At 38.1% G+C, this 144179-nt stretch overlaps 4 protein-coding genes across 4 annotated transcripts in view; 3 read left to right on the top strand and 1 right to left on the bottom strand.

The window, feature by feature from the left end:
• Nucleotides 1-9875: 9875 nt before the first annotated feature.
• Nucleotides 9876-94018, top strand: gabbr1b (gamma-aminobutyric acid (GABA) B receptor, 1b). The gene is given in 24 exon segments (XM_046844068.1): nt 9876-9961; nt 13761-13825; nt 13909-14047; nt 18648-18832; nt 18953-18970; nt 40579-40739; nt 53373-53507; nt 57880-58050; nt 59369-59470; nt 60345-60410; nt 60498-60689; nt 63185-63430; nt 64492-64555; nt 69282-69359; nt 75174-75324; nt 78681-78813; nt 78954-79070; nt 82103-82210; nt 82430-82523; nt 83440-83567; nt 89827-89955; nt 90098-90241; nt 91663-91717; nt 91720-94018. Coding segments are annotated over 21 exon segments (2697 nt in total). The 5' UTR covers nt 9876-9961; nt 13761-13825; nt 13909-14047; nt 18648-18654; the 3' UTR covers nt 91947-94018.
• A 2869-nt stretch (nt 94019-96887) lies between these two features.
• On the bottom strand, nt 96888-98667 carry tnfa (tumor necrosis factor a (TNF superfamily, member 2)). The gene is made up of 4 exons (XM_046844119.1): nt 98334-98667; nt 98206-98233; nt 98042-98101; nt 96888-97425 (listed from the first exon to the last, which is right to left on the bottom strand). The coding sequence occupies exons 1-4, from the start codon at nt 98490-98492 to the stop codon at nt 96983-96985; spliced, it is 690 nt and encodes a 229-aa protein (XP_046700075.1). The 5' UTR covers nt 98493-98667; the 3' UTR covers nt 96888-96982.
• A 15992-nt stretch (nt 98668-114659) lies between these two features.
• sacm1la (SAC1 like phosphatidylinositide phosphatase a) lies at nt 114660-137330 on the top strand. Its single transcript, XM_046844235.1, has 20 exons — nt 114660-114734; nt 116643-116740; nt 120268-120342; nt 122210-122337; nt 123509-123658; nt 127667-127726; nt 128516-128549; nt 129422-129523; nt 129617-129702; nt 130788-130874; nt 132025-132093; nt 132222-132301; nt 132402-132500; nt 132598-132736; nt 133262-133331; nt 133535-133607; nt 134366-134459; nt 134547-134639; nt 134760-134817; nt 134947-137330. The coding sequence occupies exons 1-20, from the start codon at nt 114706-114708 to the stop codon at nt 135081-135083; spliced, it is 1761 nt and encodes a 586-aa protein (XP_046700191.1). The 5' UTR covers nt 114660-114705; the 3' UTR covers nt 135084-137330.
• Nucleotides 137331-140743: 3413 nt separating this feature from the next.
• Nucleotides 140744-144179, top strand: part of LOC124382122 (zinc finger and BTB domain-containing protein 12-like) — a 4927-nt gene continuing 1491 nt past the window's right edge. The window contains exons 1-5 of the mRNA XM_046844244.1: nt 140744-141010; nt 142062-142271; nt 142850-143041; nt 143132-143326; nt 143441-144179. The exon at nt 143441-144179 is cut by the window's right edge and continues 1491 nt beyond it. Coding sequence (XP_046700200.1) covers nt 142068-142271; nt 142850-143041; nt 143132-143326; nt 143441-144179 — 1330 coding nt within the window. The 5' untranslated portion in view covers nt 140744-141010; nt 142062-142067. The remainder of the gene's footprint in view (nt 141011-142061; nt 142272-142849; nt 143042-143131; nt 143327-143440) is intronic.

The raw sequence follows: 144179 nt of genomic DNA on the forward strand, positions 1-144179 counted from the left end.
TAGAATAGAGCACTGGGGGGATGAGAGCGGACACTAACTTTTCGTCCTGCAAAATGTGGACGTATTGATTAATGTGAGTCAGCGATTATGTCTTCGCCTCTAGTGTTTGTACAGGTGTGCATGCGTTTCCTGCGTGTTGGCTTTTAATGAATTACCGGCATTTATTTGTATTATTTAACACCCTGTCTATGTGTATTTGTGTGTGAAGACCACGAGGGGAGTAAAGGAGCATAAGAAGGTGAGGGCTGTAGACGTGAGTGAGATGTCTCTCTCTTCTCTCTCTCTCGCACCCTGATTACTGGCTGCTTGACGTGAAAAAAAGGCTTATTGGATTCATGTTTCACTGCCTTGCGCTACATTTCTTGACGTCTGGTCACGTACCGAACTGGTCCGCTGCCTCCAAACCCAGACATCTCTTGCGATTTTGAAGGCATTAGAATTGGCGCATCTGAGTTCCGCTTTGATTCTGCAGACTTAGTAGCATTAACGGAGGAGAAAAGCGGCAGATGATGTGTGTGTGTGTGTGTGTGTGTGTATGGGGTGGGTGTGTGATGTGATGTAATGCGGCCTGCTTAATGATTTACCTTTCTGGCTTTTTGATGCCTGTGTACGTGGAACAGATCACAGAAGGATATGTGTCCTTGGTTAAGAAATACTGTCTTTCTACCACACACACACACACACACACACACAAGTTTTAGTGCTTGTCCTCATGAATCCAAGATTTACATCAACCAGTCTGCTATGTTTTCGATCTGTCTTCCTTATCAGGATGCGCACAAGCCAGTCAAAGTCAAGAGAGCATGGATGATCACTTAGTATGCTTTAAGCATGAAATGGAAGAGAGAAAGAGAGAGAAAGCGGGCGGTTGGGGGGAGCAGGGACACGTGTGAAACACATCTGTCTGGTGAAAATGGCAGCACTCCTGTCAGTGTGTGCTGTTGGGTCGTGACCCCGCCTTCTTCTCGCACATCTTTCTTTGTGGGTTGACCTCGTGGGAGAACAATGAGCGTTGTGATGGACTGATGCTGAGAGGGTGAGGCCAGTTAGATAGACAGAGGAAGAGAAGGGAAGGAGGGTTAGATGAATGGTTGCCTGGCAACAGAATGAGGCAGTCAAAGAGAGCTTTTGGTGTGCCTTCTGTTAAATGTCCTGAGCAGGACTGTCACATGTCAAAGGAAGGGATTATGGGATAGCTGCCGCATGTTTTTTTTTTTTTTTTCTGGTTAAAGAATTTGCAAGAATGGGCTAAGAGCTTGGTGTGAGAAATCGAGGCATGCTCTGGATGAGCACTTTGGATTTGGAGCGACACTTTCATTGTTCTAAAAATACAAAAGAATGTGTGGAGTTAAGTAAGGGAAGAGGAGGATGAGAGCGAGGAGATGCAGTGAGAGTAACATCGAGTTTCAGTGAATGAGAGCAAGAGAGAGATAGAGATAGATAGATAGATAGATAGATAGATAGAGAGAGAGAGAGAGAGAGAAAGAGAGAGAGAGAGAGAAGTGTTACACCTCAGGTGCAGGACTTGCGCAAATTTTCATGCTTCCATGCCCACATTAGCGTCTGTGGATTTGTGTGGGTTTGTGTTGATGAGCCATGCTAATCCTGTAGAGAACCACAGCAACCCCACCAACACACTCACATCTATCTATCTATCTATCTATCTATCTATCTATCTATCTATCTATCTATCTATCTATCTATCTATCTATCTATCTATCCATCCATCCATCCATCCATCCATCCATCCATCCATCCATCCATCCATCCATCCATCCGTTTATTCATCCACTGTTTATTCATCCACTGTCTGTCATTTATTTTGTCATTCATTCACTGACATATCAATCGATTCAACTTTTATTCTCTATTTCTTGTATTTTCTTTCTCTACACCACCCATACATATATATCCACACATTTTTCCCCCAATAATTCAGGCCATCTATCTGTATTTTTACAATGTAATGGGACAACCATCTACTCAGCCATCCACTGTCTACTCTCCTTCATTCATCAATCTAAATCCCCAACATTACCCAATTATACATTATCCACCATCTACCTAACCATCCAGCGTCTACTATTTACACAAGCATCCAAAATCTAACCATCAAGTCTCTTTTACAACATCTGCTAACCTACCATCCACCTAATAATCAACAACCTACCATTCTTATAACCATCTAATGTGTACCATCCATCTAACCATCCAACATCCACCATGCACCTAACCAGCCAATAACTCTTATCAGCTTAATCATCCTCACCATCCACCTAATCACCCAACATCTACCATCTACCCACCCATCCAACATCTACAATTTATCTAACCATTCGACATCTACCATACACCTAACCATCCATCTGCTATCTCCCTACCCCTCCAACATCTACCATTTACCTAAATATCCAACATCTACTATCAATTCACTGCCACTTATTCCTGTATCAATACTTATTCAGCATTCCATATCTCACCACCATCAATCAGATTTCCATGTACTGAACCATCTTCCATCTTTCTGTCAATCCATTCACAATTCACCTTCTATTCACTTAACCAGGGACCATTTACCAATCCTACATCCTACATTCCAACCATTAATCCATTCCTCTATACATTAATCAACATATTATTTCTCTCTCTTTCTCTCTTTATACTCAGTTTTCTAAAACATCTGGCAAAATACAAGAAAATTCATCCATCCGTCCATCCTTCATTTAATCCTTTCATTCATACACAGACCCAGAAGCAGGCGGAAACAGTAGAGCAGCAACTCTCCACCATGGTGGAATTGTTTCGATAATCTGTCCTCACTCAGGCCCTGCTTTTGCCGTTAACGTTCTGCTTTCTGCTGTGAGCAGTCATTTTAAAGCAAGCAGCTTGAAAAAAAAAAAATGCCTGCTTCCATTGTGTTGCATGAAACACGTTACGGCACATGTATTCATTCGTGCCCCTCAGAGAGCGCTTCGACTCTGTGCACAAGCTGCAGAAATTGCTTTCTATTGTGAGCTGTGTGCCGAGTCTATCATGCCTGGAGTGGCACGCTCCCTCTCTCAACCTTCCCACCTGCATATCAGATTAGTGCAGGAATTGGGCAAGTCTATTGAATTTATTCACATTGCTCTGGGTAGAAGTTGAGTGTGTAATTCAAGTGTGTGTGTATGTGTGTATGTGCTTTGTAGGATGTACACACACCCTTCTCCATGACTGGGCGGCGCCGGTCGCGTCCTAGATTCCCACTCACGGTGCTGGCTCTGCTCTGGCGCTCAGGCCCTCATCAGGTTTAAGTGTCTCGCTGCCGCCGCGTCTTCTCACACTTGCCCGGTTTCGATCGTCCCTCGTCGTAGCACACGCAGTTTAATCAAAAAAGATACACACGAGATGAGAAAACAATGGTCTGTGGAAATCATTCATCTCGACCACTGAGTCTCTCTGACTGCGAACTGCGTGTGCTGAAACACCTCTGAGTCACAGCACAGCTGGGTGGAGATGGAATATGGATGAGCGGGTGTCACCGAGCTGGGTTTCAAACGAGGGAAGACGGCTATTGGAGGATGACTCATTCAGACGCGAGCGAGAACGCCGACGAGGAGCTGGAAACGGGACGGGAGAATTTGGGAAGATCAAAGCGGGTGTATTCCAGTGTCTTTTTTTTTCTTTTCTCGCATTTCTCTCATCTAGCCTGCTCGCTTCGTCTCTTCTAGGTTGGTGTTATTTTAGAAATTACATTGCTCTGTCGTCTTTCTCACTTTTTTTTTCTCTACCTATCTCTCCTGTCTCACTCTTTTACAGGTCAATCTTTGAGATATATATTTATATATATATAATTTTTGGGAAATATTGGAAGGAATCTCCATACGCTGTTATAGAAGTGATTACCCACGTGATTACACCTACACTTGCATCGCAGTTCCCAAGGCTTTACTCCATGTTACAAAGTTCTAAAACTAGAGACTTTTCCAAAATGTAAAAAGAAAAGCTTCAACATACCAATAAATACACTACACATATTATAAGTGCTTTGATAGAAACGTTTTACAAGCGTCCTTGGTGTTCATAAAATTTCAATGAGTGAAAACCCTTTTCCCCCCAACATACGCCCCTGCTACATTTATGCACTTATCCCATCGTTTAACTACTGCCTGGAAAGATTTGCCATAGAAAGATTTGTCAGAACTCCTGAAGGACAACCTGCTGAAATATTGCCCTCCGATTATCCAGTATCGGCCATTCCACATGCTGAATGTTCACAGGAATGACTGCTTTGGGCTGGGGGCCACCTTATCACTGACGGACATATGGCCATCTTTGAACAGTTTACACCATTCAGATGTCTTACTGCGGCTAAGCGTCTCATCACCGTACTGTCTTCTTTAGATTTCAGTGGGTCTGCCATCTTGATTATGATCTCAGTCTCTGGACTGGCCCACAACATGTGCGCCACCTATCAATAATAGCACACTAGCCACTTACTACTGGTTGTAGTACCGCCATGCTAGCTTCCATTTTTCTACCTGTAAAAAGTCCTGGTTTGATTTGTATTTAACACTAAATGTTTTCGAAAAATGTTCCAGTACATTTTAATCATATATAAAGTATAAATTAGGGCTTAAACAATTTCTCAAGTAGTTAGAATAAAAATAATCATCTGCTTAGTTTAGTCCATTAAACTTCACACAGAGAATTGTGTTTCCCCACGGATCATTATTACTGACGCACCACCCGCTTAACTTTTTTTGACAATTTCTGATCTGGCAGCATCACCCCCTCTGTAGTGCAAGCTTTACACATTAAAAATGAAATGAGCTTCAATCAGTAGAATCGTGTGGTATCAAACTGAGCCTCTGATTCCTGGAGATAAATTAGAACACTCAGCTCTGGAGGAGACGGAACCAGACACATGGAGCAGATGAAGCCTCGTTCATACACCAAGAGCTTCAAACTTCAGACCCTCAACATGGTTACCGGCGAATGCACCATAAATGTTGGATTTTTACAAGAAATAAAGTCGCAACTGTGAGAAATAAACTGTTTTTTTTGCAGCGGAAAGTAAACGATAGAAAGTTTCCAAAGTTTGAGATCATTTCAAACTAAAACATAAAGTAAACATTGTGTGGTGTTTTTCCTTTTTTTAGAGTAATCTGAAATAATTTTTAATTTTATTTATGATTTTTTAAATGTATATATTTGTATTTGACTTTTGATGTAATATGGCAATTAATGCACTAAATGGGTTTTGTTTTCACAGATATTCTTGTATACAATTTCAGCAATAAATTGTTAATTTTACTAAAACTAAAATTACTTGTTCATTTTAAGAGACCTGTCTTATTTTATATTGCTTTTTGATAAACAAAAAGTACTTCTTATCCGACTACCGGAATCCGATCTGATTAATCGGTAGAATACTCGAATACTAAATTAATCCATAGCTACAGCCCTAGTAGAAATGCTTTTAAGAAATACATTAGCAAAGAATTGAACGTCGATGTTTCGCTTGAAGTGCGTTTTAAGCTCTTTTACAGTTCGTTGTGGATGTAAAGGGTGGTTGTTCTTCATAGTCCATACTTAAGCTCGAAATTTCAGCTTGCAGTATTTGCACACTGTTTAACTCAATTTGTTCTTCCAGCAGGTAAATGACTTTTTTTATCGTTATAATATTGTAATGCCAGCCAGCTTTTTCGTGTTAATATCTATTCCTCTTGTTATAGTATGGCAATGCTGGTCAAAGACTGTTATCTTGATCAATTTCAAGTCATTAAATGACACAGATGAGCATAAGAAAGGGTTTTTTGTGTTTTGTGTTTTGAGTCTCCATTTTTAAGATTCAAAGAAGTACCACAGGGCTCAATTTGAGGTTTTATGTCATTATTATAACATAATCATGCAATTCCTTTTTTTTTCTGTGTCTCCTCCATTAGAGTTAGAATAAGTATTACACTCATTAATACACTGACTGGAGCGCACAGTGATTGTGTTATTCTCTGGTTGAATGCTTTTAATGTTTAACCAATAAGTCGACAAATTAATTTTAATAAATGGACAGACTAAGTGGTCATCGTAGACCAAGGTCTTGTTTCATACAAAAAAATGGAGTATTATAGTCAGTTCTTGACTATTGAGACATCTTGATTTTAACACTTTTTGTATAACACTACGGTTATGTTCCTTAGTGATTGCTCAGCATTACCCTTATAGCAGTGTATCGTGAGATGTGATAGAACACAAGAGGGAGCAGAATAGCAGAGAGCTGACACTTGGGAAATTCCACGAAGTAATTTAAGGTAGGAACATCAAATATTGCAAGGGGAGAAGAACTACACAGTCAGTTTAAAAATAACAAACAGAGACAACAATGCACCAGAGAACACGAGGAAAAAATACTTGGGGGCTTGGCTTAAAAGAAAAATGGACACAGCATAAAGTAAAATGGATTTTATTTGCAATATGATTGAGAAACAGTTGCATGCCATATTATTTTTCTGGCTCCTTGTACAGTATTGCTCTGCATTGGGCATGTGGTATGTGGCATTATCTTATTTCGTATTGTGTACTTTAACACTGCTATTGTAACATTAATTTAATTCAAATCAAATCAAGTTTTATTTGTCACGTACACATTCAGAGTAAGACACAATGAAATGCTTATTCTGATTGTACAACATGTAAGTAGAAGGAGGGGTAGCTCAGTGTTTAAAGATTTTGGACTTCTGATCAGAAGGTCATGAGTTCAAAACCCACAACCACAAAGCTGCCACTTTTGGGCCCTTAAACAAGGCCCTTAACCCTCAACTGCTCAGATGTATGAATGAGATATTAGTGTTTTCATGCATGCGTAAAATAAATTGTATTTCCGGGACGGAGCGAGCAGCCATAGTGACACTGCGCTAACTCTAGTTTCTTTTTTATACCCTTTGGCATTGTTGTGTATGTTTTAAAGTTAAAAAATAATAATAATAATTACAAAATGCACACAAAATGTGAGGCGGAGACTAAAAAAACTTGGAGTTCGCCATATAGACATATATAGATATATGCAAGAGCATTGAAACATTTGGGATCAAAAGTGAAGGTCAGTCAGTCCAGAGTTTATCCCCAGCTACAGATTTCAACTCATCCAAGGGAATTATCAATCGTTCTCAAGCCAACATGGAGATGTCCCTCCAGTGGGTCCTGGTCCCAGACTTATTGCACTTCTGTCCAGTAATTCTGCTACAGCTCTACCAGGACACCCCATGGGACATTCTTGTAAAATGGCTGGACTACCTCAACTAGCTCCTCTCGGTTTGGGCACTACTCTAAGACTTGCCTTAATGTTGAGCTCCTAGTGAACTGTGAAAACAACAATGCAGAGGAACATTAGTTCAACTGCCCATATTAATGACCCTATTCGTTTGGTCACCTCCCACAGTTCACGACAATGGGTTAGAAGATGCACTATGGATTGCCTGGTGAACCGTAAAAACTGAGCTTCTGCTTCAATGGTGTTACTCCATGTTGTGAAATGTCCTGCCTCTGCATCTGTTATGAAGCTTATCTGAGCATGGCAAAGGCTCGATTCCACATCCATTTGCTTCTTGCTACTGCAGTCTACTCTGCTATTTTTGGCTACAGACTGAAAAAGAAGGGTTGAATCCCTCTGCACATTGCAGTCTGCAGTGACATAATGCCAGAGTTTCTTCTTGTTTTGCTAGGATGATGTGGCCAGGATGGGAAAAGACTTATAGATGTATTAAATGGTGCCCATGAGGCCTTCCAGAACCTGACCCTCACCCCAGACTATTTCCCTGTGACTTTGATGGCCTACAGAGGTATTTGGTCCAATTTTCTTCAGCTGCCTGAGCAAGTGTCCTTTTCTACTTTGTAGAGGCATCAATCCAAGTTGAAGTCTTTCTTTTCTTTTTACTGTCATGCACTTGTCTTACTACAGGGCAACTGCTAGTGCAGCAGTTGAGCCTGTGCTTAACATAGTTGGTATATTGGTTTCACAGTGGTGTGCATTTTACACCTAGACCTTCAGTAGTGTCTGACCTGAATCAATCCACCTCTTAATGCCATCATTATGATGCCATGATTATAAAAACCATCCAACAGAAACCATATAATAAAAACAATCAGAAACGCAGTACAACAGAGAGAGTGAGAATAAATGTTATTACTAAAGCAAGAAATGACACAATTGAACGAGTCTCCTTTCAATGCAGCCACAGCTGCACCTCCTACATACATCATCTCTAGCAGAAGCATCAATATTAACCTCAAAAACCTCATCGAATCCTTAAGTATTTCATGCATTCTTTCTGTGCATTACACTTCATTAAATATGAAGGCAAATTGTGTTTGTGTGCAAAGGGAAATAAAAGTATAAATATGTCATGAAGAAGCATTAGCAACTGTTTTGAACCTGTCTTGAAAATGTTTCTGTAAGTAGATTTGTGGCCAATTCAATTTCTTCTCCTCTGTCAGTCATGGAATGAAAAAAAAAAACAGCTATCAAATCCACTTGTGCAGTTTGCTGCAGATGTGGTTTGCAAGCTTTGACTAGTGCGCTCTCTGACCATCCATTTAAAGGACATGAAAATGCTGACGTTTTTTGGATGCCTGCTAGGTGGCCTCGGAGCCGTCAACTCGCAATCTGGTTAAAGCAACAGCTTCAAGCAACATGAATTGTAAGCTACAGGGCACCCATAGTGTTCATAGGAAAGGCTTAAGGCAGATAGATACCTTTGAAATCTGCTAAAATCTGATTGGATAGAAACTTCAATGTAAACAGACACTCGGGCATGCTGCACTATGAAATAAAGAAAATAGGCTTTCAGGAAAAATTGGATACACATTCATGAACAAATATATATCAAAACATGAGTCAGTGATTTTGATAGAGTTTAGGCCAGCAGAGAAGGTTTGTGGGTAACCTGACATGCTTTTATTGTCTCTAGCCATGGTGACTCTCTTTTCCCCATGACTCATTAAATCATACTTGATGCTTTCTTTAAGGTATGTCATCATTAAGACTTTTTGATTTTTGTGGTTGTCCCCTGCCAGCACCTGACATGTATTCTTACACAGGATGGGGATTGCATTTTTCAACCAGTCCTTATTCACTGGATTATCAAAAACTTCACAAAAACTAGAGGTTTAATAGTCATGAAAATGAGGAGCAGCTAAATGTAATGTTTACATATTTGGTAGTCAGTGTTATCCATATCCAGGGTATATTCTCATGTTAAGCCCGGTGTTTCTTGGATAGGCTCTCGATCCATAGAGACCCTGACCAGGATAAAGCTGCTAGCTGAAGAACAAATGAATGAAAAGGTTATCCAAAACAATAGCTTGCCCAAGAACCCCACAGGGCAGCTTCAATGCCAGGATTTAAACACTCAATTTTCCAATCAGTATCCTGAAGCCCAAACCATTATGCCGTCACTGCTCTCAGCAATCAATCTATCAATCAATCAACAGCTCAATTATCTTCTAAATGAGTAACAGAATGTTTCTCCCCTTTCTCTCATTTAATTATACATGGAGAGCTGGTTGTTAAATCATTTACATGTGTTCATTTGGCAGGCACCTTTATCCAAAGTGACTTACATTCCGAGCAGAGCGTTTGAAGGTTATGGACCGAGCAAGTTTGGAATTTAAACCTCGCGTGGCAAGACGTTTTCTTGTTGGGCACCTGATGATGCCATTCTCTGTCTTATTACTGAAGACTAAAACAGACTGACAGACTCAACTGATATTATCTGTCAGGTTTTAGGGCATTCACAGAGTAGTGCACTTTAATTACTGGATTTCAGACACGTCCAAAAGATAATCATCTTAATTCCCCCCCTCTGTCTCTCTCCCTTTTCTTTTTTGTCTTTGTCTGCAGGTGGAGGCATGAAGCTATTCTTTTTTTATGTGATTATATTCATGTTCAACTCCTTCACTGAGGCTGTACACAATACCTCAGCAGGTATGTAAGATATAACGAAATAACATGTAATTATGTTTCTTTGTGGAAGTGTGTGACATATATATATTCTCCAATATCTCCAATGTCACACATATATAAGCTATGTTCCCTGTTTTGTGCAAATCCCATCCGTTTTCTTTGTTTTCCCTGGATGTCTAAGCTCTCATTCACCAGTCGAATTAGTGTGTATCTGGAAATGAAATTTCGATCACGTCCTTTCAGGCGCGCCCTAATTGGCTGCTTCCTATCTCAAACACTGCAGGCCTGGCTGGGCTGTTTCGTCCATTTAGCCCAGCTAATGAATCACAATATCAACAGTATTAAGCTGCTGAAAGGCGTAATACACAAATACATTGACAAGCATGTAAATCATTTATTGCATAACATTTGAACGAAACGCCAAGGGGTACTATATTATGGTAATCTATCCAGGTTCTTGTCAGTGGTGATACACAGTGATTTGCTACAGTACTGATATTTTATAGCAATAACAGTAATATAAACATTATTCTTTAAATCCCCTTGAATTATATAAATGTACTTGATACTTAAGGTAATATAAAATGCTTAAAAAAGATTGAATTGCTTAAAATGCTTGCACACATAAGCACTTATACTTACAAACATGCGTGCACACCTCCACACACTTGCTGGCCTTTCCTGGCCAATGGTACTGGACTAGATGATTACTGTAATTAGTTGGTGACACAGAAGTGAGCGAGGCTGTAATAACAGACTAAAGCAGCTATTACTTGCTCACTCTTAGTGTGATGGAAGCCCTAGAGCCTCAGGGGAGCTGTGCCATTTACACAAGATTTGACGCCATGTATTGAAATGCATGGGAAAGAGCGTGGTATTTTGGTGGCCATACATACTCTGTTATTATGTACAGCTTTCTTATCCAGAATCAATTTTCTGATCCGATTTACTAATGTGGTTTCAGTGGTTTCCTACCCACATTCCACTGCAATGCTGGATGAAACATAGCCTTCTTATTCAATTACAGGAGAGCTATGGGCAGAGCAGTCTTTACTCACATGGTTTTATGGCTTTGGTCAAATCTGGTGACTCCACACACAGCTGTAGCTCTCGAACAGACTTGTGGAGAAAGTGCGCCACCTGCTGCTTAGTAGTAACTTGGGAGGACACCTTTTGCTGTAATTCTGTTCTAAGCATATCTGAATTCAGCAATAGTGAACACTGAATACCCTTATTCATTGGCTATAACTAGCTATGAGGAGTCATAGCTATCATTTTCTGGTGTGAGTAGGAAAAAAATACTGGTATTGTACAATTTCTATTGCTTTTTGGTATTGACAGACAAATTAAAGCTCAATCAAATGAAACCGAACAATGTACAAGGGTTTATAAATTGTGAAATATAAGCTATGACACATTTCTCTATTGTTGACCTTAATAACATTGTGATTCTCTTTACAATGCCATATAGAGGTGGCATGTGGTATTTTATTATATACATTCCCCAAATAAAAAAATATTATAAAACAGTATATATACACAGTATATACATTTCCTTTTTATATGTATGAAGATTGACTTTGACTAAAAAAAACAAATATATAAATGTACAAATGTTACACTTTATTTTCCTTGAAAAACCCTTTGCATGAATATCAGCTGTACACACTCTTAGCATCCGGAAAGTTCATTTCTCCAAATATTCAGCTCTGCCCTGCCTCGCCTTTCTGATTTCTTTTTGAGCTTGAGATTCCGATCATTCCTGAGCAGTTCAATAGGATTTAGGTGCGGTGACTTTGCAGGCCAGTTAAAGATAGATAACACTCCAGCTGCCTGTTTGCTCTCTATATAACGCTTACTGAGCTTTTACGTATGCTTTGGGTCAATGTCTTGTTGTATGGTGACGTTGGTTTCAACTAGCTGCAGTTGTGATAGAATCTAATGGAAGTGGAAGTATGAAACAGTAGCCATGTTGGTTCAATAATTATTTTACCATTTAACTTACAGGTATATCAAGAGAGTGCATGTTCTCCAAATATAGTGGAATCTGACATACAGTACACACATCCAAAAACTACTGTTATTACACAAGGTGTGATGGACAGTGTGATGAAAATGAATGCTGTTATATTACCTAGTTTTATATATATAAAATATAATAGCCATCAACAGTGAATAATGAACATTAAACACTGAATTTCTAGTTATTTAGGAGTTAAGGGGACATTTCTATTTAACAGATTTAACAGGTAACAGATATGATGCTGAAAATGTTTATACTGGCACTTGGCCAACCAAAAAGCAAGCTAATTTATACACAGCGGTGTAAACAATACAATCACTTCTCAAACACACACACACACACACACACACACACACACACACACACACACAAGCGTTAATGAGGGTTTGTGCTAATTAACAGTTATTTCAGAGCCGAATGCAGAATGGTTTTAATTAAGCCTATCATTTTCTGTTTAAATTATCCTCTTGGACATACACTATAAGACAAAAATATTGGGACACCTGGCTTTTTGTCATATGTGGTTCTTCCCAAACTGTTACCACAAATTTGGACATACACAACAGAATAAGTTGTCTCCTTTTTCCTTCATTTGGATTATGAGACCCAAACCTGTTCCAGTATAAGAATATTAAAAGCTAGCTTCATGAAGATATGGTCTAAACGGTTGGAGTTGAAGATCTTGAGTGGCCTGTGATAGAGGTTTGACCTCAAACCTACTGAATTCTTTCGTGATGAATTGGAATGCTGACTGCACCCCAGGCCTCCTCACACTACATCGTATCCCTTGTGGTTGAATGAGCACAAATCTCTGCAAGCATACAGTCTATATTTGCAAATCACAATGTTGACTTTCACTTTTATGCCAATGATACATTATTACGTATATTTATCGTTTATCTCAGCTTCAGGAATCCAACTATGCAAAAATGGAAAAGACTTTAAATCTAGTATCTGTAGAAATGTAGATTAAATTTTGGAAAACTGAAACTACTGGATGCTGTTTTCACTCTAGAGCTTGATATCTGGTATGTTATTCGTCATTCAATAATGAATCTGTGAATATGCGTATAATAAAAATGAATGTATATAATAAAATAACATGCTATCCCTGATTGATTAAGGCTTATGCATAGACAAATGCTAATCCTACATGATATTACATCATACAGACATATATTGAAGTATAGACCTATGGTAATCCTACATGATATTAGGACACATAGGTGCAAGTTATGCATATGTAATTAAACATATATACATATTCGAATCCTAATTTATATTTAGCAGACGCTCTTATCCCATGTACATAGCAATAAGACATAGACATAAGCTAATCTTATACGATAAGACATACACAGTAAATATATGCTAATCCTACAGTACATGATGAGAAGACAGAAAGACATATGCTAAGTGTACATGATAATATGACTTATAGATATGGTAACCCCACAACGTGCTACTGGCTCACTGCCATGTCATTTTTCTAACATCACCTTAAGCCCTGAGAACAATAGGAACATAAGCACAACCTTCAAATCATTGAAATGTAATGCGCTTGGAGATTTTGTGTTCTGAATGATCATATATTATATTATATTATATTATATTATATTATATTATATTATATTATAATCTTATTGTCCAATTTACTCTTACTAATGGAATGAACCAGCTGTAATAAAATACAACATTTAAATATAATAGAGTGACGATAATGACTGTCACAGGACCCATGATTACTAAAAGCTCTAATACATCATTACTACACAATCGCTTTATCTTTTTCCACAGGCTGTGTTATCATTCGTCCTCCCAGAGATGGGGGGATAAGATATAGAGGCCTGACCCAAGAACAGGTAACAGGTTCTTCACAAATGTTTGTGTCATTTCTTCAGGAGTGTGTTTTGATGTAGTGGATTATCACCGTGTTGTTTTTCAGATCCGGAGTGTACAGGTTTTACCAGTGGATTATGAAATTGAGTATATCTGCAGGGGAAACCGGGTCATCGTGGGGCCTAAGGTCAGGAAATGCCTTCCTGATGGCACCTGGACTGATCTCAGCCAGCGTAGCAAGTGCTGTAAGTGTAGTTTTGCATTTCTTTTTTCATTTTTTTCCCAATAATTATTTTTTATGGTGAATGATTCCTTTTAAGCCTTGAATAAAATGCACACAGAATCTTGAAATGTATCACATGATTTGAGTTCATCCATAAATATTAGAGTGCCAGCCATTTTTATTTATAGGATAACTAGAGAGCCAAGTGGCATGAGACATATACTTTCACCTACGCAGCTGTTAAAATTGAAGGCTTCCATTTGGTCATTCAAGCTAATGTTTTCATTTACATGCATGATCATTACTAAAGCGTGTGGTTTGCCAACAAAAATAGAGAGACCCATAATTAATTTAAAGATGTCAAGCTCGTAACCGTTCACCGCTCTGGGCTGGAATCTGTTTTGGGTGCTCTATCATGGCAACTCACCAACATTAGAAATACCACCGAGAGAAACTGAGGAGGAGGTAATTAGATGGTTAGCAAATTTTTCTGATACACAGAGCGAATCACTGTCATAATGTGAGCTTCTGTAATCCTGAGCCGGGTTACTGTGGAATTTTGCAGCTTCTACCCATTTCAATATGGCGATTTTGATGGTTTCTTTGGTTTGCTCCGACCTCTCAAAAACGTGCCAGTGGATTAGTGAATATAAATTGCCCCTAGCTGTTAGCTGCATCATCATCATCATCATCATCATCATGGCTTCGTTTTTTTCTTTTCCATTTTTAGCACTGTTTACAGAACACAGAAATGCAATTAAGTGGTTTGGCCCAAATTGTCTCTAGCTGTCAGGAGAGGTTGAAATTATTACATTTACAAATGATATTTACTTGTGTTATTGTAATTAAATATATATTTTTTTTTTTTACTTTTACTTTTTAAAACAGCTTTCGAAATCTGTAATTTTACTTTTACTTATGTTTTATTTGATGAATTGTACCTAACTATGTTTTAAATAATATCTATTAATGAGTATAATAATAATAATAATAATAATAATAATAATAATAATAATAATAATAATGCAGGGAGAAAAACATCACACCCACATTACAATAGATTTTGTTTATGTCATGGACTGTAGTGTTTTTAATTTTTAATTTGTATTTTTTTTTTAATTTATTTTTTATATTGGTAATGGTGTTCCTTCAAATAAAAACAACTAGTCTGAGATTTATATCTCCTTGCCCTTTTTGAACTACACTAGAATCCTCTTCTCCCCTCAATAAACTTTATTTTGAGTGAATTTTAAATGAGATGTTTTACTTTTACTTGAGTAGATCTTTAGACTGATACATTTACTTGCACTTAAGTAAAATTTCATTGAAGTAACAGTACTTTTACTTGAGTAGAATATTTTATTACTCGTTCCACCTCTGGCTGTCAGTTGCAATCTAAGCCATCGTCATCATCATTATTGTTTGGGTGATGAAAACCTCAACACCCCAAAAACAAGGATGATGATGATGAGCAATATTACAAGCTTCTTCTGTGTCCTCAATACACAACAGTTTTAGCCCACTCATGATTACCTTCCTGTTCTTCATCTCCATCTTCCCATTCTCCTCTTCTTCATAGCGGCAATCATTGCCACTGTCATCGCCATTGTTGTTGTCAGTGTCAACTTCATCATAGGCTTCATGACTGTCCACAGAACACTGGTTTGGTGACTCTTCCCCATCTATCAACTATCAATCAGTTTGGTTCACTAGTCTACACAGTCATGGGGAAGACAGCTGATCTGACAGTTGTCCAGAAGATAATCATTGCCACCCTTCACAAGGAGGGGAAACCACAAACATTCATTGCCAAAGAAGCTGCTGATTCACAGAGTGCTGCATCCAAGCATGTTAACAGAAAGCTGAGTGGAAGGAAAAAGTGTGGAAGAAAAAGATGCACAACCAACCGAGAGAACCGCAGCCTTGAGAGGCTCATCAAGCAAAATCGATTTAAGAATTTGGGTGAACTTTGGAAACAATGGACTGACGCTGGGGTCAAAGCATCAAGAGCCACCACACAGACGTGTCAGGGAATTTGGCTACATTTGTCGTATTCCTCTTGTTAAGCCACTCCTGAACCACGGACAACGTCAGAGGCATCTTACCTGGGTTAGATCACCTCAGCAGTGCCACACACTGATCACCTCCATGCCATTGCAGTAATTATAGCAAAAGGACCCCTACCAAGTATTGAGTACATAAACAGTAAATGAACATACTTTTCAGAAGGTCAAAAGTTTTTTTGTGTGGTCTTATGAAGTGGTCTAATTTGTTGGGCCTGAAATTGGTGGGTTTTTGATAAATGTGAGCCAAAATCATTACAATTAAAAGAACCAAAGACTTAAACTACTTCAGTCTGTGTGGAAAAAAAAATATTAAATGCGAGTTTCACTATTTGAGTTGAATAACTGAAATAAATGATCTTTCATGACATTCTAATTTATTGAGATGCTTCTGTATACTTACTTCTATGTACTATGTGTTTGTTGGATCTTGTTAAAATGAGCTCCATTCCTCTGGGAGGGCTTTACACTGGATTTCATGGTTGTGGTTTTATAAAGTTGTGCTTATTTAGCTACAGGAGCATTAGTGAGAGCAGGTAGTGAGGCTGAGTGAGAAGGCTTCAATTCCATTTCAATTTTTGTAGTCAGCATTCTACCTTTTTTTTTATTTTGGTCTTTGTGTTTCTTTGTTTCACCCACTAGATGTCGCCAGTGTGTCCCCCTGCCCTTCATTAACCACTCATTGTTTTCAGCTGACAGTAAATCTTCCTGTGCGTATATACACGTTCCTCTTGCAGTTGCCCTCTCTGCATGAGTTTTTTGCTTTGCTTTGCTTAAGAATTCTTTTTGCCTGGGTTCTCGAGTGTTTTTTGGTTTTCCCCTTTTTTTGCACTTTCTAATACATATGGAACTTATACACAAGCTTGGCGCTTGAGTTTGTCTACACGCTTGGGTTCACACAGTCAACTCCGGTTTAATCTCTGACCCTGACAGTTTTTCCATTCCAACCGTAGCATATCGTGGCTTCATGGAGCTTGAAGGATCATTGCCATGCTGGAACAAGTCTGAGCTTCTTGGTTCCACTAAATGGAAATTGCAACTTCACAGCATACAGAGGCATTCTAATAGTGATTGGTCGATTATGAACGATTCGTTCATTTTGAACGAGTCTTTAACATGACTCAGAAGAATGAGTCGTCTCTAAATGATTCATTCATTTTCTACTGGACACGCTTTAGCAAAGCATTGTAATATCTCTGTAGTTTATGTACAGGAAACATAATTGAGTAGTTCATCTCCTTTGGTCTAAATAATTGGTTCGTTTGTCATATAACTCCCAATCGTTGCTGCACAGTGCAATAGATCAGGCTTTTTGTTCCGAATCTTGATATTGTTACAGAACTAATGGGAGTCACGTGACAAAAGATCAAACAACATGGGACAGAAGATGAGCTGAGCTTCTCATTCTGTTTTTAGAATTTGTCGTAGCTGCATTGGTTATATTCATTATTGCAACTTTAGTTGTGTATGCAAGTTTGTGTATGTAAACGTGTTGGGGAATCGGCAGAATTACAATGAGTATTACCGTATTTTCCGGACTATAAGCCGCTACTTTTTTCCCACGTTTTGGCTTAAACAATGAAGCGGCTAATTTATGGATTTTTCCTGGGTTTTTCCCGGTTTCACAAACTTTAAGCCAAAAAACTGAGCCCCATAACATTAGACCAATGAAATTGCTGAACGGGTTCAGGTGAACCAATGAAATTCTTTATATTAAATCAGATGCACTTCCACTGATTCGGGCCGCACCACATCATAAATATGGATGATGTTCCTCTGACGTTTGACCTGCCGCTCACTCGGACTGTCTACAGGAAATGCGAATCATTCGTCACGCTGAAAACAACCGGGCATGAAAAAACACAGAGCTGCACGGCATCAGGAGAAAAGCTTCACCAATGGTGATTTTTAAACACACGACGATGCCAAAAGATAAACTCTCAAGAGAAATAGTTGTGAAAGGAAGGAGGAAGACAGTGAACAATGACTTTCTTGGTAGTCTGCTGTTTAGATACAAGCCGTGTAACAGACACTGTCTTTCATTAAAACCTGTGTAAAGTTCATTAGTTTCAGTGTAGGAAACAGCGGCTTATAGACAGGTGCGGCTTATTTCTGTTCAAAATAAAAATCTTTGTCAAATTCAGTGGGTGCGGATTATATATGGGTGCGCTTAATAGTCCGGAAATTACGGTACTGATTATTGAGCATATTGAGTCTGAGCTGCAAATCCAAAATGAGTTCAGGAGTCCAACACATTTTGAAATCAGTCGTTGTGAGATTGTACTGGAAAAAAGCGAATCGGTACTGATCGAAAATCAAGTTGCAATGATTGAAAATTCAGAAGGATGCAACGCAAATCCAGAATGAAACACAAAACTAAAAGTCTGAAATGCATATGCATCAGCAGTGTAGAAATGGTGGCTCGTAGGTCAGAGGTGGACTTGGATGTAAAGTCAAGACCACAGTATAGAGTTAAAAACACAGAGATACAAACACAAACCGGATTTCAAAGTGTATGTGTGTGTGTGTGTGTGTGTGTGTGTGTGTCTTTGCCTTTAGTGCTGCCATGTGCACAGGTGTGGACATCTCTGGAAAATGGTCGTGTAATAACGTCCCGCCCGGGCCGGCAGTAGAGGGAACTGTGCTGAGATACAGCTGCCTGAACGGCTTCATCCTCGAGGGCAGGAACATGACACAGTGCACCCACCAGGGCACCTGGGACTCGCCCAAACCCACCTGCCGCTGTGAGTTTCAGCCTTCGCATTCTGCGCGTGTGTGTGTGTGTGGGGGGGTTGTTTTAACTCTGGAATTGTTCTTCTTTTAGAAATATTAATGTATTGTTTCTTTTTCCCTCTTTAATATAGACAACAGACACTACACAGGTAAGAGCTCATGTTTTTGTTATTTACTCCGTCCTTTTTAACCTACAGCCACTGAGCATTGTGTTTACTATTACATTTATTACAATGATGCATTCGATTAGAGCAATTTGCAATGATGTCGAATTCGGTCCAGTTTTGAAAGCAGCAAACAGTGATACACACACACACTCGAGTAGGTGAACAGATACAAGTTCGAGGACAGACTGCTTTAACCATACACACACACACACACACACACACACACACACACACATACTTACAAAAGCGATTATACAGTTTCTCAAATGGAACATGAGTCATAATAAACCAAACAACTAATGAGACAGAATTCAAGTCACATCCATCTATAATATTATCAAGTATCAATATATGAAAACATGGTACTTTCATGAAATTGATATATGGTAGTTTAACAGTGGGAGACTGTGGTGTTTTAATAATTGCAGAGGAACCAGATCTTTCTACATTTCTACAACGGGACATTGTTTCAAATGTAGTGCTGCTTTCAAGCAGGTGCAGAGACATCCTAATAAATGTGCATACATTTTAAAGAGATGGTGCTGATACCCCTTTCGCCACAAGAGGGCACTGTTAAGTGTGTGGCATAAGGAACGTGGCGTTCGCTAGGGGGCAGTATTACTCCATCAAAATGCTGATATGCAAAGGAAATTCCTACTATAACAATAAATGGAGCTGACAGCAATACATAAAAACTGTGTATAATATAAATATTAACCATTTAAACAACAAATAGTTAGAAATAATAGCCATTCCATCTCGCTAAAATGATGAAATTAAATGTTTTCTCTCGCATCTTAGTAGATGCAAGGGGATTATTATTCTTCTGAAATAGTTGTAATAGTTCTGGCAGGTTTTAATTCAGCTCACTCTCTATATAGCCACCAAAAATAACCTGAGAGACTTTAAGGTGGGATAAATCTCTCAGCCACTGCTTTAATATATTTGGATTTTTCTCTGGGGCATTAAAAGAGCAAAATTGTTTTTTTTTATAAAAGTTGTATTCTATGCATTATATTTATGTAACTATATAAAATTATATTAATTTAAATAAAAAAATTTGCTTAAAAAGGTAATCTATATATAAATGCACATCAGGTTTTGTGTGTTGTGTTGTCATAAAAACCTCTTCCCTCAACCCAAACTTCACATCTCTTTGGATGCCTACTGTATATAAACACAGCAACAGCTATTCAAATATTAACAGAGAAACAGTGCAAAATCCCTGTAAATATGAACTCATGGTGAAGGAAAAACATTGCATATGAAGCGACCTATCGCATGTATCAGTAACGACTATTAGAGATTAGATCAATATAAAAGTCAAGCCAAATAATTTCGCTCAACTGTTAAATAAATGTCCTACTTCGGAAAAACTGATGTCCAGTTGTGTGATTATTAAAGTGTAAAGTGGTTTTGGAAAATGCCTGGTGTAGTGCCAGTGTTATGTCTCATGGTGGCAGTGTTGAGCTGGTAAACATCGAAACTTGGGAACTTTTACATGGGTGAATATACTGTCTGTTAAAGAGATACAATATTTTTTTAATACTCACTGTTTAGAAATATATTCATTTTTTGAGAAAAGTGTACCATGGGTTTATTCACACCAGAAGGAAATTCATGTATTACAGCAGCTTAGTATTATGAAATACATATAAACAGTATATCCAAAAGTATATAAGTAAAGCGCTGAGGTGAACTCAAGTGACAAAGCGAACAATATGACCAGAGAAAAAGCAGAATAGTGAACGACATCCATCCTTTTCAGCTCTGCACATCATTTACATGTTCATCAGCATGGACAGCATTTCTGATATTAAATATATGAGAAAAGTATTTCATATTCTAAATGAGACGTACATGACAAGTTAACATTTACAGTTCAGTCGTAACTCTGTCAATTGATCACCATCTGTCCAACAATTATCAGTGTTCAAATGATGTGTTGCTGCTGAACGTTCCATGAATTGTGGTATTTTGCAAAATAGGAAATTGAATTTTTTTTTGTGCTGTCATGAAAAAGCAGACCGGCAGACGCAGGTGCACATTTATAAAAAAATAAAAACCACTCAGGCGAACAGACAAAACGTGGAGGCTGTGGCTGTACTCAAAGCGAGAGACAGGCTAAGTGTCAGTTTATTTATTTACAGGTCTAAAGCCAGACAAAGCTAAAGGGATAATGACAAGTATGAAAGGGGGAAAAAGAGTCAAAACAAAAACCAAAAAAAAGGCAGTCAGATCGAGAACAAAAGGATTTTGTCACGCAGTCGATGCTGGAGTGAGATTTCACAAATGCAGGATATTTACAGGAGTGTGGGTGAGTGTGAACAGGAAAGTCCAATTGGTCCAATCTGGAAATGTGTGAATGTGGACATGCCTTCGCTGATGGATGATCATATGATTAAAAAAAAGTGCAGATCATGGGAAATTTAGTGATAAAGCCATGACACAGCCACCCTTTTATTCATTTCCCTTTCAAGGTGTCTACATGTACAATAAATTATAGACGCAAATAAACGTGCTTTAGGACAGGGCTCTTGTTTTACGGTGGTAAAAGAATAATTTACATGAGGCTTCCACAGTTCTTTCAAAGATTCTTGTGATCCTGATATACGGAGGTTGGAGAGATCTTATTTTTATTTATTTATTTATTTATTTTTGGGAAGTAGCTCAATGTTCTATTACTTTGGCTGTCCATGACAATATGCAATTCGTGCGTTTCTGCTTTTCTCAAAAAAGGTTACGCTGACCAAGCATTTAGCTACTATGTGTTGTAGCTCACTGGTCATTCAATTTATTTTTATATGTAAAGGGCTTTTAACAATGCACATTGTCTCAAAGCAGCTTTTCAGAGATAGAGGTCATGAAGTGCCTATAAGTTTGTGGTGAGGAAACAATCTCTGAGATGGCACGAGGAAGATACCTTGAGAGGAACCACACTCAAAAGAGAACCCGTAATCATCTGAGAGGCACTGAATATCCGTTCACTACAGTTACATCATTGATGAGGTGTACTGTTCGGTGATAGGTGCTTAAATACATCTACTGTACATTACAGCACTGTGAAATTAGTGTCTTCGTGTATCTCAGTGATTTCTAGGAAGCTCGAGTCAGAGCACAGGGTTCAGCCATGTTAAGGGCCTTGCTCAAGGGCCCAAGAGTGGCAGCTTGGCAATACCAGGGCTTGAACCCCCAACATTTTGATCAGTTACCCAGCATTTTAGCCACTGAGCTACCACCTCCCTACTGGTGATATTGATTACAGTTCAAATCCATCCTCACATTTCATGAGTTGCTCAGTAATTTAATGGATTTAATTTCATTCTTCTGTCATCTCATTTGCTTATGGTGCAGATGTTGGACCAGGATGTTGGACCAGGAAGTAGGGGACAACATTTTCCACTATAGCTCTGACGGCATTGCTGATGAATGCTAAGAAAATAAAAATACCAGTGACCAGTCCAAATGACTGTTGTTAACTATCCATAGCGATACAATTGATGTAATAAACGCCATCTTCTTCAAATACATAAAGGATGACATACTTTGATGAATATTCAGACAAAATTGCATTACACGTTTGTAAATTGATGGGATGAGAACTGATGGATCTGGATTGTGCTGTACCTTTCAGCAAATTGAATTAGAAAAAAGAAAAAAAAAGCTCAGAGGCAACAGTAGAGGTCGTTATTAAAAGGAAAATATCTCTGTATTACACTAGGAAGCAGCCTGATCTCAGGAACAGTGCTGCCGTGTATTTCACATATGGCAGCCGCTGATAACCAGCGGAATTAACACCAGTGCTGGAATGTGGATGCATCATGACCTTGACAGCACTGGTTTGTGCATCAGGCGAGTTGAATGAATTGCAGATGCCTGTATTCCACGCTATAGTGTGTGTGTGTGTGTGTGTGTGTGTGTGTGTGTGTGTGTGTGTGTGTGTTCATGTGTGCTGCACTGTGTGCTTCATTCACCCCCAACAGTGTTTTTCTGGGCTGATTAATGAGCATGTCAATGCCAGAGTGTGACTGTGACATTCACGCACACGTGCATGCTTATGAGGCCAGGAGACAGAGGATGTCAGAGGGGAGGGAGGAAGCCGAAGACAGGAGAAAAAGTAGATTAAGGGAACGGCTGACACAGAACAGATGAAGAATGGGGCTCTGGGTGAAGTGGATGAATGAGAAATGAAAAGACGATGGAAGAAATCAAAGTAAAGGCTGAAGAGACGAGGAAGGAAAAAAGTCTTCGGGATGCGAGGATTAAAAAAGAGAGTAGGGAGGGAGCGGGCGAGAGAGGGAGAAACGGGAAATAGAAAAGGAGAGGAGGTATAGAGAGATTTATGTCCTCTATCTGTTTAGTAAATGATGCATTCGGGGTGTTTTGACTTGCTGGAAATTGTTTCCCAGGTTCCTATTACATTCCCTCGACTCCCACCTGTGTCTCCGGAGCTTCCACTCTTAAACAGCAGCTCCTGTTTGCTCACATTGCTGCTTTGAGTTGCCTGCCATGCATCCAGGAACAACAATATATTTTATTTATGTAGGCCTGGCATTCAGAGTCAATCATTTATGTCCTAAAAAGTTTCATCAATATTTATGCAGGGGAACGTTGTGTGAATTCAGAGATGGGTTATACGGTCATGCTGGAGCTGATTTGCTGTATGTGCCACTGTGATCGTTAAAAAGGTTCCTGCATGTACTTCACGTCTCGCGCCATTTAGTAGAGGTGTCTGAGACAGTTTTTTTTAAAATAGTGTCTAGACCATCACCATTAAACACAAGCATTTTCCTTTAAGCTTAAATGAACTCAGGCATAAAAAATTCAGATTTTTCCCCCTTTTGCTGTCAGATGTAATACAAAAAATTTAAAATGTTAGGTAAAAAAACAGAATACTAAGAAGAATAAGAAGAATATATTTATAATTATTGCTGGGCCACGTGCAATAATTAATTATCCACACAACTACTGTAAATGTAGTGTCATGAAATGTAATGGTCGTAAAGCTGTAGCCTATATCATCACGCTTTCTAAAAACTTTCTTTCTGCTTCTCCATTAGGGGGCGCCACAGCAGATCATCCGCATGTTTGAACAGTTCATTTCTCCAAACGTTTACCTAAAAATGCCTCTTGCAAAACTTTCCAGAGATGTTCTTCACTAGTTGGAGATTTTCTTTCTGACCTTGTGATCCAGTTCATCCCAGAGCAGTTCAATAGGTGGCGGCGACTGGGCAGGTCATTTCATGATAGATAACACTGCAGCTGACCATTCGCTCTCTAAATAACTACCTCAGAGATGTATGCTTTGGGTCATTGTCTTGTTTTGGGTATTGCGTGGTGATAAAGTATGGAATGGTAGCCATGTTGTTCTGTTTTCCTTTCACTGTTGAACCTCCATTTCATCCCCATTTATATTACAATTTAGCATGTTCTCCAAATATAAACAGAAGTGTAATGTGACGATAGCTACTGTTGTATGACCTAGTTATGAATGTAAACACAAGGAACATGCATGTGTCTCTCAAAAATGATAGGACCATGTGTTTCCTAACTTTGGACAAGCACAGTTTATATTATAGATTTTTTACATTGTCTTCAAATTCGATGTATTTCATTAGTTTGTTTAGAGCACAAAATGTACAACATTCGTCATTACAAACTGCTAAACAACGGTGTTGGACTCAATAATGCTCCATGTCTATTAGATAAGAAATATGAGTATGAGTCTAAGGTCAGAATCGCACTTCACTGAGATTATTTGATGCAATATTTTTTTTAATAACCCACAGATGCTCAAACCTCTTGTGCTATTCCAGTGTTAGGAACCTTTCCCTCTAACCCTGACTAACATTAACCATTAAGCATAAATTTTTTTTTTTTTAGAAGGGATTTTTGGTTTTTGTTTTCTACAAACACTAGCGTCCTGGTGCGGCGGCTCCCTACTGAGTTGCACAAGCAGTTCTTCTTAGAAACGTAAATGTCATCATTTCATCCCCAATGCTTTGATGCTAAACATGGCCTCCCCAATAGGTCAACAGATAAACCCAGCAGGAAGCCAAAGCCCTGTGCGGCACAATTTCCTGTTTGGAGACTCCACAATAGAGAAAATATATATTTTTTCCCAAACAAAGCCTTCACCTCAGAAACATTTTTCGCTTATAAATATTACAAAATGAAAAAGGACAATACCCTGCCTGTGAAACAGTGGTTGTTCTATCTTCTACTTAGTCGCTTTAGTGCCCAAATGTAGAATTGTCTGATATATTGATTTTATTTTCTTTTCAGATTAATAACAAGACTGAGTGTAATTAAATTCCTGTTCTTTGTATAGATTTTTTTGGGGGGAAACAGCTGAGAATAGTTGTTCGGTTATGTTGGCTCTTGGGAATGAACATGGGAGCTGGTGATATTGGCTTTATTTCAACAGAGAGCTGAGATTGGTTTGCACCCAACAGGCAGCAGGCAGCATTAGAGGATTTTAATTAACAAAAGACAAATCATGAGCTCTTTCTCTCCTTCTTCTCTTCCTTCCTTACCCTTTCTCACTTCTCTACCTCCTGCTGAGGGAATCTCAACATGAGCAAGGCCATTAAGTGGGAGCAGTTTTGCAGATGTGGTTGTGCATCATGCCAGCACAAATCAATGTGGGTTTTATGTTTTGCATGAAAAAACTTTAATTATATTCTCTATATATTATTTTTTCTCTATTGTGTGATCAAAGGCATTTATTTGACATTCTGACCACCCAAATCCACAATATCAAAGAGCATCTCAGAGTCTAACCTTAATTTCAGCAGGACAATAAATGAAGGTGTATTTGTTAACAGATGGAGAGAGAGATGGGACGAGAGGGTGGACACACATGTCCACTGAACCCTGGTTATTTTCTGAGATGCGTCTTGATATGAGGGTCATTAAATTATTCAGCCTTGCAGTCCTTAATCTCTCCATCCATCCATTCATACGCTAGAGTTATTCTTTCAGCAAAGGGTTCGAAGTACTGCTATTACAAAGAACAGAACGCCATTTGGTTGCACTCCACATTCTTTCAGTTCCTCTTTCGGTCTCTTGGCGATTTTCTAATTTCTTATATTACTTCTGCTGGATGCCACGGTTACGTGGAATTGCCACATCTATCACCACTGCTATTTTGTGCTGCTTGTCTATTATTAATATGGTGTGGTACAGTAGGTTTGCTATTACTTGCTTATTTATCTGCAGTGGTAAAAGTGTTATTACCATTTTAGGGATGACTTTTCGTAATGAGTTAAGTAGTATATTACAGTTTAATAATACTTTTCTTCTACTACTATCTAGCACTCCTGCTATTTATACTTCAGTGTATTTCAATCTGTATTTCAATCTGTAGTTTCACTAAAGAGTGTTGCTATAAACCAGGGGTGTCAAACTCAATCATATAAGATGCGTAAAGCTCCTTTGAGACAATGTCCATTGTGAAAAAACACTATAGAAATAAACGTGAAAAATAAACTTTTTATAAATTCAAGCCAAAATCTAAAACATGGTCCAAGTTGCGGGCCAAATTGTTTTTTAAGATTTAACATTTTTGGCTGTAGCTTTAGTAAACATTTCCTGGCGCAATTGCAGTCTGCCTTTTAATTCTTGGACAATTTAAGTTTGTCTTGAAGGGTGTATTAAACATACTTAGATCCATAAATGGTGTCAAAATGTAGACGTATATTGTACATCGTCATCAGCCAACACTGCCTCATAACACACAATACACACCGAATTTGTCACCTCGAAGCGCATCAACTTTTCTCTTTTTCTTTAATATCTTTTGTACTGTGTTCTGAAAAGAAAAATTGATTGTCATTGAACCACATTCATTTAAGTATGTGTAAAATTTGACATGACATTTTTTTTCCTGTCAAATCATATAGATTTTAGCCCAAGACACGAAGAGCACACCTTTTTTTTGCTGTATGAGGTTCCTCTCTGCATTGTTTATATCCTGCTGCTATGTGTTAGATGGTCCCAAGGGCTTATCTGCTGTAATACACCACCACTGTGATTGATCTGGTGCTGAGTGCTTGTTCTTGGGCTGCCATGATTAGTGCCTCGGTATGGTTCTTCACTTATAGGTAGGATATTCCGATATCTGTTACAGTCAGTGGACTGGATTTTGTACATGTAAGAGGTTCTGCAGTTGAATCTTGCATGTACTTGTAATACTATCTCGTGTCTTTGCACCACAGAGGTTACAATGTTCATATTATGACATATTTATAGTGCCAAAACCTCAATATTGCTGTTCTTCCGGTTTCGGCCACATGGTTGGCATGTTACTAGAGGATCCTCAGGCATTTAATTTCCTCTAGACCACTGTTCCTTTTTTTATTTGTGGCAAATAGTAAACCACGGCCTCAGTGTTTGGCACTGGCATATATATTAATAGGAATGGCTCTGAAATTGTTTTGTACTGCTACAATATAGTAGGGAAGATTTTCTCAAAAGGGCACAGGTCTGCTGATGCCCTGAAAGATGCATTTAACTTAACCATAGGGACCTGTTAAATATCTCCTTATTAGTTCTTTCATAGTCTCAGCTGTATGTATTTTTATTGTATTGTGTCAAGTATTTTATGCAGCTCAGCTTTCACACTGGTACTTTTTATCCTTTTCACGTTTAACATATTCCCTGCTCTGGGCAAATAGTCGCTGCAGGAGTGGATAAATCGTTAACCCTGATGCCCAAGACAAGTTTTTTGTTTTTATATCTGAAAATAAACTCTTTCTATTTAAAAACAATTTTAAAATAATCTTGCGCTTATTTCACTTTAGTCTGTGGTAATGGTGTAACGATACCCGAAATTCACGGTCTATTTTTAAGTAGTTTTTTGACATAAACTGAGTTGATTAAGTAAAGAGTCTTGTGACAAAAATGATAATAGGAACATATTGGTGATTTTCTGTCTATTAAATTTATATATATATACATTTAGAAAGAAGAAATTAAGAAAATCATGGTCCCCCTGCTGATACTTTACAGACCAAACTTTGGGATCCACTGATCTACTTAGATATTAAGCAAAAATAACCAAATTAGCAACAATATTATTTAATAACAATTCATTAATTAGTAGTAATTTGAATATTTCTAAATATTTAAATACAATGTTTAAATATTTAAATATAAAGCACCACTTCTCAAAGACATTCCTCTTCTTTCCTGTACAGCACTGTACAATACACATCTTCTTCCAAGGCAGTACCATGTATAGCTTTTTAATTGGACCTTTAAAACCAAAGTAAAAGTTAAGATTTTGATGTATTATGATGTGATACAGTGTTGAGCAGATAGTTTGATTCCCTTCTTTATTTTCCCTGACAGGCTGAGAGCCCTCGCCACCTACACCGTCCTTAAAATAAAAAGGAGCCGTGCATGCGGTGTTACATTTCAACGCTGTTTAGAAATCAGTGCACCTCAAACAGGGAGACCCTGACATCTTAAAAGACACTAGAAACGCTGAATTGAGAAATAAAATGAAGGAAAAATAATCTACACAGATTTATGCTAGGAGATATAGAAAGCTAGTCAGCTCACATGAGCAGTTTCTGCCATGTGTACTCCTGCGTCAACCATTAGAATAAATCTTCATTATCATTATGGTCGTTGAGGTGATCAGGGGTATCATCATGACCAAGTTCATTCGTCATTCATGTTATTGCTTTTCTGTTTGTTTTTATCATCATGACTCCTTTGAGGGCGCTGAGGTTAATGAACAGTACACACATATATATATATATATATATATATATATATATATATATATATATATATATATATACACACACCTGCATATTTCTCCCCACTGACCACAAGAATCTTTATGAGCTTCAGTTTTATTTAGATTTTTTTGTTTTGTTTTGTTTTTTTTTACACAGAAAGGAAGTCATTTAAACATATTGGTTGTTTAAATGTAGTTTACACCAACAGTCATTCTAAATTTTATACAGTTCATGTGGTTAAGACTAAATCTTTTGTTATATATTTTGTTTATTATATAAGTCTAAATACTCTATTCTGATTGGCTGTAAGTTTTGGTCAGTTTAAACACCATACTTCAGTTTAATAAGGCACTGCTGTCTTCTATCCAACTGTAATCATATCATATCGAGTTACAGCTGCATAACGAGCGAGAAGGGTCTTGTGAGTATTTCCTAATTTCATTGTTAAGATAAAAGGATTATTTTTTTGTGTGTTAAATGATAACTGGTGAATATTGTGGTTTTTTATTAAACGGGCAAAAGCAGATGACGTTGTCGAATTGGAGAGAAATGTTAAAAATGGAAACGAACCGAAAAATGGCAGAATAAACCAACACCAACAGCTTTATTATTAATATACTGCAGATGTCTCTCAGATGCATGCAATTCACACACCCAGAATATCTTCTCTCTCTCCTACTGTGCAATAACTATAAAACAACTAGCAAAAAATACAAAAAAATTCTGCCTTACAAATATTAATGACTTTTAAATCAGCAGTGCTGGTAGTTGGCCATGGTACAAGTGAGACTATCCACAGCTAGGTGTGTGTTACACCATTTGTAACAGTTATTTGCCTCCACGGCCTGCATTAAAATTGTAGAACCTACACCTACTGTACAATAGCATGTTCAATAACACTCTGTCTAACTGAAACAGGACATGACTGTATAGATGACTTTCTGTGGCTGCTTGGGGAAAATAATCCACTAACACCAAGCTGGTTTCCTCCTGATATTTCCTCTGATAAGATCAAAGAAAAGAAACTGGCCAACTCGAGTCTCTGACTTTTTATATATATATATATATATATATATATATATATATATATATATATATATATATATATATATATATATATATATAGGAAGCACTGGTATCTGCTGTTATAGTCCAGAAGGGGCCCAAAATGCTGAGATCACATTAAAAATGTTGCTAATTTTTTATTGGAGATGAACAAAAAGAAAATCTGAACAAATGAAAAGAAAACAGGGAAATTCTTCACTTTTTAAGACGTCTCATTATTTTATTTAAAACAGATTTGCGATAATGAATATTGTTGCTGTTTTCTACAAAAGGTCATCATTTTATCCTTTCTGCTGAGCAATGGATCTGATCTTAATTAGATTTTCCAGTTTTAAATCAAACTTTTTGGCGGTGTTAGCTTGATTGCACGCTTTCATTCAAGCTAAAAAATGATAATTGCTTAAACCAAACACTAAGTAACTGAAATTCATGTCAATATTTGTAAAATTCTACTTTTTAGTCGTTGATAATGTATTTCAGTATAAATCGCAATTTTCTGCCACATTATGTAAAACAAGCTGCTAGCTCAATGAATCTTCATATTGAAGGCTAGCTATCTAGATCTATAAATAAGCAAAAATGCTAATGCAGACATTCAGTCTTTTAAAATATACAAAAATATTGCTCACCTCCTCAATACTTTTTGCACACTTCTAACTGTAAAATAAATCCCATTCAGTCCAAATCCAACATTGATAACCTATTCGAAAAAAATATCTAATCTGGAGAGCTTTCTAATCTTGAGTTTTCTAAAGAGTTATCAAAAAATAAATACATTCAATTATATTATCATTTAATCAATAAAATATTTTATTATTGATGCTTGATTCTGAAACGCTTTGGAACTGCTCCAACTCAAATAACAAGTAAACAAGTTTAGCGCTTCAGTTATGAATACATAGACTTTATTTGGCTTTTTACATTTTTGTCCTCATTACCAGAACATAATATTAAAAAAAGACATGACTGCATGTTTATTAAAAGTGCCATAATGGGGCCGGTGGCTGAATCATGTTTTACCTGGTAAGCCAGCTTGTCCCTTCAAGGTCATCAAATACTCTCAGGTTTTTTTTTTTGCACCCAAGTCCGTCTCAAGCTGATGATTTTGACGGCTGCGGTGGAGCGAGAGAGGCATGGCCAATGGCCTATCAGTTGTGAGCTGCAGTTTCCCCTGTCATTAGAGCTGTGATTTATCGGCGTGTCCTGCTGACCCTTTCTGCCTCCATCGGCTTGTCAGCTCGGCCCAGGTTAAGTGGTTTCACGGTGGTGGTGGTGGATATATAGAGAGAATTTAGAGCGAGATATAGTGGTGGAGATATGAAGAGAAATGAGAGAGATATGGTGATGGAGATATGAAGAGAAATGAGAGAGATATGGTGTTGGAGATATAAAGAGAAATGATTCACACAGCATCTCAATTCTCAGCCCAGTCCCATTCCTCAATTTTTCCCTCAAGTCATTATGCAGAGTTGATGGCTGTTTGACTAGAGCCCTTTATGGCTCTTACTATATATATAATTTTGAATGCATTTCTTACATTCTGCAGCCTCTGCAGCTCCATCTCAAAGAGAATGCTGATTCGTGCGAACTCGATTTGTTACGTTGTTTATCAACGTCTCCCTTCTGTTCTCTACTGTACTCCTCCTCTTCTCTGACCTGGAAATACCATCGCATCAGACCTAGAAATTCCCTCGTCTCTTATTCATTGAAACAAATTCTGGGGAAGAAGAAAAAAAATCAAGAGCGCTCTCGGAGCATGAAATAAGCGCTCACGTGACAACACAATCATAAGAGATGCGCCATAAACATGAGGGATGTAGGGACCAGAAATAGCAGAGAGTGTTTGGCAGAGTGAGCTTGCAGCCAGCCAGGCTGATTAGAGTGTGTTTTATGGATGGGCTGCGGATCACATTAACATTATTATATCCAACCATAGAGAGAGAGAGAGAGAGAGAGAGAGAGAGAGCTTGGGTCAGGAAGCTTTGGATGTAGAATAGACAGGAAACACAAGAAAGACAAGCAGGCAGGGTGTACAAGTTTTGTAAAAAAGAAAGGATTAGAAATATAGTAGGCAGGGAACAGTAAGAGTTGCCAGGTAACTTGTAGGATTTGGAAATGCCAAAAGAATGAGAGGGGACCGTCTCAGTTGGACAAATGTACAGGCCCATCCTGCTGTTTTTGGCCTTTCGTGGTATCTGCTAACAACATCCAATTTCTTTAAAGTAACTATTGTTGATTGTACGGTTGGGGAAACTGTTAGATGATTTATCTTCGTCTACGGTACATTCACGCTTTATTTGGTTTATAGATGCAGTACATAAAGATTTTTTAAAGTCAGGAACTGGTGGTGCTTTTTATCGTTTAACCTTTTTTTTATTATAATTTGTTTCTATCATGTTTTACAAAGCAGTATTATGGTCTTTATGGCCACCGATCAGGCATAACTTTATGACCTTCCTAATATTAAGTTGGTCCCCCTTTTGCTGCCAAAACATTTCTGACCTGTCAAGCATTAACAGCATTAACTTCTTCACCAATTTGAGCTACAGTTGCTTGTCTGTTGGATCGGACCACACGTTCCAGTCTTCGCTTCCCACGTGCATCAATAAGCCTCGGCCACCCATGACCCTGTCGCTGGTTCACCACTGTTCCCTTCTTGGAGCACTTTTAATAGATACTGACCACTGCAGACCAGGAACATCCCACAAGAGCTGCATTTTTGGAGATTCTCTGACCCAGTCGTCTAGACGTCACAATTTGGCCCTGGTCAAACTATTTTTTCTGCTTCTAACACGTCAACTTGGAGGACAAAATGTTTACTTGCTGCCTAATAAATCCCACTCACTAACAGGTGCTATGATGAACAGATAATCAGTGTTATTCACTTGACCTGTTATAATGTTATAATGTCATAGTGTTATGCCTAGTCGATGTATAACAGTAAGTGATGACGGTGTGATTAAACACCAGCACACTTAAAACAAGCAAAACATATATTGTTCCTAAGGGGTGATTTGTGAAGATTAATACATTTGTCAAAAGAACAAATAGCTTTTGAAAAGATTTGAAGTGATACTAAGTACAGAGGGTCATGAAGTGGACATAAGTGAATCCCATGCTACTTTTTAAAGATGTGGGCTCTGCCACCATTATTTTGTTTAATTAGAAAAGAACCTGAGCATCCATAAAGATAATGGCAGCGGATAAGGGAATAATTAGAAAATAAAAAAGATGGCTGTTACAAGGATGGCAGAAGAGGGTATATAAATCAACTGTTTTTTGTAATAACTTCCATGAAAATGCCTGGCTTTATTTCTGCTGAATAAAGTCTTCTTTAGTTTGTTTAGTTTGTCAAACCTTAGTTTGTTTTCTTTACTTGCATTTTAACATTATTAACGAATTTGTTACTATCGATAATAATTGGCAATGAAAAACTCAAGAAGTCTGTTCCTTTAATTCACATTCTTAAAACACAAAGCCAAGGCTAGCAAACTAGCTGGCTGCTAACTAGCTAGTTTGTTGGCTAGTTAGCAAAAAAAATTACAGGCTGGAAAACACAGATCAATTTATCAAACAGATTACAAAACATATGCAAAACATTTAATTATAAATTCACATTCTACACATTGCTTTCCATGTTGTCTTTCACCTGGCTAGTTACATAGTTAGCTAGCTAATGCTTAGTTTGAAAGACTATATACAGTGTTAATTAACTGTTAATTACCTAGTTGCTCTTTTTGCTGTGTTTGGATTCTGCAGTATGAGCACAGCTGGTAATAATAATTAGTAAGTGGAGAGTGAGTTTGCTTTTCATGAGCACAAAAAACACATTTATTTCATTATTATCACCATCTTTATATCTATCCAGCAAACACTCTGAGAAAACTATACAACAGAATTGGTTTACAACCTCAAGTAAATATGACCTGTAAATGTGCACCTTTATTGATGTAAAAACTAAATAACGTGGTCCTTAAGATTCATTTTTCAAATGTATTTTGCGTGTATGTTATGTAAAAGGAACAAAATATGGACTCTTAAGGTGCTATATTATAATTTCATAAAACTATTTGGAAGTCAGCTGGACAGTCACGTGGAGTTTTCTGAATTATTTGCTAGAACAATGCTGCTAAACTCGTTATTAAGAAGCAGATATGTTCTGTTTGTGAGGATGCTTTTCGGTTTTCGGTGTCCGCTCTAGAGGCATGATTGAGTGAAATGAATGAATAGACTGGACTGAGCGAGAGTTAATCAGCGGGGTGAGTCATCGCTCCAGAGCCAAGAGTTTTAACCATCACTGAGCTAGCAGAGGATTGAAATGAACAGACGCTCTAAGCAGCAGGTGTGTTATTAAGCAGCGCCTGGTCATATTTCACACTCCAATTCAGCAGAGGAGTGAGCGCGCTGGCTACCGATTTGCCACTCGACTGCTGATAGCTTCGGCGGTCTCCCTACAATCGTTTCATATTGAAACGACAAACCCGAGCATGCTTTCACACGAGGCGGAGTGAGCTTGCTCAGGCTCTGTGTGCTTTGCTTTTTTAGGTTCTCGCTCTGCCTTTCCATGCTGTTTGAGTGATATCTCTCTCTCTCTCTCTCTCTCTCTCTCTCTCTCTCTCTCTCTTTGCCCAGAGAATGCAATCTGTCAATTACCTATAGGGAGCTGGGGAAAACGGGCACTGATGCAATTTCAAATGCAGGAATTTAGCAACAAATAAAATTTGGTGTCAAGTGAAGCGAATCCGCCGTGAGAGCGCGCTCTCCGTGCCGTGCAAATAAAAGGATTACTATGGTGATGAGAGGAGAAGTGTGTGGTTCTCTGCAGAAATCTTCCCACAGCAGCATTGTGGAAGAGAAGTGGGTAGGAGGAAGGCATTGAATCAGACAACTGTGGGATTTGTATGCCGTCTTTTGTTTCTCCCACCTCAAACCAAACCACTGGGTGTGGCTCTTCGGTTTCGCTCGTTACTGAGGAAGCGGGGAAAAATGGCGGCCGATAACTTGTATGCCTTCATTCGTTTTTGAGGTGTACGCTGCTTCGGTGGACTCAGTGTGTTCATCTAGGGAACTCGACAGGTGATCGTGCTGCCCAGCTGTGACCTGGCAAACCGAGCAACAAATCGTGGCGCCCTGTTGGCGACCTGGCAACCTGGGCAACCAATCGCTGCGGCCTGCTGTGACCTGGCAACCAGCAGGTCCAATCGCTCCATCCTGCTGCCAGCCTGGCAACCCGTGTAACTTTTTCCGCTCGCACTGCCTTATGATCATTAGCCAGCAGCCAGCTGTCAGTTTGCTCATTTCCTGTTGCCTGTGGAGGGCAGGCGAACGTTCATTACTGTGGAAGAATTTAAATTTATCTGGCAGCTTTTTCACAACCAAAATGACATGTCTTAAATCTCTGACACCTGTGGCTGTCATAACGCCTGTGCTACTTCTATTTACGGGTTTTACAGGAAAAAAAAAACTTTATAAATGCTTGAACTGGTTTAATGAACGTCATATGACACAAGTTATATCATTATGGGAGATCACATGCACATAATAGAGCCGGTTTATGCTGTTTAACGTGGGATTTGGGATTCATCCTGGCCGTAATCGTGTTTTTCTTTTTGACCTTCCACACAACAACCTTCAACTTCTTTATTGGTGTGAAATTGTAATAGAGATGCACATAAAGGGTTTTTGTGTTGTAGAAAAATACAGCCTTGTCTCTCTCGGGAAGATGACAACAAGAGCACAGTGCAATGCTGTAATTAAAGACTTCATATTCTTTCGAGCTTATCACCCTTGCCAAGCTGGAATGCCTGGTAATGTCTCATTGTGGTGCAAAGTGGCAGTATTATCTATGAATCAAGTGGGAATAAACAACCAAACCATTGATTTGAGAGTGTTTCAGATTTATTCCTGTGTATTCCCTGCAATCATAATGCTTTTGTTTGGGCTGGAAGCTTCAAGACTGAGTGTTCTCGTAGTCTTTAGTGGATCTTGTCTATGATTCTCACTTTGCAAAGTTTGAAACCAAATTGCATTATAATGTTAATATAAACTAGATTCTGAAGTCTAATCGCATGCATTAAGCATATTAAAATGATCTTCAGGCTCTGCTAATACGAGACCATTTTCATTACTCCAGCGCTTGTATAGTTTTGATATTTTAGTGGTGTCTCGAGGCATCGTTTTTTTTCTTCTATGTGCACGTGGTACAAAGTCCCTGACCTACTCCTCTTCCTCTTCCTCTTCCTCCTCCTCCTCTTTTTCCTACCGCCTCCCAGAGCGCCATATGACAGCTGCTGGATTTCTCTCAAGTGGAAAGACTTTCACTTCAATATTTCTCCTGCTGCCATCAACCTTGACATTCCTTTCAAAAAAACGTACATGGAAAGCCATACCGGATTTGACAGCATTTATTCGAGCATGGCACATTTCAAGTGCTTTAGAGAAAAAATAAGTTTTGAAGAGTTAAATTGATTAGTTTGAATCATTGGAGCCGGTGTATGAAAATAAATGACATCATACATGTAGACGTTCCAGGCAGTAAAATGGTTTATTGTTACAATATAGAGTTACTTTAAAACCGCTATAAGAAATGGCCCATTTTTCTTAATCGGACTAATGCTGACTTGTCCAGATTTGAACTGAGTGCTGTCTGGCCTGGTAAAAAAACAAAAAAAAAGAAAACTGTACCTATTATAATTTCTTTTTCCTGTGTATTAGCAATATTATAATGTAGCCTGGAATGTAACTTCAAATTAAATTTGATTTAAAGAGATTTATGTAATGAAACCATAAAACACAATTAATCAGTAGTTTTAAACGAAGCAGATATTAAGTATGTATGGTTTAGAGACAGTGGCATTGAGTAAAAGACAGGAGGTGGAGGTGGAGCTGGAGGCAACAGAGCTGAAAATTGTTGGGAGTGATGATGATGGACAGGATTAGAAATGAGTTTATTAGAGGGACGGTGCATGTAGGACGTTTTGGAGACAAGGTAGAGGAGGTGAGATTGAGATGGTTTGGACATGTGCAGAGGAGGAACATGGGGTACATCAGTAGGAGAATGCTGAGGATGGAGCCACCAGAAGGAGGAAAAGAGGAAGACCAAGGAAGAGGTTTATGGATGTGGTGAGGGAAGACATGCAGGTAGTTGATGTGAAAGAGGCAGATGTAGAGGACAGGGGGGTATGGAGACGGATGATCCGCTGTGGCGACCCCTAATGGGACAAGCCGAAAGAAGAAGAAGATAATTATGAATTATGGATGATCACCAAGCAGACTTCCTGATTAAGGAGCTTGACAGAAAGACAGCACTAGGCGACGTCCTCTGGACTTTGCTCTGTACTTTCTATTCGCCATTGTCTACTTTTATAGCATTCACACCAACTGTTTTATTCAGGATACAGTGTGGTAGGGGGAGTCATGAATACTCTGAAAGCGCATGACTTCCGTGTGGAAATAAAAAACCTCTCTTATAGCTTTTAATAACACCCAGGAGAACTACGTGGTTAGTGCTTCATTTGCTGTAAAAGTGGATTTAGTGGACATAGGCTATGCTAATTCACCAGTAAGAGCACTAAAAAAAAAATAACAGTGTGCAGTTTGATTTAAAAATAAAAAAAATACAAAATATTGTGCACTTGAGAATAAAGCTATACTAAGCTCACAATATCAGTATGTGATGATCTTTGGCTGTTATATAAAATATAAGACATGTATTTACAGTGTGAAGCTAAACGACACACACAAAAATAAAAAATAAACCAAGGAACAGGTGAACATAGTAAGGAAAACAAAGCAATGACTAGACCTGAGGATTGGGACGTAAAACAATGTGTTGTTGTCAAGGAAACGATGAGGCAAAACAGGGAGGGCAAAATCATGCAAACAGGGAATACATTACATCTACAGTATACGAGTTACAGATGGTGTCCTAATTGTCTGTTCCATTATACGCGTTACGTCTTCCGTGACAGGCATAACATGTCTTAGAGGTGATGCTTATGTGGAGAGGCGAAGGTGGGAGAGAGGAAAACGATGCTGTAGATGGACTCCAGCGACTCCATTCCAGCAGAGCACTTTCCCTAAAGTGCTCGTCTCGTTTGATAAAATTACCCGACTGTTTAAGACGGAGTCCAGAATGGCTAATCAGCTTTGCACCAAGATGTCGGCAGAATTTATGGGACAAGGATCCAGTGAGTGCTCCCGAGTAATGTGTTGGCTCTCTGCCGTGTCTTGTTGTCTTGGATAAAGCACAATTAGCACGAGTTTGTGGTGTCCTTGATTTAGCTACACATTAGCGACGCATTATACTTCTAAGCCACCGCGTATAACGTGGCTTGAGCGTTGATCTCAGATGGGCGAAATATATAATTACAATTTCCAGTATGGAAAACTTCATGTAAATAAGAGAGCGTGTAATACCACATCTTGACATGACTGAGACACCACAGGAAGTGGTTAATCCTGTGGGTTTTTGATCGAAATGTCAGGGGGTCAAGCCCCAGTATCACCAATATATCTTGGGCCCTTAAGCAAGGCCCTTAACTCTTCAGGTTCCAGGGATGCTGTATTATGGCTGGCCCTGTGCTCTGACCACACACTGTGCTGTGATGTACATGTTCCCTCTTTTATATTTAGTTGTTTAAATAGCATTGTAATTTCTATGCATGGCCTTTCTAGCACATATATAATTACAGGTTTGTTTGATGGTCATGCGGTGCACACAACTGTCCAGACACGCTCCATCACAGTCATACTGCAAAACTGTCTAGACAGTAATGATATCATCAAGATTGCTGGACTTGTTGAAGGTTAAATGCTTTTCCAAGACACACACACACACACACACACACACACACACACACACACACACATATATATATATATATATATATATATATATATATATATATATATATATATATATATATATATATATATACACATACATAGAGAGAAATACAGAGAAGTTGAAGAGGATGAATGTATGAATGTAAAAAGACCCACAGGATTAGATAGAGCAGACTGATTGAACACACAAAGAGACAGAAAACAGTGTTTGAGAAAGCATAGGTGTCAGACAATCACTTTTTTTCCAGGCATCTTTTCACATTGAACGTGTACACGCCTTAGAGGGATTAGTGGGAGTATCTTCTCTGTATTGTGTACGTGCACAGTCCCGGGGGGATTAGTGAGCCCTGCGAGAGAGAAAGGAGAGTGCGGTGATGAAGACGTGGAGGATCGCGTGGTGGCGAGAATCCTTGTGGTGATAATGCAATTTGGCTTAGCTCTCGCTGCTGCTTAATGATCCTTGATAAATTAAATGCTTCCACACTGATTGGCAGATGGAGATGGATGAGAAGGTGTATGAGAGGGACAAAGTGATGAACTGTTTTTATATATATATATGTATATATACAGTGCTACAAATGGGCGGAGTGAGATTCTTTCACATCTGTTCGCTTTCATCATTAAATGTTTCGTCATTAACACTGACACGGGATAAAAGCACATAAGTAGCAGGTGCTGAAAGCATGAAAGCATGAAAGCATGTGCAGGTCCCTTTGGAGATGTGATGGAGAAATCCTGTGCATAGATGGCAGAGAATAGAGGGAGGAGGGAGATAAATGAGAGAGCCTGCGTTAAAGGGTTGCAAATTCAAAGTGGTTTGTGAAACAGAGAAGGAGCGAGCATGAGCCCTCCCCTTTATCTGCCTTGCAGCTCTCTCTCTCCCTCTTTCTCTCTCTCTCTCTCTCTCTCTCTCTCTCTCTCTCTCTCTCTCACTCTCTCTCCCTCCCCTCCCTCTTTCTCTCACTCTAAACCTGGCACATTCTGCTCCTCTCCCTCAGTCTCCCTGCTGCATCCCGAGCAAGCACGGCCCTTCGTGCAGCGTTTATGACGCCGTTTCTTTTGTTCTATCTCATCTACAGGGTTTCTGGACTAGCCAAATCACGGCCCGGCTCTCAAGTAGTTCCGTCGCTGTAACTTCGCCGTCGTAGTTTTGCGCAATGAGATGTCCTGAGGAGGGTTTAGCTTGAGTGGATGTTATTGCACTGCAGTGATTGTTAACAAAAATGTGACGTTTATTTGTTTTCGAAAATGAACAGAAGTGATGTTCTCAGGAACGCCGTGAGTATGCAGACGTGTGCGTCTTTTCTGTCAAAGTTAATGTAAAAGTGCTATATTAACAAACCAGGGATATATGTTCTTGGTTGTTGTCCTTCGAAATACAAACACACTTCTTGAATTTTTTCGAAACTTGCATGAACAAGCCGTAATGTGGGACGTACTTCAGTTGATGACCTGCGGCTGAAACCAAACAGCTCCGTTTAATTATCATCAACTTCTATTGACTGGCCAAATTCAATTAACTGACTTGCTGGCCTGTGCCCGTGTTAATTATTAGCCTTATTAGCCTCCTCATGACTGCTATTAAATCAGTTACAGCAATTGAATGGCGAAAGAATTCGGCTATATAGGTGATCTGGCTCTTGTGGATGAACATAGATGGTAAACTGTCCGAAACTCATGTGTAAAGTATTAAATTGTTGAAGGAATTGTCTGCAGTGTGACCTCCACTCCATCACTCCCTCCTTGGACTAACTTTTAACAAGCAGATTTAATTAGGCAAAAAAATATCACCCAGTAGTTCCTTCAATTCGGTTCACATTGAATCATGGCTGGCCAGCATCCTGTTGAGGTTTGGCGCTTTGGGACCTGTCTTAGATTCGCTCATCTCGCTCACTCTGCTCCTCTCATGGTCCTGCCCTGCTTTAGGAAAGAAGAAGCTCTACATCGGCGCCTTGTTCCCCATGAGCGGAGGATGGCCCGGGGGTCAAGCCTGCCTGCCTTCTGCTCAGATGGCGCTTGACTTGGTGAACAAGAGAACAGACATTCTGCCAGACTACGAGCTCGAAATGATCTACTACGATAGCCGGGTAAGTGATGATCTCTGTCTTTAAAGCACTGAAATCGCATTTTAAACAACTTATTATTTGTGCAGCTGTACAATAAATTGGCTGATATTTATGTTATTGAAACAGTCAAGTAAACATGTGCGTATTTAAAACTATTACTAACATATACTTTCACCTGTTTATTCACCGATATTTAACTGGACTTTATATCTGAAGGTCATGAGTTCAAATCTAAGCGCTACCCCAACCTGCCACTCCTGGGCCCCTGAGCAAGACCCCTTACCTGGTAGCTTCTCAGCTGTATAAATTAGATTAATGTATGTCACTCTGGCTAAGGGCATCTGCCAAATGCTGTAAATGTAAATGGTGATGCAATGCATTTACTTTTGTGTCTGTATGTACTTTTTGAAGATAAAGTCCATATTGTATTTTTGGTTATTTTATATAAAAGAATTTTATCACATAAACGATAGAAAGGAATCAAGTCAGTCAAAAGGTCTAGAGAGAAACGAATAAGAAACACGTGCTGTTTTGTTTTCAGTGTGGATAAGACACAGCTGCGAGGTGATGCATTTCGCACGGCACTGTGTAACCGTATACGTGGATGTTATTAAGTACGTATCCAGCGTAGGGTCGGAGTTGTTTGTGTCTCCTTTGAAGCACGCTTCGGTATACGACGAGGGCGTATTGCGTCAATTTGCAATTTGTCCAAGCAATTTGTCATTAGTTGTGATTAGTTCGGTAACAAACCGTCCCCATGTGATTGATACAGCTCGTTACGTGGCGTGTTGGGAACTCGTTGTGATTAAATAAGTAATGAGACTCGGTTCGTTATGCTTGTGAATGTAGTTCCCTGTAGATTTTGTGTACTTTATTGCAACACGGGACGATCGCTCTTATTCACACTGCTCCTCTCGCTCTCCTTCTCTCTCTCTTTCCCTCACGCCGTCGTTTCCCACCTGCTAACCTCCTCCCCCGCATCAGAGATGCCAACATACACACAGTGAGAGTTTCAGACTTGAAGACACACACACACACACGCACACACAAGCTGTAAACAGTTAACTTGCTGTGACTGGTTGGCTTTTCTAAGAGCTCCACTGTGATTGGCTGAAACGGCTCTGCATTGGAGCCCTACTTCAAAGGTACGAGGGAGGACGGGGATGCTGGGGGCTGGTGGTTGGCATGGCAACTGTTACCTAGGCGACTTCAGTTCAAACAAACACATAACTCCACAGATTCCCATCACAAAGAAAATAGAGCGAGAGAGAGAGAGATTGCGTCCTTTTACATTTACTTCAAAAAGGAGGACAGATGAGTCAATAGATGAAGCAAGCGGGTCAGAGTTATTGTGACAAAGCGCACAGCTGAGCTTGCATACGGAGAAGCATACAGACCAGATGAGACCCTAATGTAGTGCTAATGCTTATCTGCAGTCTGATAAAACACAGAAATAAATGGTGTGCCTTTCTTAATATAGTATGGGTATTTGTAGGTTATATATAAAAATAATTCTTTAAATATACCTGAGAATAAATGGTAACCAAATACTGTATATAATGCAGATCCTGATTTCTTTTTTTTTTTTACACATTTCCACATTCCTGACATTTGGAAAATGTATTTTAATGCACTCCGTCTATAATACGTTAGAATTCCTGCTTATACAGAGACTGTACGGTTGAACATACACTGACGCCACACCAAAAAGCAGGTAATAGTTTATATAATGCAGTTTATTGCAAGTAAGGATTCTCCAGTTTCAGTGTTTACTGAACTGAAGATATTTTCGCTTTGTAGTACTTTATATAGTACTTATACTATAAACATTTATAAAAGAGGCTAAATTGTTTAATGGAAGTCCCAGAACCATGTCAGTGTTTGCTTGGTAACCTATCAGGCACTTATGTAGGCTTGTGATTAGCTTTCAAACTTGTAACTTGTAACTTAGTCTGCTCACAATACAATTGTGATGTGGTTTATAATGTGGAAAAGAAATGTGTGTGATGAAATGCCATTATTTTCTATTTTTCTGATGTAAATCAGAGTTTTTATTACAGATCCAAATGTATGGTGTGTATAATCCTTACTGTGAAATGTAATCATGGCAGCTAGTGTAAATAATTTTCTGCTAGATCCGTATTTATGTTTTACAACTGTCATTATGGCTAAAAGGAAATAAGCAAAACTACTGATTAGTGCATTCAGAAAGAATTCAGACGCCATCATTTATTTCCCTCTTTTTTTAGGTTGCAGTCATATAGCAAATTGCCTTAATTAGTACTTTCAATACATCACATATAATGCATATTAAATAATATAATGCATATAATACATTATAATTACATACAATAACAATGCATGTGTATTCCAACCCTTTGATATGATGCTTGAAATTTAGCTCAGGTACATCAAATGTCACTGCAACATCTTTGAGATGTTTCTACATTTTGATAGACAATGCATATCAGAGCGAGAAAAAAAAACAATAAGGTCGAAGGAACCGCTTGCAGAAGCTCAAGTCAGGGTCGCGTGTCTGTCGCACAGATCTGGGGAATGTTAGAAAAGCATTTCTTCTGCCTTGAAGTTTCCCAAGAGCACAGTGACCTCTATAATTCTTACATAGAAGACGTTTGGAACAACCAGGACTCTTCCTTGAGCTGAGCAATTGGCAGAAAAGACGGCGGTAAGAGAAATTACAGAGAAATCAACACTCTGGTTGAGCTTTAGAGATTGGGTGTGGAGATGAAAGAATCTTGCAGAAGGTCAATCACTGCCGTGACACTCCACTGATCTGAGCTTTTTGGCAGAGTGACCAGACAGAAGCATCCTCTCAGTGCAAGAAAACTTGAAATTTCTTTGCAAAAATCCATGCAGGCATTTATTTGTTTTGCACTGAGGCTTTCATCTGATCACTAAACAAAATATATAAGAAGTGAATACTTTCCTAATGCACAAAAATATGCACAAAAGGGTTATTTACAGTATCATATACTTGTGTGTATATACTGTATATATTACTAATGCATATACTGAATAAATTATATATATTATACATGTTGTCTCTGCTGTTATAATAACATCCACTCTTCTGGGAAGAAGTTCCACTAGATATTTTAGTGTGCTTGTTGAGATTTGTGCCTATTTAGCCTCAAGGTAATAGTAAAGTCAGATACTTCTGTGGGGTGCAGTCAGCATTGCAATTCATCCCAAAGGTGTTCAATAGGGTTGAGGTCTGAGCTTCATAGCAGAGCACTCAAGAACTTACACTCTAAACACATGTAAATCATATGTTAATAGAGCTGGCTTTGTGCACAGGAGCAATTCATGCAGGTCTGGATCTCCTAAGTGAAAGGTAGTGTAATGCTTCCACATCCAAAGACATTCTATGCAATTATGTGCCTCCAATTTTGTGCTAACGGTCTGGGGAATAACAACATATGACTGGAAAAGTCGTAAATATATATTACATAGATTAGATATTCAGTACCGCGGACAGCAAGCAGCTTATTGGCAGATGATTTGAATAAGAAAGGCTTCACCAGAAGACACAAAGCAGCAAAAGTTTATTTGTCATTAAGGATTCAGCTCGAGTGTCACCTCTGATTGTGGCCTTTCTTTAAACAGGGTGTCAACATTTATTAACCTTGATTGGACTGCAATCTAATTTCCTCCGAGCCCAGCATTAGATCAGCAAGTCACTCAGGCTGCATATGCTGCCAGGCCATTAGTGGCCTTATTGCTTCTGTTTCCCTACTTGTTTTTCTTGCCAAAGAAAATAAAGCAGGGTGCACAAAAGCTCAGAAATGAGTACACACTAAATCCCTGACCTGGTCAATGACAGGTGATCAATTTTAGCAAAAATTATATTCTATTTATTAACTAGATGATATGAATCTGTTACTTATACAATGTGTATGTGGACAACAAATGTTTCGGTGATGCGAATTGCAAATTGCATCACATTGCATCATATTTAGTTTTTATCTAATGCCACTATTAGAATAACAATATACAAAAAAATTCATGTTGTCATGAATTTAGAGGCAAGTGGATATAAATGACAAGAATCTACAAGAGTCCGAATCATCAGGTAGAATTGTGGTCAAAACAGCCAGATGTCAAAAAGAGCAATGCAGAGATGGGAAAAAAAACAGGAAAAAAATCAGGAAATATGGCCCAGAATTGCAACAGAAATAGAAGGGGAAAAGTGCAATAAACAAAATAGAAAAGAGCTCGTTGGATAGAAACAGGTGAGTTCAGCCCAGTGGATGTGTAGTAAAATTTATACTGGATTGGGATCAGAACCTATTAGTTATGTCTCTCTTATTTCTCTATATGTAATTTGTATAGCGCTTTTAACAGTGGACATTGTCCCAAAGCAGCTTTACAGTAATAAATAGATTATGAATATTTATTTTTTGATTATTAATAAATCTGCATAAGTTTGTCCCTAATATGGAAAAACTCCCTGAGATGGCATAAGAAAGAAACCTTGAGAGAAACCAGATTTAAAAAGAAAGCCATTCTCATCTGATTGACTCTGAATGTCCTTTCATTAAAGTTCTATCATTGTTATTAACTGTTCACTGATGGGCACCTGATTGTTTATGGTATTTGAACCTTAAAACCTTTGGTAGCAGACTGTTTATATTAATTTCAGTCTATATCCATCCTCATAGTTTTAAGTTTAACCCTCCACAGTGAAACCCCTCATGTGGAATCATCCTCAGCGGCATAGAGTGGTCCATTTGAAGAGAACTCTAGACAAGATTACTTGATTACAATTGCATGACTGTAGCTGTAGAAGAGTCGGAACAGCGGGTCATTTTATCCAGCAGGAAGTTCCTTTAAAAAAATAAAGCAATTTAAGACAAAGCACACTGTTACTGTTTGAAGATCATTTGAACCGTAGTACCACGTTTATGAAAGAGTTGCTACAAAACGTTCCACAGACGCAACACTGTATTATTCATCGTACATTTTGCGGTTTAAGAGCCACTCTCCTTACTTACATGTGGTGCAATTTCAGGAAACATTATTTCCATTTTTACGACTAGCTCAGCTATTTATTAATATAAGTGTTACACAAACATCCTTTAAAAAGTTTCTTTGGTGGAGGAAGTAAGAAAGGAACAAGCGATGGTGAAAATGCTTCTGAAAAGAAAACGAGAGAAAAGAAAGCAGATTTTAACCCAAAACTTGATAACTTATATTTGAAATATGGTTTTATCTCATGGCAGGTCACATGCTCCAAACCCCATGTGTGTAATATTCAATTCAATTCAGTTGAAATTGATTCAATTCAATGCATTTCAATTTAGTTTCATTAGTAGAGAAATACAGTTCAATTCAGTTTTATTCCAGTAGTCTTTTTTTGTGTTTTATTACAGTAATTTTGAGAGAAGCGGGGAAATAAAAAAGGCTGGTTCAGGGGTTTATAGCTGTTCTAATGTACAGGAGAACGAAAACTAATTTGTATCGTGGCTGTTATACAACATAAAGCGTGATTCTAAACCTTAATTAAAACCCTCAGGTTGTTGGCCAGTTGCTGAGGACAGATGCAGATCGATGTGTGTTCAAAGCAGAAATATCACTCAGGCCCCTACATGGAATTACTCAATGGATTTTTCATTTGAACTTTTAAAACCCTGTGATTCTTTATCTAGTTCAGACTATTTTTACCTTCATATACAGAAATACTTAACTATATATAATGTAGTTGCCGAATCAATTATAATAATTGCTGTATTATTTATAAATGATACTTGTGTTGCAGTATATTACAATATATAACACATCAGGGTTAATGTAAGAGAAAAAGATCTGATAGGACTCTGTTATAGGAAAATAATCAATTTTGACGAATGACTGATTCCTTGAAGTTGATTACTTTTCTAGAACATCATGTTCCAAAGGGTTTATTTCCTCTTATACTACAGCAATTTACTTGCAATTACAATTTATTTAGCATTTGTTAAAGAATGGAAAAACATGACACATTGTTTATGTCGATTTAGAATTACTTATATATAATTGTTGCTGCATATGTTCTAGAGGCTATAAACATCATCATTTGTTCATCAACCTCTTGTTTCTCTTGAAATTCTTCGGATCCTTCTTCTGTGGAAGCAAATTTTTTTGCCATTTTGAGTTTAATTATATTATTGTTAGACTTATGGTAGATCAAGTGGACATTTGTCATACAAATCCTTTACAGAGTTACAGTGCCTGTCAGAAGTTAAAAAATTGGACAGTGAATGACTGGAAGAAAGTTTTGTGGACAGATGAGTCCAAATTGGACATTTGTGTCTTTAATAGAAGAACTTCTGTATAACATAGAACAGAAGTAAAGATGTTAGCATACTGCTTCTCCCCCACAGTCAAACATGGAGGTGGAAGCTTAATGGTTTGGGGTTGTTTTGGAGCAGGGAATATTGGAGGCATATTCTGGGTGACAGGAACCAACATGGCAACCATTTCATACTTCAGCAGCATGCAATTTCATCTGTACTGCAGTTAAATAAAACCATAGACTCAAACTTTACTATACAACAAGACAATGATTTACAGAACAGTCAGCTGGATTGTTATGTTATTGTTGACTGTGCATGGAATGACCTTCCCAGTCACTGCACCTACATCCTATTGAACTGCTCTGGGATGAACTGAATCACAAGCTCAGAAAGAAACTAGTGAAGAAGCTTTTTAGCTGAATGTTTGGAGAAACGAACAGTCCAGATGCCAAGAGTGTGTAAAGCTGTTCATGCTAAGGCGGATTATACCAATGAAAATAAAGGTGAACATCTGGTCATTTTGTGTATATTTTTGGTCAAAGTCTATTTTCAAACCGTTTAATGACCTAGATGGTTGCATATAAACAAAAAGAACATGCATGTGTCTCTCAAAAACCAAGCTTTTAGTAGGCTATAGTAGTTGTTAGTATAAAAAAGAAATAGATTCACATTAAACCTGTGATTTAAAGTCGAGTCAGAGTTGTAGTTACAGTATTAAAAAATATAAGAATTGAGAATTCGGCACAATTGCGACGGGCTACCAAAACGCATAATGCAACCTCTGGCAAAATCCTATTTCTGGATAAACCAGTAAGAATTAACACTTCTGAAAGTGTACAAATCTTAACAACCCCCGGCAGCAATGTTCCTAAATGCTGTACGCTCATTCCAGCTCATCACCCACTACCATGTCAGTGTCACATTCCCAATAATAACTAAAAAGTCATGGTCCTGAGGGGCTGAGCAGAGCGCTGCTAACAAATTGTGCATAGTAACAAATGAGCCATGGTCAATAATTACAGCGTGACCTATAATGTAGTTTTAGCTGATGTAATGGCGAGTGCAATAACCGTGGAATTTGAAATCAGTCACCGGATTTTCACCACAGATTCTCCCGGTCTGTTTAGTGTGTACGACCTTCTACAAGAAGAAGGGTACAAAAATTACAGGATAATGTGAAACAACCATATCTTTCCAACCAGCTGCTTTTTTCCAGACAGTTACCCTAATGAAACCGAGAGGAAGGTAGTTAAGCTTGTTTAGTTTGCTAATCATGGATAGTTGCTGCGCTATGGAAATCCCAAAGCGTATAAGAGTAGAGTAGAGTAGAGTGTACTTTATTAATCCCCAGAGTGAAATTCGATGTCACATCAGCCACAGCACGAGAGCAACTACGACTTAACAGTTCACAAGACTTACAATATACAGCAAATAAAATATACATAAAAACAGCTCTCCAGTATTTAGAGACTCTCTGTACAGATTAACTGTATGAAATATATCGAATGGTTCATTACTTATTTTCGTTATAAGAATCAGCAGTAAAAAATTTTTCTCTGGAGGTTTGTCATAACTGGTCCAATCTGATTTATGTAAAGCATACTAGTTCCAAGCCAGGAATGTACAGACACTCCAACAGTGGATCTATTACATACTGAACAAAGCTCTGTCACGGTTCAATTATTACATGTATATTGCATTTCCTAAGCTCTCATTGTATGTTTTCTTACATGGGCAGGTGGAGAGAATTAATGTAATTATTACCTGAGTATTTCGGCCATTTTATTAGCTTAAAAGATATCAATGTTTGACTCATTAATATAATTTCCTTACTAGATTGGTTTTCTAAGAATAACATTAGAGTCTTTTCATGTAAACTGAGTTGATAACGCAAATAGTCTTATGATAATATGACATTATAGCCATAATAAATCATAGTACTTTGGATACTTAAGTACATTTGATGGGAATTTATTTATGGATAAGTTATTATACGATATGAATCTATTACTGGAGTAGTATTTTACCGAGTGTAACTCTAATTTAATCAACTACATGATTTGTGTACTTTGTCCATCACAGTCTACTTTTCAGTTTGGATTAAACTGTACAGTCCATTTCCCAGGAGTTTTTTTAGGAACACCCATAACTTGTAACACTTGCATGATCTAACTAGAAAATAAAATAAAATAATAATAAAAAATAAAATAAAACAAGGCACTATTTATTTAGTCTTGACTCTGTGGCGATTGAAGCTTCAAATCCCTGTTCTGAGCTGACAGGAGTGGAACCCGGTGTAATCGTTTTGCTTTAGTAGCGTATCTGCTTTTCAGTTTGTCATGGTTGTAAAGAGTAGTTATTTAACATGATTTTTTAACTTGTCAACTATTTTGAAAAAAAGATTTGTCCAAAAAAAACAAGCACGGGTGTTGTAGCAAGTTCGTGTCTGGAGTTTCTTCCATCATTCATTTCTCTCAAAATGTTGAACTGAATGCTTGCTGTTGAACTGATGCTGACCTGTATTTTTGTGATAAGTAGACACCACCAAGCGGTGATTAAAACAAGTAAAAAAAAAAAAAAAAAACGTGCTTGACCAGTTAATTTTTCATCCGCTCATAAATAAAAAGGAACGATTGATTCCAAATGTAGTTGAGACGCAAAATGTAGTAAAAAGAACGATATTTGACTTCAAATGAAAATGTTGAAATGTAGTGAAATTAAAGTAAAAGTCTCCCCAAATGAAAATACATCAGTAAAGTAGATACGTGAAAAAGCTGCTTAAGTATAATAACAAATTACATTGACTTCATTACTGTCCACCACTGCAAGTCGACATACAGTTTTTTATATTCTGTCTTGTTTTTATCACTATATTCACTTAGTATCTGTTCTGTCACCTCAAAAAGACACCAAAACAAACATAAAATGCTAAAAATCTAAAATGTAGATCAAGTTTTTTAAAGGTTTTTTATTTTTATTTTAAGAGAACAGCAATCGACTCATTACTGTATTCTTAGCATCCACATCATGGTCATGTGACCAGCCAATGCTCTTAAAGTGCTTTTATAATAAAATACAACCCAGTCACTTTGTATTATAGATATAAGGTATGTATGCAGTAGTACGCATGGAATTTTTTTATGTGACACCAGACTTTGTACATCATAAACACACTCTCGTGTTACACTCTGTAATTTATATCAAGATCATTAATCCCATGCGAATCGATCATAAATACTACATACGCCCTTCGGCAACATTACATAACAGATGTGTGTCAAATCTTTTCCCAGCTGTATAGTACTTGTGTCTCTGTAATGCATGTGGCTCAGTTATTTGGAGCCAATCGATGAACAGTGACGTAAGTTTATATCTATTTTCTTAGACCTCAGATGTCTGAATGTATGAAAAGAAAGGAATAGGGAAGTGAAACAGTAGAGAGAGAGAGAGAGAGAGAGAGAGAGAGAGAGAGAGAGAGAGAGAGAGAGAGAACAGGCAGAGCTTTATGAGAGAGGGCATGATACTACTGCAATCTGCACTAGCACTACAAATACAAGTGCATGTATACGGTGCTGTGCATTAGTATTCACCCCCCTTAAGGTTTTCTTCATTTTATAGTAACTCAGGATGATCCTATCTACAATATATGGAAGTTTGTGGACTTCATATGTGGTTTTTGAACATCCCATTCCACATTTAGTCTCCATTTGCTGTTATAATAACCTCCAACCTTCTGGGAAGATGTTCCACTATATTTCAGAGTATGCTAGTGGAGATTTGTGCTCATTCAGCCACAAGAGTTTTAGGGGGTGCAGTCAACATTCTGATTCATCCCAAAGGTGTTCAGTAGTGTTGATGTCAGAGCTCTATAGCAGGCCACTCAAGATCTTCCACTCCAACCCATGTACAGCATATCTTCAGAGTTCACTTTGTACATAAATATGTGTGCCTCAAATTTTGTGGTTACAGTTTGGAGAGGAACCACATATGGCTTGAAAAGACAGGTGTCTATTTAATAGACAGGCTTTTGTCCATGTAATGCATATGTAATCAACACACACTCACACACACTCACTCACACTCACTCACTAATATTATATGCTATTTTACATATATTCATAATTAAGACTCATTCAGTTCATGAAAGTTGAATATAGATGCAGTGGACTGTATGAAATCGACATGAAAAGAAGGGAGAATGGAAATAAAAGAGTACATGTAGTCTGTAGGAAAGTCAAGGTGAAAGTAATCATGCCATAATCTTAAAAAACGTTTCTGAAAGCCGGGAAGGGTTTCATCAGGTAGCGAACGTCCTCAAGGCTGTAACACAAGTCTGGTCACATGACTGCTCCTGGCAGCCCACATGAATGTGTAATATCCTAATATTCAGTGTGGAATAATTCAGTGTCATTGAGCAATATGTGTTTGCTTCATTTATGTCTGCCTGGATATATATGAGTAATATACTGTCAATGTTCTTTTTATTATGAACACCTGTAAACCTGCTCAAAGCATTCAGTTTTAAAGATTGCACAATATATAAAATGGACAGTTTGTACAGACTTTTTCTTAGATTCGTGTTCTGTAATAAATTAAATCAGATACCTATTCTCTATCATATTCCTGTTCTGCATCAGATTTCATCAAATCCCTCTTTTCCATCAGATTCTTTTTATCAGTTTCTTTGGAGAAAAAAAAAAAAACGCTAATTTCCCATCAGTAACAAAACACAAAGTGTGATTTGAGTCGGATGTCTTTTTCCTCAAAGGATGAAAGCCTTTAATACTTTCCGACTTACACTAGTGAACAATTTGTGAGAGGAAATTGAAATTAGATGTGTAATTGGGTATGTCTACTTCCTTTCCTGACTGAGAATTGCCTGCGTATTCGGCGAACCTGTGGTGTAAATTGCGATGGAAAAAAAAAAAAAAACACAAAAAAAACATCCAGGGATGCTGGTCAGCTGTTTGTGTTGTTAAACAAAAAAAAGAACGTTTGCCTTGGTCATTATATTAACCAGGACATGTGGACAAATTGGCACGTCAGAAAAACGGTGACGGCTAATTTGCCCATTTCGCATTAATTGGTTGCGACGTCTCATAGCTTTTGTAAATCGTTCGAATTCCAACAAAGCGAAAGGGTTGCGCGTTAAAAGCAAGCTCTTTGTTGTGACTCGGACGATTTCCTGATTTATCTGTGCATTTAACTGAAATGAAAAGCATAAAGAGACAAAGAAAGAGAGAGAAAAAGAGAGAGAGAGACAGGGAAGAAGGACGGGGACCGTCAGATCAGACATTGTTAAGTACGGAGGAATCTGTTGCTGGAGGGCTTCGCTGATTCAATTTGCGTGATTGCTCCAATCAAACAAAATCAAGCTTCAAGCCTGCGTAATCAGGCTGCATTCATAGTTGGGGACTGTTTTTTTTTTTTATGTAGACGTGCGTGCTTTGTTACGTGTCATTAAAATGCAAGTCTTTGTCCCTGAAACTAAATGAGAAGGCACACCCTCTCCATCATGAGCACGGCTCAAGGCCAGCGAGCGCAGCTCCACACATCCGAACACAATGATCAATGCTAGTGTCAGGCCACAATTATCATTTGAATGAGATATCGATTTTTCCTCAACACCACCTTTAAGATGAATTGAACAATGCTTATTGTCAGACGCAGATCAGACTGTAGCGATAGCAGCCGTGTTGCTGTACAGCTCGATGGTTTCTTTCAATGCTAATTAAATGCAATACTGTGTGAAAGTCTTACACCACTATTAGATTTGTTGTTTCAGTAATGGTTTAATAACCATATATAATTATTACCTCAGTTTCTTTAGTAGAAATTTCACTTGGAAAATACAGGAACTTTGTATGGGGTATTGAAAAATCTGAATACCCCAAAAAAAACTGCTTCTATAGGCAAAAAGTGGCAAGGATTTTATGTGACCTTCCCTTAAACTTGAGTAGGAACCTGGTTCTCATTGAACCTGAATGGAATGGAGTTTTAAGTGCTGTAAAAAGGTCTATTACACCAGGTGTGCAAGACATGCTTGTAATATGTATGAGATGAATTCATCTATCTATCTATCTATCTATCTGTCTGTCTGTCTGTCTGTCTGTCTGTCTGTCTGTCTGTCTGTCTGTCTGTCTATCTATCTATCTATCTATCTATCTATCTATCTATCTATTAAATAAATCTTTTATATATTTATCTCGCAGCAAAGCACTTCACAGAATACGGCTGCATTGGCAGAGGGGGGATTTTTCATTTGTTTGCAGCGCACCACGCTACGAATCTAATAGACTCGGATATAAGACGTGAAATATGCACCAGCTACTCAAATATCTCGCTCTTCATCTTTCAGTGCGACCCTGGGGAAGCCACTAAACTGCTGTACGACTTGCTCTACACGGAGCCCATAAAAATCGTACTGATGCCCGGCTGTAGCTCAGTGTCCACGCTGGTGGCTGAGGCGGCTCGTATGTGGAACCTCATTGTGGTGAGTATCCCAGAGTCGATTTATTTCAAAAGCTCTGCATTGTGAGTGCAATTTCTACGTTTTTTGTAAAAATGTCTTGACATAAAAGTGTCTTGCAAATGAATACAAAAGTTTGAAATGGTCAGACATTTAGAGGAAGTGGGAAAGATTAGCAGGGAGGCTTGTGCCAGTAAAAGAATCATTATTTTGGGAAAAAAAATGCAGATTTGTTTGTATTTGTCTTTTATTACTTTGTTTTACATTTGTTAATCATGTACATAGCAGATATGAATAAATTAATGAAGCTTTAAATAAATAAAATAATAATACAAAGAATATAAAAGTAGTAGTAAAAGTAGAAAAAAATACTTGTCTAACAGGCAAAAAAACCCTACAATTTGAAAACAAAATTTTTGAAACATTTTCAGATTTAATTGTTTTTCAAACAATGAATAAAAAAAAACGCTATCAATTTAAATCAAATAAACAAAATTGCATGCATGTTTAGTTTGACACAAAATAACTAATTAAAGAAAGTGAGCGTGTACTCAGTGCTTGCCGAGGTGAACTGCTCATATTCTCACTTTACTGTATTAGGCTTGTGAATATATTTTTGTTTTCTATTGATCCAGCTATCTATCCATCTATCTAGCTAACTTGCTATCTAGCTCTATCTGTTCATATCTGTAATTATTTAAAAAGTGTTTTCTGTGTAAACCTGCTGTAAATGAGTTACACCATCATTGGGGGCAGTAGTATCTTTGCATGACTTCATGATGTGCTAGTCGGACTATGTTTTAGGCATCTGCGAAAAATGTTGATTAGATTTTGTTTTCAGCAATTAAGATGAGATAAAGATTGTTTGATGACAAGTTTGGCTGTAGCTGGCTATATTAAATAGAATATTGAGTTTACAAAAGTATTTGCCTTTAAATGTACTTAAGTATCCAAAGTACTATGATTTATTACAGCTGTAATGTTTCTATTATCATTTTTGTTACAAGAATCTTTTCTGAATCAACTCAGTTTATGTGAAAAGACTCTGATGTTACTCTCAGCACAACAATCTATTAATAGAATGATATTAATTATTCAAACACTGATTGATGTCTATTACAATTCTCATGAGATCAAAACCTTCCTTTTAACTACTTCAAAAGAATCGGACAAATAAGACCACGGGTGCCGTGACGAGTTCGAGTCTGGAATTTCTTCATCATTTATTCCTCTCTAAATGTTCTGCTTGCTGTTGAACTGATGCTGAACTCTGATTGGTGGATTGCTGTGTGTTTGACCAGATAACTTTTTATCCACTCATAAATAAAAAAGGATGTAAGATATTTAAATTTGAAATGTATTGATGTTGAAGTAAAAGTCTCCTCAATTAAAAATACTTTAGTAAAGTACAGATTCACAAAAAAGAGACTTACGTACAGTAACGAATTACATTTACATCCTTAATGTCCACAACTTTTTTTGTTGTTCCTTCCAAAAACCCTGATTAGTCAGGAGATCAAAAAAGTCACTTGATATCTTTCATGTGACACCATGAAATGTCATTAAAAAAACCCTGCTTTTTTTTCAAAATTTCCAATGTGACTAAAATCCACCTCATATCTGTCAGGGAGACACCAGTCACGCCTCCCACCAATGCTCACACTCTCACTCAGCCTCTTCCTCCTACAAATGACCTACACCTGTCCTCCTCCTACTAATCACCTTCACCTGACCCCTTATATATAAGGTCCCTATTCCCCTTCACTCAGGGTCCGATCTACCAGTTACGACCATGGATCCCCCAGACTTCCTACCGCTCTTGTTCCCTGTGCTTCCATGCTTCCATGCTCCTGGTTACACTATTAAGGAAGCTAAGTGTGCCAATTTGCTACAGTCTCTTCTCAAGCTCTCCTGTGTTTGTATGTTGAAGACAAATGAAGACGTTTTATTTTACTCCCAGTTTCTGACGCTTGGTTTATCCGTGACAGTATCGCTCTCTCCTATTTGGCACGATGTGCAGTTCTGTTTTTCTTGACAAACTAGAATTCTAGTTTAAAATGGCACAATTTAACCACTTTATAAACTAGTATGACGTCAAATCGACCCTTTTGCATGTGTGGGAGGCATCTGAGTGTGTCAGGCATCTGAGTGTGTTATCTCAGGTACTGTGTATGGTTAGCGCAATCCGATAGTCCCTCAGAGCATCGGAGTCCCCTTATCCTCTCTTCTTATCAGATAAGTGTAACGAATCCATGTGATGGATCAATCGAGTGGCCGTCTCACAGACAGATGCCATAATTCCTTTAGCATTCCAGGACTCCTTTACTGACCACATGAAATATACATTTGGTGGAATTCCACCAATTCAAAATAGTATCTGTGTCATTTCCTGTTATTTCAATTTTTTACTTGAAAATTGTAGAGCTGGTTCTTTCCATTTCATAACCACCCCTTAATTTTTAATGCTCAGCTCTATTTCTATATCTGACACCACCAGCATCACCACATTGACCCACATAACCCAATGCTGGCCTCAAAGCCGCCTGCTGTAATGTTCTGTTTACTGCTCCAAATGTTTTACGTTTAAAGTGGGCTCAGGCTTAAACCCTGCCACTATGTCCACAGAAAGACTGAAAAAGAAAAAAACCCACATCCCCTGAACAGAACATCCATCCAATCCATTTTTTCACCATGTCCTTATTATAATTAGCTCCACTCTTCTATTCTTTGCACTAGATTTTGGAATCATTCAGCCCCAAAAACTGATATTGGGTGAAAAGGTTCCAGTTTATTCCAAAGGTATTAAAGTTTGAGGAGGTCAGGACTCTAACCTCTTATTTCCAGTGAAAGGAAATTAATGTTGGTCTTCTGAGTTCAAATCCCACCACCACTAAGCTACTACTGCTGGGCCCTTGAGCAAGACCCTCAACTGTTTAATTGTATCAAGGTGTTAATTGTGTGGATACGTCCCTCTAGATAACGTCTTCTGCCAAATTTCGTCAATGTAAATCGCTATGCAACAGTATACAGAAACATTCTAACCAGTCGTGTGCATCCAAGTTTGAGAAGAGGTTGAAGAAGAACCACATACTGTATAGTTGTAAGGACCAGGTAGATACTAAAGACTGCCATATTTTATGAACACATTAATGAAGATCGGTTGGGTTTGTTTTGTGAGCTTCAACCCTGCATGAAAGTAAAACATTCTCATTTGTGCATCATTTTTTTTTTACACTTGAGTGTTTTTATGGATTCATATAAATATAACTTAATATAAAAGATGAGGTTTGAATGCTTCATATTTCCAAATAGTTCTTATGGTTCTTGATATATAAAATGGAATGTTCATATACTATATGGACAAACCTATTGTGACACCATATGTGGTTCTTCTCCAAACTGTTCCCACAAGGATGAAAGCACACCCAGTCGAAGAGCTTAAGTGATCTGCTATACAGCATTAAACCCTATTGAACACCTTTGAGATGAATTGGAACACTGACTGCACCCCAGGCCTCCTCACCTACATCAGTACCTGATTTTACTAACACCCTTGTGGCTGAGTGAGCACAAATCTTCACAAAATCGAACATCTTTTCAGAAGAGTGGCAGTTGTTATAAGAGCGAACAGGGACTAAATGTGGAATTAGCTGTTCAGAAAGCACAAATCTAGATATCTTCTTGTAAATCACATTGGTAAGTTGTAGCTCAGTAGACTTTTGATTAGAACGTTGTGAGCTTAAATCTAGCTATATGCAGGGCCCTTGAGCAAGGCCCTTAATCCTCACCAGGATGTGTAAATCCTCGCTCAGTGTGTAAACCATACTTCATGCATAAATCACTGTTCTATACTCTTTGAAGAAAGAAAAACTAATCACTAACAACAAACAGGTGAACCGAAACACCACTATTTTGCAAACCCGAGTCCACAAAAATTATGAAGGAATTCATCCATGTGATAGCGTTTGAGTGATCATCAGCCCCCCCCACCTCCACCCCAGCCACCCTGTGAAAGTGAGAAATTGTGCCTAAACATCGTGTTCAGTCTGAATATTTGTATTCCACCATATCTTCAGTAGTGTTTCCCACACTCACATCCATCCACCCTTCATCTTTCAATGAGAATTCTCTGAAATGCTAATAAGGTAGTGGCATTAGCAATATAAAAAAACCCTGAAAATAATAGGATGGGATCAAATGAGCTCACCGAGTCAAAGCCTAGAGCCTCGGCAGCCAGTTTTAATTAGAACGCTCTAATCCTACACTTCATTTCCTTCCTGTTTACACTTCTCCCATTCCTGTTCATTTCAGGTTTTTTACAGCGATCGTTAAAGCAGAGTTTCTTTGAAGGATCTAAATTTTCTTCTTCTCTTAATGTTTTTTTTTTATCTCGCAGCTCTCTTACGGCTCCAGCTCTCCGGCTCTGTCTAACCGTCAGCGCTTCCCTACGTTCTTCCGCACGCACCCGTCTGCCACGCTGCACAACCCCACCCGCGTGCAGCTGTTCCAGAAGTGGAAGTGGACCAAGATCGCCACCATCCAGCAGACCACCGAAGTCTTCACATCCGTGAGTCATGTGCATTTCTTCTTTTTTTTTTTTTACTACAAAGGCCTGTGTGTGAAGGGGCCATGCGATGGAAGTCAGAATGCACTAAAGTAAAAAATGTATGATTGCTGTCTGTCTAAACCAAAGAAATAAAAATGAACTATCTGCACCATACTGAATTGCAGAGCATCATAATTTTTCCACTGCATCGTAGTACATCAAATTCGAAGTCTCTGTCTATCTCTCCATCATTAACTTGTAATTTCTTTCCTCTGAATTCTCCTAATTTCTCCTGTCTTTTCTGTTTCTTTTTTTTTATTATTCTTTTTTTTTATTTTTCTCTTACTCTCTCTCTCTCTCTCTCTCTCTCTCTCTCTCGCTCCATCTTTCTACCTCTCCTCATTTTACCTGCCCTCGCCTACTCTTTTTTCCTCACTATGTCTTTTTTCCCTTTCCTTCCTTTTCTGTCTTCCTTCTTTCTGTGGCCGTATTGTTGGGTTTTTTTTGGTTTTTACATTGTCTTTTGACTCTTATTCTTTCTCTCCTGCTGCCATTGTTTAACCTTCATTTTAACCTGCCATTCTTCAACCATTTTCAACCTTTCTTTCTTTCTTTCTTTCTTTCTTTTTTCTTTCTTTCTTTCTTTCTTTCTTTCTTTATTTCTTTCTTTCTTTCTATCAAAACTTTCAACTTTTTCTCTCTCCATCTCACCATCATTATCTTGACCTGATCCAATCATTTCCAATCATTTCCTTGGTATTCTCTTCAATTTCACTGTATGTTCTATCTTTCTACCTCTTCTTATCTCTTGACCTTTCCTAATAATTTCTTATCATTTCCACTGCTATTCTTCTTTATCACTCCTTCTATCATTTGCCCTTATTATTATTATTTCTGTTTATTACCTACCACTAACTTACTCTGTTCTTCTCTATGTATTTTTTCCATTTCCTTCTATTTCTGTCTTACTTCTTTTTGTGGTTGTGTTTTTTTTTTACATTCATCTATCGACTGTCTCTCATTCTTTCTCTCCTGCTGTCAATCTTTCTGCCGTTCTTTATCCATCTTTATCATTTTTAATAATGTATTCTTAATTTTTCTTTACTCTCTCTCTCTCTCTCTCTCTCTCTCTCTCTCTCTTTTCTTCCCTCCCTCACTTCCTCCCACATTATCTTACCCTCCATCTACCTCCCTATATTTGGCCTTTTTTTTAATACTATATAATTGTTTTTATTTTTTAATGACACACACCTACGTTTTTCTCCCTCAATTTCTTACTCCTCCTTTCTCTCTCTCTCTCTCTCTCTCTCTCTCTCTCTCTCTCTCTCTCTCTCCCCAGACGTTGGATGATTTGGAGCAGAGAGTGAAGGAGGCTGGAATTGAGATCAGTGTGAGGCAGAGTTTCCTTACCGACCCTGCTGTGGCTGTCAAGAACCTTAAGGTGCCTTTACTTCTCCTAATGCTCCTCTGTTTCTCCTCCACACAACACCTACACACACACACACACACACACACACACACACACACACACACACACACACACAAAAGGTACACAACTGTACACAGTATCACTAGTAGCTGTATGTGCATTTCAACAGATTTATATTTTCGTATACATTTATCAGACACTTTTATCAAAAGTTGAAGATTAAAGGTCACTCCGAAGACATTTTGTATGATACAGTTTAATTGTATAAACATCTAATCTGAAGCACACACACACACACACACACACACACACACACACACAGCACACACTCTGATGTAGTAAAGTAGCACTACCTTGTCATGACCAAAGTAATCATCCATGTTCCTGGATAAATACCACAGGGTGCGTTCCGAAGTCTGTCGTTTTTATTTGGGAGAGAAAAACCGTATAAACTGTAGCGTGGGTCTGATCTTATTCTCCTCTCCAGGCTCTTCAGGGAGTCTCCTCTCTCATTCTCTCTTTCTTTGCTATGCCCACATGATGGCAGCTTATTTAGTTGACCCAGTTTTGGTACAGGAGATTAATTGGCTATCATTTGAGATACCATGGTAACCAGGAATATAGCACAAGTCTAAGAAGGGAAGTAAAGGAGCAACCCTCTCCCGAAGCTTCACCGAGCCGAGTGTTACTGCAGCGACACTCAGGCGCATGAAATTCATGAGTGGATTAGCATAAGGGTACTTTCAGAACATATTCGGATGCATTTCAACATCTCCGACATTGCTGTGCGTCTCGCCTTCTTTCTTTTTTTTCCTTTTTTTTTTTTTTTAAGTGTCACAGATAGCATTTTTTTTTGCCTGACTCCCTTTGATTTCTCCTCCCACAGCGGCAGGACGCTCGGATCATCGTGGGTCTGTTTTATGAAACGGAGGCCCGAAAAGTCTTCTGCGAGGTCGGTCTCTAGTGCTTTGTAGTCCAACATGATTAATGGTTTTTCAGCAAGAACTATTTCTTATAAAAGAAATACTCTCGGTTACAGGTCTATAAGGAGAAGCTGTACGGGAAAAAGTATGTGTGGTTCCTGATTGGCTGGTACGCCGACAACTGGTTCAAGATCAAAGACCCGTCAATAAACTGCACCGTGGAGCAGATGACAGAGGCGGTGGAGGGCCACGTTACCACCGAGATAGTCATGCTCAACCCTGAGACAGTTCGAGGAGCCTCCAATCTGGTGAGGGCTTTTGGTTTTTCCTTTTTTTAATCCTCTTTTCCTTTTTTTTTAGCTGCTCCCATTAGGGGTCGCCGCAGCGGATAATCCGTCTCCATACCCCCCTGTCCTTTACATCTGTCTCTTTCATACCAACTACCTGCATGTCTTCCCTCAACACATCCATAAACCTCCTCCTTGGCCTTCCTCTTTTCCTCCTTCCTGGCAGCTCCATCCTCAGTTCACTGAAGTGTTATGTACAGGAAACAGAATTGAGTATTTTATCTCTTAAATTTTCTAGTCCGGTTCATTCTTACTTCAACTACGTGACTCCCATATAGATATATAGTTATATACGCCAATCAGGCATAGCATTATGGCCACCTTTATAATATTGTGTTGGTCTAGCTACCAGCATTAGGCTGAAGACTAACATGCTTTCTCTGAGCAGTGGAAAAGGGGACGCTCAGTGGATGTGTTAGACTTATTATCAGAAGGTTCCTTGAGCAAGGACCTTAACCCTAAACAGCTCAGCTGTGTAACTGTAATAACGTTAAGTCGCTCTGGATAAGGGCGTCTGCAAAATATTATAAATGTAGTACACTGTAACACTATTAAAAGTGCTGCATGTACATTATAGTACATGAGGTGTTGGTGTTGAGTCTATAATGATCTCAAATGTTGAGATAATTTGAGTTGCCCAGGAGCCCCTTGTTCTTCTCCACCTCACTTGTATAAGACTGTAGAAAGGACATTACACATAATCACATACTCCGGTGCTCACGATATTTCTCACTCTGTGGTGTTTGTAATGTTTTAATGATTTGTAATCACACTCTTAGTATGACCCAAATGAGGATGATTTCCAGTTTTGAGGATGGTTCCTCTCAAAGTTTTTTCCTCCTACCTTCTAAGGGAGGTTTTTTCTTTTTTTGCTACATTCGCCCCAGACTTAAATTTTTGTCCTTACATTCTGTAAAGCTTCTTTAAGAAAAAAAGTCAATAGTGAAAAGAAAATAATAAACTATATAGAAATAAACTTGAATGAAATTGAATGTAATACATGAGCTCATTGACTTCAATGATATGCTTATGTCACTGTTATTACCAGGGGACAGAGGGTAAAGCCATAGCTTGACAGAGCATGGCAATTCACAAGAGTTTCTTTTTTCCTTTCATCCTGCTAAAACTTGCATTGTTTACTCTCTCGATCTATATTAAAGACAGTTCTTGCAACCTGAAATGTTTCACAGGGCTGTTTTGTGTACATGCGGTTTCCATAAACCTGTTTGTGCTTTCCTTCCACCTGTGGCTTTGAAAACCTTGATGTAGTTTCCACCTACCGTTTTTGTGCAAGATTTGATAACCTTAAAAAAAAAACCCCAGTCATACAGAAACCACCTAGACATTGCAAATCTTTTGAAGTATAAAAAAACTTGGCTGTTGCATAAAGAGAAGATGCGCTACAGGGGGGTAACGGAAACTTATTTTCAAATAAACACCATGCGCCTTCCAATCTGTCTCTGATCATGTGGGTTCGACTGCCGATCTTTTGGTGGCACGGTACTCTTCGGCATGGTCACGTGACTGTGATGGATAGAACACCCTCCGTGTTTTGCGCAAACATTTGAAAACACATCATCGTGTCACCTATCGGCTCACAGCCAGATCCTTAGCTGTGGAAGATGTGACGGCCGTCTCTGGAGTCCAGATTGCTGATGAGAAGACAGGTGTGAGTTGCGAGGTGGAATGCGCTCCCAGGGGGGAATGCCATTTGAAGCACATCCAGCTCTGATATCCCTTGCTGGGAGCTGTCATAACTACAGATGCCCCCGCTGTTTTCCCCCATCCTGTTCGGTCTGGGCTCATTTCCAGATGCCCGCACTTTACACCTGGTGCCAAAAGTAAGAAGGAAAAAAAAAAAACGTCATATTGGACTGGCATATTTGTGAAAAAAACGCATGCTTAATTTGCATCGTTCGGGGGTGATTTGCTCTCCCTCATTTCCTCCTGCTCTTTGATGCAGTGGATTTGAAAGGCAGGAAAAAGCTTTTTGACAGCCTTCAGGCTTCATGTGTGCATACGCATATACTGTACTTCCTGCCTGCATCTACCCCCTCCTCACACACACACACGCAATGACCAACACGAACACATAACCCAAAGCTATTTACGTACACCATGGCTTTTTGGTTAAATGGACCTGAGTAAAGCGTAAAAAATGGTGGTGTTATTACATTGGATAGGAGAGAGTAGGAGAAAAAAACATTTTTTTTTCTGTCTTTAAATTATTCTGAATTTCCCTGTTAAACAGTGTCACCACAGAAAGCTTTCATTTTTTTTTAGGGTATGTACACATACGAATAAAAAATCAAAAAACAATCTGCATAAAACAATTCCCCATGGCAAGACTGCACCTTATATTGACTTGTACTGTATAGTAATCTCTCTCTCTCTCTTGCCACCTGTGACATACAGGTTTTTATGTTGCTTCCCTTTTTTTATTGTTTGCTTTATAGACCTCACAGGAATTCCTGACCCAGCTGATGTCTAAGCTGGGAGGGAAGAACCCGGAGGAAACAGGAGGGTTCCAGGAAGCCCCACTCGCCTATGATGCAGTGTGGGCCCTCGCTTTGGCACTTAACAAGACTGTTGGGCCATTAAGGGCCAGAGGCCGCAGGCTGGAGGACTTTAACTACAATAACAAAGATATAACTGCTGAGATTTACCGCGCCCTCAACACCAGCTCGTTCGAGGGAGTCTCTGTGAGTAACAATAGATGTATGGATGGATGGATGGATGGATAGGTAAATAGATGTGTAGGTTTGTGGGCTTATGTATGAATGAAAGAATGGCTGGTAATGCTGTGTGTTTATAGATAATTGGATGGATAAGTGAACAAATGGAAATTTTGTGGGCTTATGGTTGAATAAATGAATGGATAAAGGGATGGATGAGTGGCTAGATGGGTGAATGGATGGATGGATGAGTGATTAGATAGATAGGTTTGTGGGCTTATGGATGAATGGATGCGTAAATAGTTGGCAATGGTGTGTGTTTATACTACATGAATGGGTGGATGAGTGAATAGATGGATAGGACTGGGGGCTTATGGTTGGATGGATGGATGATGGATTAATGGATGGATGATTGATTGGGTGGTAATAGTGTGTTTATAGATTAAGATTAGGTTTGTTGTTTTTGGATAAACGAATGAATGAGTGAATAGATGGATAGATTTGTAGATTTATGGATAGATGAATGGAAGGGTGATTAGATTGTTAGGTTTATGGGCTGATGGATAAACGTATGGATAGATTTTGGTTAATGGAGGAATTTATTATGCTGGTGTTTGGTTGGAAAGGAGAATAGGTTGATGGATGGATGGATGGATGGATGGATGGATGGATGGATGGTTAGTTGTACAGGTGGATGGTTGGATAAATGGTGGGCAGCATTGGGTTTGTACCATTTTGGATTGATGGATGACTGCTCGAATAGATAGACTGATGTGCGAATGGTAGACTGCGGGAATGATGGATAGTTGGGTTGGTAGATGAATAGATGGATAAGTGAGGGTATAAATAAATAGATATTTTGTTTAGGGAAAAGGCCAAATAGAAGTAGATTGCTTTTAATTAATTTCCTATCCCTTCCACAAAGTCACATTGCTTTGAGACAGTTGGAAGTGTGATTTGTGCATCATCGAGGTGAAAAGGTGTGTTAAAGACGTTCTAAAGAAAGATTTCGAGAGTTAAAAGCCTGAAGTAAGTGTATCTAAATTAAACAGCAGTGTGAAAATGATCTTCCCTCGCATCTCTTACAGGGCCACGTTGTGTTTGACGCACAGGGATCGAGAATGGCCTGGACACTGATCGAGCAACTGCAAGGTAACTGCATGGATTTAATACATTATGTGATTATGATCGTTCCCCAGAACGCTATGAATAATTACATCAGGACTTGTCAGGACTCCTTCTAGTGAGAACATGACTACAGACAGCACCGAACAGGAAAATCTTTCTGATTCGTGTCTGTTTGAAGTCTGAAATGATAGTGATTAATATGCAACATGCTGTGAATGGCCGCGGGTCGCCGCGTGGAGTCCTGCGTGTAGAAAGCAAACACTTACCCGTTCATTTAACCTGCTGCTACCCAACCGAGTGTGAGTGTGAAAAGGCTTTTAAGACAGACGTATGAGGGGACAGCAGTGATCATTACACTCCACTACTTCCAGACATGCAGATGATTTATGAGTTGGCCTTGCGGTTCCTCGTTTCAGGGAAGCACAGGTGGCAGGTGAAACACGCCCAAGTTTTTATCGCCCCGGTGATCTGGATGTACACGTATCCATTAAAAACTGAAACATGTATAGTTCTTGTTGTTTCTATAGTTACAGCTTGTGCACACTGACTTTCCCTTGCTGAAAAAAAAACAAACAATACAAACCTTCTTGTCACCTGTAAAGGTTTTAATGGGAATTGTATTAGTGTTAATGGAAACTGTAACTGCATGGTGTAACCCTGTGGATCTCTACTGACAATCTGTTGCCTTTTGTTGGTCTCATGTTCTGTTTGATATCGTTTATAGATTACATGTTGATATCTACAGGAAACCATTAGGATGCCATTAAAGCATACAGATTTAAATAAGTTTCTCTACTGGTTTCTTTGTGACCTGTGATGGACATTAACAAAGTAAATGCAATTCGTTACTGTACTTAAGTCGCTTTTTTGGGTATCTGTACTTCCTTTTCAGGAGACTTTTACTTCATTTCAAACTCAAATATTTTACTTTTTACTCCAATACATTTTGCGAAATCACTCGTTACTTTTTTTATGAGTGAATAAAAACATATCCGGTCAAACACGCAGCAATCCACCAATCAGTGTAGAGCTCACGCTGTTTTGAACCGGCGCTTGGTGTATCTACTGATCATCAACATACAGTTCAGCATCAGTTCAACAGCAAGGAGAACATTTCAAGAGGAATAAATGATGAAGAAACCCCAGACTCGAACTCAACACAGCACTCATTAATATCATTCTATTAATAGATCGGAGTCTTTTCATATAAACTGACTTGATTAAACAAGAGCCATGTGGCAAAAAATATTAATAGGAACATTATAAATCCTAGTGCTTTGGATACTTAATTTGAAGGCAAATACTTTTAAATTCAAGTGAAAGTTTAAAGGGAGCATTTTACTTTTACTGGAGTCATATTTTACTGGGCATCTCTACTTTATCACCCACTGACTTGGACTGGGTTTAATGGTCCACAGCTCATGGTTTGTAAAAGCATGTGTAGTTGCTTCTGAGGTGGATTCTATTGTAATTTTACAACAGGGATGTCAACTCAAGTTGTACTAAAAACGTTGACAAAAAAGGAAAAAACTGTGGGTTTTCTGCTCCAGGAGGTCTGGTCTGGCAGTAGCAAAAAATTATTTCATGAGAGAGACAAAAGGACTTCCTGTCAATCTGTATTATTTAAATGTATTTCTAATCATAGAAAATAAAATACATAAATTGCATTTGTGTCTTGGTTGTTCGTATAATAGCGTGAAATGAAATTCTGAAAAACATTCTGAAATTGTTGTTTTCAGAGCTATATTTATTCGAAAATGTCAGAATGATGTGATCGAGTGAAGGCTTTCTTCAGGCTAATAAATATCAGGTTGTTCATTTTATTTCTTTACTAAAATAGCTTATTGTTTAGAGCGAACCTTTCATGTTGATTTATATATATATATATATATATATATATATATATATATATATATATATATATATATATAGTTTTGTATTATTTTTTTGTTGTTTGGACGGTGTTTTTTCTAGGTTAGGTGATGGAATAGATGAAAAGGGCCGTGCTGTTTTCTGCTTCACTGTCTCAAGCAATGCCAAGTTCGTCGATATTCCAGTCTCTGCTACCACACGCTGATTGCATCCTCTTATCTCTGCTGGGGGTTTTGTCAGGCCAGAGCTATTTCCAGAGTCCGAACCATGTGATTGGCGGGCTTTTATTCTTCCGCTCGTGTCTTTGTGCCTGTGTCGTCACCCGTATCGCTTCGTCCAACTTTCTAGCCCTGTAGCTTAAAAAAACTTCAAGCCTGTGGTATTTTTTCATTCTCTTGTTCTGGATAGATTGAAAAGGTTGTAAAGGTTGTTGCTTTGGTGAGTGTGAGCTTCTATAAAGTGATAGTGTGTGAGGAGAAAGATATAAAGACGACACCAAGTCCACCAAGGCATCGAATGGCTGATTTGTGTTTATCACTGGTGAGCTGCAGTGCAAAGTGTACACTTTCACTCTTAACAAGGTGACAATGAAATGCTTAGAAGCCAAGCATAATGTGGATGTCAAATGAGGTCAAAAATGGATCTGATTGGTTGCAGGTAATTAATTAGGGGAGGCACATCATAACCCAATTTTTAATATTCAGTAAGATTAACAGACATGTTTTTATTTTCATTACTTGAACTAAGGGTGTGTCTTTGGATTGAACTAATCTTACTATTACTGTGGTTAAAAAGTATTTGATTCGTTTTCAAATAGAATTTTAATTAGAAATGGATGTCTTCTACAGATTGGATGTCTAGTACAAATGAATGGAAGAATTGGAACTGCTAGCTTTTAGTGTTAGCATCCAGCATGGTCAACCAAGACATGAAAACATGTTAATGCTAGCTTATCTCAGCCTGAGATGCTCTTTCAGAATTCTCCCCAAAATAGGCTCAAACTTTGCACATGCATTTTTTTGGTTCACTTTGTAATCCTATAAGTAATTAAATTCAGGATTTTCAACCCAGTGACAGGCAATACAGACGGACAAGTCATCAGTATGTGATGTCACTTCAACATGACGCTTCATCGAGCGAGTCAAGAGCGAGTCCTTTGACAAATTAGTTTTGCGATCGATTTCTCCTGTCCTCGTTTCCTTTCCTGTAATAATGAAACAAGGAAGCAGATTACAGACAGGAAATGAGGGACAGCAAATTAACGTTTAAGACGCACCCAGCAATGAAGAGCCAAGGAACTGTGGAAAAATTAATAAACGAGGTTTAGGATTAGAATAAATTACAGAAAAAGTAGAAATTATATTAGTCATGTAATTAATTATTGTATGCGAAATAGGAAGCCAAAAGGATCAAAACACAGGCAGGCATAGTGTGGAGGTCGAAGGAGGTCAGAAATGTTTCTTAGTTGTTGCAGTTGATTAATTAGCATAATTTTGATTTGTTGGCACTGGCATATAATAAACTGATGCATTATTGATATTCAGTAAGATTTACAGACATGGTTTTATTTTACTCACTTGAACTAAGGGTGTGTCTTTTGGGTTCAACTAATCTTACTGTTACTATGGTTACAAAGTATTTGATTCATCTTCGGTTTGTATCCTGATCAGGGTTAAGATGGATTCTAATCTTATTAACACTTGACACAAACACACACATACATGCAGTCATAGCTAGGGGCGTTTCTAGATAGTCAGTACATCTCCTAGGAGACATAGAGGAAAACCACACGTAAATTAATTTGAGCTCAGGATCAAACCTTGAGCTTTGAGGCATCAATGATGCCTCCTGCCCCATTATGCTGCCCGTGTGTATTAGGATAAATAACTAAATCTTTAAGGGGTTGATATGCATTTGTTTGTTTAAGCAATATGTGTTAAAAGGCGTGTCAAACAGAGCAAAATGTGGAGGTCGAAGAGGGTCAAAAGAAGGCTAGATATAACAGCTGAGTTGTTGCAATTTATTCTGGGGGTTTTAATGCATGGCTGTATTGCTTATTATTGTTCCCAGTGCACTGACAGATAAGTTCTAATTAAAGTGCAGCAAGGCAACAAAAGTTCAAGTTAACAGAACACCTCACTGTTCGAACGTCAAGTTTTGTGGAAATGAAGTAGAAGCCGGTGTTATACAGTGAACGCACACAGCAACAACAGTAGCTAATAATAACTCTTTCTCTCTCACTGTGTTCTCTCGTCTTCACTTTCTGCCCTTTTTTCTTCTCCTTCTTATTTCTTTACACAAAGATAGAAACATATATTCACACTCATACACACATGAATCTCCCAGGAGGTAGCTGAGGCTGAGTGCAGTAATTATGCTTAATGATTACCTGATAATTATAACGTTTCTCACTTAAGATAATTTCTTGTTGTGCATGTGGCTACAGACCCCTGGAGCCCTGTAATGACCCAAATGGCAATAAATGGCTTGCAAACTTGCAGAGAGAACATGTGTGTGTGTGTGTTGTGTAGTCACTTTTAGTTCGATTACATTAAATGAAGATAAATTTCTCCGCCAACCTGTTTTGGTATATCAGTGTTACCCAGCTCTGGTGTCCTCCCTCCATAAGAATTACGGGGAAAAAATACACGGGGAAGGGCACTGTGTGATAAGGAACTCTTTGTTGATAGATTCTGGTTTCAGGCTGCTGGCTGAAAGGAAGAAGCAACACATATTAAAAAAGCTGTCAAATTGTTCAGCTGTCTTATCACATCGATTTCAAAACGCTATAGAACGGGGCACCTGCCATGCTTCTGTCTCTTACTATACCTCTTCTGCCTCTCTCACACTATCTCACACTTCTGTCTGTCTCCTTTAGGGGGGAGCTATAAGAAGATCGGATATTATGACATGACCAAAGGCAATCTCTCCTGGTACGGGAATGACAAGTGGATAGGTGAGATGCACTTTTATTTAATGTATTGCATCATGGCAGCATTGAATTGTTAGAGCTGTGTGGCCAGGGAGGTGTTGATTAAATGATCTGCAGCTGTATAAATATATATATTGAGTTATTGTTATATTCAAAACTAAATATATTTATGGAAGGAGTCTCCAGTGTCAGTGTCTACAACATCGTTTTATTGCCATGTTCCAACAATAAAAAAAAATCTAAGATTACAAGAATGAAGTTGTAGCAGTACAAGAATAAAGTTTTGAGACAACATTTTAAGAGTTTTTCATATGAATCCATATAAAACGTCAGAGATGTCGAGCGTACCGGTGTTTTACTCCTTCAGGGTCGAGTTCTTTGATCATCATCCTCATAGTCTCTTGTTAAACAACATCTCCTCTCCGAATAGCACACAGATTTACCCATCGATTTGGAGTCGCCATTTCAGACAGCACAAAAGAGGCAGTTTTCTCAACGTCTGTCAGATTTTTTTTCCTTCTGAATAAACTGCGTTTTCTAAATAACCGCTGCAGTGTCCGTTTACTAATTATAACGCCGTGCTGATGCGCAAAAGGACTTTCTTTATTGCTATATCCTAACCTAAAGTAGGGTTTAGCCAAATCCTCCATATCCATTTTATGCAGAACAGCAAATGTTTTTTTTTTTTTTGCAATTTTGCAATTTTTTTCAAAATATTACGACTTAAAACTCATAATGCAACGACTTTATTCTCTAAATCTTTTTACTTTATTCTTATAATTTCGAACTTTATTCTCATAGTGCTATGACTTTATTCACATAAATTCTATCGTGAATTTATTCTCCTAATTTCGACTTTATTCTGAAAATATTTTGGCTTTATCCTCGTAATTTCGACATCATTCTCCAAATAATCCGACTTTATTCTTGTAATCGAGTTTCTGCCCCAGCAAAAATGTCTTCAGTGTTTTGTTTGCTTTATTTAAAAAAATAATGCTCCTTCCTAAATTAAATGTAGCTGTAAATGCATTAAAAAAAGTGTTTTTTTTATATGTTTTATCTTTTATATAAGAAATTGTTTTTTCCTTTTTTTATACATTAATCAATGTATATCATGTTGATATCATGTGTTTAATCTCTACTTATAGACTATGCTATATTTCTTTATCCTTGCCTAATATGCCTCTATCCTTCTATCTTTCATACTGTCTCTCTTTGTCATTCAAACACACACACACACACACACACACACACACACACATACACTGTTCCTTCGATGTTGCTCTCCTTTAATAGCTCCGTGCCACTTATGGTCACATTCATAACCGAACACACAAACACAGAGAAGAGCTCCGTGGCAAGCCAGGCTGGCTGGAGGCTCTTAATCAATCAGTCAAACTCTCTTTAGTATTCTCTTTGTGAAAACAACAAGATAGAGGGAAGGAGGAGAAGAAGAAAAAAGTAAAAGGGAAAAATGAAAAATGAATGACATTAAAAAAGTGCCACTAGGTAATTCCGAACATAAATTGAGCAAGCAGACTAATAAAAAAATCTGCCCCACATAGTATGAGTGATAGCTCCGTTCAGTTTTCTAATCAAATTTCATGACCGGCTCAAACTCCGTCTCAGGGAGGGTGTGTGGAGGAGATGCCTCACGACATCTTGAACAAAACAAATCAGAAAGAAAAGTGCAGACAGGCAGCCGGGAGGCGTCTCTCTTTGTCCTCCGCGGATATGAATAGTCCAATCGGGATGGGCGGTGCTGACTTGCATCCTATGGTACGCTCGGCGAAATCTTCTGTCAGAAGAACTCGAAAGCCGAATGCAGGGATATTAAATTGAGTTGCGTGTTTGGTGCCGTAAGCTTTAGGCTGGATTTGCTTGCGGGCCAGTGAATGTCGTCTCTTTATGTGCACGTGTGAATCGTGCGCACAAGGCCGGCGTATGCCTGCGAGGACGGCCTTATTAGCTTTTTCGGATGTCGAGAATCCATCAAGCTCCATGGCAACTGTAGCGAGCCTGTGTCGCTGCAAGCGCTAATTGCGATTTTCACAAAAAGCCCTTCCGCTGGGAATATGAGGAGGCTGCAAGTGTTTATTTAACTTGTGAGTGTGAACGTCGAGGTGACAGCAGGCTGATGTGGCAAAGCCTGTTACCTATAGATTCAGGGTGAGATTGTGTGTGTGTGGGTGTGCGTGAGGTGCAGTGGAACGTGTCTGGAAGACATTGGAGCGACAATGACCATTGACCTTCGTCGTATTTTGCTCCATATTGAGTAGAGCTTAAGTAGAATCTGGGGAGGAAAAACAGCGTGTCTGCATGCGACACACGCATCAAGGTTAACGCATGAGCTATGTGTGTGTGTATGTGTGTGTGTGTGTGTGTGTGTGTGTGTGTGTGTGTGTGTGTAGCCTAACCGCAGGGACACAAGCCATGCCATCTGGGAGCATGGACACGCACACACGCATGCCAACTGTCACACTGTAGAGGCGTGAGCACCCCGGGTCACCGCTGGGTTGTAAAACGGCCATGATGACCCTGTCACATTGTCACCATGGTGAACGTTGCCTAGCGCCAACCTGTTCACTGAAGCGAAGCAGCTAAAAATAAGCAAGAAGCGGTGACGTGGTTGAATAAAGCAGCCGCCAAGGAGACTGTGACTTTGCTCCAGGACCTTCCATGTTAAGCAATCCCCGCTTTCTATTTGGCATGTTCCCCTCTCTCTCTTTCTTTCTCTCTCTCTCTCTCTCTCTGTGTCTCCCAAACATAAAACATGCCCTCTCTCCTTCCCTGGTTGCCCATGACAACCACTGCATTGCTGCCGTCTTCTATCACCGTAGCAACCATAACCCGTAAAGAGGCTTGGTTGCCATAGTAGCGTATGGCCGTGATTTCACCATCAAGGTCAGGTAGGAGTACTAAGCAGTAAATGTGGACAGGTCACGAACAACACACACAAACGCACAGGATCGCGGTGCTCAGAGCACAAGTAGTTTTGTGTGAAGTCGGTTTGGAAGTCAGTAGTCTCTTCTGAAGTAAAATTCTGATCAGATAATCTGGAAAAAACACTACGCTGCCTTCAGAGGCACGTTGAGAGAGAGAGAGAGAGAGAGAGGAAGAGAGACTGTGGAGTCCTGTCTGTGAAACATTAGAGATTTCTGGTGCAAACAAAAAAAGGGAGAAAAACGTATGTGTCAAAAGGAGCGACCAGATCTATCTATCTATCTATCTATCTATCTATCTATCTATCTATCTATCTATCTATCTATCTATCTATCTATCTATCTATCCATTTATCTATCCATTTATCTATCCATCTATCTATCTATCTATCTATCTATCTATCTATCTATCTATCTATCTATCTATCCATCTATCTGTCTATCTGTCTAATCTAACCTTCAATACAGCTATGAAAACATTATTAAGAGTAAAGGATCACAGTGCAGATATTCTAAATTAAAAGCCTTAATAAAAACAGAGGACATCTGCCGTCCCTGACACATTTAACTCCTGTTGTAATGGGCACACCAAAATGTGGCATATCTTAAACAAGTGCCTGATCCATGCACTTCATCAGTGTATCAGGATAACTAGCTTCATAAAGGCTTTATTAACTCCCTTGTGTCTGAATCACCACAAATCCATTCTAACATCTTCTCAGAAGAGTGGAGGTTATTATAACAGTAAATTTGGACTAAATGTTGAATGGGATGTTCAAAAAGCAGATATGAATCTTATATTCATGTTTCTACACACGTTCCTCCATAAAGATATATAGATTTTCCTAGCGCTGTGATATTTCCAGAGAATGATGAGATTAAGAACGGTCTAAAAGTGTTCTCTGTAATGACTTTGAGAGTTTCCTTCATGTCATTTTCGCCTTGTCAGTCGCCGAGACCCGAGTGACGCTAAGAGACGCGCCATTAACGCGGCGTCCGTTCGCACCGTCTCGTCGTTGAAAATGAGAAGCCCTTCATACGGAGCTCGAACACAAAACTCAGTGATACAAGCATCCAATTTTCTCCTCTCCAATTTTCTCCCGAGGAGCACGGTGCCGAGGAACCCATCGATCGCTTGCCCCCTCGTGAAAGAGATTTTTGGAGAGTAAATCTCGGCGAGACGCGATTTCAATCCTACACAAGAAATGTAACTGATCTGAAACGGGAAAAAAAAAAAACAGGGCAGTAAAAATGATTAACAATGAAATAGAGCACGGTAAAATAAAATAAACCTCTACAGCAACTCGAAAGTGGTAACATCTCATTGTGAATCGTCACCATGACTGCATAGTTCCTCTTTTCTTTCTCATCACTGACACTTGAAGGCGAAGTCTATTTGCACTTCACACTCTCTCTTTCACCTGAATTACAGTTCAGTCGCCTGTCAGGCCTTGAAAAGTTGCATTCAACTGCTGTATTCAGTGCCACAAGGCTTCAGTGAGAAGGAAAGCTCTCGCCTTGGTCTGTTAACCCTCAGCACACGGCTTTAAGGCTCATGGACAGGGAAGGAACTCCGAGTTCAGGATCTGCTCTAACAATCCTACACCATAGAGAGAGAGAGAGAGAGAGAGAGAGACCAGTAAAGCTTTGGAGTGCTGCAGCAGCAGCGTTCTCCTCTCGGGAGAAAAAACGTCCCGCTGCGCTCAGCATGCAGTCCTGCACCCGAGGCCCACAGAGGAGGAACGAGGCAGTGATGATGTCAATGCACACAGATGAGGAAAGTGAGGAGATGAAACTCCACACTGAAAACATTCAACTGAATCTGAGGCACACAAACACAGCACCGTGATTACAGGAGAAAGAGGCTTTATACAACTGGGTCACTGTTAATCCCTCTCTCTCTCACTTTCTCTCTTTCTCTTTCTATCTCTCTCTCTTTCTGTCTCGCTCTTTCTCTCTCTTACTATGTTATTTGTCTCACTCTTATTCAGCTTCCAAGTCATTTGGTAGTTATATAGTAATGCAGGTTCTCTCCTTTCTTTTCTTTTCTTTTCTTTTCTTTTCTTCTCTTCTCTTCTCTTCTCAATTTTTCCTCTCCTTTTTCCCTCTATATATCTTTTTCTCTAATTTATTTTTCTTCTACCAATCTCTTCTCTTTTACTTTTAACTTTTATTCATTCTTTTCTTTTCCTTCTCTGCTTTTCTCTTCTCTTCTCAAATATTTCTTCTTTTAACAATTACTTCTCTTCACTTGTTTTACTTTAATCCATCTTTTCCTTTTCTTTTCCTTCTCTTCTCTTTTCTTTTCCTTTCTCCTATCATCCTTTTCTTTCTTTTCTTTTTACACTTTGTCTCCTCTCTTCTTTTTCTTATTGTTACCTTCCATCTAATGTTCCTTTCCTTTCCTTTTCTTTCCTTTCCTTTCCTTTCCTTTCCTTTCCCCTATCCTTCTCCCTCTTGTCTACTCATCTTCTGTTTCCTCTTTATTCTTTTCTCCTCTATTTTCTAATCATTCTCAATTTTTTTTATTATTTATTTTTATTTCACTTTTTCTCATCTTTTTTTGTCTTTCATCTTCTGTGTTCCCCTCTTCCCTCTCTTCCTCTCATCTTGCCTTTCATTTCATCTTTTGTTTCCCTTTTGTTTCCTTTTCTTCTCTGCTTCTTCTCTCTTTCTTGTTTTTGTTTCCATTCTCTTGTCAATATTTTCATTCTCATCATTATACTCTCCTGTATTTTCATCTCATCTTCCTCTATGCTCTGCTCTTTTTTGTTCTTTTCTTCTACTATGTTCTAACTCTTCTTTTTCTATTCCCAACTCATTTATTTTTTCTTCTCTTTTGGTTACTGTTTTTATCATCTCTCTTTTTTCTTCTTCATGTCTCCTCCTGTTTCAGGCCCAGGTCCCCCGGCGGATCAGACGGTGGTGATCCGGAAATTCAGATTCCTGTCTCAGAAGCTCTTTGTGTCTGTCTCGGTGTTTGCTGGACTGGGCATCTTACTGGGCATCGTGTGTCTCACGTTCAACATTTACAACAGCAACGTCAGGTGTGTGCTGGATTTCATATAAAAAAAAGGAAAAAAAAGAAAGCAAGAGTCAGAACGGTCCATTTTCATTCCGTCTGGGTCTCTGTGCAGCCAGAAATAGTAGCAGAAGAGGGCACGTGAGTGAATGAGATTGAATAAGATGGAGAGGACTTCAGATGTTCCATCTGCGCTAGTTAATAGCCAGAGCCACAGTCTCCTTCACATATGTATGCATTAGATAGTGATGCAGTGTGCACAGGAGCGTGCAGAGCCGAGTAACTGTGGCTGATAGATTCAGAATATTAAGTGCATGATACGCATACTAAGTACGCAGTGTACTTGTGATAACTGCATTCAGATTTCTTTGTGTGTGTGTGTGTGTGTGTGTGTGTGTGTGTGTATGTGAAATCTCCCTTTTCATTTCGACTAAGTGACTTGAGATATCACCCAAACCCCAGATAACTTTTGCAGGCCTTGGTTCTGTGTGTGTGTGTGTGTGTGTGTGTGTGTGTGTGTCTAATGAAAAGAAGAGTATGTTCATGTGTGCCAGCTCAAAAAAAAAAAAAAGGGAAAAAAAAGAAAAGGCCTACGTTGATTTAAATCTGATTGGCGTTCAGCGCCGATGCCTGGCCGAACTCATTTCAACTCGGTTTGTATCTGATGCAACATTTTATTTGCAGGTTGCAGGTTATTTCCTTGAAAAAAAAAAAAAACAAAGGCACAGAATTGATACAGCACTCCCCAGTTTCACTCCTACACCCCACCCCCACACCCCCCCTTTCCGGCCTTTATCTATTTTGCGATATTCACGACAATGTTTTGAGTCTTTCACATCCTGTGGTTTTGGCTCGATAGCAACTGCACTGCAGCGGGTTGGTGCTGGAAAAGCGTTTAGATGAACTCTCGGTTTGTAACGAAGTTTGCTGAAAAGGCAAATATCAAACCGCAATCAGACGTGATGAAGGTTTATTTATCGATCACTGTTGATGTTTCGCATTGTGTTTCCATGTAACAGATTTGGAAGGAGTCTCCATTGTCAGCACTTTGCATTAGTCAGTGGTAAAGCTGTAACTTTTTTGGACTGTAAGTCTTTAGGACGAAGCGCTTTGAGATACGACAAGCTGAATTTTTCTTTTTATTTGCCGCAAAAAACTGAGAAAAAAGCTGTTGATTGGCTGCTTTTTTCTGATTGGTTACTATGAACATTTCACAACATGTATCTATATTGATAAGGTATAACATTATGACATTAAAACATTATGACAGGTGAAGTAAATATCACTGATTATCTTTTCACCATGGCACCTGTTAGTGGGTGGGATTTATTAGGCAGCAAGTGAACATTTTGCCCTCAAAGTTGACGTGTTAGAAGCAGGAAAAATGGGCGAGCTTCAGGATTTGAGCGGGTTTAACAAAGTGTGATGGCTAGATGACTGGGTCAGAGCATCTCCAAAACTGAAGCTCTTGTGGGGTTATAACAAGCTGCACTTTAAATTTTATTAACTTCAAAACAGAGAAAAAACGAGGAGCTGGTGAGGGGATGACTATTAATAAATAAAAGCTCAAATTTTGGTCTCAAAATTCGGGTTGGAGGTTTGAAATCCATGGGTACTCCGGTTTCCTTCCTCAATCCAAAAACATGCTTTCTGATTGGCATTTCAAATTGTGTGTATTTGTGTTTAGAGGGGAGGTTTATTTTACTGCAAGCAAGTAAAAGTATTCTGCATATAACTATGTGAGAAAAAAAAATCCTGAATCTTGAATGCAAGTATGTGCCCTCCTTTGTTGGTTGACATTCAATTTATGGTGTTTCCCAAGATCCTAAGTTGAAGTTCTGCAAACCTTTTTAGAATGAACAGTGTAGAAAATGAATAAAAATAGATTGGATTCAATTCGATTGGATGGATGGATGGAAAATATCCATCTTTATGCCACATCACAAAAACCTGATGTTGATTATTTTTTTCTATAGCAGTACATTCCCAAGATGGTCATTTGTCCACTTCATTCTTGCATGAAAAGATTTGTCGGCTGCTGAAATACATTTCCAGGGTTTCGGAGAATAAATGCATCGCAGTAATAAAATGACTTCCTTTGCCATGCCATTAAAAATATTGTTTGAATAGTTTCTGTACAATCCAGACAGATTTTTGATGTCTCATTCTTGCATTGTCTTTTTTTTCCCCAACATATTTACATTGGAATTTCTGGAAGAATCCATCATTGGCTTTGTTAGAGACATACTACAAACTTCTGCACTACGGATTACACATGATATTGCAAAAGTTCAGAACTATACCCGGATTATCCAACTACAGAAATTCATTTAGAGTTAATTCCCAGAATGAAGTTATCACAAAACATTAAGGTTGACAAAGACAGACTCACAAAAGACACAATTTTCACTGAGGGTGCACTCACTTTTGTTGACATTAATGGATGTATGTTTAGAGGACAGTAAATCTGTACTGCTATACAAACTGCACATTGACTACACTAATATATATTCAAGTTTCTTTTCTATAGTTTCCTCCCTTGAGAAGACACTAAAATGGTTGCTGAAATGTACTCACTTTTGTAAAATACTGTATATACTGTATGTATTGTGTCCAGACAATGGATTTAAACCCTGATCTGGGTCAACTTAGAATGTCTTAATAACAAGTGTCTACATTTTGAAGTTTAGTCAGTTTTTTGTAAGATTTGGCAACAAACAGACCCAAGTTACTGTTTTTGACCAAATGCACCCAAGACACAGTTTGGAAGATATATTTTAATGATATTTAAATGAATAAAACTCTGCAGTGATTGCAAATGAAAATGATAATTACGACTAGAACCATTAAGTCAGCCTCAGGATATTGTGAAAACTGCTATTAGTTGTTTATTTAAATAATTGCCTGCTTTGTATACAATTTGTATATTCTCAAATTAGCCTTAACCACATTTATTTTTAATTATGCAACTATTACCTTTAAACAACATCATATTGAAGTTGATAGGGAACGCAATCTGTTTTTATCAGTCCTCATTTTCTATCCCAAGTTCATTTGTTACTTTAAAGTATAAATAAAAAAAAGGAAGTCATTTTTACGTGCCTTTTCATCAAATCTGATTCAATGAAAGCATCTGCCTGAACGAGCAAATGTAAAATAAACATTTATGGCTGTCGCTTAATTATAAAGCATTCAGATGCCATCCTGTTTTCTCAAGCGTTCTCCATCACTGGTCAACTGATGAGACATCAAGATGTACAAAGTCTCCCAGATGTTCTCGTACAAGACCTGTGTATGAAACTATAAGGTGTCTCTGTCGATAAATGAAGCGCATCCTGTTTTCATTCATTAATGGAGTTTCTCTTGTAAATATTCCCATAGGTACATTCAGAACTCGCAGCCGTACCTGAACAACATGACAGCCGTGGGCTGTATGATGGCACTAGCTGCAGTCTTTCCTTTGGGCATCGACGGGCTTCACGTCCGTCGCTCGCAATTTCCTGTAGTGTGCCAGGTACACCCAAGGGCATGATGGGAAATTGTAAAACAGGGGATTGAAATGTAGGATACATCAAGGTTTTTTTTTAACAAGCATGAAAAAGTCTATCCTTGAAGTATGTTTCTTGAATACTGAAAAGTTCGCTTCTTTTCCAGTTCCGCTTGTGGTTGCTTGGGCTTGGTTTCAGTCTGGCTTATGGCAGCATGTTTACAAAGATCTGGTGGGTGCACACGGTTTTCACCAAGAAGGATGAGAAGAAAGACAAGCGGAAGGTAAATGTTCTGCACCTTTAACACAGGGGTTAATGGTGACGATCTAGGCTGCAAAAGTTCATTATAAACGTGATAAAGATCCCGCTTCTGTGAAAAATTGTGAAATTATGTGAGCATTATGATTAGATTAATTAATTAGATGAAAAATAAGCACTCTCTCTTTTTGCCTCGGATGTCCCTATCGTTCATAAGTAAAACAGATCTCTCTCTCTTCCTCATTTCATCACTTTAGCCCTCATCTCTCTTGCTGACCTCAGAGAAAGAGGTCTCCAGACGCCCTTGAATACTCCTAAATGAACCATTTATCGCACTTTAGCTCTGGCTAAAACGATTCTCTTCATCGTTTTGCAAAAACCCACATCAACACACCCACTTTCCCGTTAACACTCCCCAGTCAGCAGATACGTGTCTGCCATCACGTCTAATTTCTTGGGTACCAGAACTTAAAGAAAGAGAGGGGAGATAAGCTGAATCAGAAAAACAGAGCATATTTTTCTGTGATAATAAACCATTAGTGAATATAAATGAGCGTCTGCCTGTTTTTCTGGGTGTGGGGGGGGATTAGAATATGCAGAGTGCTCTAAGATTAATGAGGATACTGATGATGATGATGATGATGATGATGATGATCCATACTGCACAATGCAATTGATGGAAGTGCATCATATATATTCTGTTCAAGGATTCACGAGAAAATGTCAATTTGAGAGGGGTGACATTTGTTACAGTATGTTTGAGTATCTCTGACAAGTATCCTGTATTGAGAAAAGCAAATAATAAAAAATGTACGTAATCAATACGTTGTTAAACATGTTCAAATGCCAAAATAATTAATTCCAGCAGCTGACACCAATGGAGTTAAATCGAATTCTCTGTGATGCCCCTGATTGCAGAACATTATCTTGAATGAACCTCGGTGCTCAGTGCTCGCAGATGTGAGATGCCCTCGCATGCAATGGTTAAACCCTGTACGCTCACGATTACGTTGCGTTTTATTTGCGCTCACTTCACCTCGCATTCAGTCATTTTCATTTTCACGCTCGCTACTGTTTTAAGGTCCTACAAAGTTTCATCAGGTTGCTTTGTTGAAGGAAAATGATTTCCCTTGTGATTTGTTTTGCTGCGTTCACAATTTGCTTTCCTTTTATTTGTAAAACGTAAGTTATTTACAGTTATTCCGTTCAATAATCTGAATCATACAATGAGTTCACCGGGTATAAAATGTTACAGTGGGCGATGTAGTTAAGTATCAGCGCAAATCCACTCCAGTATAAGTAAAAATGGTCACTGGAGTAAAATTGCTAAAATACAATAGTATCTATGCATCAAAATGACCAAAAATGGGAACTATTTTTTAATAATTGATGCGGTTCAGTGTTCCATTATCTATAGTTACAGGTACAGACATGCAGTTAGAGACTCCGTACTCCACACACACTGTCACCAGAATTGAGGGGTTATACTAGTGGTTTTGTGACATGTTCTCACTTGAAAATTTTAAGGAATGCTATTGTTTCTCTGCAGTGTTCTGGACTAAAAGCTCAGTGATTAAAGCTCTGTGTTACTGATCAGAAGGTCAGGGGGTTTAAGCCCCAGTATCGTCAAGCTACAGCTCTTGGGCTCTTCAGTAAGGCCTTTAACTGTTTGTGCTCCAGGTGCACTGTATTATAGCTGACCCTGCAAAATTGGTTGACAGTAATGAAGTAAGTGTAATTTGTTACTGTATTTAAGTGGCTTTTTTTTATATCTGTACTTTACTCAAATATTGCCATTCGGGGAAAAGTAATATCTTTCATTTACTACAACTACATTACATACGAAATCAGTTCTGACTCGAACTTGTCAAAACACCCCTGGCCTAATTTGCATGATTGTTTTTAGTAGTTGAAAAGAAGGTTTTGGGCTCATTATAATTTGAACAGACATCAAATAGTGTTTGTCTCATTAATTTCATTCTAGTAGACTGGTGTGCTGAGAGTTACAGAGCCTTTTCACATAAACTGAGTTGATTAGGACAAAAATGATAATAAGAACAATTATAGCCATAATAAATCATAGCACTTTGGATACTGGAGTACATTTGAAGGCAAATACTTTTGTACTTTTACTCAAGTGAAAGTTTAAAGGGAGCTCATATTTTAACTCTACTTTACTCAACTACATGGTTTGTGTACTTCGTTCACCTCCACACTGATCACAGCTTCCTAGCATTGCTGGGATATGCGAAGAAAAAAAACGACAACTTAAACAATGAAGATTTACACATTAAAATGTAGTAAAGTCAAAGTTTCTCCAAATGAAAATGCTCCGATAAATTACAAATACCGTCCACCAATGGGATATTTGGTATCAGACCATTTATTTACAAGAATGTGAGAATAGAAATTGATTTATACCCAAATTCCATTATCTATATTTATTGTGTGCCTTATCAAAAATCAACAACGCATTTTGTGTTTGTTCCTCAGGAACAGGAACTGTATGAAAAACAAGGTAGAAAAATCTTGCACCATTGACTAAAGCAAATGCGTTTAATTCAGGTGCATTTATGCATAAGATGGTCGATCGTCATTATACTGTATAACTTGCATCTTAGCAGGAAGTAAACACATTCCAGCCAGTGCATTTGATTTGCCTGACTGCTTTAATATTAAACTCTATAGTCTAAAGCCAGTCACAGATCAGTTGTTTCTTATTTTGTGAAATGAAAGCTTCAGCCTAAACCAAATGTCATCTACTAAACCTTGATCTCTTCCTTGAGATGGCTTTTGTTTGTCGCCAACACAGCTATCTATAATATAAAACGTGAACAGGAGTCATTGACTCTGTAAAAGAGTAATGCTTTCAATTCAAGTCTGACACCCGTATAAGATCTACACTCTGTACCCAGCTTCACCGTAATGGCCCACTTGTTTTCTCCCCAAGTTCTCCTTGGACACACTGGTTATAGGGTCATAAATCCTTTCCTGTCTCCTCGAGTGTTTGCTGCCCATGAGAAAAGGTGACTTGTTGGTCTTTGTGTATGCCTGCAGCATCTGGAGCCCTGGAAGCTCTACGCTACGGTCGGTGTGCTTCTGGTTATTGACGTCCTGTCCCTCATGATCTGGCAGATTGTGGATCCGCTGCACATCACGGAGGAGGTAGGGCAGTGCAAAACTTCTCACAACACACAGCATGTTTGTGTGTCGTTGCAGAAATAGATGGATTTAAATCACAGGGCTGCCAGAGAGTCAGTTTTCTATGGATAAACATATCAGGGAGATGATTCGAATGGAAATAAAATGGAAATTCCCTTTTTCTTTCCCTTTCCTTCTCTCTCTCTCTGTGCGTGTTGTTGCTGGATTGCACCTTTTGAGCAGAAGTTCACAAGAGAGGCGCCGAAAGAAGACTTAGACGTGTTGATCGAGCCTCTACTGGAGCACTGCAGCTCTGAGAAGATGAACACATGGCTCGGTAAGGACACATGCACGAGAATATTCGGATACGGATATGAACACATTATTCGTAAATGAATGATAATGCAGATACGAATAGGAGGTGCAGGATAGGTTGCAATTATTTTTCCCCCAGAAGTCATTTGGTTGAGACGAGAGCTGTGCTTTGGGATGCAAGGAAAAATGTCATCTAAATGGAAAGCTGTTACTTTTCATGATCAGTTAAGACTTTACTGTATTCATTCATTCCTCCTTAGTAACTGCCTGGTCAGAGTTGTAGTGGTTTAAAGAGGACAACTAGTTTATTTCCATTTTCTAAAATTGAACCATGGAATGAAAGTCACGAGCAAAATACTAATAACCCTAATGCACATCTTTATTCAAAATACTTTAAGTAGATACCGATCAGGCATAACATTATGACCACCTGCTTAATATTGTGTTGGTCCCCCTTTTGCTGCCAAAACAGTTCTGACCCATCGAGCATCACCAGCATTAACTTCTTCAGAAATTTGAGCTACAGAAGCTCGTCTAGTGGATCGGACCACACGTTCCAGCCTTCATTCCCCATGTGCAGTATTGAGCCTCGGCCAAACATCCCCAGGTTTTTTATTTCATGTAATATTTCACACTAATAAAACAAATGAATCTTCAACTCTTGTGGCAGTGACCTTGAGAACAGGAATCTGAATTACCATAAAGATTAATGCGGAACTATACGTCTCTCAAGCTCTGTTGTGGAATTATTATCAATTAATGCATTTTATCCGGGTATTTGATATGTACATCTAAAACAAAACCGGCTGGGCCAAGATTTAGACTGATTTTCTGTTTTTTTTAGTCAGACTGTGTATGGATAACATTTTTAGTACCTCTATTATAAAACAACATGTTTATTTTGTCTGTATAACCTTGTTGTGTCTTTGCTGTTCCAGGTGTGGTTTATGGCTACAAGGGCTTATTGCTGCTGCTTGGCATCTTCCTTGCCTACGAGACCAAATCTATCTCTACAGAGAAGATAAACGACCACCGAGCCGTGGGAATGGCCATCTATAATGTCTCAGTGAGTCCCTCAGCTTGCCTGTCTCTCTGTCTTAAAAAAAAAAAAAATTATAATTCACTGTGCCTCTCAATCTGTCTACCCAGAAAAGGAAGTGGATTCGGTTAAGATTTTAAGGCTTTATATCTTTTGTTTTAGGAATATTGAATTGATCCCACAGGGAAGTTGTTGGGTTGCAGTCGCTCACAGTAAAATGTAATTAAAAATTGAAGTAAAATAAAATGTACGAAATTTAAAATATAATATACATATTAAGTTTATATTAAGTATAGATGCTGTACAATTAATTAGTTTCCAATCTTATTGAAATATACTGTATAAAATGTGTAGTAGCAGTTAATAAGATGGCAGAAATAGTCAGACTACACTGATAGTTATACAAGTTATTGTACATGTAACTATTATTATTGTTATTATAATTATTGCACTACAATTATTGCACATGAATTGCAAAATCAAGAAAAATAAATGATACAGGTTATATAGCATCAGACAACTTCAAGGAGTCAAGATGAACATTAAAAAAAAAAAAATATATATATATATATATATATATATATATATATATATATATATATATATATATATATATATATATATATATATATATATATATATATATATATATATATATATATATATATATATATATTTACACACATGAGATTAGCAGAGAGACCTCAGTTATCCATAGCTAATATTTCCTCATAATTCTTAGTTCCTTTTCTATTTTGTTAATATTTCTTGTACTTTTAATGTTCTAATGAATAAGTATTAAAATGTTTTAGCCTGAGTCGTAATTTTAAAACTGTGCTTCAACATTTATCAGAGAGATTATGGCAGATTTTTATAGTAATCTCTAATAAAGTAATTTCACTGTCACCCGAGGGGAAAAAAAACCTTAGTTGTCATTTTATCACCTCTGGTAAAAATACTAATATATTCAGCCTTATTCTGTTGTTACTAAGGTTAAAAAACTATACTAGATGCTTTTCTGAGAAAAAAAAAATTCTTGGCTTTTGAAAATATTTTTCTCTGATAAAAAAAAAAAAAAAAAAAGGAATGCTAACGGCAGCACTTTTTAAAATTAGCCACTTCTCAGAAGATTAGTTGTAAAATGTGCGCTGGTTGTTGCCTCGAGTGAGCATGGCCTAACGTAATATTTTCACCCTCTTAAATACCGAATAAAAGGCTGTAGTTTCAGGCGAAACATTAAAGCGATTAAAGTTTCACAAAGTGATGAAAATGCAAAAATACGTCTTTCACTGCAGGATCTGTCTCGCTTCAGATGAGAATTTCTCATTTCATCAGCAAAAAGGAAGTCTCGTGTTAACATTCCTTTAACTCTTAGACCTCCGAAGCTGCAAAGATTAAAACATCACTTCTCATTGCATTTTTCCTGATAGTAAATTTGTATATGGGTATATACCTCTGAATATATATATATATATATATATATATATAATATCTTAATATCTGAATAATAGTGCCTAAAAAAAACTTCATTTAGTATAAAAACTCAGATTTTTAAAGAATAAAATACAATGTTAATGGAGACTAATCAATGACAGGGTCGTTGAATTAAACAACAAAATTTGACAATTTTCCTATAATATTTTATAGTATTTGATTTTTGTTATACCACGTTGTTCGGTATTAATGACACCACATCCATCATCAAACAGCTTTGTAGTTTATTGTTAAATTATTGTGTAAATAGATGAAAGTTAGTTTCTGTTAACACTTACGTTACAGAAACTATTCCTTCTTCAGCCTTCGTGTTTCTCACTTTTGAAGTTAATAATACCAAAACAAACACACATTTGCAAAGGCACGTACACACACGCACAGTTTGTCATGCTACGGAGAAAGTGCTAAAAACGCGTCTCCTCGCAGCAAACCTCAGTATATTGATAATTACATGTTGTGATCAGTAAGGAGCGAATTCAGTCTATGCGGCACTGAACACCGTTTCGTTAAATGCAATTTAATGTGCGAGCGATTCCATAAATGGAACATTTTTAATGGATCGACTCTGTCGTGTCAGAACGGCAAAAGTCACTCGTGGATAAAAGCGAAGCTGACTGTAATAAGCTTGTGTGACAGGAAACCGATCTGTTTACCAAAACGAAAAAAAAGCTTTTGAATTCCGTCCAAACGAGCATATCGCATGTGTATGTTCATGTAAAGGTCACGGTGATGAGTAAAAAAATATCACGAGTGGTCAAACTGTTAAAAAAAAAAATTAAAAAGAATTTGTGGGTTGGAAGGTTGTTGCCGAAAAATACAGTAGCTGCTCAGCGGAAAAACCCATGCGTACCTGGTTAGGGAGGAATGTAATAACCGGATTTGCGTAAGACTCAATAGCATAATTTATTTTTTTTTAATAGGTAGATCTTCCAGTAAACACTGACATCTGTTATTAGTGAAAAGCACACCTCTCTACATGGGTTGCAATAGTCTTTTGATATCTACGTATTTAATCGTTTGGTTTTATTAAATATAATTTACTTTCGATGTCATTTGGTTACGTTTCGAACTGTGGATTTTCTAATCTGGCAACCCTGAATCTTTCATAAACTCTATGCATAAATCAAAAGTTAATGCGTTTGAATGTGTATTTCTGATCAGTAAAGAGGCAGAGGGTTTTAAAATCATTAGGTGAACACGTTTTGTAGTATATGGTGGTGGACGAAGTACACAAAGAATGCACTTGAGTTAAAGTAGAGCTACACAGTAAAATACTCCAGTAACAGTAAAATTGTCCCTTTAAACTTTCACTTGAGTAAAAGTACAAAAGTATTTGCCTTCGAATGTACTTAAGTATCCAAAGTACTATGATTTATTACGGCTATAATGCTCCTATTATATTTTTTATCACAAGGCTTTTGCTTAATGTTCTCAGTTTATGTGAAAAGACTCGAATATTAATCTCAGCACAACAATCTATTAATAGATGATATTAATGAGTCAAACACTGATTGATATCGATTAGAATTATCATGAGTTTAAAAAAATCACACAAATAAAGTCACGGGTCCTGTGGCCAGTTCGAGTCTGGAGTTTCATCTATCATCTATTCCTCTCTAAATGTTCTGCTTGATGTTGAACTGATGCTGAACTGTTTGATGGTGATAAGTAGATACCACCATCCGGCAATGGTGGTTCTATCTTGAATGACTACCCGAGTGAACCACGTCATGATCCAACATCTTCCCCATTGATTAGTGAAAAGATCCTTTCTGCTTCAGCTACCTTCACTGGATGAGTAAAAAATATTCTCAGACCAGTCCACAAATTTCATATAGGAATATCACCCTAAATGCATTTATTACACAATTAAATACATTGTGCACAATTTATCAAACTTTCAGAATCAAGAACCATAAAACTCCTTTACATACAACATCTATATCCTTATAATATATGTCTTTTAAATGAGTCTTTTAAGCTGCACTGGAGATTCTCCATTCTGAACTCAGTTCAGGACCTTCAGTACAATCACAGAAAACCTTTATGACATCACCCCAATTAAAGGAACCAAATCAATAAGTGCTGTTTAACTACAATCTAAGTAGACTAGTGAGGCTGGAACTGGTAACTGTGACTGGAATTCTGATAAACTACATACTATAAATGATAATGTTATGCAGCTAAAAGAAATATTGTTGCTCTATGTGTAAAAGCACAGCAGGCAACACAGTATAACCCCAGTGATATACAGTTATTAGCTTCATTAAATGCATTAGCTTTTACTATCCTCATAACGAGATGAGTGATAGAGATACTTCTTTCCTCTTTTTTCTGAATTGGGCTCCTGAAGGGGTTAAGACCTTTTTTGTCATCCATAAACTTAATGTGGATTCAGTTCTCCAGACTGTATTATTATTTTTTATTAATTAAAGAAAGATAAATAGATCAGTTGATTTATCAGAGAGAATCACAAAAAAAAAATGAAATTCGTGGCAATTTCAGTAATGTGGCAACCATTTTTGCTTTATTAATATAAGACTGAGACAAAAAGAGGTAAGTAAAGAAATGGCCGATATGAAATACACAAGAAATTTATATATATATATATATATATATATATATATATATATATATATATATATATATATATATATATATATAAGTTGAACAAAATTAAAAATAATAATAAAAAGCTACAAAGTTTGTGTTTTTTAATATACAAGAATTGATATTTGAATCAAGCAGCATAAACCCTGATAATAAACCCTATGTTCTATTTCTAATACAAAAGACATAATAGATATATCTTAAAATAAGTAAGAATGAAGGCATGTGACCCAAAATAAGGCATAAAAACCAGGCACATATTTTGAATTTATATACTTAATTGGTTTTATTCCAGTCAGTATGTAAATATAAAGATCTGTACAGTGTGTGTGTGTGTGTGTGTGTGTGTGTGTGTGTGTGTGTGTGTGTGTGTGTTACAAGCCCTGGTGTTCGATTCCCTGGCATAAAATCTAGTAATGAATCCGACATGATGTCAAATACCCTTTGAATGGTTTATCATAGCTTTGTGACACATTTTGATCTTAGATTTTTACGGGCATTTTCTGTTTCGAGCGGATGCTATCACTCATCTATAAACACAGACAACCCGTGAACAGTTTGGGTCCGTGGGCTTTATTTGAAATCTATAACTTCAAAGAGTTGAAGACTGCTGAGCTGCTAACACCATGCTGAGTCAAAATCACTGCTGCGCTCCGGCTTTATCTAGCGTTTCAGCACGCAAGTGCTTTCTGACTGATTCTTCTTCTCTCCTTTTCGTCCCCGCTGTCATCTTCTGCTTTGGCTCCACGGGCTTGTCTGTTATACACCGAGCCGAATTTGGATCCTATGGAAGCACTTGCTATTAAATGCGTGGCTCTGATTCTTTGATGGATCACAGGCTGCCGGGGCAATATCGGATTATTTATATATTTATTTCTAATAAAAGGAGAATATAATGGGAAAAAAATTCAGAAGTGGATTGAAATTTAAAGGAAAATGTCACTCTGATACACTAAGTATGAGGACACTTGCCTTCTCCAGGCAGTAGCATTTAACATACCCTTTACCAGAACTAGAAGACCCAAACCTGTTTCAATGCTCCTGTGCATGAGTTGGAGTGAAAGATTTTGAGTGGTCTTCTATAGAGCTCTGACCTCAACTCTATTAAACACCTGTGGGATGAACGTGAACCCTGACTGCACCCCTCACCTTACCTACATCAGTACCTGACTTTACTAACACCCTTGTTGCTGAATCAGCACAAATTTCCACAAGCACACTCCAAAACCTAGTGGAACGTTTTCCCAGAAGAGTGGAGATTTCTATAACAGCAAATGTGGACTAAATGAGGAATGTGATGTTCACAAATCCATTAGTAAACCATCTCATCATCAGGTGTCTACAGACTTTTGTCTGTTTAGTGCGTTTTATGTTTGTGATTTTTCATGTGCATTAACAAATTTTCCTAGTAGTAAAAGAAAAAAAAATCCACATCTCGAATGAAATCTTGGTGCATGTGATTATTTTATCGCTTGCCATGTTCCAGCAAGTAGTATAAGCATGGACGTTTAATGATTGAAAGCTGATCCGGTTGAGCAGAGTGTACAGATAAGGAGGTCAGAGAGCTGTAGTGATTCAAGGACTAAAGTGCCGCCGCATCGCTCTCTTTAGGTAGGAATGAAACGGGGGTTAATTCCCACTGCATCATTATCAGCAGGTAGTTCAGCAGAAAATAGAGCAATATATCAAAGAAGGAGGGTTAAACAAACAAATAAATAAAAAAACGAATTAACCCAAGCCATTGCACAATAAATCACGGATTGCATGCTAATTATAAAGATTAATATTGAAGACGTTCCGGGTGGATGTTTCCTTTAATTAAACATTCATTACAGTAGGGACGTTTACTTTTCGAGTCATAAATAACACAGAAAGGAATATTTCAGAACTAATTCTGGAGACGTTTCAGACTGTGGTGATGAGGATGCATATTTATTTGCCTGTTTATGGATTAAAGTTTTGCCCCGAGTGGACAGATGCAGTAAAGCGTGATGATTTAGCGACGTTTGTCCAGCACCTTGTGTCCTGTCCGAATAACTAATGATCCACACCAAAAAAACAAATCAACTCCTGTTAATGTTTTCCTGCCATTTTGGCTGAAATGGGGTTTGTTCAGAGAGATGACTGACCATGGGTCAATATTTATCGATTCACCTTGCTCTCGCCTCTCCTTTCTTTTTAGGTCCTGTGCATGATTACAGCTCCGGTCACCATGATCTTGTCCTCGAAACAGGACGCTTCGTTTGCTTTTGCCTCTCTGGCCATCGTGTTCTCCGTCTACATCACTCTAGTCGTGCTCTTCGTCCCCAAGGTGAGACTCAGGATCAGTGATTGTATTTAATGTATTATATTGTACAGGATTAGTATTCCTATAGTGTATTTGTATATCTGTATACATATGTGTGGTTTATGTGCATGTATGTGTGTGTGTGTGTTTGCGTATGGTGCTGTAGATGCGAAGGTTGATCACACGTGGCGAGTGGCAATCCGATCAGCAGGAGACCATGAAGACTGGCTCGTCTACTAATAACAACGACGAAGAGAAGTCCCGCCAGCTGGAGCGAGAAAACAAAGAGCTGCAGAAGATCATCCAAGAGGTGATCTTTTTGTTTTTGTTTTGTTTTTTTAACAGGCGGCAACAGTTTTTTAGTGCTTAGATATTTTACTCTTGTGTGGCAAATGAACTTTATATAGACAGAGAAACTCTTTACAATCTGAAGCAATAACATTGTAAAGTGTTTTTTTAAAATGTCAGCTCTCGGTGATGGTAATATAAATCAAGGCTGATAAAATTGAGCCCCAGAAGTCTTTCTCATGCTTGGGACTCTTTCTGATGGTGAATCAGTGGATGGGTTTATACCTGCGTGATTTTCAGTGCAAAATGATGTTAGTAAAATCCATATGATTGAATATATATAAATAATTGAGCTTCTTAACGTGTAAATCGCGGTATACGTTTGAAAGCACAAGACAGTACAAGACAACACCATGTAATCAGAAAACCTGTTGGGAAAAAAAAAGAATGAAAATAGATGGGGAAAAATGTAAATGAATCATGGATTATATTTAAGCAAATGCAAAAGTGGTTCAAATCACAGCACCACCAAACCAATTCTGGGCTCTTGAGCAAGGCCCTTAACTCTCACCTGCTCAGTTGTAGGTCACAGAATAATAGCTTCTGGCAAATGCTTCAAATGTAAATGCACAACAAGATTTTCCCAAAGTTTTATAGCAAGGCACCGGGTATAAAGACTAGTGAAACCAGGGTCTGGTGTTATCAGATCGATAACAATATAAAGCCCAAGACAGGCCCCAGACACGTTTGCCATGTTGCCATGGGAACTATGACGCGAATCCACAGGACGCTATTGTGGCACATGGTGACTCAGCGGTTCTGACAGTTTAAAGTCGTTGGGCTACTGATAAATAAAAAAAAGGTCATTAGTTCAAATCCCAGTGCTGTTCTTGAGCAAGAATCTTAATCTGGTCTAGGGGTGCCATATCAAGGATAATCCTGTGTTCTGACCCCAAAGTTAGGATTTGTAAAGGAAAGAGTTTTATTGTATTCAATTCAGTTTAATTCAAATTTATTTCTAGAGCGCTTTTAACAATGGGCATGGAGATGAAACAGAAATGTCAATAAGTGAACTATGTGTATTTATCCTATGTGTATTATGTGTACATGTGGTTTATTGGTGGAGCGGGCATGGCTGTAGCCTCAAGGCTCCACGGACCTCTGTTCAGTCTTGAGCTCAGGTTACTGCTTAAGCAAAGTCTTTTGAATAGGTTTCCTCAGGGTCATCTAGTTTCTACCTACTTAAAACATCCCGGAAGGTGCACTGGCTATGCTAAATTGCCACTAGATGTAAATGTGTGTGCATGTTGCTTTTTAATGGACTAGAATCCCATTCCATTCCACCTCAACCCTCGACTTCAGTGTTCTCAGGATCCTGGATATGATGAATCACTGAAAATCCATGCTGAACATTTGTCCCCTGTTGTTTGCTTTTCCTAACAGAAGGAAGAGCGTGTGTCCGAACTGAGGAACCAACTCTCCGAGCGTCAAGCCTTGCGCTCAGAAGGCGTCCGTCTTCCACCAACCTAAATCACAGCACCCCTCCACTTACAGTCTCTCACAACGACCCGAAGTCTCTCCTCCCTCCGCCTGGATACCCTCTTCCCTCCTCGGACAATCACTCTCTCCCCCAGACCTTCTCCAACTCCACCATTGTTTACCAGCCCGATGGCAAGATCAGCCGCAACAACTGCCACCCCGGCCGCCTGCAACTCCTCTACAAGTGATGCAACAAAAGATCACGCATTGTGGCAGGAAAATACCCAAACTGAAAGGGGGAAGGGGCACCAATTTGTTTCATCATCTACCTACAGTAGTTCCTTGTCTTGGTGTACGTTCCGTCATTTCGAAACAAGTAGATGAAGGAACTCTCAGCTGGACCTCAGCACGTCATGTCATGTCAAGTCGCTCTCATTGAAGCTGCGTTTGGGGAATTCTCCTTGCCTGAGAAAAGCCGACTCTGGGTGACTTGCTGAACATGTATAGCCTTCTTTGGAAAAAAAAGAACGATCCACAGAAGAGCGGGTCATAAATCTCTGAAAGGAGGTGTCTGGTGTCACGGTTTGATGGTTTTTTCATTTACCGTCTTCATAGCTGAGCTACCTGGATCACATAGCATGTCTCAGCATGTCTTAATGGAGTTGGAAAGTGTTGTTTCGTTCTTTCTTTTAATTTTTTTTTTTATATAATATATTACAATATAAGAGATGGGTGTGAATTGGTGCTGAATCACCCTGAACAATGATTATTAAAGTCTCAGCCCCACATCAAGCTTTTTTTTGTTCTCACAGAGCGTATTAGAAAAAAGTGAAATCCAAATTTTGCAACCGTGTCCTTTTACCATGACATCGCTGCTCGTTTCTTGGGGCCTGCGGCTAGTGTTCCATAATGAACCCGTGGAAAGCATTCGGCCAGCTCTCGGTGGCATTGTTTAACAGGTTAGCGGGTGTTTTCTTTCACTTCGGCTATTTTCGAGTTGAGACGACAGAGCTGTTCTGTGCTGTAGCCTCGGGAGGGCGGATCGATTTTCCTTTAAGGACTAATGATCGAACATAATAAGCATTTATAGCTTTTTGTCGGGGGGGAAGTGTGTTTAACGACGGTGCTGATCTTTCTCGGCGAGTGAGCGATGTGTTGTTCGGATTGTTGCGTCTTTTTTTTTTTTTTGCCGTCTCCTATACCTTGTTAGAAAGTATGGAAAAAATTCCTGGAGGATATTTTGCGATTAATTAGGACTAGTCTGAACAAATGCTCAGAAATGACATACTTTGGTTTTGGCTGCAGTCTCTCTCAACCTCCCACAGTTCAGTGCAGTAAATGTTCTGTAGTTTGCAGATGTTGCAGATGTTGCAGATGTTGCGTGTTGCTTTTAAAAGCCTATTGTGGCAAATTGCAAGTGTGTGATTGGATTGATTTTGTATTTCTTTTTTAATCTTTTATCCTGCCCACACATGAAAGCTTTCGAATTAAATTTACGAGCTGCCCTAATCCAGTTAGCTTCTTAACATCACCTGCATAGAAGCCTCTTCGTATCATCCAGTCCGGCGATGAGAATGTTAGAAAGTTATTCTATATTATAAACACCTCCTCAGCCCCAGAAAAGCCTCTGCGGCCCAGCGAAGAGAGGGGAGTGCTGTAGGACGGCGTCACATGAGTCATAAAACAACATACAACACTTCTTTCTGTAACTTCTTGCAGTTTCCTTTTAGCACAAATCCTTGTTTTGTGGTTTCTTGCTGACTTTTGATGAGATAAAAAAAACCCAGGCTCAAGGTACTTTTTTCTGAGCAAGCACTTACCTGTTCTGAACTCTGTCTCCTTACGTCGTGCGGTCTTTCTAAGTATGTGCAGGATTTGGAGGTGGGGTAGTGTTAGTGTTTGAAAGCTTGGATCCGCGGTCTGTTTGACTTTTAGCTTTCAGTCGACTCACAGCCTCAGATTCGCCTCGGATCTCACGGGATCGGCTCCCGAATGGATCCCGTGCGTAATGCAACACGGTGTTATTCATTTATGTTTACACGGAAATGTTTATGCTAAAGGAACACAATCAATTTTTATACTTAATCATTTTTTCATCCATAGATGGCAGCATTTCTGGCGTCTACTATCATTCGGACGTTATTGTGTCCATGTTAACTGTATTCTCGCACATCCCGATATTAATGTGTGTACAGTACGTCGTATTACCATGTGCTATTGAAAGTATATTTCTATTCACCGTTATAGATAGATGTTCAGATTCTGTGAGATGCAACAGAATTGGTGTCTATGAATAAATAAAGAGAACTTTTTTTTTTACTATGCTGGCGTGCGTCTTTTACTGCATTTGCACTTGACTTTTATTTTCTTTGGGCAAACAAACCTGAAGTGTGTGTTTTATGTCCTTTTCAATTATTTACCAGGTCATTATTGAACATGTGCTTCGCTTTTGCATCATGTTTACTCTTTTGTGTGTGTTTTGTTTTGTATACTGACCTTGAGTGTTAAAAAGGGGTATGAATAAATGAATGAATGAATAAATAAATGAAAAAAAAAACAATAAATACTTAAACTAAGTAAGTAAATTAATAAAAGAGAGGAGTGAAGGAAAAAATAAACAGTGAAATACATAAAAAGTACATGACATTAAGTCACTGAAATATTAAGTAAATTAGGGGGAAAAAAGGAAGTAAATAAATGTGAAATAAAAAAGATAAAAAAATGTACAAAAGTAAATAAACTATCAAGATTAGTAAATAAATAATGCAATTAAATAGTCATTTTTTAGTTGAGGGAAAATAATAAGTGACTGGAGAAAAAAGGGAAATATGAATAAATAAATTATAAAATAAAGTAAGAACTTTAATTGAATAAGTGAATTAAATTAAAGAAAAACTAAATTCAATAAAAGTAATATAATATAAATACGTATAATGGGCAATAATGAGTTAAATAAGAAGGCCAATTCAATTTTATTTTATTTGTACAGCACTTTTAATAATGCCAGCTTTACAGTTATAAATAGAATAATAGAATAAATGGTCACTATATGTATATATAGTAGAAATACACTATAAAATAGTCCCTATATGTTTATTCCTAATGAGTGATCCAGTGGCAACAGTGTTGAGAAAAAAACCCTGAAATGGTATGAGGGGAAAAACCTTAAGAGGAAGGAAAACCTCAGAGGGAAACCCATCATCACCTGGGTGACTCTGAATATCCATTCATTTTAGTTCCATCATTTTTGAGGTTATCAACTGATTGACACTTGAATGCAACTTTTCATGGTGATTGTTGACCTACGCCACTGCAGCAAACTGTTTATATTAATTACAGTCCAAATCTGTGTTTATGGTTCTTGATTGAAATCATCCATGGATGCAACCTCATGGATCTTTAGGCTGTTCATGTGGAACCATCCTCAGGTTCAGCGAGTGGTTTCCCATTGAAGAGAACAGACATCAGGATGGATTATGCAGGTCTGGAAAGAAGTATGGGACAACATCACTGTTACCTCAGGAGCGCATGTTGTCCCATACTTCTTTTTTATTGACAGCTCCTGTTAAAATACACAACACTGCTTTGCTTTTTAAAGTTCAAGTGCACATTTATTACAACTTTTAAAAGAATTCACATCGAACCCCTGTGAAAGGTCACATGGGCCATGCAAATGTCACTCTGCCAAATGCACGCTGGTCAATTTGGCACAAAAGCCCAGAGCGTCTCATTACCCCAGACCTGTCTCTGTGTGACTGACAGTACTAATCCAGCATAATCTTGTCTTTCCTCTTCGGTCTCTCCTCCCTTTCGTTTGAAATGTGCTGTGTTCAAATAACATCCTCACCTTTCTGTTCACAGTCGTAACTTTCGAGGCCACCTGACCCCAAAGTGATGTGCGGTGGCGGCGGATGTGACTTACGGAGGAGGACCTGCTAATGGAGTCAGCATATGGCAAATGACAAAGTTTCCCCTTTTCACAGAAAAACGACTCCCCCTTGATGAAAGGAGACGGCGGTCAAATGGAAATTGCAGTGTGTGCAAAAAAATGATGCAAGGTGCAATTTAGACCCCTTAGCAATCCTGTGGTATTTTTTAGCACTTACAGTACGACCTACATATACAGTGGTTTTACATTTGCAGGATGCAAGTCAGGCATCAGAAGCATTAGAACTGCCTATAACTTTTATTTAGCACAGACAGACCACTTCCTCTTTTTAATGCATCATGGAATATCTGGGGCAAATTGTAATCCACATTGAGTGTGCTGTGTTTAATATGCTAATTTAAAAAAAGGCATGAGTAATAAAGCTTTCTCTTTTTTTTTTAAGATTCACAATACAGTTCACACGATCACTGTGAAAATGTTCTTCATAAAACAAAATTATTTTGAACAGCAAAAATTTGAACTACAAAAGAAGACAGTTTCTCCATAACGTGACATTTTTTTGCCTTATGCTATATAATATTATAGAAATAAAATACTGGCCCTTTCGTATATAAAGGGTTCTTTATGGATCGTTAAAGGGTCCATTTATGACTTTCAAGAAAAATTCATTCTTAATGTATTATAGAATAGACTACATTACAGCACAGTGAAATTCTTTCTTCGCGTGTCCCAGCTTGTTCGGAAACTGGGGTCAGAGCGCAGGGTCAGCCATGATACATCACCCCTGGAGCACAGAGGGTTAAGGGCCTTGCTCAAGGGCCCAAGAGTGGCAGCTTGGTGATACCAGGGCTTAAACCCCCCGCCCCCACAACCTTCCGATCAGTAGCCCAGCGCCTTAACCATTGAGCTACCAACGCTACCAACTCTTTTGAAATAAAGAATAAACTCTTTCACTCCATTTTTCTGTGCTTTTCTAGCACTTTTTTTGTGTTATTTCAGCACTAAATAGATTGGACTTGATATAATTCCATGAAGAGTTATAAATAGTAATAATAAGTATAAGTAAGACATAGTAGCAAGACTTGTCAAAAATCTTAGACAAAAAACATTTCCAGCAGTTTCAAACCAAATAAAATTTGGTAAAAAGCCAAGACAGCACAAAAACTTTTTTTTTTTTCCCATTTTTATTCATATTTTGTATTTTTTTACAGTAAAACAACATTCAATTAAATTATTTTAAAAAACTATAAATATTAAATAAATACATAAATAATTAAATAAATAAATAAATTTGTCTGAAAATTGGTTTCCCTAAAAATCGAATATTGTTTTAATATAAAACAACAATTCTTTTTTTCAAATAGAAATGAAATTCTATAACACGTTTTATATTTTTTATAAAGAGAATGCGCCGAAAAACGTTTTCCCGCCGGCGGTCTCCACATTGGACAGCAGTTTGTTGTCCATGACGGTGCACAGTCGGTCTCCGGCCTTTAGTTTGAACGCAGCTCCAACGTAGATGGTGCCGTACCAGTATGTGAGTTCATCGTCTGTTGTTAGCTTGCAGGCCGACCTCGTGGAACTCAGCAGCGGCTTCCATGAGCCATAGGAGTCAGACTTGCGCTTCACGGAGTGGCTCAGGTGCAGCACCTGGCCCTCTGCCTCCTCGTCATTGGTCGTGCAGCTCAGTCGGTATGAGGCCTGGCTGTAGACGAAGTAGAGGCCGCTGTGGAAAATCGTGATCTCGTTGTTCTCTAGTTTGAGGCCAGAAACGAAAGACTGGTCGGCGTTGTTGAGCCACTGCACCGATGTGTTTGAAATCTGGTCATTGTAGCGACCTTCAGGGAAAACAAAATCGCAAATTAGATACACCAAACAGGCATAACATTATGACCACCTGCCTAATATTGGGTTGTCCCACTTCAGCTGCCAAAACAGTCCTGACCCATCGAGCATTACCAGCATAAACTTCTTCAGCAATTTGAGCCTTCGCTCCCCACATGCATCAATGAGCCTTGGCCACCCATGACCCTGTCGCCGGTTCACCACTGTTCAAACCTTGGAGCACTTTTGATTAAATTCTAACCACTGCAGACCAGGAACAGCCTACAAGAACTGTAGTTTGGAGATGATCTGACCCATTTACCATTAAAATGAACAAACCTGCTCAAATCCTTACACTTGCCCATTTTTCCTGCTTCTATCAAGTCGACTTTAAGGACGAAATGTTCACTTGCTGCCTAATAAATCCCACCCACTAACAGGTACCCGTGAACACTAACACTGAAAAGATAATCAGTGTTTTTTTACAGTTTTTACAGGTTTACAAAAATGTGCTTATATATAATTAATTCCAATAACAGTCTGTTTATCTTTGCCTCAGTCCAGAACCAGAAATTGAAATTCGCTTTGCTTTTTGCAGTTTTGACTAAATAACCATGAATCCAGTCTTACCTGAGAGATGAATCGCTGCCTTCGCAGACCCGGAAATTTGCCTCAGCGAGTGCTTGATTTCTGATGTGAGAAAAGAAACAACACTGTAAGCATCCTGAATTTAAGAACTAAGTTTCACAGTGACTTATTAACAAGACTGAGAACGAGAGCCGAATTGAACTCACCTTGGGTTTCATCTGGGCTACTCTGTGTCTGTGGAATGAATGAGAAGGGAAAGAGGAAACACGTTAAAGCAAGAGGTAATTATTAGCATGGTAGACAGCAGCGTCATGTGTGTATTCATGCATCTCACCTTGTTTTGAGTAAAGCAAACGGCGGCAGCGGCACAGAGGGCCACAGCCAGAAGAACTCCACACGTTCTCCAGATTCCTGAAGCAGACCCGGCCTTCTCACGTACAAGCATCACCCGGGGTGCATCTACATCCAGCACAACTTGACTATCACTGGCCATCTCTGAGTCGCTCGGTAGCTATTAGTTAGTCCTTGTAAAGAAAATGTAGACTCTTTATTGCCAATCTTGTTGCTGAAATGCAGTTGAGATGTCTGACCAGAGCCGAATTTGATAATGCCGCTCCTGTGCGCTCGGCTATCTATAAGAGCTGTGTAGGCGAAAGGGGGAACTCCACTGATGTCAATAGGAATTAAAGGAGGGGAAGAAACCATGAACCATTTTTTTCATCTGTAAAAGCCCACAGACACACACATACACACACACACCCACTTGCTCAACACAGAAATACACACACACAGAGTGAAATCCAGCACTTTGTGCACGTTCTGCAAACAAAAGTCCAAACACTCATTTTTTGATTTCATGCTTGTGTTCTAATCTTGAAACTTAAAAAAGACAGAAATATACAGATATTCAAGCTCTAGAGGTTTTTTCCGCTTTTGTCTCGTGTTTTGTGCTTTTTTTTTTCTCATGTATTATTCTTCCTTCCTCATTTCTCTTTCGGCCAAATTCGCATTTCTTTTCCTGCCTGTCTTCTTTTTTTCCCCCGCAAAAAAGTTAAACCGATTAGTCATGCTTATCCTTTAGTCTAATTTAAGTATCCATAAGTGTCTCCTTTTGAGGAAAACCACTAACAAAATCTACTAAAAAGGTTCTTGGTTCTTTAAATAAAGGATACAAGGCTTTAACCAAATATATTTTATGTATGTGTATTATCAGGGATAACATTTTTAGTTACATCTCCGGATCCCTTTAAATGATCCGTTTTGAATATATGTTTTTGAATAATAATAATAATAATAATAATAAAAAAAAATTAAATGTTGATCATATTAAACATTATCTCATGTTTAGGATTGTGCTTTTTAAAATACAACATCAATGGGAAATATCCTACTATAAGTATTACCTATTTTAACCTACAATAAGACTACAGTTTCTTTCGGCTTCTCCCATTAGGGGTCGCCACAGTGGACCATCCTCATGTTTGATTTGGCACGTTTTTACGCTGGATGACCTTCCTAACACAACCCTCCCCATTTATCTGGGCTTGGGACCGGCACTAAGAGTGGCTGGGGTTGGTTCCCTGATCAGGGCCGTGAGAGCGCCGCATCCTAACCACTAGACCACCAGGGAACCTTTCAAATTAATAAATAATGAATAAATAATTAAATAAGAAGAATTGCAATTTTAAAAGATGCTTTAAAAGTTTTTTTGTTGTTTTTGTTTGGTTTTTGCTGCATAGGCACATGTACTATCAGATGTCTAATCCAGGGCCCAGAAGTGACAGCTTGGTGTTACTGGGATGTTCACTCACAATCTTTCAATGAGAAATACAAAATTGGATCTGATTGTACTGGGGCTCAGACTTAAATCCAATTCTGAGTTAATTCTGTGGCAGGGGAAAATGGTGGTTAATGGTGGCACTGTGGTTAAGACCATAAGACCAAATTACTACTATTGGGCCCTTGAGTATGGCCTTTACCCTCACCAGCTCAGTTGTATAAATGCAATCATTATAAATAGCTTTGAATAATTTGAATGTTTTATCATAATAAACATTTTTTCAATAATTTCCAGTATTAGGGTATAGGGTCAGACACATGTGGTGACCCAAAAACCATATCAATATCGAGTCAATATCGAACACTTAACTATGTTGGATTTACTTTGGATTGTCGCTAAATCTTTAAAGACTTTACTCAGAAAGCTAAACACGATGTTTTAGTATGAGTAGAGAATTCAACTGTGCTATCTAACAACACAATCAAGCCTGCAACCTAAACTGAAGTTTGTCCTGACTTTAGCAACATGGAGCTTATTGTTTTTAATTATCTCAAAGTAAATTTTTGTACTATATGTACTATAATTTTAAAAAATGATTTCGATGTAGATTTGATTAGTTTGCTAGATTGCTGTCTGTGCTATGTGTAAAAGCTGACTCATCATGTATCATGACTGGACGATAATATATAATCTTGAGAGGTAATTTGTTTAATACGTATTAAATTGTGTATGACTTGTGGGGGTGGAGCCACTGGAGTTGGAGGGTGGAGCCATGGGGGCGGGGGGTGTTGAGAAAGGAATCACACCTAGGGTGCACAGCCCTGTTCACTTCACCAATCATAAGGTTATGATGTCAAATTTATGCCTGATTTGTGCATATATATATATCTACATTGATGAGCAGCTTCTGGGTTTTTTTTCCATCTTCTTTCCTTACACTTCACTTTCATTTTCTTTCCTTACACTTAAGGCCTGGGGCTACATTTGAGAAATCTTTTACTCTTTCACTTTAATCTAAAAATAGTACTCTAGTGCAACATTCTCCAAATGTCACTAATAATTTGGTCCCTCTTCTCAGTTTCAAACACACGTGGGCCGACAAAGAGAAATCCTCTGCTCTTTTTGTTTGTTCACTGCCGTGACATTTCCCCATGACATTAAACATCAAAAAGTTAAAGATGGGGGATGTGGTGGGTTACAGCGTGGCGGTCGGGGGAAAAATCACAGCAGTTTGTTATTGCCGTGAGGATTATGAGATAAGGTTGTACTTGGCATTTTGATCTTACGTGTCATTACTGGACAACACTTTCACCTTTATGTGCTGTTATTTATAGTGTAAATTTTTTGTTTGGTGAGTCTAAAAAAATGTAAACCTCGTTTTATTTACAAGGTCTTTTCCGCTTTCATGCTAAATGAACAATGGTCAATTGGCGTCCAACTCGGATCGATAAACATTAGCGACTAATTTACGTTCTGACAGAAAGTCAGAGGTGAAAGAAAATTGGATTAATGAAAATAACTTACAGATATTTTCTACGTTTTACAATGACTATAAACGGAAGATCATCTTTTAAGATTTTAGATAAAAATAAATTAATAAATAAATAAATACATTTACAAAAAATCATATTGACATACGACGCTAATGTTGTCATTATGTGTTCTGAATGAGTTTCTTACTATTTATTCATTATGTAATCAGATTAAGGGATTAATAAATAGCATTTATTAGGCAACTATTTGACTATTTGTGTAGGGTGATTGTATAAAAAAAGGGAACAATGGAGGGAAAATCCTCTTTAATGTTGTATAACTGAAGTCTAACAATAAGAGTGATAACAATGAGGAAAAAAGTAAAAATGTTCTCTCGACTGCTGGTTTAGATATAGAAATAGATGTAACTGTTGATTAGTCTCGGCTATGCGGTCGAACCTCACAAACATCTACATGAAAGAATTATCATTATCATTATCACATGTCAATCGCTGAGTGAAATGTCATATCTTGTAAATTATTCACCAGATTTTTTTTCATGTATTAAATTGCATTATTTAAAAAAGTGATTAGATGTGGAGTTAATTCATTTCCTATACTGCAGTTTATGCCTAAAAGCTAAGGTGTGACTCATTATACATCTGCATCATGTTTCATGCCTGAAAGATTATTCAAGGTCTAATTAGCTTCGTTTTTACACAACTAAGAACTTCGAAAGAATCGGGACCGAGTTTTTAAAGGACAGAAGGCTTCGCATAGAGATATTACATAACATATGTTACATATGTTCCTTTGTGCTCTTACGTCTACGTCTTTATGTTAAATTTCTGAATAATGTTACCCAATCCTGTGCTGAAACAATGCTCACCATACGTTCAACAACTTCTATTAAGTGTCCGATTGCTGTAGTTGACTAACATTTATAAGTTGACTAAGATTATAACTAGCAAACGAATACCATATAAACACATCTTACACATCTCTCAGATTGTTCTCAGTGGTATACCTTTTTTCGAAAAATAGACTTGAGAGTCCACCAGTTTCAAGACCAGTATCGTCGCTACCAAAACCAATACCAGGATTTTTTGAACGCAATAATTATTAAAATTAAAAAGACCGCAGTTTTCTTTTTTTTCTCTTTTTCTTCCCATGTTTATTTTTTATTTAAGTATTAAACAAACAAATTTTAGGGCCATATTAAAACTATCAAGATAATGTTTGTTTTTTTACGTGTTCCTCTTTTTTTGTTTTTTCTAACGAAACTAGCGAGAATGTAGAGACTTTCCCTTTGGGCCTGTTTCGTTTTTCCAGTGATCGACTCTTTTGTCTTTGACAAAATTCTTTTAGAAGCTACAGATGATGCTGATATATAAAGATGTATGACTGAGTGACTGACAAGTCCTGCTTTGCTTGTACGAAGAATGAAAATAATAGTTTGTATTGACATAAATATGACTCTCATGTTTAAAGATTCGCAGGTAGGATTGATATTTAATGTGAATATTGATTCGCTCAGTACAAAACCAATATTAAAAATATTCTCAGCCTCTGCAGTAGACCGTGTCAGATAATAAAAGAAATCAGGAAGTAGGTTTCAAGTGATCAGTTGCTTATTAAATCATCGGTGAGGTGACACGAGGAAGAAATCAAAAGTGTAACCTTTAGCTTGGATTTCCAAAATTCTGATGTCCCAGATCTCAAAACGAGGAACTGTTTGGCATGTTACAGCGGACTGGTCTGAGAAGATGGATGACTTTGAAATAAATTCGTCCTGAGTTAAGGATTTGAGTGGACGCTTAATGGATGGACACTGACGCGAGTTTAACCCTCAAAACCCATTAAACCTCAAATCTACAGCGTTCTTTTAGTACTTTTCTTCTTCTTTGAAAAGGACATTTCCCTAAAGGCCAAGTGTTACCTTTCTAAACCACTTAAAGCAGTCTGGAAAAACATCCCTCTGTACAGTCCCACACATTACACACCCGCTGCAGAGCGTAACTTCCTAAATATTTCGACATTCTCACTAACTTTTGTGGTTCTTTTAAACATTTGCATACAGAATACCCCAGGAAATGGAAGTGTTGCTCATCAAATGTAGTAATTATCTGAATAGGCATGTGATATCATCTTTTTAATGAGTTCACCGCTCACTTTTTTTTATGTTGTCCACATGAACTGACTGTCTGGGTGACTGTCTGGGTGACATAAGATGACACGTTCAATGCCAAAATCAGGCCACCATGAGAACATTTATACAGTACATACATTACAATCTTTGAAGTGAGATGCTTTATAAGAGGGTCATAAACAGACTATATGTCATAATCTATAATGCACATACAGAAAAGCTGATATTAATAAATGTGTTTTATTTGAAGACATATATTATATATAGAGAGATGCAGAAGCCATTAACCAGAGCGACTTACAGCTGAGCAGTTGAGGGTGAAGGGCCTTGCTCAAGGGCCCAGCAGTAGCAGATTGCAGATATATACATATTCATAGTGTGCTCCCTCACTAGCCTCTCTTTATTCTCCCCCAGCCAACAAATACATTTAAAATGAAAATGCATTATCAAGAAAATACAAGGAAATATAAAATATATATAAAAAATGACTGAAACTATTATTAAAAATAATACACATTTTATCACAAATAAAAACTTCACCAATTCTAAATGAGTATATTCCACACAATGTTACTATATCAGAGGAAGTGAATGAATCTAAGCTTACAGATAATGAATCAATGATGTCTGACCAAATAATAATTCACCAGTACTTTTGGAGGAAGCATTAGCTCAGTGGAGAGGCCTTTGGACTGTGATTGAAAGGTTGTGTGTTCAAATCCCAGAACAAAAACTTTTGGGTTCATAAACAGGCGTACACTGTTGTAGAAATAAGATAATTGTCAAATGGCATAAATGGTAAATGGTATAATATTGTATTAAAGCAAGCTTCTAGTGTATATAATAACAGATATTGTGAGGAACAACACAATGGATAGATTTGTGACTAGATGATTGAAGTAAAAACATATGTATAACGCATCCATAAAGCATTCTATTTATCTATCTATCTATCTATCTATCTATCTATCTATCTATCTATCTATCTATCTATCTATCTATCTATCTATCTATCTATCTGTCTGTCTGTCTGTCTGTCTGTCTGTCTGTCTGTCTGTCTGTCTGCCTGTCTGTCTGTCCATCCGCCTGTCTGTCCGTCAATCAGTCTGTCTGTCTGTTTGTCTATCTATCTATCTATCTATCTATCTATCTATCTATCTATCTATCTATCTATCTATCTATCTATCTATCTATCCATCCATCTTCCTATGTATATATATATATATATATATATATATATATATATATATATATATATATATATATATATATATATATATATATATATATATATATATATATATATATATATATACATGTAAATGTTATCACTTTTCATTTGCACTTCCATGTTCCTTGCCTTACACCTTGTTCTCGGTTTTGCCTCTTTGCAATCACGTAATCACGTGCACGGCAGGTGCAGTGGATAGAAATTAGTCCTAACATGGAAATATTCCGCTTGTGTGCTTTATTTGTTTCCGAGCTCAATTAAAGGGAGCACAGATGGAGAAAAAGCTTCATCATTTTTTACATGAAGAATGTTCATTTATTCCAGAATCACATTATGCAGTCATGTTGTAGTTGGGTAAAAAAAAAAATGTAAGAGATAAAATTCCAATTAAAAAAAAAAACCTGCAAAAAGGCATAAGACAAACAAGAAAAAAAAAACTTTCTCTGGATATTTGAGAAAGTAAAGGACTACGAGAAGGAAGGGTTAAAGAAAAAAAAACGCTGGTGATAAAAGACAGCCCATGAGCACAACAGGCAGTTCTACAGAATCTCACTGTGGTAATTTATTTTTTTCTTTTTGCTGCTGCTCTCAACCAAATATGGAACTGAGAAATTTTATAGACACACTCTTTATGTACAGCTAAAACTCGACATATTTATACAATACTGACTACTTAATGAAGGTTGTCACGGAGCTGATTATTAGTATTACTTGTGTTGTTGTTGTTGTTGTTGTTTAAAACAGAATTTAGTGTACGAAATACTCATCAGGCTTGGAAAACCACACTAAAGAGTCTGAATGCAGGGTGTGGGCGGAAACATAACTAGTCTATTTCACACCCAGTGGTGAAAATAGACGGAAGCTTCCGTAAAACACTTGAAAGTGGGGCATTTTTAAATAGTAAAGTGAAGCTGTACTTCTTTATAAATAGTGGCGCTTAGAAGTTGTAATGATTAGGGAACCGATAAGGGAGAGTCCCTTTTTTTTTTTCCACATGGCGGTCATATCAGTACACAGCAGCTCAGGTGTCTGTGGTTATATATTTTTTTCTTATTATAAGAGATTCTTGATTGATTGTAGTTGATTAATTTACTATAAAAGCAACAGTTTTGTCGTAGTTGATTTGTACGATTGAATATCGCTCGTAGTTCCGAATGTGCTAGTTTTATTTCATGTGTCATAGTTTCAAGAGCGAAACGGCGTCGCACTTTTTCAGGCCGTGACTCCGATTACACATTAAGCTCTTATTACAAATGAAAAAATGATGTCAAAATATCAAATTATATAAACAAATCCATATTTAGACAAGGTTGAAATTATGTTATGATGTAATTAAAAACGGATTTGTTTCGATCTAATGAGATTCACAAAGAAACCCTCATTCATATTGGATTGCAAGGACATTTTATAAAAGAGATCTCCAGTCAGAAATTTGTTTTTGGAAAGAAAGAAGTAAGAAATGAGAGAGAGAGAGAGAGAGAGAGAGAGAGAGAGAGAGAGAGAGAGAGAGAGAGAGAGAGAGAGAGAGAGAGAAACTGGTGACGAATTGACTGGGTTTTTGCTGCTATAATATTAGTAAGATCGTGACTTGTTGAACAGTAAGTGTATAATACTTATTTATGACACTAGGCTATCGAATTCTCAAATCTGATTGGTCAGAAGATTGATAGATGTTGAGTATTTTACTATAACAGCAACGGTTTTAGTTTAAGCATAGTTGATTTATATAATTGAATATTGCGTGTAGTTGTTTCGTCCTGAATGCGCTATTTTTATTTAATACAATGAACAGTCGTTTATTGCTCATCAGGGACAAACTTACTTACAAAGAACATATTTACTTTTAATCACCACATTATCTGTGTAAAGCTGCTTTGAGACAATGTTCATTGTTAAAAGCGCTATATGAATAAAAATTAATTGAATTGAATTATTGGTAATTTTGCACTGTGAGACAGAATACCGAACTTTACTCTTATTGAAGCTCTTATTTCACATGGATAAATACAAATTTAGACAAGAATTGTTGCATTTCAACAATTCTTGTCTATGGTGTAATAAAAACAGATATAATTTCACATAGAAAAAGTTCATTCATATGGGATTGAAAGGGAGTGGTGAAAAAAAAATGACTGATTATTGCTGCTATTATAATAGTGAGATCAGGAGCATGACTTGAGGAGACGTGTATTTTACTATTTTAAGCCAAAAAGCTGTCAAATTCTCGAATCTGATTGGTCAGAACGTGTGCATGATTTTAAGAATGGCTTCATTAATGTGCAATTGATAAATGATCATTTCTGTAGTAAAGGTTTTACGGACTAGAGGCCTGCGTGAGTTTTCTTAATCCCATTAAACCATTAAATTGATATAAATAAATGAAAAAAAACGTATGAAAATAAAGCTATGATATTGTAATGCACCACACATGGCAAACACCTTGGAATTTTCATGGCAAACACTTGGAATCACATTTTTTTATCAGCCTTAAAATACTCTAACTTATAAACAACTTTTTCAATCTGCTGGATGGCGACTTTGTTTGACCACCCACTTCTGCCCGGGGCAAAGGTAAAACCACCAGCTCCCACGAGATTTGCTTTGGGATCCCAATCCCAATCCCAATGCAGCCCTTTATTACAGACTACAGACTACAGAAAAAATGCAATAGGTTAACAAATTTCAATGTATTTGTTGATTGGTGATGATTTTTTCCCCATTTATTAAACAAGTATGGAAGGAGTCAGGAGTTTCCATGCTTTGTAAAGTTCCAGAGTCTTCCTTTTTTTTAAATAGAGAGAGAGAGAGAGAGAGAGAGAGAGAGAGAGAGAGATAGAGAGAGAGAGAGAGAAATAAGGCCGCTAAGGAAATGCCCTGGCATGTGACAACTAAATTTTACTAATCAGCTGCTACTAAGCATAACGTGTGAAGGGAAACACTGTAACCATTAAGATCTAAACCTTGCAACACACTCCAGACAATACAGTTCATTACACCATCACACCCCCTGATGTGGATTTCTTTCTAATAACCACATGTTGGAAGTCAGTCATTAAATGGAAGTGGAATTATAGCAAAATAATCCATATTGGGTAATTTAATGTGTTGCAAACACCATCACATCATCGTAAAATTGTTTTCCTTTAACAGCATGGATTAATGGTAATGCTACGAGATAACATCTCAATGAGTGGGTCATTGCCTCGATACCAATATTGTGGCTGTAAATTGCATACGTTGAGCATTATAGTCAATACGTAGCCTCAGGTTCATCTTGGTGTTGAGAATTTATATAAAATTACGTGAACTAGTGGTTTATCCACGTCACAAAACCAGCACTTCCATTTTGTCTTTATGCGTCATTCAGAGAAACGTTAGTGTTTAATGAGCAATCTTCTCCGTTCCCAGGTTTACCAGGCTACAAATTGTATTCATTTTAAAAGCGGTGACCTACAAAATGAAAAAAAAACCGCAAACGTGGTCTTAACATGTTGACACTTGGCTTTGGAGATCTGCACCTCAGCGGATGTGTTTGCTAGGTAGAAGTTCTGAGAACTCACATTTACTTTTTTTTAACACTTAGCTGTTATATTGCATTCAGAACGCATCACACACCAAACAAGAAATGAAACCGAGCAGGAAAGACACTTATTAGGGAACATGGTGACTTGGCAACTCTTCCTGTTGTAGATGCCATCATGGGTGAAATTGTTCAGCATGACACCCCGTAAATCCGATTGTGTGGAATGAATGATAGAGGCGGTGGATGTGGGAGAGACGGGTGGAGTGGGGAATTTCATCATCCAAATAATGACAAATGATTAACTTGACTTCGTACAGTCATGCTACTGTGTCACAGAAATGTGAGAAATTATAGGAGATTGTGTCATAGCTTAAGGAAACGTTTAGCAGCTGGACATTTTATTGCATAAATGTTATTACGTTTAATACTTTGAAGTTAAATGTAGGATCTGGGTTCTTTGAGGAACGGAATGTGGTTTATAGTTATGATGTATTCACTATTACACTTAAACATGAAAAATGCAGTTCCTGTAAAAAGTTTGAAAACACTTGGTCATTTATGGATTTTGAGTGACTCATGCATGTTTCTTTTGTTTATATGTAACAAACTAGGCCATGTAAGGTAATAAAGATTGACTTTGACCAAACACATTTATAAATGTACAGATTTCAGACTTTCCTTTTTATTGAAAAATCCTCCCTTAGCATAAATAACAACTTTACATACTCTTAGCATCCGGTCAGTTCATTTCTCCAAATATTTAGCTAAAATACTTTGCTGTGCCTCTTGTCAAACTCGCCAAAGGTGTTCTTCGCTAGTTGGATATTTCGTTCTGACCTTGTTATTCAGATCATCTGAGAGCAGTTCAATAGGATTAAGGTGCAGTGACTGGGCAGGTCATTCCATGATAGATAACAATCCAGTCGAATGTTTGCTCTCTAAATAACGATACAGAATTGTGGTGAAGTCGGTTCCAATTAGTTGTAGTATAGATGGAATTACATGGTGTTGCAGTATGGAGTGGTTGCCATGTTGGTTCCTTTTACTCGGAATAAGTCACCAGCCTTCCGTGCTCCAAAACAACCCCAAACCATTAAACTTCCACCTCCATGTTTGACTGTGGGGGTGAGGCAGTCTGATAACATCATCTCTCCTGTTCTCTGTCTTACAGAAGTTTTTCTCTTAGGGACACAAATGTCCAATTTGGACTCATCTGTCCTCAAAACTTTTACCTAGTTTTTTTTTTTTTTCGCTTGTAAAAATAATGAACATGTGTCCCAAATCCATAAAAGACTGGATTTTCCAAATCTTAGTCTGGCTGGAGATTTTTGTAAACATTTTGATACAAAAATCTCCAGCCAGACTGAGATTTGGAACCTCCAGCATGTCGTAATACATGAAGAAATTTCAGTTTTTCATTAGAATGCTGTATTTCAATGAATCAGATTAGAAATCTTACTTTCCCTTTCCTTTAACACCTCAAACAGCTCTAAGTTTGACAAATCTGAAATTGAATAAAAAATTTGGTTTTGCTTCATTGTGCCATAAGTTTGCTTTGAATACATTTTAAATGTACACGTTAGGTAGGAGTCTGATCACCTGTTCGGTGATATTTTATAAACCGGTCCTCACATTTCCAAGTATGAAAACAACATCCTGCAATTTGCAAGTTCTTAAAGCACTGTATAATAAAATCAAAATCAAAATCAGGTTTATTCACCAAGTGAGTTGACAAACTACAAAGAATTTGGTTCCAGCTGACTCTCAAATATACAGACATAAATAACACTACACATTTAGCTTGGACTATACAAGGCAGAAAGGACAAAAACAGACTATAAAACACAATATAGACATTACGAGTATTAAATAGGGATACAGATTATATGACATCAGTAATGTACATAAAGTGTGAGAGTGCATGGTATTGCAAATAACAGTATTGTGCAACAGCTATGATAAAAAGTTACTTTAGAACTTTTGGGCAATATACAGCAGCAATAGTGTGTGTATCATATACGGATGATGTGATGGCAGTTACTGCTACTATTATTAGTAATACTACTATTAATCCCACTGATGTCATATTTATGGCATTGGGAAAACATCCTTATCCAGAAAGTGATTTGAATTCTCCATCAAAAAATACTTAGAAAGAGACTTTTTTAAAAAGGGGAAGTGATAATTTAAGAATCATTGAAAGATCTTTTGACTACTGCCAGAGACTCAACAAAGAAAAGTCTTGAAAAGATCTAAATTGTACCCTGAAAGATAGTGGGACCAGTTGAGAAGTGGTAGGGAACCAGTGCAGTGCTGGGAGAGATGTTTTACTAATAAATGGGGAAGTGGTAGCTCAGTGGTTAAGGCTCTGGGTTACTGATTGGAAGGTTGGGGATTCAAGCCCTGGTATGGCCACGCTGTCACTCTTGGGGCTCTTGAGCAAAGCCATTAACCCTATAAACAAACAAGCAGAAAAATAAATAAATCTAATTTCATTATATATATATTTTTACAATAAAATCCAAATAACAAAATTTGATTTTTTTTATATAAATAATAATAAATACCCATATCTGCTTCTAAGTCATTATCATAAAAGTTTATTATTATTATTATTATTATTATTATTATTATTATTACTGCTACTATTTAAAACCAAACAAACAAAAATAAATAAATAAGCAAGCAAACAAATAAATAAATCTAGTCCCACCCAATTATATATTTATTTACTATCTAATCCAAAAAAACAAATTCGATTTTGTATTTAAAATAAATAGCTAGGATGGGACTTCCCCGTTTATGCCCCTGATTCATGCACTTGTTCTTAGCCAGGTGAAGGCATTACCTGAATGGAGGGATTCAAGTGAAACCCCCCTACACACAGCTTCAAAATGTGGAGGAGTATTTTTGAGCTTACTCATATGTGTATAATGTACAGGCAAGTCCCACTCTATTTATTTTTCCCCTTTTATGGAACATATGAGTTTGAAATTAAATGTATGCTAGAAAATCTGAATAGATAAAGAGTTTTTTTAACTCTGTTTCTAGAGTAGTACACAACTGCAGCATTCGATCCAGTGTTCAGTGTGACTGCAATGTAACACTTCCTGAGCTGGAGTTTCCCCGTATTCTCACACTTCACACAGACCACTCATAGTGGATTTCCACTCACATCTTTTTTTTTTTGAAAGATGTTCATTGCATTTTTTGATCAAAATAACATTGCCTTGTGCAATTCTTTTTGTAGTAAGGAATTTCTCAAGCCATGTCATGTATTAACCCCATTTTTTTAGTTAATCTAATACTATCTTCATGGCCCAATACAAACTTCGTCTGACCAGGTGAGTGACCAGGTGGGTGTGGTTTATTAGTGGATGTCTCCGCCCAAATCTACAGAGCACGAGGGCTCACTGAAAACAGTTTGGTGAGGATGAAAATATATTCGACAGTCGTTACACTCATTTAACAGATCTCGGCCAGATTTAACACCTATTGAAAAATGATGTAGTGAAGTGTTAGACGGCGCTTCTCACCTCCATCATCAAAATACCAAATGAGGTAACGTTTTTTAGAGTAGCATGTTGTGAACAGCAAATCATTGGTATTATCAAGGACACCTATCATCGCCACAATGGACTGTTGTTGGTATGCCTACGATCATGAAGCCACAAAATGTCACAAAAAACATCACCGTTGAACAAAAAAAAAACAAATACAGCTTTTTGTTGTACTTTTTCTGTTATAATCTGTTGAAATAAATAAACAATTCATCATTATTTGTTATTTCTACAATTTCTATAATAATTTGCAATTTGCACATTATTGGCATTTGCACATCTACATCTACTGTATATAAAAGTTTGTGGACACTCAACTGCATATTTATGGACCAGCCATACAGGTATGTAGTTTTTTCCCAAACTGTAACCACAAGGTTGGAGGCATGCAATCATTAAGGAAGTCTTTAGATGCAGAAGCATAAAATTCTCCATTAACTTCAACTACGAGACCCAAACCTGTTCCAGCTATAACAATTTGGAACAATATAGAACTTTGACTGCACCCCAGGCTTCCTCACCTAACCTACATCAGTACCTGACTTTACTAACACCCTTGTGGCTGAATGAGCACAAATCTCCACAAGTACACTCTGAAATCTAGTGGAACATCTTTCCATTGGAGTGGAGTGGAGGTTATTATAAGAGCAAATGGCGACTAAATGTGAAATGGGATGTTAAATGGCATAAATGAATCTTACAGTCAGGTACCACATACATATTGTGGTATCTATTAGATTGGCAAACGATTTGCAATTTATTGATACTCAAGGAAACTCAACATTTGAATTTTTGTTTTATAGACACTTTTCAAATATTCATAACAGAATTATGGGATTGCCTTTTTAATAAATGATACATGCAGCACTCCTGTAAACGTGTCCAATATAAAGATATTAAGAACATCGCTGTCATTTGGAATTTAACTAGAAGTGGCAATGTTTGTTTATGTTAATTCTGACAATATTGTGTGTGTGTGAGTGTGTTAAATATTGCTAAGGACGCTAATACATAAATGAGAATCCCTTGAGGCTTAGTAATGGGTCCATTGGTAATTTTAATCTCGGAAAAAAAAGTGATTAGCTGCGACTAATCAGCTGTTAGTATCTCTCTCTACAGGGATAATCCCCGTCTTTGCATTTGCCTTTTGGAAATGAATAAACTCCTGCATCTCCGCCTGTCCAGAAAACGTCCATCATTTTTTCAGATTGTGAAATGTTACTGTTAGTTTAAGTGTAACCTCAGGCATTTATTATTCTGTCAATCAAAAGCTTCCCAATGTGGAGCCTTTGGTGTTAACTCTCCAGCTCTTATACATGTAATCAATCATATGCAATGTATCTGTGTCTTACCTTGGATGAAAAATAATCTGTTTTAAACAATTGCGGTATATGGACAAAACTATGTGGACACAGAAACATCACACTCACTGAAAATCTCATTTGATATTTAGTTACCCTTTCGGTGGAATAATATGCCCACTCTTATAGGAAGGCTTTCTACTAGATTTTGTAGCAGGGCTGGGGGTATTTGTGATCAATCAGCTACAAGGACATTTGAGGTGCACATGGTGTTCCAGTCCGGTCCAAAGGTGTTTATTGGAGGGCTCTATGCAGGACACTTCAATTTTTCCACTACAACCTAAGCACTCAGTATCTTTATGGTTCTTGCTTGTCAGGGCATTGTCAGCATTGTCATGCTGGAACCAATTTAGGCGTCTTAGTTCCAGTAAAAAGAAATTGTAATACAATACAAAGACATTCAAACGTATTCTGTGCTTCTAACAGTTTGCTGAAGAACTATATGAGGCTGTGATGGTCAGGTATCCAAAAACCTTTGATCATACAGTGTATATAAGTATATACTGTATATTGTATAACATTTACAATATTGTATGTGGAGATTGTTGAGGACTATATATGGATGTGATGGTCAGGTATCTGGCCAAACTGTGTAGTGGTTGCTCAGTGGTTAAGATGTTAGACTACTAACCAGGAGGTAATGAGTTCAAATCGCAGTAACACCAAGCTGCCAATGCCGGGCCCTTGAGCAAGGCCATTATTCATCAAATACTAGTTGTAGAAATGAGACCAATGTAAGTTGCTTTGCTAAAATGGTGTAAATTTGTACATAAGTTGTAACAGGAAGCTCCTTTGAGAAGTCACGTGTCCATGTTTGGTTTTAATTTTCTAATGCAGCAGGGTCAATGACATCATGTGACCCAGTAATCCCAGTAATCATCTCTCGCCATACAACACACTAATTAGCAACTACGTTTACATGTATGACCTCCAGATCCAGAGACCAAAGTCTTAAATACCACTGAACTATATATATATATAAAATGCAATTAATGCAAATATAATTGTGTGTGTGTGTGCGCATTAGTCACGATTCTCAAATAGTAATACGTTAATTTTCTACTTGACGCGCATTAGCAAAGCATCGCAAAATCTCTGTAGGTTAGAAAACAGAATTGAGTAGTTCATCTCCTCTGGTCTAAATCGTTCGTTCTTTTGTCACATGACTCAAAAAAACACCAACACACAATTGTTTGGGTCCGAATCTTGACATTATTGTCACAATAATTATGGGAGTCACGTGACAAAAGAACTAAAGACACGGAACAGAAAATATGAGACGTGAGCTACTCATTCAGTTTATCATAATTTGTCCTTAGATGCACTGTTTATATTTTCATCATTGGAATCATAGTCAAAGTTTGTATGTAGATGTTTTGGGGGATCTGTTTATTGAACATTTTATTTCTAATCAAAGGAACGAAATAAACTAAATGACTGAAAAAAGTTCATTTGATGAACGAGATTCTAAAAATCGAGTCATTAAAAATGATCCGTTCTTTACATCACTATTGTGTGGAAAATTTCTAAATTATCTAAATTTTCTAAATTTTGAAATTTCTAAAGGAAAAAAGGCGGCGCTCCTTAGTGACGTCACACTCCCGCGTCACGGTGAACCCGGAAGTAAAGATGGCGACTGCCTACGAGAGGTTTAATCTGTAAGTTGCGACTTATTTCTTACTTGTAAAGTCCAAATGTGTGTCCGAATTATCTGTAGTCATTTCTTTACACAAATCCGGCGCATGTTTTCTTTCTATACCGGAAGCGTTTCGATGTGTTTTTGCGCTTTAAAGCAGGCGCTGCGTTTCAGGTCCCTGGATAAGTGCTGAGCTATTCAAAATCCCTGGCTGGTGCTTTGACAGCTCGAATGTCGTCCAGATGCAGAGTCTTTACAGCTGTGTGAGACTAAAAACATGATGACAATCTGATAAGGGGTTTTCTTGCTCTTTTGGTTGTCATCTAGTCAACACCTGATGTCCTCGATCAGTTCAAATGAACTTCTGATCTTAAATAAAAATCCACACATCCTGTGTGACTGATCACTTTGACTACGTATTTACTCACTGACTCATTTATACACATTTATTTCCCAGTCTTGTTGTAAATGTACAGATGTTACACTTGTTTGCCATTGAAAAATCTTGAGGAACAGCTTTACACATTCTGGGCATGTGGACTGTTCATTTCTCCAAACATTCATCTGAAATACTTTTCCTCTTGTAAAACTTGACAAAGATGTTCTTCACTAGCTGGAGATTAGACTGGGCAGGTCATTCCATGATGGAGGACACTCCAGATAACTCAGACGTACGCTTCAGCTCATTGTCTTGTTGTATGGTGGATTCAGATTCAATGAGCCAAAATCCAGATGGAATTGAATGGTGTTGAAGTGTGGAATGGTTGCCATGTTGGTTCCTTTCACCTGGAATAAGGCCCCAACCTTCCCTGCTAAAACCTAGCTTACACGTCAGTGTTTGACTTAGGGTGCAAGAAGGTCTGATAGCATCTACTCTCCTGTTCTTTTCTTCTCAAATGTCAAATTTGGAATCATCTCTCACACACACACACACACACACACACACACGTACTGTGCTATAAAGTCCTTTATTTATAAATAACAGACTGTGGTTGTTGACAGAAAGACTGACATCATTTTCTTTTCCAGTAAGGAATGCAGTATTGATTCCAAAGTCCCACATCGTATCTTTATCAGGTTTTTGATCGCGTCAGCCATTTTGAATAAGTTCAGGTGCGAGTGCGTTAAAATAAAACGGATTAGTGGGAACTATGTGGTTAAGGAGATTGGACTAAGAATAGGAAGGTCATGAGTTCAAATCCCAGCACCACCAACTTGCCAACGATGGGGCCCCTGAGCAAGGCCCTTACCTCCTCGGTTGTATAAATGTGATCATCATAATTCTCTTGAAGCTTTTACCTAATGCCTAAATAAAAAGCAGTACTTTCAAACCTGTTGTTGTTTATTTGCAGTCCTCAAACAGTAGCTCTTTGTCTGACTGCTTTGTAAGCTTGTGGCTGATCTCCAGGGTCATCATTACAGAGAAAAGTCTTAAAAAATAAGCGATGGCCTACGTTTTTATGTGTGTTGCCCGATGTTTCATGCTTACACTGCTATTTGTGGTTTAAGTGCATATGAAACTTATTGCTCAGCAATCTGTGCAAGGATTCTCTGCCTTCTTTATATGCTGCTACAGAAACCGCAGTCCTGTTCTCTGTGCTCTGAAAGACGTCTAGGAGTAGCTGCTGAATCAGTCAATGTTTTACCTTAAAAAAAGAAAAAAACGCCATCAGTACACAACAAAAGTCTGAGGGGGAAAAAAAGAGCTCAGTGTTGCATAATTTCCTGCCTCATAAAAACATGCATTCATTTCTTCAAGCTGTTTCTTTTTTGAACACAGGAACATAAATTAGATTTTTAAAACGCTATCTGCTTTAACGTCCTCTGAGATACACGGGATAGACTCCAGACTGACCTTTCTTCCAATTTCCCTTTTGTGTGTGTGTGTGTGTGTGTGTGTGTGTGTGTGTGTGTGTGTGTGTGTGTCCAGGCACGTGACTCTTGAGAAGTTTTACATCGAGGCCTGTGACGATGGCGCGAACGACGTCCTGGTCATCGACAGGGTTTCCATGGAGATGACTCTCACAGGTAAGACGTCTGGATGAACAGGAAACGTAAAGAGGGAACAGAAAAAGAGAAAAGGATCTCGCACATCTGTTTGTGTGCAGTGAAAATGCAGTGTGATGAAACCAAAAAAACAAGCAGAGGACAAAAAAAAGAAAAAAAAAAATTCTGTTTGGAAAAAGTTTTACAGTTTTGCAATTTGATAAATTCGATCTCCTTTTTTTTCCCCCCTCCTTATTAATCTACACTCAATTCCCCATTATGACAAAGTGAAAACAGGATTCTAGAAATGTCTGTACATTTTTCAAAATGAACAAACTCGCATATACATAAACAATCAGTTTTTACAACACTTCAAATAGAGCTCAGAATCCCTTGATGGTTGCTGAGAAGTTTCTACACCTTGATTGGAGTTTACCTGGGGAATAGTTTTTTTGATTGGATATAATTTTGAAAAGCACACACCTCTCTATAGAAGCCTCACGGCTAAACGTGCACAAAAACAAGCCATGTGGTCAAAGGAACTGTCTGGAGATCCCAAAGGATTGTTGCGAAGTTCTGGGGAAGGCTACAAAACACTGTGTGCTTCTATAATTCTCAAATGGAAGAAGTGTGGGACAAACAGGACTCTTCCAAGAGCTGGTCACCCGACCAACCTGAACAATCTGTTAGTAAGAGAGGTGACCAAGAAGCCGATAGTCAATCTGACTGAGCTGTATGGAGATCCTGTATGGAGATGGGACAAAAGTTTTAGAAGGACAACCATTACTGCAGCGTTTCTGGGCTTTATGGCAGAGCTGCTAGAACGAAGGCTCTCCTCAATGCAAAACCAATTGAAGCCTGCTTGGAGTTTACCAACACAGTCTAAGAGCAGGCTTCCATGGGTTTTACATTGTGAAAAGACTTCCATCTAGACACTCTGAAGGCGGTTTGAATACTTTTTCGAATATACTGAATGTATTGACTTAAAAATTGAATTCTCCCATGAAGACCACTTCCAACCAGGCTTCTCCAGACAGTAAATGGACGTACCTGCCTCTCAATGTTTTCAGCCATGTTCTTTGCTGATGGCACATATGACGTGTCTCTTATCTGCTGCATTAAGTTTCCTTGTCCGACCGCTGAGTCTACGGTTCTTAACATCGCCTGTTTCTTTGTGCAGCGCATCTCTTTTTTTCCTTGTTATTAATAAACAGAAACACAGTACAATAACACCTATATTATTATGGTTTAGCTCCAATAAGTCCAATAATCATTTCATAATATATCTGAAAATCAAAGAAACAAAAGCATAAAACAAAAACAAATAATTAACAGTAAATAAATACAAATAAAATAAGCTCTTTGAATTCATACATACATACATATACAGTACAGACCAAAAGTTTGGACACACCTTCTCATTTAAAGAGTTTTTTTTATTTTCATGACTATAAAAATTGTAGATTCACACTGAAGGCATCAAAACTATGAATTAACACGTGGAATTATATATGGAATTATATACATAACAAAAAAGTGTGAAACAACTGAAAAATGTCATATTCTAGGTTCTTTAAAGTAGCCACCTTTTGCTTTGATTACTGCTTTGCACACTCTTGGCATTCTCTTGATGAGCTTCAAGAGGTAGTCACCTGAAATGGTCTTCCAACAGTCTTGAAGGAGTTCCCAGAGATGCTTGGCACTTGTTGGCCCTTTTGCCTTCACTCTGCGGTCCAGCTCACCCCTAAACCATCTCGATTGGGTTCAGGTCCGGTGACTGTGGAGGCCAGGTCATCTGGCGCAGCACCCCATCACTCTCCTTCTTGGTCAAATAGCCCTTGATGCCTTCAGTGTGACTCTACAATTTTCATAGTCATGAAAATAAAGAAAACTCTTTGAATGAGAAAGTGTGTCCAAACTTTTGGTCTGTACTGTGTATATATATATATATATATATATATATATATATATATATATATATATATAAATGATATTATATCTGAATCTTATTCTCATACCTTTAGTTATACTAATTACTTCTTTATATAAATTTTATTTATTTACTTATTATTTATCCTTATATTCTATTTTTATTTTTATTTTTTCACGTTTACAAGTTGGACAGTCGTAAAAAGCGTTTCACTGCACGTCGTACTCTGCATGAAAGTGACCAATAAAATTAGAATTGGAATTTAAATTTGAATTAGAATTTAAATCTGAAACCTCTTGACACAGCTCTTTGCCCCTCCGCCCGACCAACAGCTCATCTTGAAACCTCAGTCTTCCTTGAAATCTTTTCCTGTAGAAGAGAACTTGCTGATTCAGTAGAACTACGAATAACCCATGACATGAAACCGTCTCCCCCAGCTTCACTTTTGGAGCAGTGTTTGGCTGTTCCTTACCCAGTTTGAAGCCTCCTACACAGCTGTTTCTGTTTCAGTTAACCACTGGGTTTATATGAAACATGTAAAATGATTAGCACCTGCTGGGTAGAATTGGTAGATCCTACACCTGACTCTGACCCTAGAGAATCCCTGACATTGGTTAAGTGTACAAAGTGTGCAAAAGTAAGATTTGAAAGGCACATAGTAGTCATAACAAATATGGATTACATTTTAATTTTTATTCTGTTTATGACAGATACATAGATAATTTAAAAAAACACCTTATGACCGAAGACCATTAAATAACGTATACATTACTAAAATAAGTGTCTTTTATAGTTTCAAATCAAGTTGTCTACACTAGACTCTGATGGGTGAAGCTCCACCCTTATCTCACTCATATCAGGTTCCTTTGTCTATTAAACACATCTTGTTTATTGTTTTTTTACGATATTGCTAGAAAACGCTTTTATTCAGAAATGTTCATAAGGGATCTTTTATATTGTATCACCTGAATGCATTTTAAGTTTTCTGTAATGTAATGCTGAGATGTTCATTGGGAGTGACGAGGATGGAAGGATTGGAAACGAGTTTATTAGAGGGACAGCGCATGTAGGACGTTTTGGAGACAAGGTAGGGGAGGTGAGATTGAGATATTTTGGACATGTGCAGAGGAGGGACATGGGGTATATCAGTAGGAGATCGCTGAGGATGGAGCCACCAGGAATGAGGAAAAAAGGAAAGCCAAGGAGGAGGTTTATGGATGTGGTGAAGGAAGACATGCAGGTAGTTGGTGTGAAAGAGACAGATGTAGAGGACAGGGGGTATGGAGATGGATGAGCCGCTGTGGCGCCCCCTAATGGAAGAAGCCGAATGAAGAAATCATGTAAAGCTGGAATGATTTAATGATGATTTTGTGTCTGCTATGTATATAGCTCTGCTGCTAACATGGCGTTAAAACTTAATAAACAAACGTAACTGCTGTAACATAAGTAATGATGTTTTAATTAAAATATAACTATAAATGGATAAAATGTGCATTAATACAAAAAAATCCAATGAAGGTCTGAGGAATAAAACAGTAACTCTGCATATCACATTGCTTTTATTTAATTCTTGTATAATCTGTTCTGGGTTGCAGATTGGTTGTATGTTAACACGTGTTTTGTTTTTTTGTTTTTAAAGATGGTATGAAAATCCCACCATCAGGCATCACCAGACCCATCTGTGGAATCATGGGAACTATACGTCTTGTGGCCGGTAGGTCACACACTTCAGACGAGTGAAGAACCGTCACACACGTGGGCATGACACACATCCAATCTGCATGACGTACACCTTTAAACCGAAGTAGACTTTCACACAAGCAAACCCTTGTGGAACAACAGACTAAAGTTTATAAGGTTAAGGTGCATTAGTGTCGGATCCCTGTTGAGGTTCAGTGGATCGATTAGATTGCTTCGGTTTCTCTCCAAGAGTGAACTTTTTCAAATCAGAATACAGTAATCCACCGTTTATGGCGCCCGTGATAAACACAAAAACGCAATAAACGGACGCCACCCTGAAAACGCTATTTTATGTATACAGTACTGTACTGTATTAACATTTTCCTTTATTTTATAATTAATAATTATATTTTTATGAATAAATGTCGTTATCTAAACATAAAACTCCATAAAAACTCCCTAAAAGTGTTTTGGTCTATCGTGCTCTCCACGAGAGACCGGGAAAATCAGCCAAACTAGTTAGTTATGTGGCAAATGCAATTCCGCAATAAACCAGAGGGGGCGCCAGATTTGAACCTCGGTAAGGTACTGTATTTTATTGATGCCATAGGGAAATTATTTGGTTGCAGTTGCTCACAGTAAAAAATAAAATTATAAATAAATAAAAATATAAATAAATATACATGTAAAGTTAGATATTTAGTCAAATGAAATAGCAGCAGTGAAAAAACCTGAGATTATTGCACATAACTACCCAGGAGAAACAATAGATCTACGATTACATTGTAGTCATCCTTATCTAAAATATTTAAGTTTTCTTAAAATCTATTTTTTAGATTATTGTTGGTATTGTTTGCCTTGTCTTATTGAGAAACAGCTTTATAGCAGGCCACTCAAGAGCTTTCACTCCAAACCATGTGAAGCATATCTTCATGGATCTGGCTTTGTGCACATGGGCGTTGTTATGTTTGAACAGGTTTGGGTCTCCTACTTCAAATGAAGAAAACATGCTACTGCATACAAAGATGTCCTACACAAGTGTGTGCCTCCAACTTTGTGGTAAAAGTTTGAGGAAGAATCACAATTGACTGGAAAAGTCCAATATTCCAGTAATTATTTAGATATAGTGTACATACAACACCACAATGTTCTCAATACATAAAGCCAATAGCAAAAATGTAAACAAAACAAAATGAGATTTACAGAAAAGTCTCCAAGTTTTTGTGTCAGGAGATTGTGACAGTGCTGCATTCATTCAGCAAATCTGGTCTGATTTATGCATCATAATGACCGATTGCTAATCGGATAAACAGGAAACAGAAAGAGAAAAGCTGAAAACTGAATATTACAAATAGGTTCCTGACAGGAAGTAGACTTTTTGAGAGCTCTTATAAGCCAATGGAATGAATGGAAAAGGTGAGAGAAAGATAATAAATAAATTGAAAAAGATACCATCTAAACATGACAATAAATAAGTGTCATTGAGGCATAAAATGTTATGAATTAATTCAAACCAGGAAGGTTAGGTTATGAGCACTGGGAATGCTGTCAGAATGGGAAGAATGACATGCGCTGTTTCTCTCTCTCTCTCTCTCTCTCTTCTGTTAATCACAGTGACTTTAGCCAATCACTGGTGTCTCTGAGCTCATGTATGTAGAAGAAAGCTGATGGCACTTTGCACTGAATGTGACTCAGCAGCATGAAACCATGCTGGCGGTTTGCTTCACGTGACTCAGAGGAAAAAACTTTGTTACTCTTCTCTCTCCTTGTTTGTTATCTGCGATAAAGAGCTGCCAGGTGTCAAATTGGAGATAAAACAAGTAGGCGGGAGAATAGTGACCTCGAATTCTTCATATAATCTCATCATATCACCCACCTGTATTATGGGTTTCTGCTTACAGGAATGTACCTCATCGTCATCACCAGGAAGAAGAAAGTAGGTGACCTGTTCGGTCACACGGTGTGGAAGGCGGTGGAGTTCGACCTCATACCCTACAAGAAGACCATTTTACACCTCACAGAAAACCAGGTGACCAGCTTCACCTTTTCCTACTGAATTATTCAGGTGCAGACATGAGTGAGTGTCTCACAGCTTCATGATCACGTAGACACTGACTCAGCTGAAGGGCTTTTTCATTTCTAGATAAATATCACGAGTGATTCTGGAGCCTGTGAGGAAATGAGGAAGATGAGGATGAAGCTATCTGATTGCATGGCACCATGCATTATTTATTTATCAGTGCTAACGCCGCTTTTAAAGGAGCCGTTGTTTTTTTCTTTTCCATTTAACATGTAATAGACACAAATTTCCCCACCTGTATTTTTAGCAATTATACCGATAACTAGGTTGAATTTTACTTGCCGGTAAACCGATTAATCATCAGGTAGTTTTTAAAATGGATACTGGATAAAAAGCACACATAACACCCCGATGTAAAATAGTACTTTACTTTATTTAAAGAAAATACAAAAATAAAGTACTGAATCATGAAAATCTGGTAAATGAAATACATATGATTGTGAATTATATTAATAAATTCTGAGGAAAATAATAAACATGCATTGAAACAAAAGTGACACTTTAAATAAATAAATGTGGTGTCAGTGATTCGCCTCTAGAGGCCACTCTTGTGCCGTATAATGCAACCCGGAAAAACTATCGCTATGGATCTCTGCTGATTGGCAATTGTTCCAATAATCAACTATTGGTGCCGATTAGTTGGCATAACCTATGAATCCATCGACTTCTAGAGTTCAGTCAAACAAATCATGCTAAATATCTTTGTAGCATTCGAGCTACGAGGCTAATTTGCACAGCCTCCAGTTTAGCGTTTGATAACTTTGATCATCACACATTAACCTTGAAGTATTGATACTTTGCCCAAGCTGTGCTCGTGTAAACCTGAACTCCCGCATGTCTTTTGAGACCAGTGGTGGATCAACGGGTAAGGCTCTGGGTTACTAATTGGTAGGTCGGTGGTTTAAGCCACAGCATCTCCAAGCTGTCAGTGTCGGACCCTTGAGCAAGACACTTAACCCTTTCTGCTCCAAGGGTGCGGTATCATGGCAGACCCTGCACTCAGATCCCAACTTCCTAAGAAGCTGAGATATGCAAAGAAAGAATTTCACTGTGCTGTAGTGTACATACGACAAATAAAAGCCTCCTTTCCCTTCATCCCTTTTTTGCCTTTCACAAACAGATGCAGGACAACAAGACGTTCCTGTCCATGATCAACAATGTCCTGAACACGGACGGCTTCTACTTCTGCACCAACTACGACCTGACACACACACAGCAGCGTCTCGCCAACACCAGCCCCGACTTCCAGGAGATGAGTCTGCTCGAGAGAGTGAGACACACACACACACACACACACACACACACACACACACACACACAATGACAACAGTTTTTACAATTTTCGGCAGTAATTAGTGTAATATCTGGATTTACATTATTAACCTCGATATAGATAATATAATGATTATGTTTGAGTCGGTTGGTTGAAAGAGCGGAAATAAAACAAACACACACACACACACACACACACACACACACACACACAGACACACACGTCTCTCTCTCTCTCTCTCTCTCTCTCTCTCTCTCTTTCTTTCTCAGGTTAATGCATCTTAAGAATCCCAATGCCAGATGATTGATTTCGATTCATGTTTTCCCCTCTGATCCACCAAGATTTAAAAAACACAAAAGCGAATGAACAGAAATAACTTTAGTCGATATTTTCTGACAGGAAGTGAACTTCGTGGAAGTCCCCATTAGACAATGAAGTTAATGGAAATAGATAATAAAATCTGATGAAAGGTAATTAAGTAATAATGAAAAAATACCATACTAAACCATTTAAACATGGCTATAAAGTGTTATTAAGGCATGAAATATAAGTGCCTATAATATTAATACTAAGCAGAAGAAAAATATTCTAATATGCAAATGTGGTCCATGTAAAAAGTTTTGTTGTTCCACCCAGGGAATTGTTCTACTCTATATGTATGGAGCAGGGGGGGTTGAGTAGTGAAGAAAAGATGTTGTGGAGGTTATGAGGATCTCGAACAGAAGCCTCAACTTTTCTTTCAATCTTGGCAGAAGTCATGTCCAAAGAGAATTTGGACATGAGTGTATGGTGAGAAGCAAGGTCTGTGTCAAGCTGTGTTTCTTTTTTTTTTTTTTTTTCCCCACTTCCTCTCTGCTTAGTTCTTAGTTCTCACCGTTTGCTACGCAACGTTTTTGACAACCAAGAGGCAGGACAAGAAGTCTTCCAGTGTTTAGTAGACAGGGGGCAGAGGAGGTCCATGGTTGAGGAAAGAGAGGAGAGGAAAGCGTCCAAGGGTAGGGAGGAAAAGAAGTCAGGATCAGGAAAAGATCTAAGAGTATCGGAAGCAACATAGGAAAGAGAGATGGAGTGGAAGTTATGATGTGTAAAAGAGAAACAAGGTGATGATCTGAGATGTAAAGGTGGGTAGGGCAAGTGAAAAAAGAAAAGAAAAGTGTGACCATCGCTATAAAAACGCCACGTTTTAGCAGTTTGCTTGTCTAAATCCAAGAAGGAAAGACATCAGCAATAATGTTAGAGAAGCAGTTGCTGCTGTCCCACATCAAAGGGTTATAAGGCCATTTCCAAGCAATATATAGATCACATTAAGTGGTTAGTCAACAAGTGGGTAAGACAAATTTAATTTTATTATACACTCAGCACACTGAAACAACTTTCTAATAAATCGACCAAAACTGCCACAAGTGAAAGACGAAACTGACAATGCCCTTTTTTTATTATCTATTTTGGAGCTAAAATGAAAGGCAGTGTGGATAAACATTGGTAGAACGATTCCTCGTTAAAAAAAAAGCCACGATGTACATTTTGAAGAAAATCCCCCCAAAAAAACATTTCGTATCAATAAACCTTAAAAAACTCAAACAAATAAATAACTGCCGAAAGTCCACACCGCAGACTAAATGAAATCGGCTGAACTGTATAGCGCAACATCAATGCAACCCGAAAAACAATCAAAAACTAATTTGATTAAAAATAAAATTAGAACATATGTTTTTACAGAGTCTTACAGATATTGTTAAATATTTAAATCCCCGTCGCCAATATGCTCCCGTGTCGGTCACGGATCATGGAAAGTAAAACTACAATCTCTCACCAGGGGGTTGAGTTTATTCATGCAATATTTGTACTTTCCTTTCACATTTTTATTGAAAGCATTATCATAATTGGCTGTATATTAAATTAGTGGAGAAAACCAGTCAGAATCAGACATTGAACCCCCCATATAAGCAAAATGGACTGATCCTCTTTTCATAGCACTTCTGTGAAGATTCGACTACGAGATATAATTTTTGTTTTCATTGTTAACAGACAAAAATATATAGTATCGAAGAGATGAATAGTTTTTCGATTACTGCATGCTTTCCAGAGTGTAGCTCTTCGTTTGAAAGCAAAACAGCATAACGTAATGGTTATTATGGAGCTAATATTGTTTGGTTGCTGTCCGTGTGTGCACCCATCTTCCTTTATTTTTAGACTATTCTTGCTGACTTTTTTACAAATCCTTTCTTGCCTTTGTCCCCCATGCAAGATTCAATCTCAGCGATATTGTCAATATGTTAAATATAGGCGCATTGGGGGAGAACGTACAGTGGCTTAAAGATCACTGTGCTGAGTCACTGTCTGTCTTCAAGCTACGAGTGAAGAACTACTTTTTAAAAGTAAAGAAGAACTTTACTTTTGTTTTGTCTTTGTTTATATTTATTTATTCATTGATAGCATTTTGTACGATAAGGGGGTCTGCTAAAATGCCTTTCATTTAAATGTAATAAAATCTCTCGATTTATCCACTGATCATTTCGCTTGAAAAAAAAGAAATATTGCTAGTTTAATTTTAATGTTTATAAGCTCGATGGACTCGGGTTACTGTTTGTTCAGAGTCTCGCAAGTGCTCCATGTTTCCATGTGGGTTTCCTATTCATCTCGATTAGCATGAGATCAGCGTTGCATGCAGACTCAGATTAAGATGGCGACCATGCTGTGCGCTTTCGGTTTCAAACTCACAGGTTTTATGAGTATATTTGGGTCATCTGTATTTAAAAAAAAAAAAGGTGTAATATTACACAGTTGCTGCACATTTGTTGCACTGAATTATTTACAGTTAATAGTGAAGCCAACAATATGGCAGATCTGGAAATATAATTTGTATACTTTGTGAAACGGAAAATGTTTTCCCCAATATCGAGATTTGAAACCCAGACAATATTACAGCCAGTTGTGGATAAGGGTCCGAGGGTTGGAGGAATGGCTGCTCTCTCAAATCACAGGGACATCAGCCCATCATCATTATCTGAGAACTCATGTATGAGGAAGAGGGAAGACCCCAGGACACCCCCTCCCCCTCTCACCTGTTCAGATCAGTAGCTTGTTTACTTGAAGAAAAGCTGACAGGTTATTTGGCAGGAGACTAAAATTGGGAAGAAAATGGAAAGAAATTTTTTTTACGTTATGCATGTAGAACATTGCTTTTGTATATACAATATACGGGCAAAAGTATTGGGACATCTGACCTTTCCAGCCATGTGCAGTTCTTCTTCGAACTGTTACCACATAAATGGAGGTACAATTCTATAGAATATCTTTGGATGCAATTCCCTTCACTTGAACTAGGAGACCCAAACTTGTTCCAGCATGACAATGCCTTTGTGCACAAAGCCAGCTCCATGAAGATGCTTTAGATCAGTTGGAATGTAAGATCTTGAGTGGCCTGCTACAGAACTTTAAACCCTATCGAACACCTTTGGGAAGAATTAACACACCGAATGCACCCCAGGCCTCCTCACATCACCTACATCACTACCCGACTTTACTAACATTCTTGTGTCACAAGCACACGCTAAAATCCCCCTTTGAACGTTTTGTTGTTTGTGTTTATTTCTACATCTGTGTAACATCTTCATACACACTGTATAGCGGTGTATAACTGTATATAACTGTATATTGTCTGCTTTGTCTAACAGACCTGGAAGTGTTTGTGGTTATCAGGTGGTGAATGATCTAATAGAACCGTGTACTGTAGGTTTGTGGTTATCCGGTGGTTGACATGATCCGACTTGACCCCGCAACTTTTAACACTTAAAACACCAGCATCTCACCATTTCTCACCTTTTTCCTTATCTTTCACTATCTAGCGCTTTTTTCTTCTTCTTCTTCTCTTTGGTTTGCTACCCATCCTAAAATCTCTCCGACTCATTCCACATTCAGAGCCTGATCTGTATCTCTTCTTTACACACCCCCACACCCCCAGACACGTTCTTAACACTTGCGTTTGTTCTTTTTCTATCGCAGGCCGATCAGAGATTCGTGTGGAATGGAAACCTGTTGAGGGACTTTGCCGCACAACCCGAGGTACCGCTTTCGCAGCTTTTTTTTTTTTCTATAGATAATTAGGCTTTTGTGAATATGTAGGAGGAGTGATCTGGAAATACACTATATGGACAAAAGTATTGGGACACCTGACCTTTTCCATTCATATGAAGATCTTCAGTGGCCTGCTATAGAACTCCCTATTGAACCCCAGGCCTCCTCAACTCCCCTACATTAGTACTAACTTGTGTCTGAATGAGTGCAACATCTTTTCAGAAGAGTGGAGATTAAAATAAGACCAAATGGGGACTAATATGTGGAATGGGATATTTAAAAAGCACCTACGAATCTTATGGTCCGGTGTCCACATATTTTCTTGTCATATAGTGTATACAGGCTTTTTGCATAGGTCTGCGTAAAGTGCTCTAGTCTCAGCTGTAAATTTCCATTTTCACACAGAAACATGAGAAAGGTTTCAGTATAGAAAACTTTGTGGTTTCTTTTTAACATGACAAGAATTTATGAGAGAGAGATAGAGAGAGAAAAGAGATGCTAGAGATGGAACTGACTGTTTATAGCTGCTATAATGTAAGCAATAAAACCTCCAAGCTTGTTTCTTGGACATTCCACTGAATGTAACTTTAAACAAATACAAAATATATATGTATATATTTGAAGAAGTTTATAGCTGCATTACATCATGCCATTAGTGATTATTTTTGTCTAACATTCTGCTGAGTAAATAAAAGCTTCCTTATTAATGAGAGACAAGTGTTTTCTTTTCTTTTCTTGATTTCTTTGTTGATTTCTGTGTGGTTTTTTTTCTTCCAGCTCCACAAATTCACCTTTCCCGTCATCCATGGCTGTATCCTCTAATGGCACTATCATTACTGATCATACTGTATTTTAAGTCGTGTCTATTAGGGGTGTTACGGTACACATATTCGGTGCACACCTGTTCCCAATGCAATCCTTTTTACGTGCGGAACATAGTTACAATCTGAGTTCTCTCAGGAACTTATTAAATGGTGGACCTCAGGTTCTTTTAGGTGTTTAGTAAAACATACACAACACTGACAGGGGTTTAAACATAAACTAGAGTTAGCGCAGTGTCACCAAAATGTGGATTCTGTAGCGTTTTATGTCCAGCTTCAAGAATTTCTCTTGAAAGCAGAAAATCCTGACAATCCCACATATTGAGGGAATGAAAGAATGAAGGATGGAAGGAATGAACACATTTGTTAAAGTATGAAAAAAAAAGTGTCCGAAATTAATCTAATTAAAAATTAAACTGATCTAATCAGTTTAATTTGTGCCAACTTAATTATTTATTTGATTTAATCAATATAATAAAAACATTTACATATACATAACATATTGCATTAATTTAGATTTATTTGTTATTAATTTTATATATATATATATATATATATATATATATATATATATATATTTTTTTTTTTTTTTTTTTTTTTTTTTTTTAATAAAATATGATTTTATATCATTTAAAGCAGGTATTTTATTTAAAATTGTTTAAAAATTGTAAACTGTCACAAATGTTAGTAATAATAATTTATAATAAAAAAGATGACAAGCAATTTTATTTTTTGCATTTCTTCTCCTCCTGATCGTACCGGAATCGAACCCAACCGTGACTTAAAAACCGAGGTACGAACCGAACCGTGAATTTTGCGTACCGTTACACCCATAGTGTCTACCCTTAACTCCGCTCACCAGTTATCGTCATGAAGCCATGCTGCATTAATGGCAAGGTCTTCGAATGGATCCTGATCTCCCGGAGGAGCTGCTTCCGAGCCGGCGTTCGCTACTACGTTCGAGGTAATCAGCGTTCCCGAGACACATCGATACTCTTGCTTGATCGTTCAGAGCTCAGCATTTCAGCGTCGTTTAACCCTTTATTTTTCATTTCAGGGATCGACTCTGAAGGACACGCGGCAAACTTTGTCGAGACGGAGCAGCTAGTGCAGTATAATAACAGCAGAGCTTCCTTTGTGCAGGTCAGTCAAATTCAGGATGAAGCAGCGTTTATTATTCAGGTACAAACAAAAAGGGTTTTTTATGACAAAGGGAAAACACAGGAGATGTGGAGTTTGTCCCTGAAAGAATTGTTCTTTTTTTTTTCTAATAATTGAACCTATAATGAGCTGCCTGAGGAAACAACCTAAATCTTTAATGAGTTCATTTGTACTACCACAAAAACCTTAATGATTTTTTTTTTCTTTTTCAAAAGCGCTTTTTGAACTCCTCTAATCACCCAGAGGGATTTGTTGTGTTCAGCAATGTTTAGCGTTAAACTGCTGGGCTGTTGAATTCTCAATGCTGATTGGTCAGAAGTTGATTAGCTGTGGGACAAATCGCAGGTTTTTACTGTATTGCGAGGTTTGTTTGGCAACAGCGATACACAGAGACATGCATGAAGAAATTGTGAACGCGAAACTAATTGAGAGAGAGAGAGAGAGAGAGAACTTTCCACGAGGGGATTATTTTCTTTACTGCAGCAGCATTTTAATAAACAACACGAATTACAACACTCATACACTATATGGATTTCTGACTATAAAATTCGTTTGCACTTTTTGAACATCGCATTCCACATTTAGTCCCCATTTGCTGCCATAATGACCTGTTCTATGCAGATGTTCCACTAGATATTAGAATGGGCTTGTGGAGCTCTATAGCAGGAGATCTTCCACCCCAATCCATGTAAAGCATATCTTCATGGTGCTGGCTTTGTGCACTGGGGAATGGAACAGGTTCGGACGTCTTAGTTCAATTGAAGGGAGACTTTCATGCTACAGCACCCAAAGACATTCTGTAGAATGGTGTCCCTCCAACTTTGTGGTAAAAATGTGGAAGAAGAACCAAATATGGCTGGAAAAATTTGGTGTCCCAATACTTTTGCCCACATAATATAATTTGTAAACTAAATAAATTAAATTTTTTCACTGTGCATTTTAATGGTCAGAATACAAAGTGTCCAGAAAATGTGTAACTACGATTGGACAAAATGGTGTGTGTGTGAAGTGTGTGTGTGTGTTAATTCTCTACTTCTTTTTCACTCGTTCACCATTTTCTGTAACAGACACGAGGCTCCATGCCTTTCTTCTGGTCCCAGAGACCCAACCTGAAGTACAAGCCCAAGCCGCAGATCAGCAGCACCAGCCATCACGTAAGACCTCTAAGGATTTATAGTTTATACTATTGACTCAATTGACATTACGGTGAGTGAGAATTTCTCGCATGCTTCTCCTGTTCTAGTGTGTTTTTTTTCAAATACTACATCCACTTTTTTTCTATAAAAAGTTTCTCATATCCAAATGGATAAATAAAATGCAGCCAGATACCATAATAAGAAGGGTTCAGAGTTGCAGCCTGAGCAGGTGTTTGAACAACAGGGAAAATAGGGACATCAAGTAAGTCGGAGGCAACTGTCTCTCGTTTTCTCGCCGCCATTTCTCCTGCCGGTTCTGGAGTGTATTTTCTGGAAGAACTCGGTACTCTGTATCGATTCACTTGTATCCCTTAAGGTACATAGAGATTGTGTGTTTCCACTGATGAACAGTAAAGAAGTAAACCTAATTCTGTACTTAAGTAGCTTTTTCCTCATATTTGTTCTTTTACTCAAGTATTCGTGTTCGGGGAGACTTTTCCTTTAACGTCACTACATTTCAACGTGAAAAAACCTACTTTTTACTCGACTGCATTTTACTGCATTTTTGAGTACTTTTACTCAAGTTAAAGAGTAAATGGAGCATTTTTACTGTTACTGGAGTCATATTTTACCTACTGTATTTCTAATTTAACTCAAGCGCATGCTTTGTGTAATCGTCCACCACTGTGTGTTTCTAAAAGGCCGTGACACAAAACAGTGATCTATCAGTGTTGATCAGCTTGATATCTGTAGCTCAGGTCTACAGCGCCATCTGCTGGAGGGAAATTTACTCATGCCGCATGAAATCTGTTATTCATGAGGAAATCCGGAAAGTCTTAAAATCCCATGCATCCTAATGTTTCTTTCTTTTTTGTTGTCTTCATGATCACAGATTAATTTTCTCATGATCTCGACATCGGCTCTCAGCGCTGGCGCTCGTCCATGGTTATGGTTATTATCCATGATGCTGCCTCTAGAACATGCTCTTATGCCGAATACACAGAACAATTAAGTACTGATCACGAGAAAACAATGTTTGTCATGATAACGAGAAAATGAAGTCGTGATCATGGGAAAAATAGAAAGAACTAAATGTTATAAAACATGGCCTCTTAGGACTTCCACAAGGAAACACTTTGTCACAAATATTTTGTGTGTTTTCTTGTAGCTCGATGGATTCCAGAGGCATTTTGACTCCCAGGTCCTCATTTATGGGAAGCAAGTGATTCTGAATTTGGTAAATATTTGAAATATTATTTATATATCCCAAACAGTTGTGCTTTCAAATTTCAATAATAATAATGATTATTATTACTATTATTATTATTGTTATTGTTGTTATTTATTATTATTATTATTGTGCAGGTCAATCAGAAGGGTTCAGAGTTGCCACTTGAGCAGGCCTTTGCCAAACTGGCAAACAACATGGATAATGGAAGCATCAAGTAAAAACATTTTTCTTTCTCTTGCCATTTTCCCCCAGCAGTCCTGAATTGTGGCTTTTGCATGACTCTGCTTCCGTTCAATTAACTTTCATCCCTCAAGGTACATTGCCTTCGATTTCCATAAGGAGTGCAGTAAGATGAGATGGCACCGCCTGCAGATCCTGGTAGACACTGTGGCCGAGATGCAGGATGAATTCGGGTATCTCGTTTCTTTACGTTTTTGGTGTCATGCCACCAAGGAAGCACTTTTAACCCGCAGCTTTTCAGCCTGTTTAAAATTCCCTCGGTCTCTGCAGCTACTTCATGCTGAACTCGGACAAGAAGGTGGTGTTGGAGCAGAGCGGTACGTTCCGCAGTAACTGCATGGACTGCCTGGATCGTACCAATGTGATTCAGAGCCTTTTGGCCAGGCGTTCCCTGCAGAGCCAGCTTCAGGTGAGAGAAGTACAGAAGTGCCACATTGTTCATGGTATAAAGTTTTTATATATATATATATATATATATATATATATATATATATATATATATAAAATTTGCTCTTATAGTTCCCTCCACATTCAGTTACAAGGGTCTTAGCAGGAGTTAGAAGGTACTAATGTAGGTGTAGTTTTTTAGCTGAAATTTAAGTTAGTAAATGCTTTAGAAGTATTGTTTATTGTTAATTAAAAAATGTATTAGTAAATGTTGAAATTAAATACATTTTAATTAAATTTGTTAACTTTAGTTAATGCACTATGTACTAACATGAATGAAATACAGTGTGCAGTCTGTGTCAAAACAAACATCACGTGGCGTTAGCGAATCGCCTCCAGAGGCCACTCTCGTACTGTATAATAACAGCGGAGTTTCTCAGATGCTCCAGAAATAGATGCAACCCGGAAAAACTATCGGTTGCCAATTAATTGCCAAATCCGATGACTCGTTCGACCTCGACTGGAACACTTTGTTATTTTGTTTTAGAGGATGGGGGTCCTCCATGCCGGCCAGAAGATTGAAGAGCAAGCTGATTTTGAGAAGATCTACAAGAACGGTGTTTATACGTTTTTATCACAGTTTTATAATCCAAATAAATGGCTGATAGAAATCATAATCATTATAAGATTTTTTTTTTTTGCGCAGTAACAGAAATTGTAACAAATAAAGGTTTATCTTATCTTATAATTTATAATAACTTGTGGTAAATTAAAATACTCTTGCTTTGGCTAATCTGAGTTCTGTTTTTTTTGCCCCCAGCCTGGGCTGACAACGCTAATGCATGTGCTAAACAGTATGCAGGCACCGGAGCTCTAAAGACCGACTTCACCAGGTACATTTACAGTATAGTTCCTGTGGAAACACATGGATGGATGGATGGATGGATGGATGGATGGATGGATGGATGGATGGATTAACAAGTCACTGTACATGAATCTCATTCTTTATATAATCATATCTCAGCCAACACCTTTTGATCAAATGTATTTGTGATAGCATAAGCTATCTGTCTCCAAACTTTTTTCTCTTCACATAATGTTTCCTGTCTTTAACCAAGTAAATTATTACAAAAATAAACAATAAAAAAAAAGTACTGAATGATGAAAATGTGCTACAGGAAATAATAGGAATATATTTATTAATAAATATAATTATATGATTGAAACATTATAAATAATAAAAATAATAGAGCGCTCGTTGTGCAGAGCACAGTCTCGCATTTAAAAACAAACAGCACTTGACATCAGTGAGTCGCCACTAGAGGCCGCTCACGTAATTACAGCGGGCCGGAAAAACTATCGTTATTGATTTTTTCAGATATCCGTTAGTTCCAGCGATCAACTATTGGTGCCTCGACCTCGATTTATATCTACGGGAAATTTTAGTTTGATTATCAAATTTGATAATTTTATCATTTTAGTTTATTATTATTTATCATTTTAGTTTATTATTAAATACAGATACAGGCGTGAAAACATATTAAAAATTAAATTTTCTAAATATGTCTCTGGCATTGTTAAGATTGCCGTTCCAATAGTTTGGGGAGACCTGTGAGTGAAAACACAATTTCCTTTCCCTTTTTTTTCTCAGGACTGGGAAAAGGACTCACTGGGGTTTGCTGATGGACGGCTGGAACTCTATGATCCGTTATTATAAAAACAACTTCTCAGATGGCTTCAGACAGGTAAGTGCGACCGATTTGTCTTTCAGTCCTTCGTTCTTTTTAACGTCTTTGATGATTCAGTTTACGTTAATTTGCCGATTGTGTCAGGACTCCATTGACCTTTTCCTCGGCAACTATTCGGTGGATGAATCGGAGACCCTGACACCACTCCAAGTGCAGAAAGACTGGAAGTTTTTCACAGTCAGTACTTTTTTTAATATTAAATTTTAACTATTGACCAATAATGGAAACATTTGAGAGGGTTGAAAGTGCTTAAGGGATTTGTACATGACTGAGAGATGTTTTTTCTTGCTTCTGTAGTTACCCATCATCATGCTGGTGGCCTTCTCCATGTGTATCCTGTGCCTGCTGATGGCTGGTAGGAAAATAAAAATAATCCTTAAAACTATTATTAAGATATCAAAGGCTTCAGAATGAGTGGTTTTGAAGTAAAATGTCTGTAAAATGGAAGCTTGTGTGACGTTAACACTTCTCTTGGTGTACTCAGGTGACACTTACACAGAGACGCTGGCATACATGTTGTTCTGGGGCACAGCCAGCGCTCTCACGGCTGCCGTCATCCTCTTTAACGGGAAGGAATTTGTCGACGCACCCAAGCTGGTCCAGAAAGAGAAGATGGACTGAATGTCGATTTTGCACTCCTTATCTTTTTTTCCTTTTTTTTTTTTCCTTGATCATCTTTCTGGAGTCTGTACCAATCTGCTCTTGTGTGCCGTGTGTCTCTTTTATTACAGGATGTAACCTCATTAACCATTTGGGATAAGGGTCCAATGATATTTACACTGTGTTTCAGTTGCAGTTGTGTAACAGGTCCAAGTATCCACTGATGTAAGGAAAAAGTCAGTATGTCCAACAGAATTATTTGGGTATGGAGACTGCTACTATTTAAAGAATTTAGATCCAATGATTTGGATGGGAATTTGGAAAATGGCCCAAATTGTACTGTATGTAAACAGTAAGTCGTTTCTAAGAGAAGGTTTTAAACCCATATACAATTTTCTCGATTCATAAATTCCTGAGTACTATTTGGGTTTATGCGTTCCCGATCAGACCCAAAATATGAAAAACAATGGACAATAGCAGAACCTGTATATTGAAAGATTTCTTACAGCAGCGGACTCAGAGCTCTTCACTGGACCATTCGTTATAATTCACAGAGCAATATTGATGTTATCAAAGTTCTTTTTCCATTCCACTGTGCAAGAATTGTTCTAGATATACAGTTCACTCTCAGAAACAAAGGTATCACACTGTATTTTCCTTGTAATTCAAGTAATACCATGAAGGTTACACCCAACAGCCGGTTTAGCAAGAACACCTGTAGCTGTATGTTCATTCATGCAGGTATACAATCAGCCCAAAAAAAGACCTGGTAACGTATATATCCAGACATCACATCTCACTTTTTGCTTACTGTATACTTAGATTATTGGACTTCCTGACAGGAATTGGACCCTAATATGATTTTCTTTTGTTGTTTGCAAAGAGTAGTTATTTGGTTACCATAACCTTCCTATCAGCTTGGGCTCCATTTTCTTTCTTATGAGAGAAATCTGACTCGCAATATTCCGTAAACTCCTGTTCCTGAAGAACGCCTGGTACCAAAGTTTTCGAAATCCCCTGCCTTGTACGTGCATTAGTTATACGTGGCCTCGGAGTACATAACTGCATGAAGAACCAAGGTGTTCCTAATAAACTGGCCAGTCGGTGTATGTTTTTTACTCGAGGAACGTGTATGTAACGTTTATTTCCATCAGCTTCTCGTTGTGGCGGTCCTTTCTCTTCTAAAAGCTAGCAAGTAGGAACTAATCGGTACCTTTATTTCTGAAAGTGTACAGCCGTTCCATGTCTCTATTTTCTCTTGGGGAGGGGTACTAAGTGTACAGCGGCCAGGCAAGGTGCAGTTCAGTACCCTGTTCATGTTCAAATTTCTGTCAAACGATTCGCAATACACCGTAACACGCATTGTTTTACGTCTTTCCTGTTTTTTTTCGCTCTTCTTACATCATTCATGTCTTATTCAGTTCTCTGGTTATGGTTCTGGTGCATGGCATAAGCTACTAGGTTCTGGCAAAAGAAAAGGAAAAATAAAGCGTTTTTTTTTTTTTTTCTTTCACAAACAACGACTTGAGTTCGTTCCGTTTTCTCAGCACTTTACTGACGATTTCCGTTTATGGAACACGACACTAACAGATTTATGGCGCTTGAGCACATTCCCTATAAAAGGCTGCAGAGTTCCTAGAGTACAGAAGGTGATGGTGAAATTTAATCAATGAAGCAGAAGATTGTGCTTCATTTCGCTTCCTATTTAACAGAACGCTTTTGGTTTCATCGGAAATCTTTTTTTTTTTTTATTAATCCTTAAGGGCACTGATACTGAATGTATTTCTTTTTGGGATTTTGTCCAATTTGACTTGGTGTAATTAAGAAAAGATTTTCAAGCTTGCTGATTGGTTACATTGTAAAGCACACACAAACACACACACACTCACACCATAAGTCCTAAACTACCAATTGAAAACGTAACTCGCGTTTAAATTTTGAGCACAACTTTTGAGAAATCCTGGACGTCTGTCTAATTTCTAAACTGTACATTAGTATAATAAATGCATTTATAATCATTATGCATATATAATGACTCTATAGCTTGATCTTAGACTTCTTTGTTGGTGTCACTTGAGATTTGCAGCTAGAATACCTACATTCCCACTGTAATGAGTCTGAATATAGTATAATACGTTCACTGTATTTTTATTTATTTTTTTGATTTCTCGCTGTTCTGGAAAAAAAGACTGTACTGTTAATCCATTCCAAGAAATATGCCTCATTTATCAACTTTGTAATAAATTGACTGTTTACTGTGTGTGCAAACTGGAGTGCAGAGACGTCTTTATTATACTCCCAGATCTTTCAAATGACTTGCTGGCTTAGATGTGAGACATGTATGGTCTTTTGAACCATTAAGGTTTTGTCTACAACTGTACTAGTTGGTATTAAAAAGTTTGAGACTGGCTCTGTTTTTCAGGAAAGTACTTTATCTACGTTTACGCCCGTTCACCTTCAAGATAGTCGCTTTACACAGGGATACATCGCTCCCAGCGTTCTTGCCAATTCTGGAAAATGTCCTGGAAATCTTCCTTTCGAAGCGCATCGAGCACCTTCTGCGATTTGTGCCGAATCTCCGCAGTTGTGTCAAAATGGCGACCTTTAAGCCGGATCTTCGTCTTCGGGAACAGGGCGAAGTCTGCGGGAGCCAAATCTACCGAGTAGGATGAGACCACGTGGATCGTTCTCTGATGATCGTTATGCACAAGTTGCTGAATGGTGAAATTGATATTTTTAAGGGTTGAGCTCGTTGAAGGTCTTCCTAACCTCTTGTCGTCTTCTAGTAAAGTTCTTCCTCAAATGACTTGTCACCGTGTGTCAAATGTATTTCATGTCATACATCTTTTGCCCAGTTTCATGTTTACTCTTTGTTCTTGCAGTCCATGATGAAATCACCAACATGGTAACGCACGTAGTCAGAATAGCACCATTCGTCTCGAAGCTTTTTGATACCACCTATTATATGGTTATGAACACCTGTCTATTTATCCAATTGTGTGTCCTCAGATCCTTGTTCGTCCTCAGGAATTCCTCTGACAGGGTTTGGACTCAATATTGTATTCGGTTGCTGTACTCCATCCATGCAACTTATAATTAGCTACATGTTCTGAGATACTTTTCTGCTCAGCACGGTTGTAAAGAGTGGTGCTTTGAGTTTCAGAGGCTTTTTTGTCAATCAAACTAGGTAAGTCCTTCTCCACTGACCTTTCATCATCCTGTCATGGCACCAGCAGTCACTGACTTTACTTTTTTTCCTCATTCTGACATTTGATGTAAATATTTTACTGAAGCTCTGGACTTGTATATGCAGAATTATAAGCATTTTGTTACTGACACCTGATTGGATAACTGGATAATTGCACATACAAATATATTTAAGCTGTTAGTTACAAAGTGTCCACTGAGTATAAGAATTGTGAAAGCAGTAAAGCAATCGGGGTTTTGCTTTTATAGGAAAATAAGGAATAAAGAGGTGGTATTATTTATAAATTATTTTCCATTAGTGTAATTTTTCAGTGTGTTTTATTTCCCTTACACCACAGAAACTGAGGTTTCGTTCAATATTTGCAGTATAAACTGATATTTTGTATTAAATCTTAAGATTTACTCTTAAGAGTTACTCTGCACTGCAATCTGTCTAAACTGTGTCCACTTTTAATCCGTTACCATCGACATGAAATCCAATGTTCAGTGTTCAATATTTTCTGACACAAGAACAAATTTCCACAAAATAAATCCAATCAGCCCCACTGTGGAATGGATAAGTCTTTTCCCCAGAACCAAAGCCGATATATCAGCCGGAAGTGCAAATTCAGACGAGGCAAATTCCACATGAACATCGAGCACCAATTTTGAGCCTCATTAAGCAACTGTGCATTTAAATCAAACCTGAAAAAAAAAAGTCTCAGCAGGACAATTTTCCAGGCAATTTCCAGATTTAGCGGCATATTCACATTAAACCGTCGATTGAAAGTTGAGTAGTTCGAGATAAATCAACCTTTTAAAAAACTTGTGACAAGGTAATGTGGAGACGGACGATCCGCTGTGGCGACCCCTAATGGAAGCAGCCAGAAGAAGATTCATTAATGAACCCATAAAGTAGATATAAATAAGAGGTTGTAACCTGGGATTAATAGTTTAAAGAGTGATAGCAGGAGTGATTTGTGATAGAAGAGTATCTGTGAGAGTGAAAGGGAAAGTTTATAGCACTGTGGTGAGACCTGTGATGTTGTATGGATTAGAGACAGTGGCATTGAGTAAAAGACAGGAGGTGGAGCTGGAGGTAGCAGAGCTGAAGATGTTGAGGTTTTCGTTGGGAGTGACGACAATGGACAGGATTAGAAATGAGTTTATTAGAGGGACAGCGCATGTAGGACGATTTGGAGACAAGGTGAGGGAGGCGAGATTGAGATGGTTTGGACATGTGTAGAGGAGGAACATGGGGTATATCAGTAGGAGAATGCTGAGGATGGAGCCACCAGGAAGGAGGAAAAGAGGAAGGCCAAGGAGGAGGCTTATAGATGTGGTGAGGGAAGACATGCAGGTAGTTGGTGTGAAAGAGGCAGATGTAGAGGACAGGGGGGTATGGAGACGGATGATCCGCTGTGGTGTGGTGTGGTAGGGAAGGGTAGGGAAGGGAAGAGATGAGACAAGACGAGATTTAAATATTACGGTATTCCACATTTAAAGTCTATGAATGAGAAGTCAGTGGCTTTGACTGTAGATTGTTTTTGCAGAGAGGCAAAAAAAAAAGAAGTAGCAAATATTTGTATTTTTATTTTAGTTTAAATCATGATTGGAAGTAAATTGTAAATGTAAATTATATTCTGCATTATAACCCTCTAAACTCATTCACAGCACAATCACACAGAATTCAACATGTACCTTCCGATCATCAAACCACAGACTGAGCAAATATCTTAATCAAGAACAATATTCAAAAAAAGGTTTTCTCTTCAATTTGTTTATTCATTTTGAATGCATTTCTGGCTACGAAGATAAAATCTTTGTTTGAACAGTTTTCTGCATTCAAGGCCTTTTCTATAGCCTTCACCCCTACAGTGACTCTTAATCTCACACTCAGGGTCAGTCCTTACAGGAGAAACAACTGTGACTGTCTGGAGCACCATCTAGAGAGGGGAACCGTATTACTCCACCTTCAGCAGTATGATGAAATAAAGTAGTGCTCAAAGTGTAGTCAGCATTTTAACAGCAGGATGGATGGATGGATGGATGGATGGATGGATAGATAGATAGATAGATAGATAGATAGATAGATATAGATAGATAGATAGATAGATAGATAGATAGATAGATAGATAGATGTGGACAAATAGATAGATAGATAGATAGATAGATAGATAGATAGATAGATAGATAGATACATAGATACATAGATACATAGATACATAGATAGATGTGGACAAATAGATAGATAGATAGATAGATAGATAGATAGATAGATAGATAGATAGATAGATAGATAGATAGATAGATAGATAGATGTGGACAAATAGATAGATAGATAGATAGATAGATAGATAGATAGATAGATAGATAGATAGATAGATAGAAAGAAACAGACAATATGGACAGATAGAGAGACAGACAGACAGACAGAAAGACATATCTCGGATGCTCCCAAGCTCGATTTTCCAAACGCGTTCACCATTTTCCCACAAAAAAAGACGGAAGTTTCCTCCCGGCCGCCGTACTGTAGGTTACGCGTCTAAAAAAGTAAACAGTAGGTTTAATGACTGTTCTGGACATGCGTGTTTCTGTTATGTGAAATTTTCCTTCTTGAAATACACCAGAAAGGCTGAGTTTATTACTGATTCGGTTCTAAACCCGAGTAGAAAAGCGCCCTGGTCCCGCTACAGGTCATTTACAGCCTCGTGAACGCAGCTAACTGCTAGCCGGCTAGCTGCACGAGACAAAGACTGCAGGTCAGTAATGTACAAGATCCCCAGTGTTTATATAAACACCCACACACATATATATATATAAATATATTACAGATTATATACTTTAAACAATAACGAGCACCATGTAGCTTTACAGACGTGTTCTTCTCCCGGGCTCATAGCAGTTACATGTGTGCGTTAAATCTCAATGTTTATGTGAGTGATAGTTTTGTGCTTCAGTATAAAGGATGTATTATTAGTTATTTATTATCGAAACGAAGCCAAAATAAATAAATAGACGTTATAATGGTTGATTAAACACATTTGTTTTATTTAAACATAAATTGAGCTTTAAACCATGATATATTGCATGCTGAAGAATATACAGGAATATATGTGTATATTACAGGTATATAATATACACCCCTGATGTGATAGATAGATAGATAGATAGATAGATAGATAGATAGATAGATAGATAGATAGAGTTCCATTATAGATGGGTTATATATATGAGACTAGCTCTGATCTAGCTTTGTCTCCTTATCACCCAAATGAGGATGGATTCCACTTTTGAGTCTGGTTCCTCTCTAGGTTTCTCCCATCATTCATCTAAGGGAGTTTTTCCTGGTCCTTGGGCAAAATGTTTTCTTTTGATGCGTCAAATTAACTAAACATATGTGGCATGTGTATATAATGCTGAGGCATGCATCGTTTTTTTAAAAACATTTTTATTGCTGAAAATGCACACGATAATATCTGTGAAAAAATAAACCAATTTAGTGCATTTAGTTGCCATATTGCATCAAAATGCAAATAAATAAATATAAACATTGATTTTAAATTATAAAAAAAAAAAAAAAAAACGGTAAATGCACGTTTTCCATTCTGCCACGTTACCCATCCAAAGTGAATCATTTGCCTCAATGATTTTTTTTTTGTATTCGAATTAGTCGAGGAATCAGTTCAGGCCCACTCGTATATTTTGGTACTTAAGCGGTCTTCCCAAAGATTTAAGATCCGAGGAGAAACTTCTACGTGTCCCTTCACAGGTCTTTAGTGCAAGTAAAAAAAACTCTCCCTCCACGTACAGATTCAGATGGACGTGGTGTGTTTCCGGCTGCCTGGCCACAGCGACGCCGCGCTGAGGAATATGAACTTTTTGCGGGAGCATCGGCACTTCTGCGACATCACCATCATGGCCGGAGGCAAGCAGATGTTCCGGGGTCACAAAGTGGTGCTGGCTGCCGGCTCGGCCTTCCTCAGGGACCAGTTTTTACTGAACCCTTCTGCGGAGCTGCAGGTAAAGACTGCGAGTCTTCATTTGAACATGTCACTGAACCGGTAATCGTGAGGGGGTGAACTGTTGGCTTTTCTCCAGTCTATGAACAAGAAAAAAATCCTGCAAAACGGATTTCATCTGGTATTTATGGTTAAACGCTGAGCTCCGAAATGATGCAGGTATCAATTATTTTTCAAAATAAAAAAAAACACCAAAAAGGACAAGTCTTTCCTCTCAGAAGTAACGAGAGGTGAGATGGTTTAATATTTGAAACTGGATTGATTGACATGAACCAATATTAACTGACCCATTGGAAACTCCGCCCCCTTTTTTCCTCCCCTAGTTTTACAGTAGGATCTGGTGTTCTCACCTGGACTCGATTTGCCCACCACCACCCTTCGCCTACTAGAATAATCCATGAGACAATGGAGAATGTTTTGAGTTTTAAATATCTAATCAAATCACATAATGTCTTTAGTGGACTTTGGGCACCAGACTTTTCCAGCCGTATGTATATTTTTCTGGAGACAATTTTTGGATGTGGTAGAATGAAATTTGGGTACTTCGAATTAGGAGTAACGGAATGAGTTTTTCTGCAGCACGTGTCAGTGCTTCACAGCTCCACCGTGATCCGCGAGCTGCTGCAGTCCTGCTACACAGGCATCCTGCAGTTCAGTGCCAAAGAGATCGTAAATTACCTAACGGCCGCCAGCTACCTCCAGATGGAGCACGTGGTGGAGAAGTGCCGAGTGGCCCTGAGTCAGTACCTGCAGTCGAAGAGCAGTTCAGGGGTGAGTCCGATTTCAATCCAGCACGTTCTGATTATTTATATTTTTTGTCTTTGTGTTGGATTCATTTGGAGATTCTGTCTGTCCCTTCAGTCTGTAAAAACAGAAGAGTCCCAGGTTATAGCGGCGATTGTCAGCGGAAGCACGCGTTCTCTGGACGATATGTCGCCTCCTGCTGAACGCGCCTCGTCGCTGCAGCCTCACAGCTCGGAGGGGGAGCCGCAGGTCTCCGGAGTCGAACATGCCGGCGTTCAGCACAAAGACGAGGTGGATTTGTCCGTGCCGCGGGTAAATATCCGTTCGAACCCAGGCCCAAGACCTAGAAGAAAATCATTCCGCTTTAAATTCACACATTCCCTTCAGAGTCTTTGCAGATATTTGAATAACGCGTGATTGTTGCAGCTTCGAACCTCAGAGCACTCCGGAGTCATCGAGGACGAAGAGAGCAAGAACGACTTCATGTTCGACGTTCGGATCAGGGAAGAGCACCACCACGGCGCACAGGACAACCCAGGGGTCCACGAGGACGTCGGAGACGGAGCGGACATGTTAGCCGTAAGCCAGGTCTCGCATCTCCACGCGGAGGATCTGGGCAGGGACGAGGTCGGGATGCCAGGCAGTAGCCCGAGAGGTGGAGTACGTATCTGGAGGCGGAGATTCGGGGAGCCTAGGGGCAGCCGTGGGCGGGGCTTCAAGCACAGGAAGCGCTACACTTACCGCGAACGCAGGCCTTTGGGGAATTTTCAGCAGGCTTGGCGCTTCCCCACCTCCGAAGAGATCATGGGGAGTTTCGGGGCAGGGATCGGACAAGACTACTTGGCTCTCGGGGAGGGTCCGATGCGGGTGGATTACCAGCCTTCGGAATGCCAAGAAGACACGGCGGGTTCAGACAGCGGCCCTGGGCACTTTATAATGGATGGCACCAGCCCCGAAGACAACGTAGGAGTCGTATCTTTGGCCACTAACGGAGAGGACGGAGGCGAGGACTCCGTGGCGGTGGTGGGCTCCACGTCGTGCGTGACGGGCTCTGTGGCGTGCGAGCAGTGCGGCCTGGCGTTTTCATCTGTCGACGATTTAGCCGTGCACTCGCGCTCCACCCACTTGCTGTACGTGTGCCCGTGCTGCGGCAAACACTTCAGCC

The sequence above is a fragment of the Silurus meridionalis genome, chromosome 29, assembly GCF_014805685.1.
Source record: "Silurus meridionalis isolate SWU-2019-XX chromosome 29, ASM1480568v1, whole genome shotgun sequence".
Lineage (NCBI taxonomy): Eukaryota > Metazoa > Chordata > Actinopteri > Siluriformes > Siluridae > Silurus > Silurus meridionalis.

What these genes read in the sequence shown, in the direction of transcription:
- tnfa (XM_046844119.1), bottom strand. Translation starts at nt 98,492, where the DNA reads ATGGCCAGTGATAGTCAAGTTGTGCTGGATGTAGATGCACCCCGGGTG. An exon ending in TTTGCTTTACTCAAAACAAG is followed by an intron (nt 98,234 to 98,333) that starts GTGAGATGCATG and finishes TTCATTCCACAG; the next exon opens with ACACAGAGTAGCCCAGATGA. An exon ending in TAGCCCAGATGAAACCCAAG is followed by an intron (nt 98,102 to 98,205) that starts GTGAGTTCAATT and finishes TTCTCACATCAG; the next exon opens with AAATCAAGCACTCGCTGAGG.
- sacm1la (XM_046844235.1), top strand. Translation starts at nt 114,706, where the DNA reads ATGGCGACTGCCTACGAGAGGTTTAATCT. An exon ending in GCAGAGCTTCCTTTGTGCAG is followed by an intron (nt 129,703 to 130,787) that starts GTCAGTCAAATT and finishes TTTCTGTAACAG; the next exon opens with ACACGAGGCTCCATGCCTTT. An exon ending in GAGATGCAGGATGAATTCGG is followed by an intron (nt 132,501 to 132,597) that starts GTATCTCGTTTC and finishes CGGTCTCTGCAG; the next exon opens with CTACTTCATGCTGAACTCGG.